Consider the following 144179-nt stretch of genomic DNA (forward strand, 5'->3'; position numbering starts at 1 on the left):
GATTCGGATTCGGATAGCAATTTTTCTAATCGAATTCGAATTCGGATACTAGTGTATCCGAGCCGAATCCGATCCATTTACAGGTCTACCACCAAGTTCACTTTTAGGCTTCTTTCCTCAAAGTCTTTTTCACCCATGTCTTTGAACCTGTTTCTTTCTTCAATCTTGATCCTTACAACCAACTGGTCTAAGGTCAATCCCGTCTTCTTATTTTCATAGACATTTTGAAAGCATTTCATGAAGGTTGAAGTTTCTCAATCAAGACACCGGTTACAAATTCTTCAGGTATGACCATTTTCTCTTTTGCTAGCTTCCCAACCACAATTTGAAATAAATCAATTTGGGTTGATATGGTGTCACTATTTTTCATAGAAAATTTAGAAAGCTAGCCACCAAGTATTTCTTTGAACCAGCATTTTCAAGAAAAAATTTTCTTAACCAAAGCATCCCAAATCGAATAAGCATATTCTAATGAATTATACAAATGGTATAAATCATTAGCTAATGCATTCAAAATTCAATTCTTGCATTGGTAGTCCGCTTGAATCCAAGCCACCCTTTTGCCCTCCTTTATAGGGTCGTTACTTTTTTCTGGCATGGGTTCAATCAAGGCAAATGCCACCCCAATTTGGGTTAAGGCAAACAACAACATTTGCCTCCATCGTTTGAACTTTTGACCTCTAAACTGTTCGATTTTGTCAAACTCAGAGACAACCCCCATCTTACCCAAATTCGGGATAAGATCTGTCATTGTTGGAATTCCATTAGTGGGGCTTGAATCATGGGTAGCAAGGAATGGATATTTCATACCATCTATGTCAACAAATGTGTCATCTCCTTGTTTGTTGACATTTCCTTCAACAGCATTGTTTGAAGGATCTCCTCCGGTGTTAACTCCATCAACAACCTCAATGTTGATGTTCTCATCTTTGTTGAAGTCGCCATCTCCAAGACTTGCCATTGGATCTTTCAGAAATAAATTACCTTAACTTGTTGGGGTAATTGTATTACAAATTCTACAAAATATAAAAAAATGAAATTGCAACATAATTGAAAGATGAAGATCCTTAGCCAATCTAGAGAGCTTGATGTTGCAACAGAATGAACCACCGATCAATGATGTTGAATCACATCTTGAGTGCTGTCTTTAAGGTAATTGATGCACCCTACTACCAAGGGTCTTCGCACCACCACCTCCAAGATAAAGCAACCTCCAGATGAGGTAGTTCTTCTAGTCCCTTCAAGGAGCCAAAAGCTGCAACACAACACTTAGACCAACTCAAAGAAATAAATTAACTTTGTAACACAAATTATGCAAGTGTAAGGAGTGTCTCTATTGCACACACATGCAAGGAAGGGTTGGGTTTATATAGGCCCAAACCTCACCTTACACCCCTTGAGATTCTTAAGGCAATGAATTGGATTTAATCCATTCAATAACTTTAACCCCACTCATGGTAATGGCCATGAATGGTCATGAAGTTGAAATGAGAATTGGAGGTCAAGATGAGTTAGAATTTAAGTAAATTCCATCCTTCAAGTAAACCCACCTCATCACCATGATCAAGACCTGTAAGACCCATGACCAATGTCATGAAGAGCCTCATAACCAAGGTCATGAAGGGCCTCCTATACTCATGGGTTCCTCATTACCACCCTTACCTCATTTGGGTCCTACACACTAACAAAACAATTAAATAAAAGAAATGCAAAAACTAATTTTGAAACTTAATATAGATTTTAATAAAAAAAAACCTAGCAAAACTAGAACTATTTCCAATATCATGATATAATGTTCTATGAATTAAGTAGGAAAAAACTGTTAGTGCCGAATCTCCCACTAAGGTTGAATCAGCTGAACCAACACTTGCTTGATCAAACTGGTTCGATCTGAGACCTGTTTTAGGATCTTCTTCCAAGTTGATCTATTCCCTACAATCACTCAATACGAACATTAGATGCAGGCCGATTGGTGTGACTGATGATTCGCCTCCTATGATCAAGTCCGGTGAGGGTTTGAGTGAAGAAAAGCTAGAGTTGCAGAGAACCCTAGCTACTGAATTGTAGGATGAGCTATAAGATATTTTCAAAAATCAAGTAATTTTGTGTTTGTGAATGTCTTACCTCTATTCCTATACTTCCACTATTTATATTGTCTCAAGACATATTGGCTTCATCCACGTTGTTGGATCTTTTGTCACCCAATCGTCTCGCCACAATTGGAAAATCTCTCATTTAGTCCACGACATCCTCATGTTAGCCACATCTTTATTTGAATGCTCATTTTATCATATGCTTTGAGAAGCAAACTTCGCTGTTGACAAACTTGCTAAATCCGTAGCTCTAACCTAGAATTGGTTTGTCTATCATCATTTCCCCACCCCCCCCCTTTTTACCTTGGATTTTTCTTTTTGATTTCCTTAGATGTAAACTGTCTGCGGCTATCTTCTAAATCAATAAATTTACTTTTCCACCCAAAAAAAAAAGGCTTCATCCGCGTTATTGGATCTTTTGTTCTCATTGTATGGCTCAGATTGCTCCCTTTTACCTGATCGTCGGATTGTAATGGTTCAGTGGTTCGACCACCAGTTGAGCCGGCCTGGACCGGCATTTGGATGATTTATCCGTAACAAGAATAATTTTCTATGCCTTGACCTAAGCTTCAAGGTAGTAAGTTGAGAACCACATAAAATGCTCAAGTTAATTAGTGCCCATAGGCTAGAAGTATATATTGTGTTTTTTGGTACTAGAAGTATATATTGTTGGAGAGCACAAAAAAGCTTTAATTAAAATTTCACCATTAATGAAATGGACTCCTATAAAAAAAGTAGCCTAGCAACTTGATGTCAGGTTCTTCTTGGCATGTTTTGAAGTAGATCAAATGATAATGGATTTAGTAAGCTTAAATAAGTCCTCATTTTCATTTTTTTTTTCTGGTAGGTTTAATAAAGTCCTCATTGAGCATATAATATATTTGCAATTAAAATATATAGTAGCGGCATATGTTTAATGGTGGAGTTCTTTTGTTATAGACACAACTGTGAGGAGTTTTAGCCACATGGTTTCGATCTGCAAGAGTTGAAATCATGAAGACCAATGCAGGAAAATTAATAAATCATTTAAAGAGTTACTATTGCATTCAACTTCAATTTAAATTTGAAGTCCAAAAAAAAAAAGTGAATCACTCAAAGAGCTATTATTGCACTCAAATTTCAATTTAAATTACTTCGTTGTGAGGCAAAGACACAACTTGACTAATTTCTTTTAAGGCAAAGACATACACTTTAATTAACTAAATTACCTCCTATAAAAGAGCATGACTGCATGAGTATGAAAACACAGTAGAAAATACATTTTTTTTAATTTCATTTAGCAAACTTATGTCCCTGATATTTATGGTTTTCCAAATTCGATTTTTTTTTTCTGTCATTCTTTTAGTATTGTGATCCTTTCTGCCCATTACCTCATTTCTTTCATTAGTAGTTGCTTTTTTTTAGTGGTGAAGAACAAAATTTAGATTTACAAATGAACCAAAATCGAAGAATATCTCAAGGTGATCAAATTAAGGAGACTCTAAAGCACATCTCCCTTCTTTTATTTTCATTTTACACTCTGGAGCATTCTCTCCCATGCTCACATAAGTAGCTCACCGGCTAGATTACATCAAAGACTGGAAACCAGTAAATCTTGTGCCTTTATTTTTAGAAACCCAGTTCATGCAACCAATTAACCTGCAAAAGATGGGCAAAAATGGTTACTTGAGTCAACTATTGAAGCTTTAGGTTGGAATTGGCCATTTTAGAGTTAAAAATTACTACAAAGAGGTTCCTTACCAAAATGATGTTTTTTCAAGCCTGCAACTAGCTCTTGGGGATCTTGTTTGGTTTGCTTGTAGGCCTCAATCTTGTTCATCTCCTACAAAACCAAATTTGTTCATCCATGAAGAGATATATGCATTTTCTTTCAATCCTTCGAAGAAATATTGAACCAATACTGTTCGAACATTTCATCTCATTTTACATCCAGTGGTTACAAACGCAATCATATAGATTTTACCGTACCTCAATCCATGCTGCTAGCTTTGGCCTGCCTATTGTGATGTCATACTTCTTCATATCCAGCAAAAGAAGTTGAAGTCTTTCAACAAATGGAACATACGCTATATCCACCTGAAATCACATATTGTAGTGCAAACATCAGATTTATCAAATCTGAAAATGAGCATTTGAAAACAAAAGAATAGCCTTCATTTTTGATTGAATTCTTCAAAATAATCCAATTAAAAAGGGTAGCATGATAGACCTCTTGGGTCTCACTTCAATTTGGATTTTGAAAATTATGAACTTGACTCGGTTCCAAAGTTGGGTAATATTTCACTCTACATCTGACCTGCTTTATGCCCTAATTGCAAGGGCTGGTATGCTATAGGTGTCAGGGATGAGATCTCAATATTGTCATATTGGCTTCATTAGATCTTTCATTATTGTGGCTACAAAGTTGTATAGTAAGGATATTTTCAAACTTGTCAAAGCTATTATTGCCTAAATGGAACAATCAAAAAAATAAATAAATAAATAAGAAAAAGCAAGCAAGCAGTGAGGTGAGTGTAACGCGTTATAAGAAGTGCAATCACAAAGCTGAAATCACTCCAAGTGAATACATTGCAAATAACTTGTTAATATCGCGATGAAGAAGGCCATTGAAATAGGAATTTTCCTCTTTCTTTCTTTTTTTTTTTTTTTTAAAGACCATCAAAGAGAAGAAGGAAGAAAGAACACAAAATGAAGAGATCGTGGGTTCGACTCCTACTGAGGTATATTAATATCTCCATCCTCCAGCTTAATAAAACTCATTTGTACCCAAAAAAAAAAAAAAAATTATAAATATATAGTCAGAATTCACAAAAGATCAGAAATTTACCTGACTGAATAGACCAAGGAAGAAAGGCCCATCTTCAAATTTTGAGAGAGCATTTTCTAGGTAATCAAATGGAGCACCTGACTCATGATGTTAATGTGTATCAGCCCATAAATACTCTTTCTTTTATTATACATATAAATCTATTTAAGGGTGGAATAACTTACCATCTTCAGCATTTGGGTCTTTAAGTGAAGTGAACACAGCTTTGTTGAAGCTATCTGTATAAGTTATCAACTCCTCTGCATACTCTTTCTTTTTAGGATCCTAGAGATGTTTTGGCATCTATCAGTCAGGTTCCCAAAGCTAAAGAAGGAGAGGATGCAAAAGAGAGACAGAGAGAGATGGACATGTTATCTTACATCAGGGAGAAGTACAGGCCCTTCAAAGTTGCTGTCAATGTATTTGATCAAATCAAGGCTTTCTCCTGTAATTTTGTTGTTGTGTTCCAGTGCAGGGACCTATAGAAACAAGAAAATTCATTCCCATAAAGAAACATTTAAGTCTCATTTCTTTCTCTTCCAATCCCTACAATACATGATAAGATCTTAATGATGTAGGAGAAGAATGTAACCTTATTTGTTGGGTTAACTTTTTCCTTGTACCAAGTAGGCCTATCTTGAAGGTTAATACCAACCAATTTGATCTTCTCTTGCAATCCCTGCTCAAAAGGAGAGAACAAACATTTAGAAGTGCTCTTAGCATAGAAAATAATGAAGAGAACTGAACACCAACCTTAGCATTCCGAGTAATCCAAGCACGCTGTGCATAGGGGCAATGATAATTTACGTACAACCTGGGAGAAGCAGCAAATTGAGAGAAATTTAGAGAAAAATGAGCAAAAGTGATAACAAGCCACGCTGTTAACAAAACAAACAGAAGGAAGATTTGATGTAATACATCTGTGTGTTTTATATTGAATCTCAATGGACAATATATACAGAAAGAGTTTCATAATATTGTATTTTTGTTGAGAGAAAAAGAGACCATTGCACATCTACAGTAAACAACACTGACCTTGTTGTTCCATCAAAAAGAGAAGTTGGTGCTGGTGAAGTTGAGTTCAAAGGAGTGGGTAGAGTCTCCTGAATACTGTAGACAGAGATTAAAAGAAAAGGAAAGGATAAAACACCATTAGGCTTTAATGATGAAACCCAGATCAATACATGTAAAAAGCGAAAAAGAAAATGCAAGAATTGTAGCAAAATCAAGAAAGGAATTAAAACCAGAAAAATAAAAAAGATTCAGAATCAGTGATAATATCAGTTCTTACGCTGCTGCCATTGTTGCTTTACGAGCTCTACTTTTCTGAAGTTTTGTGTTATGTTGATAACAAGATTCTCATATATACATATTTCTATATGTACATAATGAACTGAATCAATTTGATCATCAGAGGTTATAACTTATAACTAACCAAAGGCAATATACATGCATCTTTTGAATACTCCTGCGTGCTGACAATGACTATTCTTTTCCTTGTTAGCTACCATCAGAAAATTATATTGAGGAAGAAGAACACGAAGAAACTATAGAAGTTATTTGGTAATTTTCATTTGTACCTCCGAGGTTTGACCTATGATATTTTATATGTTAAGTCACCTTGGCTGATGGAAACTACAAAAGTTATTGGGTAATTTTTATTGTCCGTCCTGTACTTCGACTTGTTTAAAATGAAATTGCTATCAATTAAAGAAATTGAATTAAAAAAAGGATAAAGACATTTGGATCATAAAAATAATAGTCTGTCAGCAGTGGTTTTTTACATTCCACAATGGTGGCAAATGTGAAAATTTTCTTTTTATTATTAAAATGACTTAGGTCAAGACTATGGGTTCCAAATGAAAGTTATCTAAAATTATAATCTTTTAAGATAATATATATATTTGTGTATATATATATATATATATATATATATATATATATATATATATATATATATATAACACTCTGCATCTAGACATATACTTGTTTTGATGCATAAGAAACGATTGTCTTAGGCTCTTTTTTGTATCAATTATCATTCTCAATTATGAGAATTTTTTATTATTTTATATTGTTTGACATTTATTATCATTTTTTTATTTAAAATAATAGAAAAGCTTCCAAAATCTATAATAGACTTTTTGTCTATTATGGATGATGGTGAGAATTTCATTCTCTTCATTTTTGCAAAGGTCTACTCTTTTATAAAAAAGTAAAAATTATACTTTTTTTTTCTTTTCTCTTTTCTTACTTGCTTACTATCATTTTCTAACCATTTTTTGTTGATACACCAAATTTATTTTTTATTCTATAATTTATTTTTGACAAAATTTACCAAATCATTTTTCATTTTTGACCACTAATGACTTCTTATACTTATTTCTTTTAAATAGACATAATAGAGAATGAGAATTGATACCAAAAAGAGCCTTTAGTCCATTTAAAGTTGAAATTTTCTTAGATACCAAGGAGGTTAGGTGTTCATCCTTAGGGTTTCTTTTTTTTTTTTTTTTCTCTCTCATTAAATATATATATAAAAATATATATATATATATATATTTATATAAATATATATATATATATATATATTATTCAATTCTTCGGCTCCCATATTTGTTAAATCTCAGTCTCTCTTTCTTTATATTCTATTGTTCAACTTATTTATTTGAAATTTTAGTTAAGTGTAATGCAATTCAATAACTTCAACTACACCGACGGAATAGTTTTTATAACTATTTAAATAAATAAAATAAATTATAACAAATAATTAAATTGAACAATTAATCTCTTTGAAAGGACATTAGAATTAGACAAATATATAGTTGAAGAAGCATGATCTCAACTTAATCCAAAAAAACTAGTGATTCCACCTCAAATTTATGAACATGTTGTATTTTGGGGATTAGGATTTTTATTTTTATTATTATTTATTATTTTATAATAACATTGTATTGCAAGGAGGTGCTACACAGAGTTAAACTAAACATTTGCGTTTGGAGGAAGGAATCCACTTAAAATTCTAAAATATTTTGATAATCAAAGAAAGAGATACTCCATGGAGGTTACTTAGCTCTCAAATACCCAAGTTTTAAAGTATTCCACGATATGACACAATACTAAATAAAAGGACAACTGATCAGTTAAAACCTCCACATCCTGCAAAGGGCATGTTGAATGCTAAACAGGGATAAGAGTTGAATAATATTTCATGTATAAAAAGCATCACCCTTGAGATTTCCTTATGAGAGGAAGTACATATTTCTGAATTTATCCAATTATTATGGGGATGTTTCCAAATGAAGGTGTATCTCTACGGGTTCCAATTGTGTGTGGCGCCCAAGAGAGCAGTCGTCCATCAGTTAGCTACCAATAAATGTCACGTCTCCTATGAAATTCCAACCATTAGATTATGATGTTTTTAAGCCGGGCTAACCAGTTTGGTTTATCAATCAAACCAAACTATTAATAATTAGCCTCTATACATTAGGGAGGAGGGCAACTTATACATAAGGTGCAAAATTTGCGTCAAACTTCAAGTCTCCCCCCCCCCCCCAAAAGAAAATTTTTGGGGGATAATTTAGTTCATTTTGGGTCAAAATTTGGTGTCTAGCCTAAGTTTCTTAACTAGTAAATTATTTTGATTGTATATTCCTAACTAGTAGGAGTAGATTATGAAATATTCAAGAATGCAATAAATATTCTACATTTCTACCATGATTCTCCATGTCACCACCCTCAATACATCTTTCACGACTCATCCTTCCATATCTATCGAGATTCACCCATTACCATCCTCATCACATTATCCTTCTATCTCATGTTTCCGTATCTACTAAGATCATCCAATCACCACCATCATCACATAATTATCCTTTCAATTCATCATTTATATCTTGTATTATTTTGTAATATTGTGTAAATCATTATGATTGCACATTCTTAGGAGTAAATTAGAAAACATTCAAGAATGCAAGAAAATAGGGGAGAGAAACTCTAGAAAAACCGGAATAAGCGAACTAAAATTCGAAGGGCGATATTTCGCCGAATTTATCGTGATAAATAAATAATCGGTGATATATTGCCAAATTTTTTGCGATATTTTGCAATTCTAATTTCGATCTCCATTTTGTTTCGCTACCTAAGATATTTCTTCCATGCTTATTATAGAGGTGTTAATACGACTTAGAGGAGGGGTGAATAGGTTACAACTAGTGAATTTACTTAATTTTCGGTTTAATTGCAAATACAAAATTAAGTATGCAAATTTTAAATATAATTGAATAAATTGAACTTAAAAAAATTTGCAAACACACAATCCACAACACTAGGATTTTACAGTGGTTCAACTATTCACATCTAGTCCACCCTTCTCTTTACCTTAAAAGAGATTTTCACTAATGATTTTCTTTCATTACAGTGGATAGAGAATCAAACCCTTACAATCTTTGTTAAGAGGCAAGAGTACCCTTTTACAAAAAAAAAATCCACGGGAAAGAGCACCGTACCATTTACAATCTTTGTTCACGAGCAAGAGCACCCTCAACAATCTTTGTTCACGGGCAAAAGCAACCTAAATAGACTTAGAATATAAAACAAAATTACAAGAGATAAAATGATATTATCTAACAAAGGTTGTGACACATAATCCCTTGTGTGAGTGTGATGCAATAAGATTTGTATGCCCAAATGATATGACATGCACCACCAATGACTTTCCAAGAGAATCCTTCAATCACCTCAAGCTTCGCTTCTACAAACTTGCTTAAACGCCTTGGTATGTTCTTCAAGGGTGGAGTAAGGGTGAGAGGCAAAACGCAATTGATCTCTTGTAATTTGAGAACTTGAGAGTAGTTAGGGAGTAATTGATCAATTGGCAAAGTTGTTTCTCTCAAATGGAGTGTATTGGGCTTATCTAGATGGCCTTCAAGTGCCTTAGCCCAACCCCCAATGGATCGTCGTTTGATTCAGATGGACGTCTATCTAAAAATTAGCCATTAAAAAATAGCCGTTGAGGCTATTTTAACCATACAAAATTCTATCTAATTTAGACATATGTCCATCTAGTCAGAGGGATCTCTATTTTCTTAGATGAAAAGTCTGTCAGAGCTTCTTTAACCAGACAGATGTTCGTCAAGGGCCAGACGGATCTCAATGTAAAAATCTGTCTGCAACCCAGAGGCACATAATAGAACTTTTAAGGGACTTCAAGTGTTTTTATGGTTTTCTAACCAACCCTGTGCCCTCGTACACACTCCTAACATGTCCTAGGCCAATTTAATGACATGATGCACATAGTTTTGATGTAAATGAGTGCAATTACATATAAATGTACACAGAGGTGTCCTAGGTCCTAATTTACTAAGTCTTCTTGCTTGGGCTTAAGTTAATGTCTTGAATTTTTTTGTACTCCATTCTTCATACTCATCTCGACTTAGTATACATGTCCATCTTGGCTTGGTCTTGGGCTTGAGCATCTGGCGATGAGTTAGATTTCATCCATTAGCTCTAGACGTATACAACTCAATATAACCATTAATAATTCATGTTTGTTATCATAAAAATTAATGGAGGTTGATGTGGCAATACTAACATGACATTTTTCAACAATCTCCCCCTTTTTTATAATGACAAATACATGAATGATGGAAAATGTGAATCGTCATTAATAACAATAATTTATTAGTCATGTGCATGTTATCTTATGTTTTTCATGAATTACTTAATTCTAATTTACATTATTTCTCCTCCTTTTATCATCAACAAACAATACAGAGGATATGCTCGCCCTCAAATAACTCTCCGGCCCCCTTAATATATGCGCTCCCTCACATACGCATGCTCCCCCTAAATTAATGCATAAAAGACATGACAACTTTTCTAGATCCTTGATTATTTTATATAAGGCTCCAAATACACCAATTAAGTTGTCCCTGTCCATGTCATTGGTTTCATTTATGCTCCTATCATCAGCAATAGAATTAAGACTATAGGAGAAGTACCTCAAGATCTTATTCATCCTTCTATTTTACCATAAGTGCCAAGTTGATTATTTCATCATCGGACTCCTCTTTTTGTTCATCATCATCACTAGTGATTTAGGATCTTTCGGTCATACAGGTTTTCTTCTTTTCTTCATTTGGACACTCGGATTTTATGTGACTCGGTTTTCTACACTTATAACATTTGACATTTTATTAGAAGCATAAGTTCTTTCCTTCGAATTTTTTTTTACCTTTGTGCTCCTTACAGGATTCTCTTTTGTGAGGTTGTTTTTCTCCTTTCTTTTTAAGGAATCTCTTGAACTCTTTGGTGATTCAGTATATTTCCTTCTCACTGTTCGAGTTCTCTCATTCACTCTCACTTTCTTTTTCTACCTTGATGGCACTTTTTAATGCTAGGAATTTCTTCTTTTGATCTTTTTGCATGCTTGATTTGATTTGCTTGTCTTCTTGAAGCTCTGCTTCATGAGCAAACTAAGATCCCATAAGCTCATCAAATGTGATTTTTGATAAATTTATCACTTTTTGAATCACGGTCTTTTTAGGTCTCTATAAGGGTAGAAGGGCTCTTAGAATTCTTCTTGTCATATCCTCATTTGTGATGTCCTTACCAAGGTTATGCGACTTGTTAACAATGTTAGTGAATCTAGTAAATAAAAATTAATATTCTCATCATCTAACATTTCAAAGTCTTCATATTGAAGGATATAAATATTTAAGTTCATCTTTTTGATGTGGTTGGTCTTTTCGCATGTGACAACCAACTTATCAAAGATTATCTTAGGATTCTTACAAATCCCATATCTATTGTAGATTCTTTCACTTAAAGCACATTGCAAAAACATTTTTGTGGTTTAATTGCATTTTGGCCTTGTTAGTTGCACTCTGGCCTTGGGTTTGGGTATCTTATTGACATCTTCATCTATCTTAAATATTTTATTTGGTCCACATATGATGATGTCCCAAACATCGAAGTCATGTGCATGAACGAAATCTTCAAACGTATTTTTTCAATTGGCAAATCCTCCTCCATCAAAGTATGGAGGTCTAGATGAGTTAAGTCCTCCGGTTCTTAGGGGGATTTGGTCAAAAGGAAAGGCCATGATCGTTTACTCTTTTATAGATTGATTTCAATTTCAAATTGAGCTCTCGCTTTGATACTAATTGTTAATGTAACTTAGCAGGGAGTGAATAAGTTGTAACTAGTGTATTTATCCAATTTTTTGTTTAATTGCAAAAACAAGATTAAGTACGCAAATTTAAATATAATTGAATAAATTAAACTTAAACAAATCTGCAAACACATAATCCACAACAGTAGGATTTTATAGTGGTTTGATAATTAAAGTCTACGCCTGCTCCGCTCTTGGCCTCGAGAGAGATTTTCACAAGTGATTTTCTTTCAATACGGTGGGTAGAGAATCAAACCCTTACAAACTTTGTTATAGGGCAAGAGCACCATTTTACAATCTTTGTTCTCAGGCAAGAGCACCATCTACTACAATCTTTATTCACGGGCAACAACACCCTCTACAATCTTTGTTCACGGGCAAGAGTACCCTCTACAATCTTTGTTCACGAGCAAGAGCACCCTCTACAATCTTTGTTCACAGGCAAGAACACCCCAAACCAATTTTAGTCTACCTAGACTTAAATTGAAACTTAAAATTGAAAACAACAAGATACAATAGATGAAAGGATATTACCTAACAAAGGGTGTGACACTTTATCCCTTGTATGAATGTGATGCAATAAGAGTTGTATGCCTAAATGATATGATAAGCACCACCAATGACCTTCCAACAAAAACCTTCAGTCATCTCAAGCTTCGCTTCCACACGCTTGATTAAACGCCCTGGTATGTTCTTCAAGGGTGGAGTAATGGTAAAAGGCAAAACACAATTGACCTCTTGTAGTTTGAGAGCTAAAGAGTAATAAGAGAGTATATGATCAACTGGCAAAGTTGTTTATCTCTAATGGGGTGTATTGGACTTATATAGATCACCTTCAAGTGCCTTAGACTAACCCCCAATGGATAGAAATTTCTGTGAAATTTCAATACAGACAGATGTCCATCTAAAAAGTAGCCATTGAGGCTATTTTAACCATATGAAATTTTTTCTGATTCAAATGGATGTCCATCTGGTCAGACGGATCTCTGTTTGCTTAGACGAAAAATCCGTCTGAGCTTTTGTGACCAAACGAATCTCCATTTGAAATTCCGTCTACAACCCATAGCAATAGAATAGGACTTTTAAGGGACTTTAAGAATTTTTTTAAGGTCTTCTAACCAACCCTATGTCCTCATACACACTCTTAACATGTCATAGGTTAATCTAATGACATGACGCACATGGTTTTGATGCAAATGAGTGCAATTACATATAAATGTACACGGAGATGTCCTAGGTCTTAATTGCTAGTCTTCTTACTTGAGCTTGAGTTAATGTCTTGAATCTTCTTATACTCCATTCTTCATGCTTATCTTGACTTAGTTTTCATGTCCATCTTAGCCTTGAGTTGGGCTTAGGCATCTGGCGATGAATTTTATTTAATCCGCTTGCTTTAGACATACACAACTCAATATAGCCATTAGTAATTCATATTTGTTATCATCAAAACTAATAGAGGCTGATGTGACAATGCTAACATAACATTTCCCAATAAAAGACAATTAAAATCTTGGTCTTAAGGAGATTTGAACTCTTGAGCTTCCCTAGTATATGGCATTCTCTCTGTAAGTACAATTGATAAAACATTTTCCTACAATATACCCAACTTCTAAGGGTAGCTATATTGATTTCCTTATTAATTGTCGTTTTAATTGGCTTATTAATTGACACACTTTTTTTTTTTTTACATACATTCTTTAAGAAGAAAAAAATAGAAAATGTAAATCTGAAAGGATGTTGAAAAATCCTGAATTCCTGTGCCCTACATATATATTCATGGAACTCTCATTCAATCATTTGACTCATTCCTTTTTTTTTTCTTTTTCTTTTTTTCTTTTTTTTTTCTCTTTTTTTCTTCTTCTATTTTTTTTCTTTGCTTACAATTCATAACACTTAAAACCTATAACTTGATCATCATTAATCGTTGCCTTTGTTCGTAATTAACTTCCTTCCTCTTTCAGAAATTGTTTATAATTTTCATTATATACCATAACACCTTCTTCATAACCTTTTTTTTAGTGCTTATACCATGAGAATCATTCTAACAGAAATGATTCAAAACGTCATGATAAATTAGAATGGATTCAGACATGAAGATTAAATTTAACTCCTAAATGACATAAAACAACAACACATTATGTCTTCTAGACACATTTTGACTTACTAATGTTATTCCTAAAAGCAGTAATTCTAATTGCAATAGAAGAGCAAAACTCAATGGATTGAGTAATGTCAATGAAAAATTAGACTTGAAAGAGATGACCCTCTTTCTTTTCTCTTTTTCTTTCTTTTCTTTTCTTTTTTCTTTTTTTATTGAATGCATCTTCAGAAATATTTAGGTGCCTTTTTAAGAAAAATAGTTAGAACAAAAGAAGATTTATAAATAAAAAAATTGAAATAAAAGATGGGTTAGACATGCGTTCGTTTTATTTCATGATATTAATATTCCAATCTACAGTAGTACTTTGAGTCAATTACCTTTTATCTCCAGTACTCCTTATGTCACACCCCGCCCGCCGGGCCTGGTTACCCGCCCGACGACCCATGGGTGCGATCCGTCACAGGATCCATGGTTTTAGTCTATCAATAATAATAAATACAAATACATGAATCAAGAGCAAGAATAGTACAATAATCAATAAAAAGGTTACAGGAGTTCAAATACTCCAATAAATATCCAAGAACGAACGAAAGAAGGAAGATCAAGAATCAAAAGTAATATCGAGATCAGCGGAAGCAAAAAGAATAACTAAATAATCTTCATCTTCAGGAGGCTTCATGCTCTGCAAGTTCATGTATCACTGTCTGTGCCACATCAGCTTCATACGAGAAGGCTCTTTCATATGAATCATCTCCAACTTCCGACATTGTGCAACCATCTGTACAGTTTATATAATACATACAATGAAAGGAATGAGTTCCAACGAACTCAGTAAGGAACAAGCAATTCTCATATATATGTCAATACAATCCACGAATGCACATATGAAATGATATGGATGATATGCAGAAATATGAATGCTACTAAGATCTAACTATGCAAGTCTCTAATCAGCTGACATGCTTTAAGATATACACCAGCCCTCCTTTGGGTAAGTCTCATCACTCTGATCCGGCAAGGACTGGTTACCTCCGTAGGGATCCGGGCGTAGGGGTAAGTCCAATCCTCGGCTCTCAAACCATGGCTGGGGGTTAAGTCAACACTCTCTCACCACGACCATTGGCAATGAGTACCGGCGCATGTCGGGGTTTCTAATCCAATGCAAGGTCATAATGGTAACATACTATATGGAGTCCGAGATACTTCCCCTATGGCACCAACCAACTCGGTTCAAGTATCCTTCGCAACCTAGGAGTGAGAACCCTCACGGATCGGCTACCGCTGTTGGACTCCACTCCTTAACCCTATGGTCATCCACATATTATTGGGGCGGATGCTCTCATGACTCCTCACGACACCCGGTCTGTTCCTTGGACGTCCATGAGCCCAACCCTAACATATGCAACCCTACCATTACATGACTAATAGTGGACCACTGAGTCTCCGCACGGACTGGTTACCGCTGTTGGATGAAACATAGTCACGTCACCATTGTCACGGGTCACCCGGCTTCAATTCCCCTGCCGAAAGGGTAGTAGCATGTGGGGTACCTAGCCATGCAATTCTAGACACTCCTAAGTATGTCATCCAGTAATCATGATAGTGTTGGAGACATCAGCAGGCATGTGTCCCATTCCACAGCCTTCTAATATCCCAAGCTAAGATATCCCAAAGGAATACCCCTTCCATCACAACTACACTACAATCACTCTTTATCATACCATGAACAGTTGTGCAATATCATAAAAGATGAAGTACATCAAAGAACACCACTAACAGCAAGTATACAATAAGATTCACATGCTTTATACAATTACAGCAAGTTACATGATCAAAGAATAGTAAATAGAACAGCTGAATCATCATGTATATGTAATTGCATATAAATAAGAATGCATGTCCTTACCTGTAATTTAGTAGAAGTCCTCTAACTTGCAATCCAAAAACTATTATAAGACTTTTATTTGAAACAGAGAACACCTAGGCATAGGGTTACAAGAATGTATAAGAGTCAAGAGTCAAAACAATTCAAAAATCAAACCTACACAGTTACTGGAAACCAGCCGGTTGCTTGTGGCGGTTGCTTAAGTTAAGCGACCTCCACAAGCGACCGCCCCTGTTTCAGACAGTTTCCAACTCCGAAAATCAGACTTTTTATCATCCGATTTCAATCCGTTTTGGGATGATCTTAGTCCGAATTTCAAGCTTAATGGGTCTAGAACAAGGGGGTAACAAGAAACCCTAAAATTAACAAAGATTTATTACCCAAATCATTCCCCTTGATGGGATTCATCCATTAAACAAATGCGGAGATTCGTTTCTGGACAGGATCTCATCAAGAACATTGAAAAGGGAGATACAACAAATCAATTGGGTAATCACTAACAAAATGGGGGTGGGTTCATATCAATCAGAGGTTAAAAAGAAGAGAATAGAAGATGGAGATTCATTACCTTAATCAGAATCACCAAGAATAGAAGGAAAAAGGTTCCAGATCATTAACAGCACTTCGCCCACCTTTTAGCACATTTCCACTGCCGCCTAATCGCCCAAAATAGCAATCCCGAACATAATAATGCGTTAATAGGGCGAGGGATGCTATTTATAACGAATAGGGGGCAAAATAGGGCATTTTCCCGCAAGCAGAACCGGGCGGTCGCTTAAGGCGGTCGCTTGGTTTAATCAACCGCCACTAGCAACCGCCCCCAAGTATATTGCTATACAAGGGTGCTTTGCTCAGGGGGTTGAAACCCAAACACAACCTAGCCCTAAACAACACATGGGGGATGTCTTACCTTCATTCCGGACATCTCCAAACACCACTTGCCTTCAACCAGAGATCCAACTTCCTAGTAAGGCAGATTCTTCAACAAGAGAATCCAGATCCATGGGTTCTAGATATGGATCATGGACTCCTACCTGGACACTCCACAAAATTAATCCGACTAGACCTTCGGGTTCTCAGACCTGCAATACGGATTCCGGGTTAGAAAATGGGGGTTGTTACACCTTACATATGATTCTAAAGACAAACACCGTCTGACATAAATAGTTAGATTTATTATTATTATTATTATGGTAAAGAAAACATTTTGTAGATAAAAAAGATCATGTCATTATGTGACTAATTATGTTTATGTTTCTTTTGCTTTAAACAATGCTTTTTACTTTTGATGAGTCATGTGACAAATGTTTTCTATATATTTTCGTTGTTTATATTAGCTATAGATATCTAGAAGAATGAAAAATGGACTCAAATTAGGTTTTTGTCTATTGTTTTTTATATGGAAGGGTATTTTTTGTTTATGAAAGTACAAAAAAATTTAATTAATTGCAAAAATTCAATTTGTTATTGATTTTTACAGAGAGAAAATCCCCCCCCCCTTTCCCTGTATTTGCTCTCATGCTTATTTAAATCAGTCATATTAAAATGTGTATTATACACATAAGCATAATTGACGTACAGGACTTATTAAGCCGATTTATTGAAAATGTACTATTTACCTTATGGGTTGATTAATTGTCATACGCATCCGCACCTGAACTATTGTCATACCCAAACTTACTAACTATGGAAGAGACCCTTAGTTGTATTTCAACCCTACCTGGCAAAACTTCTTGGGAACCATATCACTTTTGAAATATATTTTAACATAAATTTCCCATACAGATGGTGTGGGTGGTGTAGTTGGTCATCACGCTAGTCTCACACTAGAGGTCTCCAGTTTGAACCAGGGCTCGAACAAGTTAATATAGTTTTGACTCCTGGGTGTTCATTAGGCTTTGATTTTATTTTATTAATAATGATTCAAATGTTTACCTTGCAACTCAGAGAACAGAATCGAAATGAAGACCTCACAAGTGTTGGTAACCGAAAATTTATCCAATCCATTTCTGACAATGAAGTGGATGGTTCCTTGTAGATGTATGATATGTGTCCCAACATCACATCTGATGATTGAAATCTATTTACAAGTCACATCAATGAGTTGTGATTAAATTTTTTTTAAAAATGATGTGACTTGTAAATGGACCTGAACCTTTTGATGTGATGTTGGGACACATGTCACACATCTACAAGGAAATAAATGGTCAATTTCCTTGTCAGAAATGGACTAGATATTAGTCTGTTGGTAATCCTTTTGTCTAGCTTGGGCTGAGGTCGTTCATTCAAGAATACAACTCTAACAGCTGTTGACATGATATGAGCACCTCCCATTATATAATGGTGAAAAGTTTTTACCAGTCTCTTTTAAGCGGGGTGAAACTCAATGCACCTTTTAAGTGCTAAATACTACTGGTGGTTCACCTTTTTACTACTGGTGACTCACACTTAGTAGAGTTACTAAGATTTTGTTAACTAAGTCATAATATCAAATGACTAAAATGCCTTGATGTAAGGTATTCTAACCAAATTATCCCCATCATTTCTCATCTCGTGCCCAACCTTTAAGTCGATGAAGGGATTCTCTCTTCACCCATCTTCTTTTTATACCTTATCTTACAAGAAACCACCACACCCCCTCTCCTACTCGCCACTGCCGCCCCCATCTTCCCCCTAACGGAGATCAACCAACACCTTTCCCCTACCGAAACCCTGATTCCACCCAGTTTTAGCCGTTTTCAAGCTCATTATAGGGTTAGACAAACCGATCCTAATTAATAGTTGGCAGTTCTAACTTTGATGTTGTTAATGAAATCCTTTGGCTTCATCCCACAAAATGAAAAAGAAAGAAAGAAAGAAAGTTGATGGTCGAATAGAAAAAAGTTGTCTTTGCGTCCCTACCACTCCTTTCCTCCTCCCTCTCGACCTTTAGGCCCTCAATCGCTATGACTAATTTGATGATAACGAAAATAAAAATTCAAGTCCGAAGAATTGAATTTGATTAGTGTCACTATCATTCTAACTATCTTTATTACTCTCCAGTCCTAAGAAACAAGCATTGCTTGTTATATGAGAGCAAATCAAAGCCTAGGGCTTTGATCACTTGTCAATACCATAGAGAATGATCACCTTTTTCTACTTAAAAAGATAACCCATGCTTGGATTTATCTCTATTGTGAATGGTAGAGAAAACTCCATTTTTTTTCATTACAAAAAGAAAAAGGAAGCTCCATTTAGCGCATGGTACACATTCATAGGCATAAAAGAAGGATTTTGCTAGATTAGAGCATCTGATGTGGTGGTGCATATATGTGGTACCCAGCATTGGACGGACGCTAACATGAACTCCACTAAATTCCAGACACACAAAAGAATGGTTCAATTTGGATCAAGGAAAAATTGGTTTATTTCATTTTAATTGGTATAATCTGCACATACTCTTTTGTGCAATTGAGATTTAATAGTCCACATGGAGTTCATCCAATGTTAGGTAACACCATGTCAGACGCACCAGTCTAGCAAGGTCCATAAAAGAAAGGAATAGTACCATCAAAGAGTTGCTCAGTTAGAAATGGACAACACCTCTTATTGAAGAGTTCAAAAATAGTTTAAAACAAATCAAAGGAACAAAGAGATTTAACATGGTTCACATAATACGATTACGAGCGAAGAAATTTTACTATATTATTATAGGGGGGGAAATCACAATAGAGATCTCTTAGCCATTCGTCAAAATAGCATTACAAAAAATTTCACTGAAAACCCTAGGGCAAAAATCAATTTCAAATCTCACAATGACTCTATAAAAGAACTTAAGATGCATATATATAAAGTTTCAATAGGATAAATGAGTTAGCCCAAGTCCTTTGTGATGTGTCCAAAATCTGCTCAGCCCTTAGATCTCTTGTGGATGACCTGCAAAAACGAACGTCAGATGTGGCCCGACCGCTGAGATCAGGAGTCCACCTCCAAAGGCTAAGTCAGTTGATGAACTTAATCACAAACGGCTCTTCTTAAGTACAGAGCTAAAGAATGAATAATGAGAATACGATTCAGATTGTATGTATCCTTCTACCTTGTGGGCAGGTGATGTCTTATATAGTGAATACCTTTCAATCTCCTTCGTTAGTATCTGAGCCTTCTTCGGTTATCCGTCAGATCTTAACAGATAGATCCGTTTAGTGATAGATCTGTACTAGGTTGGACTAGTAGATGACTCCTCTGATAATACGATCATTATATGGTAGTTATCCATATAATAGCGATAAGCACCAGCCGCAAAAGCTGCTACCCGTCTCTTTGATGATTAGTCCATTCCGATCGTAGCGGATTAGGGCGTGCTTGTGACTGAGTTAATTTACTTCCTTAGCAAGTTACCTTTTGGAACCGGCCCGCTCGGAAGCGAGTCAATTCCTTTCGTCCAGACCGAGGTCGAGGATCGAACCAAGGTTGAACCAGGTTCGATTATATTTTCTCCATATCACTTTGCTTCCATCATAGTCTCATAAAATGGATCATTTGGGTCCCAACCAAAACATGTCAAAAGCATTTCTATCTTCAAATTCAAGTACAAGAATTCTGAACAGACACATAGTTTGTAATAAAATGTTGATAATCAATTGTTACCAATTCTCCAGAACCATATTCATTCTTGGGTCCAGTCGTCCAGAGTAGAAAACTACGTCACACTCCTAAGATACAAACTCATCTACGTCAACTAAAATTAGAATTAAACAAGGCATGAGTTCCATGAACTCAGCAAGTAAATCCAACCATATAGTTATTTATCCTACTATAACCAACAATTAGATAAAATTGAAAGGATACCTAAATAAAGAACAAGAGTGTTATCAAGGATTTAAATTTTAAATAATTATACAATACAATACAAAATATCCATCATAGTGCAATCCAATGAAAAATATATTGTACAAAAATATAGAGACGACAGTCGCTTCTAGACTTCTAGTTTACAATAGATCTCAATAAATATACAAGGGCTACTAGCAAGAGTGTGGATCATCTCCCCCCCCCCCCCCTTCCCTTTGTGCTCTCTCGACGACTTTATAACCACAAATATATGGGCCCATTAGTGAAAAATAAAAATAAGAAATTTAAAAAGTGGGACCCATCACCAGTACACTATGGCCCCCCTGTAGTCTATGGTCAACAAGCAATAGGGAGGGGAGAAGATCTACACTCTACTAGTAAATGGTGTTGGTAAAGAGAAAGAGAAGAAGATTAGTTACTGAGTGTTTTAAAACTAATTTTTTTTTTAAAACAACCCTTTAATGCAACAGAGGAAGCTACCTAGGATAGTTGAATGACTAAACCTTCCAATCACATATGTTTTATGTAGTTGGAGGTATCTCTGGTATGCCTTAATCATTGGAAACAATAGTCTATAGAGACTACAAATAATTGCAGTCACCACTCTAACCATTCGTAAGTGAATAATTTCTTCCATTGATTGATTTTTTTTTTTTTTTTTTTCAAAGCTGAGGTTCATCCGGGCCAGCTTGTGCACACCTGGATTACATCCTCAGGGGAGAGACGTTGTTTGCAAGGATCAAACCCATGACCTCTCCACTGAGAAATATGAAAAACATACATTTGAGTAAAGTAACATAAATTTCAAGAATCACAACACCCAAAAAATAGCATCCTATCAACTCAATGGTACAAAAGTGGAGTTCAGCCCTTATCACCTGCCCAACTTGTCGAAAATGTGATGAAATTACTTAGCTGTAGTTTTTCAAAGCATATTCTAATTGCAGGAATACTTAACATTTGCTCTGAACACATAGCTACTGATTCTATGTTAGATGTTTTGTATTGCCTAGAGTGATGACTTAAAATAGAATAACCCCAATGCTGAACCGGCACTTTTCTACTCTTACAATCAATTTCTATATATTTGACAAGCAAGAAATCAGTTTGCACATCAAACTAAAGTCCCCATACCCAAGAAAGTTCTAAATACTATTACTTTTTGGGCTTCACTATTGCAGTTAGAACCACCTGGTTTGCTATCATAGCTTGAGTTAATTAAGTATTTGCCATTCACAACACACAAGATCATATGATTCAGGTATATACTCTTCCCCTACCCATCTACTTTCCTTTTAAACCTAACACAGTCTTAATGGGTTGCAGGGGTTCGACCTAGGTTGACAAGCTGGAGATGGGGTACTGTCCTTTTGATCTGCGACAATAAACTTGTAAATAGCAGGGTGGATACATGCCTTTTGACTTAAAGGATGCAACGATTCTGGAAGGATTGTAGCTGATATTCACCAAGCAAAATCTGAGCACTCTGCAATTCAGCAACTATAGATTAACTCAAAGAATTTGGTGGTGGAGATGCTTCTCCATCTCAGAACCCTTTTACATTTTATATGTAAGGTGCCTAGGTAAAACACTACAACCCAAATCATAATTTTTCTGTAACATAAAACTAGGCTGAAATTTGAGTTTGAGACAATTTTGTGATATTTGAAAGAAACGTTAGTTTTATAAAACTGAGTTGCATACATGACCAAGTCGTTGTAGTATAGTGGTAAGTATTCCCGCCTGTCACGCGGGTGACCCGGGTTCGATCCCCGGCAACGGCGATTTATGTTTTTTAATCATCCGAAGACATTTTTTAATCCTTCTTCTTTTCTTTATTTTGTAGAAGTAGAACCCCAAGAAAAGATTGTTACGAATGTTGTTAATGAAAGCATTAAAACATCAGTGGATGTTACTCGGTCATGACAGTCAGGTTTAGCAGGTGAAGTCAAATAAATCATCTTAATGAAAGCATTATAAAGTATCTTAATTACATAAGAGAAACAGCTAGCTCTCGACTTAAGCCAGGGCCATTCTTCCCTATAAAAACTGAGTTGCAGAGAACCCACATGCAGCATAACAAACCCAAGAAGAAGAAGAAGGAAGAAGATATATATAGAAGAGTTTTTATCATGGTGATCAATCTAAGAACACCCTTTTCTGTGCTGTTATCTGTCCTCCTGGTGTGTGCGGCGATGGCGGCGGCAACGATAGCTCCAGAGAGCAAAACCAGACATTGGATCCACATAGATGATCCACCACGACTGCCATGTAGTTTGTACCTGGAAGGTGTTAAACCTTGTGTGAATGACTACATAATGACAGAGCTCCTAACAAGAGAGCATCACCATGTGGCAAGATATTTTAATGGAATTCATTATCCCCCAAAACAAATCAGCTTCAGCAAGGAATGCTGTGACATAATGGCGCATGTCAACCCCTTCTGTTTTAATTTTGCTTACCCTTATCTTGAATTCTTTCCTGAGTTTGTCGAGGAAACCTGTCAGAAGCAGCAGAAGGGATTTGAGATTGCACCACAACCTAGTCAAGAATAGAAAAACTCAGTGCCACAAGGTTCTCCTCCATTGAAAAATGATGATCCGTCCTTAATTATTTGGTTTCTCCTTCGTTACACCATACATGTGTTTCTCACTTCTTTCTTTTTTTTTTTTTTCTTTTTTTTTTTTTTTTTTCTTTTAACTTTTTTGGAAAAATGTAAGGAAGATGGTAACTTATACACTTGGGTTCCTGCAAACTCAATTCCTAGAATACAGAGAAGAGAGCTCCTTATATAGAAAGGAAAACTCAAATGAAGCTCAAATTATAACCAAACTGAAATGAAACGCAAATGCAAAATTAAATTCAAATTACAACCAAACTGAAATGAAATGTAAATGCAATAATCACTGTAGTGATGTTGACCTTTTTTTTTTTTTAAGTAAAATTCCAAAATACAATACTCATACTTTAGAATAAAACGCAATACTAATCTGAGCTATAATAGTCATTGTGATCCTGGAGGTTGATGTCAAGAAAGTCTTCATAATGATCCACTTGGTAATCTGCCCAAACTTGCTGAAGATGGTTAATATCCGGGTCTTGGAGTTGGCTATTTAAGGCCCATGCATCATCAATAGTGCCAATCAATTAGAGGGAATAGTGGTTATATCAATATGGTTCATTTCACACATATCCAATTGAAATTGGTGCCATTCATCAAACAGAACATTACGCCTTGAATAAAGGTCGTAATTATTGATAGCATAGATGGAAAAAGTAGGAGAATAGGTGAAGAGGTGAGAATTGCTGGAAGGCTAAGGGTCAACAAACTAAGGGTGAAGATGATCTGGTTCAAGATGGAAAAGGATGATGGCCTGATTAGTATGGTCTGAACTGTAGTCAAAAAAGAAAGTATATCAACGAGGTAGGGACTGAAAGTCACTGAGGAATGAAGCTACAGAGTTTTTGGGACATGGATGGTTAAGATAATGGTATAGATAGGCCAAGGTTGTGAAACAAGGGAAAGAGAAGGCTATCTTGTAGGGGACTAGCAGGTTTTTAAAGAATACAGTGTATTCTTTAGGGAAGAACCTAGTTTGTATTATATGAAAAAGGGTAAGGTACGGGTAGGAAGGATGGCATCGGAACCATGAGAAATGCATACCATATCTATGTATGAGTACCGCAAGGGTATCTTTGTAAACAGATATACATCGGGCTGTGATTGTTCTGATGGAAACATCTTGGTATATGGATGGAGGAAGATTGTTAAGATGTGGCTGGAGGTCGTCATCAAAATTATCATCAGGGTTGTCAAGAGGAGGGTTGATGGGAAAGCAGAGAGGAAGGATGGCTTGTGTAAGGGGTAAGGGATGAAGAGGCCTGGAGAGGAAGTCTACCAATACAATCTGTTTGCCTTTGATGTGTTTGACTGTGAAGGAGCATCTACTAAACCACTGTGCCCACCTGAGAAGCTGAGGATCTGGGAGTATCTTGGGCTTTAGTTGTATCATTTTTGGAAAGGAAGACATATCCATTTCAATCTAAAAATGATAGCCAACGAGATTAAATTGGAACTTTTCAATGCCACGTTTGACTGCTAGGATTTCTTTGAAAGTACTGTGATAGTTTTGTTCAACTGGAGTGAAAGAGCCACTTTTGTAACCACAAATCTTTCTTATGCCATTGAGATCTTCAAGGAGAACTGCTGACCAATACTGAGAACTAGCATCTGTTTGGAGAATTCGATTGCCTGAGGAGGGGATCTGGAGGGGAGGAAGAGTCTGTGCAATCTGCTTTAACTACTGAACTGCTCAAGTATGCAGAGATGTCCATGGGGGAGCATTTTTCTTCAATTGTTGATACAAGATTGCAGTGTAAGTCGCCTTTTTAGGAATGAATTCATGCATGTAGTTGACAATGCCAAGGAACTGCTGTAGCTGTTTTACAGAAAGTTGGTCCAAGAAATTCAGAAGGGATTGACCAATGTGGGGCTGCAATGCATAAGATCCATTTTGAATAGTGACACCCAAAAAATCAATGACTGATGTTGCTAGGGTACACTTTGTAGGAGAAAGCATAACACCAGCTATTTGAGTAAGATCTAGGAACTGTTTGAAGAGCTATTCATGTTCTGCTTCTATAGCTGAAAACAGGAGAATATCATCAGTGTAAATCAATGCTTGAGATTCGATGGGAGCATAGATTTTCATCATTGCCTTCTGAAACAGATAAGGAGCTGTTTTGAGTCCAAATGGCATGACCGTCCACTGTAGATGGTGACCTGGAATGGAGAAAGTTGTTTTGTGCCGATCTTCAGGGGAGATACCTAATTGCCAAAAACCTACCTTGAGATCAAACTTGCTGAAAATTGTTGCTGAGGAAAGCTGGGCAAGGAGGGTTGGTCTTTGTGGCAAAGGAAACTTGTCATCCGCTAAGAAAGCATTTAAGGGCTGGAGATTGATCACCAAACGGAGTTTTTGCCTTAACTGTTATGTTCTTTTGTTTACATAAAAGGCTTCACTTGCCCACTGTGAAGTGGTTGGTTCAATGAGATGCTGTGACAAAAGTTCAGAGATTTCCGCACGTGCCAGTGTCAAGTGTTCTGGATTCATACCAGAGTGACTAGCTTTTGTAGGATTGGCATCTTCATTTTTCTTGAAGGGAAGTTTAATGAAAAACACAGGATTGTGCCAAAGGGGATGGGGACACTTTTGTAGAAATTCAGTGTGAGAAGAGGCACAACAGTGAAGAAGAAACAATTGTTTTAGGGTGTCAATTTGGTTGACCATGAAGAGACGAGGGATTGAGGTCCAGGGTAGAGTGTGTTGCCTATAGGTTAGACCTTGGGAAGACCATTTCACAGAAGAAAGGGTACTAAGGAGATCAAAACCTATTAGGAGGTCTTTGCTGGGAAGAGTAGATCCTAGAACTCTATGGTGAAGGGTAAGAGTTGGGAAAAGTCGGATTGAGATGGGATTTTTAGAAATCAGGTCTATGGTGAAAGACTCACCATTGGCTGCTAACAGGGGTTGATGGTAGGGTTTCCATGAGGAGGAGGGAAGAAGGGTAGGATTCATGATGGTAAAGGCTGCACCAGTATAAAAGAATGCGATTACTGTTGTGGGGCGAGACCATGGTTCAGAAATTGAGACTTGGGCTAAAGGCATGGTGATTTGGTGAGAAGATATCTTGAGAGGTTTGGTTGGGGGTAACACTGGGATTAGAGAAAGGGGAGGAACAGGGATGGGCTGGACAAAATTCCATGATATCAGTGTCATCGTCACTGGTGAGAGTGACATCATCATTATCAGGAAGGTCAAGCATGAACAAAGTATCATCACTTGCTTCATCACAGAGACTGTAAAGAGATTCAATATCTGCATCAAGGTCATCAGGAAGAATTTCTGAAAAAAAAATTGTTGAATCATATAAAGAAGGTTTGCCTGCTTTTGCCGGAGATCTTTTCAAGGACAATTCTTTGCAAAGTGACCTGTTTGTTTGCAGACAAAACACTTATCAGACTTTTTGTTTTGGAATCTTTTCTTTCTTAAAAATTTCCAGGGTCTAAAAAACAGAAGGACAATTGTAACTCTTGAGCCTCCCTAGTGTATGGCATTTTTCTTTTCCTTTTCCATAAAAACCCTTAGGTGTATTTCAAAGCCCTGCCTTGAGTGGCTTCTTGGGACACGTATTGTCATTTAAATTATATAAATGGAAACTTCTAAACATCTTGTCTGGGTGGTGTAGTTGGTTATCACGTTAGTCTCACACACTAAAGGTCCCCGGTTCGAACCCGGGTTCAGACATTTGGATTTATTTTTATTATGTTTTTTTTTTTCTTTTAAATTTTTTTGTATAGTAAGAACTTATCTTTATGTTTGTTCCAAATTTCCATATATCCAATAATATTCATAGACTTAATAATTAGCTGATGTGATAATAAAAAGAAGAAAAGAAAATAAGGGGGGGAAATTATTGTATTTTTTCTGAAAATTGACCTACTTTGACATATTTTAGCCGTAAGTTGAATGACTAGGAATTCAGAGAAATAAGAGATTCTACTTGTGTAATGGAGAGAAAAATCACTTACATACCGGGGGTTGGAATACAATTGCCAACCCAAAAGAAATGAGGGCCTCAACATTATAAACCTGGAAGCATTCAACCATGCCTTAATGGTAAAAAAAAGACTTGCATGGGAATTAATTATTGAGAAAGATTCAATCTAGTTTAGAGTGATGAAGAACAAATACTTCAAAAATTGCAGCACCTTACTAGAAATTCGGAATTCAGTCACTAGAAATCCAGCCAAAATGGTAAAAAGCCTCCAGCTTTCTCCTTTGCTACTTTATATGCTCTTCTACTCACAAGAACGAATTCATGGCAGAACAATTGGGGTTTTCTTTACCAATTAGTATTAGAAAACAAAATAGATTAGAGGAAAAGTGCCGTAAATATGGATTTGGATGAATCAAACACCAGATTTTTTTTTTTTAATCTAATATTCTTCATTTCAAAAAGGGTAAATTACATACAGAACCCTGTGTTTGCAATCAATTACATCCACTACCTTTGGTAAAAAGAATCCAATTACAGATGCTCCCTTACTATTTCAGCAAAGCTATCCATTTATAGCTTTCAACTCTTAATAGTAGGGCAAATCTACAATTGATTTTTTTAGGGATAGTAAATGTAATTTTTCTTTTAAAAAAAATGTGTTATCCTCTTTTGTGACCAGAAATTGATTTATTAAGGGAAAATTACATGAATAGCTAATTTTAGATTCCTCTTTACAAAATAGCCCTCAATGTTTCAGTTAACAAAATAAAATAAAAACAAGTTTAAGTTTACAAAAGTAGCCAAAATAATGTTTATTCCTTTCTTCAGACATTTCTACCCTTTGATCAAGAATAAAAAGTCATTTTTTCCCTCATCTTCCACCTCGCCAACACTGACTGGTTCCCTCCCAGCTTTCCTTTCCCCTTCTTGGAGAGGAGAATCCGGATCATCACCCCGTCAAGGACTGTTTTACCACAACAAATCATGTGGGACCCCAGATAAAAAATCCTAGCTGTAGTTTCTCAAAGCATATTCTAATTGCTGGAATACTTAACATTTGCTCTGAACACATAGCTAGTGATTCAATGTTAGATGTTTGTATTGCCTAGAGTGATGACTTAAAATAGAATAACCCCAATGCTGAACTGGCACTTCTCTACCCTTGTGATCAATTTCTATTATATTTGGCAAGCAAGAAACCAGTTTGCACATCAATCAAAGAATGAAAAAAACAAAGTGGTCTAATACCTCCCCGGCAATGGTGCCAAAAACTTGTTTGTGAAATTTAAAAATAACCGCAAGCGCACGGTATCGTGTAGCTAACGAGTCGATCTCAAGGAGATATGCCACTCAGAATTCAACTTCTTAATAGTAATGTAAGAGTGGAATTATTCAATTTTTGTTAAATGAATTAACTAAACTAAACGATCCTAATCCATACATCTAATGCAATCGAATTGAAACGAAAAATAAATTAAATACAATCAATGCATAAATAAAAGACAGGAAAAAAATGCGAATAATAAAAAAAAAAGGAAAAGGGAAGTGATCCGAGTGTCAGCTCTAGATCGAGGGAATGGGAGTATAATAATAATGACTTTGACCATGGACCCTTTGCCGTAGCTTACAATCCACTGATCGGGGGAATGGATATTAGAGAAAAAGAAATTGCAGAAAGTAAATAACCAAAAGTAAAATGGAAACCTTAACCAAAGAGAGGCACGACTGTAGGCATCTCTGATTAAGGACCAGGGGAAGGGAGAACAATAAATAAATGTTGAAAGTAAATTGCAGAAAGTAAAATGGAAACCTTAACCAAAGAGAGGCACGACTGTAAGCATCTCTGATCAAGGATCCAGGGGAAGGGAGAACAATAAATAAATGCTGAAAGTAAATCATAAATTAAGAATATGGAGGGGTAGATAGAAGCGGGAATGGAGGGAGGAGAGAAGATTAATAAAGAAGGTTATTTACTTGCGAATTGAACAAACGATTCGAATCTCAACCAACCCTAACAACCATATCTAGATTTCAAGGGTGTGGAGGCCGTGGCTAGCTGGTTGGATGATAGTCAAAACATAAAAAGCTGCATCACCATGGCGGCTAAGTCATTTGGTGATGGTGTGTGTAGCAAAGTGATGGAGTTTTTACTTACCTTATTGTTAGAATAAAGAGGAACCAAAACATAAGAAGTGAAGATCTGTGTCTGCTTTCAGAGAAAATTGGAAATAGACCATACTGAATTCTGGGTAAAAGATTTCACTTCAACCAAACCAAATCTAGGCGACTTCCACTAGTAGTCTCCATGGGGAAATCCACACCATCCCCCACAAAAAAGAAAAAAAAGAAAAAAAAAAAAAAAAGACAGCAGTTGCCCAAAAAGAAAAAGAACATCGGTGTAACTGTATGTAAGATACTATTGAGGTTAGCCTTATTAGGTAGTTGGCAATATATAAGCCAGCTGCTATGACATGGACCAAATTAAGAACAGACAAAAATGAGAATCTTTGTCTTCTTCACCAACCAATGGATGACAAACATGTGGTGTGAAACCCAGCCCTAACCTTGACCCGGAAACCCTGTTCTTTGTAGGTCCAGCAACCCCAAGGCAAGAAGTCTGCTTTGGGCCATTTCTGTAGAAGACTTGGTCGTGGCTGGATTGAATTCAATGAGTGTTGATGTTAGTGTTCCATTTATGGAAACTGCACCCTGATGAAGATCGGATTAATTGATGGACTTGGAGTGCTCTCTGTATTGGTTCGAAGGCATTTCTACCTACTAGGTAAGTCACTTTAGGTGTGTGCAAAACCCCGTTATGTTTGGACTTGATCTGAGCCTTCAATTCCCTGTTTTGGTCTTGCTGTCCTGATTGGTCGACTCATTGGTCGACTGGACCAGTCGACCAATCAATCGACCAATTGGTTTTGTTTTTGCTAATTAGGTCGTGGCTACTCTATTTAAATCTAATCTCAGGATTACTCCGCCTCATCTGCCTCCTAAGCCTCTGGAACGAGTTAGAACTCCATTCTAATCAATTCCCTTGCATCCTTGGTTGATATCTCGCAAGAACTGAAGTAATCTTCATCCTCCTGCATCAAAGGTATGTCTATACTCTCTTTCTCTTCTCTATCTCTGAATTTCTTTTCTTTAATATTGTTCTTGATTGAGATCAGGAAGAAGATGCTGCATTCTTGCAACCATCTATTCCATGATCTCATTCCATTCCTTGAGATTTATGATCATCGTTATGATCTCAACCCTAGCCGAATTAAATTCTTGAAACCCTAACCCTTGTATGATCATTCTGGAAACCTTTTGTAACCTCCCATGCGAGGGAAACCTCATGGGCAATATTTATGCTAATCTAAATTTGATCTTTCTATGGTCTTTCTTGTTGTTATTGGCCAATCATTAATTCCCTTTCATCCTGTGATCTCAACCTTTTCATGGGAGCCATAAAGATTGAAACCCTGGTTTCTTGAGTCAAATCAAGAACCCATATTTTGACCCTGTTAATAGCCAATTAATGTGTTTTCCTTACAAGAATTGTAACCTACCATCCTCTAATTCTTTATCCTTGATCATACTATGTTTTCTTCATGATCCATGATTTAACCTAATTAGGTTAACTTTTTTGTTCCTGAGTTGTAACTTGGAAACTTGATTTGGTTGGTGGTTTGATGTCCTCCATATACTAGGATGCTGCCATTGTAGTTTCCCCCTTATTTTGTACCCTTTTGAACCACCAAATTCGGTTTCTTATTCAAAAAATTCGGATTCTTGAAGGCCACTGTCTCTGTTGGTCGACTCATTGGTCGACTGGGGCAAGAGACCAATCAATCGACCAATGAGTACAGCAACCTCATTCTTGGTCTGTTTTGATTGATTTGATATCTTTCCTTCTATGTATCTTTCCTAACATGTTGTATACACTTGTTTAAGACTTTCTTCTCAGGTTTAGTCAAGGTCTTACTTGATTCCCTAAGTTCCTTTACGAGTTAGAAGGTAAGGACAGTTATTCTTTAATTACATAGATCGCATACTCTCTGGTTTCTACCTTATGAAGCTATGAGTTTACCTACTGTTGTTATACTTTATATTTCTGATTTACTACTGTGAGAACAAAAACACTTGCTTATGTTTTCTTTTTATTATTTAAGCTTATGTGAATTGCTTATTACTATATTGTTTAACGATTAGATCATGACTGTATACTCTCTTGTATATGTGATAACTCTATGAAATAGAGTTAAGATTTATAACTTTTATACTTGAGATGGCTTGATTTAGGAGTATTTTGTCTTTGTTTTAGTGATAGTATTCATTAGGTGTTGTCTTATTTAGTCTCAACATGTTGCATTTTTTTTAGTTCATTTTTGTCACGTTGCATGAATTTCCCTTCTTTTTATGGATGAATTTGACTGTTTCTCTTTCTCTTGAACATGTAGGTGAAGATTCATAATAGAAGAACGTGTCCTCTAACTTTGTTGTAGAGTTGTTGCTACATTGCTACAACAACGGAGCAGAATATTCTCAGATCCAATTCAAATGGAATTGACCAAAAAGGGCTAACTTAAGTGGACTAAATTCTTGTAAATACATGATGGTTTTCAGCCCTTGATCTCAGGAGGAAGGTTCTAATCCTATGGCCAGAATCTAACCTAATGATTGAAAACATTTATGGAAGAAAGAGAAGAGAGGCAAGGAGGACAAGGGAGAAATTCGACCAAGGTGTGGAAGAGAAACTCGGCTGAGAGGAAGGAGGTAGAGAACGAATGTTGGAGCTCTTGTGGAAGCAAGGAGCTGCTGGAGTTGCTGATTTGCTGAAGAAGAAAGCTGGAGCTCATGTGAAAGCATTGAAGCCTTAGTTTATTCTTGTTTTTATAACTCTATTTTCTTATTTTCTAGTCTCATGTCAACTATACTTGGTTTTATGCATTTGAGTTCTGTTATGGGCTAAATCTTAGCTGTGTTAGGATGATAGTAGTACCTAAACCTGAATTTTGATATGTAACTAATCATGTGTTCTTTAGTTTTATTGCAATCCACTTTATTGTTAATGAATTCAGCATGTTATATTGACTAATTTCAGTTCTTGAATGATCTTTCTTGAATGAATGTTATGATTTCATTAATTGGAAAATTAATGAAGTCTAGGTGTTTGTTGAATTGTGTGAGTTAGCATCATCTTTAATTAGGTTGTGTTAATTAGTAGGTTGGGTAGGAATACCCAATTATCTCACATTATCATTGATTGGATTGGGTTTAAATTGCATTCTTAATTCAATTCATCATAGGAATATGTTGATGTTGATTTAGGATGCTAGCTTATGTGTATTGGAAAATACCATATTGCCATTCATTCCAAGTTCTTGATTTATCTTGGGGTTGTAGTATTGCTTTAGTATTTGTGTTTTAAAATTTAGGGGAAGGGAAACTTGATTCCTAACACACTTGTCACTCATTAAGTTTCTTCCATTGCTCAAATCTACATTTTAGTTCCTTAGTTTTCTTTACCTGTCATTTGGTTAATTAGTTAGACAAACACCAATCAACCTTGTTAATTTCATTTAAATCAATTTTATTTTTACATTGAAAGTTAAGGATATAATTCTCCGTGGGATCGATACTTTACTTATCATTTATTACTTGATTGCGATACGTATACTTGCGTGATATCTTGAGATACAAGCAACAATATGATGAACTGTTGATTGTGTATGTCATGTCTGATCTGAGATTTTGTTTGATTAGGCATGATTTGGGATTGAGAGGTGTCCTTTTGACACTTCTGTCCTTGGACATTATCGGAAATAGTATGGGATGTTTCCGGTGTTTCCCATCGACGATTTCCCGAATTATTGATTTTCATACCTAGGAATGTCTAGTAGTGTTTGGCTAGGATGTCCCTGTTATATCAAACCCGAATCGGAAGGGTATTGAGACCGAACTATCCGTGGCAGCAATGGGGATTCACGGGCGCTCAAGACCGGTAACCAACCCGTGAGAGGACGGGAATCACATTATGGGGGCCATGTATTGGAGGGTTGCATATGGCTAGACTTGGGCTCATGGGCGCTTAAGACCGGTAACCAACCCGTGAGAGGACATGAGAGCTTCCCGTTTACCATATGTGGATAACCAATAGGGTTGATGAGTCCGTAGTCCAGGACTATTAGGACTCTAGTGGAAAGGATACCGGAAAGGATCCTGAGAGGGGAGGAATGGAAGTATCTAGACCTGAGTTGATGTAACTGAGTAGATGACTTGCATTGGGCTAGGCTTTTACCCTGACATGCGCCAGTACTTAGACCAAATGGTGATGTGAGAGAGAGATGACTTAACCCCCAGCCATGGAATGTCCGAGAGGGATGCCGGACCCACTACCAACAGGAGCCGTACGCGTGACCTACCCAAAGAAGTATGGTGCTATGACTTAAAGCATGTCTGCCAATAGAGACCAGCATACATAGAGTTAAGTGCATACATACATTATCTGTTTCATACTGCATTGCATCTTGTTATGTTCTGCCACATGTTATTTATATTGTTATGGATTAACTACCTTACTGAGTTTCTTCGAAACTCATTCCTTTTTTTTTTGTACAATCTCTTGTTAGACTATCCCACAGGTGCTGATTACTATGACGACAGTACGATGAAGTGCAAGCCAATGAAGCGTACTACACGCAAGGTGTTGGCGACAATCAAGATTACTCTGATGATCCCTCAGTTGATCAAGTTTCGTACTACGATTAGAGGCAACGTGGAATTGGAACATCTCCGTTGGATTGATGAAGTCCACTATTTTGAAGATGTCATCTATAGGATAGAAGACTCTTAGTTTAGTTGTCTTTCTTATTTTCTTTCGTTTCTGTTGTTATTCCTTTTAGACTTATACTACGTTTCGCTATATTTGTGGAGGGAGTTTCCGCCTCTCTCTACTTCTTTTGATATCTTTGGATATCTGGTATCATTTTCCGCACTCTTATTATATTGTTTATTCATTTCTTGTTTTGAACCTTGTTTATTATACTAAACCTTGATTATTTCCTGTTTATGATTATGTTATTGAATATGTGGGAGGATGATTTCCTCGATACTTGATCTTCGGGGTTGTGGATCACACTCTCGGGTATGCCAGTTAGGGTGTTGGCTGGGAGGATGTGACACGTGGTCGCTGACTGAGTTTTTTCTATTCTTAGCTAGGTTGTGGTGCAAGCTCAATTCCCTTGTGCTGCTTCTCACAAGTTTCCTTGACAAAATGAGGTAAGAATTCAAGATAAGGGTAAGCAGAATAGTAACAGGAGAGGTTGACATGGGCCCTTTTCTGTGTTGTTGTTTCTCCTGCTGGTGTGCGCGGCGGAGGGGACGTAACCATGGCTCCAGAGAGCAAAACCAAACATTGGATCCACATAGATGATCCACCACAACTGCCATGTAGTTTGTACTTGGAAGGTGTTAAACCTTGTGTGAATGACTACATAATGACAGAGCTCCTAATAAGAGAGCATCACCATGTGGCAAGATATTTTAAGGGAATTCATTATCCCCCAAAACAAATCAGCTTCAACAAGGAATGCTGTGACTGAATGGCACATGTCAACCCATTCTGTTTTAATTTTGCTTACCCTTATCTTGAATTCTTTCCTGGGTTTGTCAAGGAAACCTATCAAAAGCAGCATAAGGGATTTGAGATTGCACCACAACCTAACCAAGAATAGAAAAACTCAGTGCCACAAGGTTCTCCTCCATTGAAAAATGATGATCCGTCCTTAATTAGTTGGTTTCTCCTTCGTTACACCATACATGTGTTTCTCACCTCTTTCTTTTTTTCTTTTTTTTTCTTTTCTTTTAACTTTTTTGGGAAAATGTAAAGAAGAGGGTAACTTATACACTTGGGTTCCTGAAAACTCAACTCCCCGAGAGAAGAGAGCTCCTTATATAGAAAGGAAAACTCAAATGAAGCCCAAATTACAACCAAACTGAAATGAAATGCAAATGCAAAATTAAACTCAAATTACAACCATACTGAAATGAAATGCAAATGCAACAATCACTGTAGTGATGTTGACCTTCTTCTTTTTTTAAGTAAAATTCCAAAATACAATACTCATACTTTAGAATAAAACACAGTACTAATCTAAGCTATAATAGTCATTGTCATCTGGAGGCGGACTGTCAAGAAAGTCTTCATAGTGATCCACTTGGTAAGGGGTAAGGGATGAAGAGGCCTGGAGAGGAAGTCTGCCAATACATTCTGTTTGCCTTTGATGTGTCATCTACTAAACCACTGTGCCCACCTGAGAAGCTGAGGATCTGGGAGTATCTTGGGCTTCAGTTGTATCATTTTTGGAAAGGAAGACATATCCATTTCAATCTGAAAATGATAGCCAACGAGATGAAATTGAAACTTTTCAATGCCACGTTTGACTGCCAGGATTTCTTTGAAAGTGCTGTGATAGTTTTGTTTAGCTGGAGTGAAAGAGCCACTTTTGTAACCACAAATCTTTCTTATGCCATTGAGATCTTCAAGGAGAACTGCTGACCAATACTGAGAACTAGCATCTGTTTGGAAAATTCGATTGCCTGAGGAGGGGATCTGGAGGGGAGGAAGAGTTTGTGCATCTACTTTAATTGTTGAACTCTCGAGTATGCTGAGATGTCCATGGTGGAGCATTTTTCTTCAATTGTTGATACAAGATTGCAGTGTAAGTCCCCTTTTAAGGCATGAATTCATGCATGTAGTTGACAATGCCAAGGAACTGTTGTAGCTGTTTTCTAGAAAGTTGGTCCGGGAAATTCATAAGGGATTGACCAATGTGGGGCTGCAATGCATAAGATCCATTTTGAATAGTGACACCCAAAAAATCAATGACTGATGTTGCTAGGGTACACTTTGTAGGAGAAAGCATAACACCAGCTATTTGAGTAAGATCTAGGAACTATTTGAAGAGATGTTCATGTTCTGCTTCTATAGCTGAAAACAGGAGAATATCATCAGTGTAAATCAATGCTTGAGATTCGATGGGAGCATAGATTTTCATCATTGCCTTCTGAAACAGATAAGGAGCTGTTTTGAGTCCAAATGGCATGACCGTCCACTGTAGATGGTGACCTGGAATGGAGAAAGTTGTTTTGTGCCAATCTTCAGGGGAGATACCTAACTGCCAAAAACCTACCTTGAGATCAAACTTGCTGAAAATTGTTGCTGAGGAAAGCTGGGCAAGGAGGGTTGGTCTTTGTGGCAAAGGAAACTTGTCATCCGTCAAGAAAGCATTTAAGGGCTGGTAATTGATCACCAAATGGAATTTTTGCCTTAACTATTCTGTTCTTTTGTTTACATAAAAGGCTTCACATGCCCACTGTGAAGTGGTTGGTTCAATGAGATGTTGTGACAAATGTTCAGAGATTTTCACACATGCCAGTGTCAAATGTTCTGGATTCATACCAGAGTGACTAGTTTTTGTAGCATTGACATCTTCATTTTTCTTGAAGGGAAATTTAATGAAAAACTCAGGATTGAGCCAAAGGGGATGGGGACACTTTTGTAGAAATTCAATGTGAGAAGAGGCACAACAGTGAAGAAGAAACTATTGTTTTAGGGTGTCAATTTGGTTGACCATGAAGAGACGAGGGATTAAGGTCCAAGGTAGAGTGTGCTGCCTATAGGTTAGACCTTGGGAAGACCATTTCACAAAACAAAGGGTACTAAGGAGATCAAAACCTATTAGGAGGTCTTTGCCGGGAAGAGTAGATCCCAGAACTCTATGGTGAAGGGTAAGAGTTGGGAAAAGTCGGATTGAGATGGGATTTTTAGAAATCAGGTCTATGGTGAAAGACTCACCATTGGCTGCTAACATGGGTTGATGGTAGGGTTTCCATGAGAAGGAGGGAAGAAGGGTAGGATTCATGATTGTAAAGGTTGCATCAGTATCGAAGAATGCAATTACTGTTGTGGGGCGAGACCATGGTTCAGAAATTGAGACTTGGGCTAAAGGCATGGTGATTTGGTGAGAAGATATCTTGAGAGGTTTGGTTGGGGGTAACACTGGAATTAGAGAAAGGGGAAGAACAGGGATGGGCTGTGCTTGATAGGCTGGACAAAATTCCATAATATCAGTGTCATCGTCACTGGTGAGAGTGACATCATCATTATCAGGAAGGTCAAGCATGAACAAAGTATCATCACTTGCTTCATCACAGAGACTGTAAAGAGATTCAATATCTGCATCAGGGTCATCAGGAAGAGTTTCTGAAGAAAATTGTTGAATCATATGAAGAAGGTTTGCCTGCTTTTGCCGGAGATCTTTTTGAGGACAATTCTTTGCAAAGTGACCTGTTTGTCCGCAGACAAAACACTTATCAGACTTTTTGTTTCGGAATTTTTTCTTTCTTAAAAATTTCCAGGGTCTAAAAAACAAAAGGAGAATTGTAACTCTTGAGCCTCCCTAGTGTATGGCATTTTTCTTTTCTTTTTCCGTAAAAACCCTTAGGTGTATTTCAGAGCCTTGCCTTGAGTGGCTTCTTGGGACACATATTATCATTTAAATTATATAAATGGAAACTTCTAAAACATCTTGTCTGGGTGGTGTAGTTGGTTATCACGCTAGTCTCACACACTAGAGGTCCCCGGTTCGAACCCGGGCTCAGACATTTGAATTTATACATTGTCAATTCATGGATATGAGGTAGGGGTGTAAACGAACCAGATTCCGCCATATCCGCATCCTATTATATTCATCCTATTATATTCAGACCGATTCGGATAATATCCTATCGGTTTTCGGATGGATAGTCATCTTTACTTTTTATTTGGGGGCTGGTTTGAAATTAGAATTTACAACTTGGTAGTTATTTTGTGAAAATCCGAAAATAGCACATATGATAGGTAAAAAAATTATAAAAACAAGAATAAAAATCCAAATAAGTCACTTAATCGGATAATTTTATCGGACGGATAATAATCGGTAAGAAAGGGGTATACCATATCCGCATCCTATTAATAATCGGACGGATTCGGATCCCCCTAAACGGATGCGGATGCAAATTCAGAAGCAGATTTCGGTTATCCATTTACACCCCTAATATGAGGTTTTGGGTTTCTAGTGTTGTTTACCCAAAAAAGGGGTTGTCAGTGTTTTATTATGTTTTTTTTTTTCTTTTAAATTTAATCGTATAGTAAGAACTTATCTTTATGTTTGTTCCAAATTGCCATATATCCAATAATATTCATAGACTTAATAATTAACTGTTGTGATAATAAAAAGAAGAAAAGAAAATAAGGAAAAAAATTATTGTATTTTTTTTTTAAATTGACCTACTTTGACATATTTTAGCAGTAAGTTGAATGACTAGGAATTCAGAGAAATAGGAGATTCTACTTGTGTAATGGAGAGAAAAATCACTTACATACTGGGGGTTGGAATACAATTGCCAACCCAAAAGAAATGAGGGCCTCAACATTAAAAACCTGGAAGCATGGGCCTTAGTAGTAAAAAAAAAAAAAAAAAAAAAAAAAAGGCATGCATGGGAATTAATTACTGGAAAAGATGCAATCTAGTTTAGAGTGATGAAGAACAAATACTTCAAAAATCGCCGCCGATGTATCGTGACTGACTCCAAGTCTCTGGCTAATATTGCCACCGACTCAGATGTATAGGGAAGTTAAAACAAAACTGTAAATTTAAAAACCTTAAAGCCTAAAGTGTAAAGTAGAAGTTTATTTTACGTTCACACCCGCTTTTTCATTTTGGCCGTAGGATAATAAAACAACACGTGTCGTGTCCGCGACAGTGCGCTGAGGATATCCGCTCTGCCACAAACAAAAATCTGAACAATTGGGGTTTTCTTTACCAATTAGTATTAGAAAACAAAATATATTAGAGGAAAAGTGTCGTAAATCTAAATTTGGATGAATCAAACACCTGATTTTTCTTTTTACTCTAATATTCTTCATTTCAAAAAGGGTAAATTACATACAGAACCCTGTGTTTGCAATCAATTACATCTACTACCTTTGGAAGAAGAAAAAAATCCAATTACAGATGCTCCCTTACTATTTCAGCAAAGCTGTCCATTTATAGCTTTCAACTTTCAACTCTTAACAGTAGGATAGCCAGGCAACAGTAGCTGGAATGGTAGAAGCTTTCCAGAATTGGAATCAGAACAGGGAGTTTTTTCCAAACCCTTTATCTTCTTTAATCAGTTCTATCAATCTGTCGGATATTGAAGACTCTTGGTCTTCCTTAATCTCTCCAAATGGAGAGTTTTCAGTTAGACTTGCCTATAAGGAGATAGTGAAACAAAGGTTAGGGAATAATGACCAGCCATCTGCGAAGTAGTGGACACATATGTGGAAACTTCCCATACATCCCAAGTTTAAAGTTTTCTTTTGGAGGGTGTTAAATGGAGGAGTTCCGGTTAGGGCAAAACTTCAGTGGTCAAATATGAGTGCGGAATGTGCCATATGTGGAAAATCTGAGGAAACTATATGGCACATCTTCATTTCATGTGAGTGGGGAAAAAGAATCCATGCTGCTGGACCATTAGGGTTCCGTACTGAATACTGGCATAGTTCGTCGCTTCTCAATCAATGCATCAATATGTTATCACAATTGTGTAAAGAAAAGGCGCGATGGGTCATGTCGGTATTCATAATAACATGCTATTTTATTTGGAAGGGTAGGAATGAAAGGGTGTTTAACCTTAAATCACCTAATCCAACGGTGGTGTTATATAACACAAACCACTGGATTAAAATGTTGAAACTTCAAAGGCATGAAGAAACCATCTCACTAAATAATAATGATTTCCGCAACAATAACGTGGAGTTAAATAATCTAGATGATGATTCTGTATGCATATTTCTCAAACTAACAAAAATATTTTGATATATGCAGGGGTTCCTCACCAGCACCTAGGAATAACAGGTTGGAGCATTGGGATCTGCAAAGACGGACATATACAGTCTATCAATTTTGGAAAGCGGGATCGATATGGACTATTGGATACCATACTTTCTGGCCTACAGTTAGGCATGCAGATAGCGGAAAGAAGGGGGATAAGTGTAGACGAGATCTGGACTAACTATCATAAAGTTAGACATCTCTTACCTTGGCAAACAAAAGAGAAGTGGTCTTTAGAGTAATTACCAAGGTTAATGGATTTAGCTAATACAACAAGACAGGTGAAATTTGTAGACTTCCCTAACCCAGTGCTTCAATTGTGTTTTGAAAAGTGTGCACATTTTGCAGCTTCACAGCTAGTTAATTGTAGTACTAAATCACGTACAATATGTAAGTGCTTTCAGCACTAATTTTTCCTTTAATTAAGTTTTTTCTTGCACCCAAAAAAAAAACTCTTAATAGTAGGGCAAATCTACAATTGATTTTTTTTAGGGATAGTAAATGTAATTTTCCTTTTTAAAAAATGTGTTTTCCTCTTTTGTGACCAGAAATTGATTTATTAAGGGAAAATTACATAAATAGCTAATTTTAGATTTCTCTTTACAAAATAGCCCTCAATGTTTTAGTTAACAAAACAAAATAAATACAAGTTTAAGTTTACAAAAGTAGCCAAAATAATGTTTATTCCTTTCTTCGGACATTTCTACCCTTTGATCAAGAATAAAAAGTCATTTTTACCCTCATCTTCCACTCGCCAACACCGACCAGTTCCCTCCCAGCTTTCCTTTCCCCTTCTTGGAGAGGAGAATCCAGATCATCATCCCGTCAGGGGTTGCTTTACCACTACAAATCCTGTGGGACCCACAGATAAAAAATCCTAGCTGTAGTTTTTCAAGGCATATTCTAATTGCTGGAATACTTAACATTTGCTCTGAACACATAGCTACTGATTCAATGTTAGATGTCTGTATTGCCTAGAGTGATGACTTGAAATAGAATAACCCCAATGCTGAACTGGCACTTCTCTACTCTTGTGATCAATTTCTATTATATTTGGCAAGCAAGAAACCAGTTTGCACATCAAACTAAAGTCCCCAAACCTGAGGAAGTTCTAAATACTATTAATTTATGGGTTTTGGCATTGTAGTTAATTAGAACCACCTGGTTCGCTATCATAGCATTAGTTAATTAAGTATTTGACATTCACAATACACAAGATCATGATTCAGGTCTATACTCTTCTCTTACCCATCTACTCTTCTTAATTAAACCTAACACAGTCTTAAAATGGTTGCAAGGTTTCAACTACCTGGGTTGACAAGCTGGAGATGGGATGTCCTTTTAATCCGCAACAATAAAAACTTGAAAATAGCAGGGTGGATACATGCCTTTTTGACTTAAAGGACGCAAAGATTATGGAAGGATTGTAGCTGATATTCACCAAGCAAAATTTGAGCACTGTGCAATTCAGCAACTATGGATTAACTCAAAGAATTTGCTGGTGGAAATGCTTCCAATTCCATCTTAGAATCCTTGACCCATTACATTTTATATGTTTTTTAGCTGATCTACTAAATGTACCTATTAGCACTTTTCTTTATCCTAATCTTTATGTAAGGTGCCTACGTAAAACACTACAACCCAAATCATAATTTCTCAGTGGCATAAAATTAAAAGCTGAAATTTGATTGCTATTATTTTACAAAACTGAATTAAATATAGTAAAATAATAGCATGAGCACGTCGTTGTAGTATAGTGGTAAGTATTCCCGCCTGTCACGCGGGTGACCCGGGTTCGATCCCCGGCAACGGCGAATTATGGTTTTAGAGTTTTTATCATGGTGATCAATCTAAGAACACCCTTTTCTGTGCTGTTATCTGTCCTCCTGGTGTGTGCAGCGATGGCGGCGGCAACGATAGCTCCAGAGAGCAAAACCAGACATTGGATCCACATAGATGATCCACCACGACTGCCATGTAGTTTGTACCTGGAAAGTGTTAAACCTTGTGTGAATGACTACATAATGACAGAGCTCCTAACAAGAGAGCATCACCATGTGGCAAGATATTTTAAGGGAATTCATTATCCCCCGAAACAAATCAGCTTCAGCAAGGAATGCTGTGACCTAATGGCTAATGACAGAGCTCCTAACAAGAGAGCATCACCATGTGGCAAGATATTTTAAGGGAATTCATTATCCCCCGAAACAAACCAGCTTCAGCAAGGAATGCTGTGACATAATGGCGCATGTCAAACCCCTTCTGTTTTAATTTTGCTTACCCTTATCTTGAATTCTTTCCTGTGTTTGTCAAGGAAACCTGAAATGCAAATGCAGAATTAAACTCAAATTACAATCAAACTGAAATGAAATGCAAATGCAACAATCACTAGAGTGATATTGACCTTTTCTTCTTCTTCTTCTTCTTCTTCTTCTTCTTCTTCTTCTTCTTCTTCTTCTTTTCTTTTTTTATAAAATTCCAAAATACAATACTCATACTTTAGAATAAAACACAGTACTAATCTGAGCTATAATAGTCATTGTCATTTGGAGGCTGATTGTCAAGAAAGTCATCATAGTGATCCACTTGGTAATCTGCCCAAACTTGCTGAAGATGGATAATATCTGGGTCTTGGAGTTGGCTATTTAAGGCCCATGCATCATCAATAGTGCCAATCAATTGGCGGGGAATAGTAGCTATATCAATATGGTTCATTTCACACATATCCAATTGAAATTGGTGCCATTCATCAAACAGAACATTACGCCTTGAATAAAGGTCATAATTATTGACAGCATAGATGGAAAAAGTAGGAGAATAGGTGAACAGGTGAGAATTGCTGGAAGGCTGAGGGTCAACAAACTGAGGGTGAAGATGATCTGGTTCACGATGGAAAAGGATGATGGCCTGATTAGTATGGTATGAATGTAGTCAGAAAAGAAAGTATACCAACAAGGTAGGGACTAAAATTCATTGAGGAATGAAGCTACAGAGTTTTTGGGACATGGATGGTTAAGATAATGGTATAGATAGGCCGAGGTTGTGAAACAAGGGAAAGAGAGGGCTATCTTGTAGGGGACTCAGTGTATTCTTTAGGGAAAAACCTAATTTATATTATATGAAAAAGGGTAAGGTATGGGTAGGAAGGATGGCAACGGAACCATGAGGAATGCATATCATATCTATGTATGAGTACCGCAAGGGTATCTTTGTAAACAGATATACATCGGGCTGTGATTGTTCTGATGGAAACATCTTGTTATATGGATGGAGGAAGATTGTTAAGATGTGGCTGGAGGTCATTATCAGAATTATCATCAGGGTTGTCGGGAGGCGGGTTGATGGGAAAGCAGAGAGGAAGGATGGCTTGTGTAAGGGGTAAGGGATGAAGAGGCCTGGAGAGGAAGTCTGCCAATACATTATGTTTGCCTTTGATGTGTTTGACTGTGAAGGAGCATCTACTAAACCACTGTGCCCACCTGAGAAGCTGAGGATCTGGGAGTATCTTGGGCTTCAGTTGTATCATTTTTGGAAAGGAAGACATATCCATTTCAATCTAAAAATAATAGCCAACGAGATTAAATTAGAACTTTTCAATGCCACGTTTGACTGCTAGGATTTCTTTGAAAGTACTGTGATAGTTTTGTTCAGCTGGAGTGAAAGAGCCACTTTTGTAACCACAAATCTTTCTTATGCCATTGAGATCTTCAAGGAGAACTGCTAACCAATACTGAGAACTAACATCTGTTTGGAGAATTTGATTGCCTGAGGAGGGGATCTGGAGGGGAGGAAGAGTCTGTGCAATCTACTTTAACTGCTGAACTGCTCGAGTATGCAGAGATGTCCATGGGGGAGCATTTTTCTTCAATTGTTGATACAAGATTGCAGTGTAAGTCACCTTTTTAGGAATGAACTCATGCATGTAGTTGACAATGCCAAGGAACTGCTGTAGTTGTTTTACAGAAAGTTGGTCCAGAAAATTTAGAAGGGATTGACCAATGTGGGGTTGCAATGCATAAGATCCATTTTGAATAGTGACACCCAAAAAAATCAATGACTGATGTTGCTAGGGTACACTTTGTAGGAGAAAGCATAACACCAGCTGTTTGAGTAAGATCTAGGAACTGTTTGAGGAGCTGTTCATGTTTTGCTTCTGTAGCTGAAAACAAGAGAATATCATCAATGTAAATCAATGCTTGAGATTCAATGGGAGCATAGATTTTCATCATTGCCTTCTGAAACAGAGAAGGAGTAGTTTTGAGTCCAAATGGTATGACCGTCCACTGTAGATGGTGACTTGGAATGTAGAAAGCTATTTTGTGCCCATCTTCAGGGGAGATACCTAACTGGCCAAAACCTGCCTTGAGATCAAACTTGCTGAAAATTGTTGCTGAGGAAAGCTTGGCAAGGAGGGTTGGTCTTTGTGGCAAAGGAAACTTGTCATCCGCTAAGAAAGCATTTAAGGGCTGGAGATTGATCACCAAAAGGAGTTTTTGCCTTAACTGTTATGTTCTTTTGTTTACATTAAAGGCTTCACATGCCCACTGTGAAGTGGTTGGTTCAATGAGATGTTGTGACAAAAGTTCAAAGATTTTCGCACGTGCCAGTGTCAAATGTTCTGGATTCATACCAGAGTGACTAGCTTTTGTAGGATTGACGTCTTCATTTTTCTTGAAGGGAAGTTTAATGAAAAACTCAGGATTGTGCCAAAGGGGATGGGGACACTTTTGTAGAAATTCAGTGTGAGAAGAGGCACAACAGTGAAGAAGAAACAATTGTTTTAGGGTGTCAATTTGGTTGACCATGAAGAGACGAGGGATTGAGGTCCAAGGTAGAGTGTGCTGCCTATAGGTTAGACCTTGGGAAGACCATTCCACAAAACAAAGGGTACTAAGGAGATCAAAACCTATTAGGAGGTCTTTGCCGGGAAGAGTAGATCCTAGAACTCTATGGTGAAGGGTAAGAGTTGGGAAAAGTCGGATTGAGATGGGATTTTTAGATATCAGGTCTATGGTGAAAGACTCACCATTGGCTGCTAACAGGGGTTGATGGTAGGGTTTCCATGAGGAGGCGGGAAGAAGGGTAGGATTCATGATGGTAAAGGTTGCACCAATATCGAAGAATGCGATTACTGTTGTGGGGCGAGACCATGGTTCAGAAATTGAGACTTGGGCTAAAGGCATGGTGATTTGGTGAGAAGATATCTTGAGAGGTATGGTTGGGGGTAACATTGGGATTAGAGAAAGGGGAGGAACAGGGATGGGCTGTGCTTGATAGGTTGAACAAAATTCCATAATATCAGTGTCAACGTCAATGGTGAGAGTGACATCATCATTATCAGGAAGGTCAAGCATGAACAAAGTGTCATCACAGACACTGTAAAGAGATTCAATATCTGCATCAGGGTCATCAGGAAGAGTTTCTGAAGAAAATTGCTGAATCATATGAAGAAGGTTCGCCTGCTTTTGCCGGAGATCTTTTCGAGGACAATTCTTTGCAAAGTGACATGTTTGTCCGTAGACAAAACACTTATCAGACTTTTTGTTTCGGAATTTTTTTCTTTCTTAAAAATTTCCAAGGTCTCAAAAACAGAAGGAGAATTGTAACTCTTGAGCCTCCCTAGTGTATGGCATTTTTCTTTTCTTTTTCCGTAAAAACCCTTAGGTGTATTTCAGAGCCCTGCTTTGAGTGGCTTCTTGGGACACGTATTGTCATTTAAATTATATAAATGGAAATTTCTAAAACATCTTGTCTGGGTGGTGTAGTTGGTTATCACGTTAGTCTCACACACTAAAGGTCCCCGGTTCGAACCCGGGCTCAGACATTTGAATTTATACATTGTCGATTCTTTTGGGTTTTCAGTGTTTCATTATTTTATTTTTTTTTTTCTTTTAAATTTAATGGTATAGTAAGAACTTATCTTTATGTTTGTTCCAAATTGCCATATATCCAATAATATTCATAGACTTAATAATTAGCTGTTGGGATAATAAAAAGAAGAAAAGAAAATAAGGGGAAAATTTTATAAAAATTTTATTGTATTTTTTTTTGAAAATTGACCTACTTTGACATATTTTAGCAGTAAGTTGAATGACTAGGAATTCAGAGAAATAAGAAATTCTACTTGTGTAATGGGAGAAAACACCACGGGGTGAACAACCAACCCAAAAGAAAGGGCCCAACATAAAACCGAAGCTCAACCACCTAATAGTAAAAAAAAGAAAAGAAAAGAAGCAGGGATATCGGAAAGATCAGCTAGTTTAGAGGTGAAGAACAATACTCAAAAGCAGCCCTACGATTGTCGCACAGTTTCCGGCCAAAATGGTAAAACCTCCAACTTTCTCCTTTGCTACTTTATATGCTCTTCTACTCACAAGGACGAATTCATGGCAGAAGAATTGGGATTTTTGTTTGCGGCAAAGCGGATATTCTCCGCGCACTGCCACGGACACAACACGTGTTGTTTATTATCCTGCGGCCAAAATGAAAAAGCGGGTGTGAACGTAAAATAAACTTCTACTTTACAATGTAGGCTTTAAAGTTTTTAAATTTACACTTTCGTTTTAACATCCCTATACATCTGAGTCGGCGATGAGCGAACTTTCCATTGCCACTGGTCTTCTTCGAATTATTTCAATTTTTCTATTTCTTTCTCATCATGGCTCTAAGCTATGATTCTTTTCCTTCTGTTGTCTTGGCACAATTTCGAAGATCGCCACCTTGCATGCTTGTTCCGGTGAATCTAAGTTCTCTGTATGATTCTACTGATGGTGGATGACGCTTGAAAGATGACATTTGGTGATTCAATTGGCCTGATGAGGTAATAATTTGAAGGATGATGATGTATCGTGACCGACTCCAAGTCTCTAGCTAATATTGCCGCCGACTCAGACGTATAGGGAAGTTAAAACAAAACTGTAAATTTAAAAACCTTAAAGCCTAAAGTGTAAAGTAGAAGTTTATTTGATTACCACAAAAAAAAGTAGAAGTTTATTTTACATTCACACCCGCTTTTTCATTTTGGCCGTATGATAATAAAACAACACGTGTCGTGTCCGCGGCAGTGCGCGGAAGATATCCACTCTGCCGCGAACAAAAATCCGAACAATTGGGGTTTTCTTTACCAATCAGTATTAGAAAACAAAATAGATTAGAGGAAAAGTGCCGCAAATCTAGATTTGGATGAATCAAACACCTGATTTATTTATTTTTTTTACTCTAATATTCTTCATTTCAAAAAGGATAAATTACATACAGAACCCTGTGTTTGCAATCAATTACATCTACTACCTTTGGGAAGAAGAAAAAATTCAATTACAGATGCTCCCTTACTATTTCAACTAAAGCTGTCCATTTATAGCTTTCAACTCTTAACATTAGGGCAAATCTACAATTGAATTGATTTTTTTAGGGATAGTAAATGTAATTTTCCTTTTAAAAAAATGTGTTTTCCTCTTTTGTGACCAGAAATTGATTTATTAAGGGAAAATTACATGAATAGCTAATTTTAGATTTCTCTTTACAAAATAGCCCTCAATGTTTTAGTTAACAAAACAAAATAAAAACAAATTTAAGTTTACAAAAGTAGCCAAAATAATGTTTATTCCTTTCTTCGGACATTTTTACCCTTTGATCAAGAATAAAAAGTCATTTTTACCCTCGTCTTCCACCTCACCAAGACCGACCGGTTCCCTCCCAGCTTTCCTTTCCCCTTCTTGGAGAGGAGAATCCGGATCATCATCCCGTCAGGAGCTGCTTTACCACTACAAATCCTGTAGGACCTACAGATAAAAAATCCTAGCTGTAGTTTTTCAAAACATATTCTAATTGCTGGAATACTTAACATTTGCTCTGAACACATAGCTACTGATTCAGTGTTAGATGTTTGTATTGCCTAGAGTGATGACTTAAAATAGAATAACCCCAATGCTGAACTGGCACTACTCTACTCTTGTGATCAATTTCTATTATATTTGGCAAGCAAGAAACCAATTTGCACATCAAACTAAAGTCCCCAAACCTGAGGAAGTTCAAATTACTATTAATTTATGGGCTTTGGCCTTGTAGTTAATTAGAACCACCTGGTTCGCTATCATAGCATGAGTTAATTAAGTATTTGACATTCACAACACACAAGATCATGATTCAGGTCTATACTCTTCCCTTACCCATCTACTGTTCTTAATTAAACCTAACACAGTCTTAATGGTTGCAAGGTTTCAACTACCTGGGTTGACAAGCTGGAGATGGGATGTCCTTTTGATCCACAACAATAAACTTGAAAATAGCAGGGTGGATACATGCCTTTTTGACTTAAAGGACGCAAAGATTATGGAAGGATTGTAGCTGATATTCACCAAGCAAAATTTGAGCACTGTGCAATTCAGCAACTATGGATTGACTCAGAATTTGCTGGTGGAAATGCTTCCAATTCCATCTCAAAATCCTTGACCCTTTACATTTTATATGTTTTTTAGCTGATCTACTAAATGTAACTATTAGCACTTTTCTTTATACTAATCTTTATGTAAGGTGCCTACGTAAAACACTACAACCCAAATCATAATTTCTCAGTAGCATAAAATTAAAGGCTGAAATTTAACTGATATTATTTTACAAAACTGAAATGCATACATGAGCAAGTCGTTGTAGTATAGTGGTAAGTATTCCCGCCTGTCACGCGGGTGACCCGGGTTCGATCCCCGGCAACGGCGAATTATGTTTTTGAATCATCCAAAGAATTTTTATTTTTTTTTTTTTTCCTCCTTCTTTTCTTTATTTTGTAGAAGTAGAACCAAAAGAAAAGTTTGTTACAAATGTTGTTAATGAAAGCATTAAAACATCAGTGGATGTTACTCGGTCATGACAGTCAGGTTTAGCAGGTGAAGTCAAATAAATCATCTTAATGAAAGCATTATAAAGTATCTTAATTACATAAGAGAAACAGCTAGCTCTCGACTTAAGCCAGGGCCATTCTTCCCTATAAAAACTGAGTTGCAGAGAACCCACATGCAGCATAACAAACCCAAGAAGAAGAAGAAGGAAGAACATATATAAAAAAAGAGTTTTTATCATGGTGATCAGTCTAAGAACACCCTTTTCTGTGCTGTTATCTGTCCTCCTGGTGTGTGCGGCGATGGCAGCGGCAACGATAGCTCCAGAGAGCAAAACCAGACATTGGATCCACATAGATGATCCACCACGACTGCCATGTAGTTTGTACCTGGAAGGTGGTGTTAAACCTTGTGTGAATGACTACATAATGACAGAGCTCCTAACAAGAGAGCATCACCATGTGGCAAGATATTTTAAGGGAATTCATTATCCCCCAAAACAAATCAGCTTCAGCAAGGAATGCTGTGACATAATGGCGCATGTCAACCTTTTCTGTTTTAATTTTGCTTACCCTTATCTTGAATTTTTTCCTGGGTTTGTCAAGGAAACCTGTCAGAAGCAGCAGAAGGGATTTGAGATTGCACCACAACCTAGCCAAGAATAGAAAAACTCAGTGCCACAAGGTTCTCCTCCATTGGAAAATGATGATCCGTCCTTTGTTCGTTACTCCTCCGTTACACTATACATGTCTTTCTCACTTTCTCTTTTCTTTTTCTTTTAATGTTTTTGGAAAAATGTAACTTGCATATACGGGGGAAGAGGGTAACTTATACACTGGGGCAAAGTCCTGACCCTAAGGAGATGATTTGTAACTCTTGAGCCTCCCTAGTGTATGGCATTTTTCTTTCTATTTCCATAAAAACCCTTAGGTGTATTTCAGAGCCCTGTCTTGAGTGGCTTCTTAGGACACGTATTACCATTTAAATTATATAAATGGAAACTTCTAGAACATCTTGTCTGGGTGGTGTAGTTGGTTATCACGCTAGTCTCACACACTAGAGGTCCCGGTTCGAACCCGGGCTCAGACATTTAGTAATTAGCTGCTATGATAATAAAAAGCAGAAAAGAAAATAAGTAAAAACAATTATTGAAATTTTTTTTAAAATTGACCGACCTACTTTGACATATTTTAGCAGTAAGTTGAATGACTAGGAATTCAGAGAAATTGAAATTTTTTTTAAAATTGACCGACCTACTTTGACATATTTTAGCAGTAAGTTGAATGACTAGGAATTCAGAGAAATAGGAGATTCTACTTGTCTAATGGAGAGAGAGAAAATTATTTACATACTGTGGGTTTAGGGAGCACAACTGTCAACCCAAAAGAAATGAAGGCCTCAACATTAAAAACCTGGAAGCATTCAACCATGCCTTAATAGTAAAAGAAAAAGACATGCATTGGAACTAATTAGTGAGAAAGATTCAACCTAGTTTAGAGTGATGAAGAACAAATACTTCAAAAAGTGAGAAAGATTCAACCTAGTTTAGAGTGATGAAGAACAAATACTTCAAAAATTGCAGCTCCTTACTAGAAATTCGGAATTCAGTCACTAGAAATCCGGCTAAAAGGGTAAAAAGCCTCCAACTTTCTCCTTTTCTACTTTATATGCTCTTCTACTCACAAGAACGAATTCATGGCAAAACAATTGGGGTTTTCTTTACCAATTAGTATTAGAAAACAAAATAGATTAGAGGAAAAGTGCCGTAAATCTAGATTTGGATGAATCAAACACTAAATTTTTTTTTTAATCTAATATTCTTCATTTTAAAAGGGTAAATTACATACAGAACCCTGTGTTTGTAATCAATTACATCTACTACCTTTGGAAGAAAAAAAATCCAATTACAGATGCTCCCCTTACTGTTTCAAAGCAAAGCTGTCCATTTATAGCTTTCAACTCTTAACAATAGGGCGAATCTAAAATTGATTTTTTTAGGGATAGTAAATGTAATTTCCTCTTACAAAAATGTGTTTTCCTCTTTTGTGACCAGAATTTGATTTATTAAGGGAAAATTACATGATTAGCTAATTTTAGATTTCTCGTTGCAAAATAGCCCTCAATGTTTCAGTTACAAAACAAAATAAAAACAAGTTTAAATTTACAAAAGTAGTCAAAATAATGTTTATTCCTCTCTTCGGATATTTATACCCTTTGATCAAGAATAACAAGTCATTTTTACCCTCATCTTCCACCTCATCAAGACCGACCGGTTCCCTCTCAGCTCTCCTTTCCCCTTCTTGGAACCAACGCCGCTCTGCTACGGAGAGGATGGTTATGTCTCCTCTCTCCCGTGTTTTTTGGGATGACCAATGCCGTCAAGTAAGTAAACAAAGAAGAAAACGGAAAGTAAAAAGATAAATCATAGCTTTGTAAATTTGATTTTTAGATTGAGAAACTCTTAATTGAAGCGCAGATAGTGTAAAATCATTGAACACAAACTCTTTGCCTGGAAAAGCAAAATTAGCGAAATTACTCAATCATGCCAGAAAATCTTCCAAAATTGTCGAAAATTGGTCAAACCAGCAAAATATCAACGATAATCTCTGTCGAATCTAAGAAATGTTGTGAGAGACGACATTATTTCACCAACTTGATTGTTCTCCTTCTCTTGATAATTTGCTCGCCGTCGCACCTCTCCATGTTGAGCTCGTTTATCTCACAATTGTCGTCTCTAACAATCATCTCTTCTCTTCTGATCTGGAAAAAAAAACCCTTCCATCACCGATGACCGAACTTCCCTGTGAAGAAGATAAACTGATGAAAATGATTTTTATATTATTTTGACATTTACGCTTTGCATTTGAGCCACATAGGTGGTTCTTGTAGAACCATGGAATTGTAATTAAAAAAAAAAAAAAAAGTGAAAAATGATTAAACCTAAACATGAGTACATGACTTGACTAACTGACGTTTTGCAGGAATATGTCATATTATTTTATTAATTTTTTAAACTTTACAAAACATACTAATGTTTTGCAAATATGCCATATAACATTGCAGGTATATGTCAGTGGACGAGATTTCGCTGGTTCTCCTAGTTCGCCAGGTAGCCAACCAACGAGCTCAGGCAAGACTTCATACCTTGGTTGCAACAGAAGGAGGTTGACAATGGAGTGGATGGTCAAGGAAGGAAGTTGTAGAAAAAATAGATGGTAGTGTGCACAAGGGAAGAGGGTGTTGTGCAACAACTGGATGGTATCGCAAAATAATAGGGAGAATCGATGCTACGGAGTACGGACCGTGATTACTTTAGTAAATAAAATTCTTATGTGGCTAATTTTATGGTCCATTTAATCGAGCAAGTTTCGTGATATTAGAAAGAAAGAAAGAAGAGGTTATATCAAAGAATAAAAAATTGCCGCCTCATGTACATCAAAGTCGTTGTAGTATGGTGGTAAGTATTCCCGCCTGTCACGCGGGTGACCCGGGTTCGATCCCCGGCAACGGCGAATGCAAATTTTTTAATCACCCGAAGGAAATTTTGTTTCGGTTTCTGTTTATGACAGCATTAAAACATCAGTGAATGTTGTTACTCAGTCTTGACAGACAGGTTTAGCAGGTGAAATCAAATAAATCGTCTTAATAAATAAAGCATTACAACGTATCATTGATTACATATAGAGAAACATCTCTCAAATTAAGGCAGGTCCAATCTTTCTTCCCTATAAAAACTGAGTTGCAGAGAACCCACAACACAGCAAAACCAAGAAGAAAGGAAGAACATAAAAGGAATTTCTATATATCATGGTGAGCCTGAGAACACCGCCCCCACCAAGGGTGCTCTTTTCTGTGCTGTTGTTTCTCCTCCTGGTGTGCGGCTGACAGCGGAGGTGGACGTAAGTCATGTAACCATGGCTCCAGAGAGCAAAACCAGACATTGGATCCACATAGAGGATCCACCACGACTGCCATGTAGTCTTTATCTGGAAGGTGTTGAACCTTGTGTGAATCACTACTTAATGACAGAGTTCCCAACAAGAGAGCACCACCAAGTGGGAAGACATTTTGAGCGAATTCACAACCGCCCCAAACAAATCAGCTTCAGCAAGGAATGCTGTGACAGGATGGCCCATGTCAACCTCTTCTGTTACTATTCTGCTTACCCTTATCTTGAATTCTTACCTCATTTTGTCAAGGAAACCTGTGAGAAGCAGCACAAGGGAATTGGGATTGCACCACAACCTAGCTAAGAATAGAAAAAACTCAGTCAGTGCCACGTGTTTGTCATCCATTGGTTGGTGAAGACAAAGCAAGGTTCTCATTTCTCTCTGTTCTTAATTTGGTCCATGTCATTGCAGCTGGCTTATATACTGCCAACCACCTAATAAGGCTAACCTCAATAGTATCTTACATACAGTCACACTAATATTCTTTTTCTTTTTGGGCAAATGATGTGTCTTTTTTTCTTTTTCTTTTTCTTTTTCTTTTTTTTGTTTTTGTGGGGGATAGTGTGGATTTCCCCATGGAGACTACTAGTGGAAGTCGCTTAGATTAGGTTTGGTTGAAGTGAAATCTTTTACCCAGAATTCAGTATGGTCTGTTTCCAATTTTCCCGGAAAGCAGACACAGATCTTCACTTCTTATGTTCTGGTTCCTCTTTATTCTAACAATAAGGTAAGTAAAAACTCCATCACTTTACTACACACACCATCACCAAATGACTTAGCAGCCATGGTGATGCAGCTTTTTATGTTTTAACTATCATCCAACCAGGCTAGCCACTGGCCTCCACACCCTTGAACAACACCAGACATCATTATTACTGGTCCTTTAACACCTGAATTCCTCCATTTTGCTCCTTTCCGGAGAAAATATAAGGAACCCTTCATAACCTCTTCATTTGACATCACAATGGAATTCCAAATGCATTGGAGAGAGGACTCAAAGCACTACAGGTCTCTAATATGTTTCCTCTACTAAAAATCAAGTAATTTGGAATGCCCCAGATGGCTCCAAGGTTGACTCCATCTGAACCTACCCAGTCACCATGAGAAGTTGAGTGTTGCTACATTTTTATCTCTTCGAAGATAAAAAATAAATAAACAGGTTAGATATTCATACCTGTTTGTGTTTTTACATCCAAAGTCAGAGAGAAAATCCCTCACTCCCGACCATTCATCTATTAGCCAACATTTTAAGCCTTTTCCTAAAGCGAATGGATTTAAAATGCAAGAAATGAACACCAGAAGACTGTTGAGTGATGGCCAAAAAGTTGGGTACAAGAGCTAGCAGCCGAGGTGTTGTAGACGCGTCCTATTGAAGATCAAGAACCTCCTGCTAACTTCACCACATTTCCTTAATACAACGACATGAAAGAAGTTGTGTCTGATTAGTCCAACCTCAACAGTAACAAACTCAGTCTCAATCTGCAGGTCCAAACAAGACCAGCCGGAATTGATGATAAGAAAGTTGTCATCCGAAAAAATACCAAAAACCCATCCTGATCTTTTTAATTTTGGGATATATGATCCTGCACAGAGCAAGACACCTGAATAAACAATGGGAAAGAAAGAGGGGACAATGATAACAGCCAATTAATAAGATTAGAGTCTAGGTGAAAAATTCAAGTCCAGAGCATGGAGGAAATGTTAGCTGCCATATGTTGTCAACTACAAAATAACAGTATAAAGCAAAGCCAAGTAACTTCATACCCTGCCACATCAGTGCCAAGTTACCATGTGTCTTGTTCTCATTCAGCCATAAGCATTGTACTCACTGCCACTTCAACTCTCTGCCTCTGCCAGCCCCCCCCCCCCCCCCAAAAAAAAAAGGTGATTCTGTCATTTCACTTGTGATGCCTTGCTATGATAGAGAAGTGCGTGTACACCTTTAGGCTCACAGCTGCCATCTGTACTGCTGCTCTGCTTACTGTGCTAGACTAAGAAAATGTGTGGACAACAATGTTTTGACAACAAGCAATACACATACGGTTTTGAAAATAATGGCAACAATGTGCCAACAACCTCACTCCTGTTAGCCAAAGTTAGAGATTAAAAAACTGAGTAAGCTTTTCCAAGTACAGAATTTGAGATAAAAACTCTAGGCAAGCTTTGTTACAACTTACCATTTAGGTAGACCAGATCAAAGTAAATATCTTTCACAAAAGAAGTATACCCTTGTTGTCTTGACTAACAATGGGATGTTGGATTTACAAAGCTGCAGAAACCCCCTTATCAGCAACTGTCATCTCAGGAAGAAATATGGGAAACCTGTGGATAAAAGAGGGATATCAGTGATTGGTTGGAAAACTCATTTATCTGTCCCAAACAAAGCCAGATAATGCTTTTTCTGTGGACATCGTCAGTCAATATATGTATCATCCCTACTCCAGTCATTAGGAAGTTGTTAATCATATATTGTGACAACCATAGTTGTCAAAGTGTCACCTCAGCTCCACATAGGCATTCAAGTGCTTTGGCAGCATCTGGGCATCCAGGCACTTTGGTGGTGCTTAGGCAGCATGACCATCTGTGTGATGAAGCAGGCAGTGGTAGTGTAGAGGCTGGGCTTCAAGGTCTTCTAAAGGATATGTGTGCTCCTCTTCAGCTTCCCATGAAGATATTTTTTGATAGCAAAGCTGCCATCAGCATCGCAGATAACCTAGTTCAGCATGAAAAGCAACCATATTGAGATTGACTGCCACTTTATCAAAGAAAAGCTAGAACAAGACATCATTTTTTCTGTTGCTTCAGCGGGGCAACTGGCGGATGTGTTTACTAAAGCCTTACCTACTATGGTGTCTTACCTCAACCCGCAACACCCCCCCCCCAGCCTTTGTCTTCTTCTTCTACAAGCTACCACAGATTATCCCCTCTCTCTAATTAGCCTCCACCACTATCTATGACAATTCATTTGATTTCAAAAATGCTTGAGGGAACTTTAAACTGGTCATCTGATCACTCAACCCATCATTAGGCCAGAAAGCAAGGCTTGTTTCCTCTCTAAGAAAAGGATAATGATGAAAATGACTAATATATTATAGGTTAACAGCAGCTAATGACTCTCGCTGCTGGGCAGCCCAGCAAATTACTAGACTATAGAACTTGAGCTACATTAAGAATACAGTCCAAACCACAGAGACCCAAATTCTGCTATCCACTAGATGGGTTATCAATCAATAAATAGGAATTTATACCCTTTAACAAACATATTTGGCCAGGTCACATAGGACCACCACTGGCTATCCAACTAATTTTGATTAATACAGATCACTGTCAAACTGGTTTGGAACAATCAACTTCAACCCATAGTCATTATCAGGTTAGACCAATCCAACACTAGACACTAATACCTAACCTTTGATACAAATTTTCTCTTACATAACATTCTGCATGTTCCTCATATGCTTAAATGAAAAAATGAAGCTGGAAAAATTAGAATGAAGTTAAAATCCATTGTCTCAAGGGGTCTTCATCCTTAAGATGATAAATTTCTCTACAGAACAAGTAGTAACTAGAATGTGACTAAAGCCTCTTTAAATTATATGCATACCTTGATGAAAAGGTGAAGGCATCCCAGGAATTATCATTTCCATTTCTTTGGGAACTTCTTAAATCTAAGAGAGATCCCCATTCCATCCTGTTTATAACTGCTTTCAACAACTCATCATTAGCTTCCTTCTCTTCTAAGAACATACTCATGTCAATCTTCAGTTCATCAACAGAAACTGAAGTACAAGAGTAGTCCAACAAATGTGTACTTACTAGCTAGTGTATCCCACTAAATGCTGGTGGAAATATGATGGATAGATACTTCAAGCACTTCATCATTCATCATTGCCTCTTATCAAAATCTGCAATGGAACATGCATGCTACATATGCACATCTAACAAAGTTCACAAACTAATAGATTGATTCTTTCTCCCCACCTGCTTTCTTTTAACATCCTAAACACACCTAAAAATAAGACAAAAGATGATTTCAAGTTACAAAGACTCAGAATTGGTGAACGGTAGAGAAGATTCCAAATAAATTATACTCCATTCAACTTTGAAGCCACCCCAAACATAAAGTTAAAAAATCAGGAGCATGTGTCTCTGGTCATAAATCCGGTTCAAGCATGACCTATGTAATGTAGAAGTAACAAGAAATAAAAGAGAGGAAAAGAAAATTCAAGGAACATAAATAGACATATAAAAAGAAGACATGTCCCTTCCTCTTTATCTATCATTCTGTGAGTGCGTGTATGCCGGACTCACAAATGGAGGGAGGCTTAGCAACACACCAGAGGTACAATTAATAAGTAAGTCAATGGATCTGATGGAGTTTATACAGCACAAGAGATGAAAACTCAAAATCTGGATTGAGCAATTACATTTCCAATTGCACTATTTGAAGGCACAAGTAGATGCTTTTTCCCTGAGCAGTGGATAAAACCTCCACGGACGGACTTATGATAGAATGAAGAGATGAGAGGAACGCCCCATTACAGAGAGGTAAAGAATTAAATGTATAAAAGAAAACCCTAGAGAAACATTGAGGTGATGGTTCATCTTTGGTTGCAGTCAGTCATCCCCAACGCCAAGAAAGCACTATAGACAATTGGTGTTTCATGACAACCTCATCTTCAATGACGATTCAACAACAGAATACCCCTCGGTTGTGTGCACTACTGGTTGCAGCAGTTACAAACCTTATCAGCATGTACGAATGAGGGAGAGCCCTATAAAAATGGTATCCCATGTGATACATACATTTAAAAAATCAAATAGGTAGCATTCTTCCCACACTTGCATATGCTTCATTGAAGTAACCAAAAAAATGTCATCAAGAAAAGATACTGCTCTTGTCTTACAAACTCAAAGGCTACATTTTTTTATTTTTCTCTTTCTGCTTCAAAGAATTAACCTAATTTATCGCCTTGTTTGTTGCCATTGCTTTTAAAAATGAAGAGCTACAGGAGGTAATTTCTTGCTCACAATGTATCCAACCCACCTTACCTAAACATCAAATGTAGTCCTGAAGTGCAAGGCCTGAAACTTCTGTGAGCACATGCCAGCTGAACCTAATATTAAGTTTTAAATAGAGAGTATAAAAAGTACAACATCACTGAAACATGATGTGCACAACATAAGTAATTACACCCATTTGTTAGAACTATTTATTGAAATCTTTTCTGCAACCTGAATTGTCAGATTATCACCTCCAGAGAACAGCCACCCAGATAAATAATGCCTGATATAATATCAAGGAAGAAAACTAAAATAGAAGAACAATGAAGTGTCAGTTCAAAGTCATAATCTGACTTAGTATATGTGACAGTTACACTTGCAATGAGATATGTATTAGTTCCAGCAGAGAGGAAAATATTTTAAATCAAACAAACAAGTGAGGATTTATTGTTTTAGTTGTTTCCATATTTGACGAATTGGAGATTTGGATATGACAAGGAATGAGCTTAAGCTGGTACAAGTAACAGAGTTTTTGCCAACCTTGACGTCTGGTGGTTAGGTTTTCATCTGTTGCATGCAAAAGAAGGAAGATTTATCCTCTTAATCCCAGGCAATGTTGCAAATAGAGCAGACTAAAGCAGACTAGAGAAGACCACACCAGTTAAAGGCTTGATTGTGATATAAAACTTTTAGAACTGAGCAGCCAAAGAAACCCCTCTCTTTGACAGGCTCCCTATAATACATTCTCTACGTTCATTCTCTACCACCTTGGTTAGCTTTCATTCTCTACCACCTTGGTTAATTATTCATTCTCTACCATCTTGGTTAATTATTCATTCTCTACCATCTTGGTTAGCTCAAGGATTATTGAAAGGTTTTAATGAAGAAAAATCTGAATATTAAATAAATGCCAGGTGAAAGTCCATAAACCTAAAATTGTTCTCATTAGAATAATCCATTATAGTCTAATACATATCTCATAAACAAATGCATATTCTACTATTACTAGAATGGAATAAAGTCTTTTATCAGAGATATGCTTCGACATACAACATTCTGCGTTTACATTCTCATGAAATCACAATCCCAGCATCTCAAGAGTTGAATCAAAGATTTCCCTTAGATCCTTCTTCACTCCATCATCAGCAAATGCATATTCAATGGCATCCCTTCCCAGCTGATAAATTTCCCTCTTGTCAAGACCTTGATAGTAGACAGGGAAAATGGGGGGGGGGGGGAGTCAAGAGGTTCAGACAAATCTACAAATATATACTGAATTTCTCAACACTTAAAAAATATCACATACCAAATGAAGCTGCCGCGATGCTGTACTCACGGGAAAGACTGGTTGAGAAGACCCCTGTATCATCAGTGCACAGAACTAATGGGTGCTTTGCGTGGTAGAGATCGGCTGCAAAATGAATCACTTGTATACTTGTGTTACTTGGAAAAAAAGGGGGCTTTTAGATAACAATGAAAGATCACATTTTAAACCCCCCCCCCCAATGCCATTTTGACAAGCTATCTCCAGACACAATAGGAAAGCTAACCAAAATGATGAATGTCGATGGAAGAGATGGTGTCAGTTCTGATGTTGGACGTCAAACAAATCTCAACCTGCAACATCACCAAATGGTTAGATCATAAGCATCAGTGTTGGAAGGAAAAACTGCTACTATATGTGGTTCGGTAATACTACACAGCAAACATGAATGGTTATGGGGGCAAAACCCAGTTGCTTATAAAATCCATGTCCAGGTTTTGGTAGGCTTGGGTTTGTGTGACTTCCACTTTGCCATAATATCAAACACAAAAAAGAAAGGCATTGATTGTATTGATCAAACAAACTGAGAATGACCAGTATGATTATTTTAACAGGATTTCTTTTCATATTGTCTACTCATTATTACAGCCTTCTGACTATCTATAGCGGTAATCTATGAGACATGATGTTTGTGCTCTGTACAGTATAAGATGAGGATCTACCAATAGATTAATGCTAGAAAAAAATTCTTACAACTCAAAAAGATGCAGTTCATTTGGAGGTCCATATTTACACAACAAACAAAATGACATCTTAAATACAATAATATATGATAATTTGCTTTATATTGTATCACATGCAATTGAAAAAAACTAACTCTTTGCAGTTTAGGTAGAACCGTAGAAGGTGCTTGGGTCTTTGGAGGGGGAAGGACAAGGGGAAGGGGAACAACTTCCAAAGAGATTAATCTCCCTGCCGCAAACTACCCTCCCCACTCTCAACCCATCACATGGATCCACACCCATGTTGATGTCCATCCTTCACCCTCCTTAACCAATCCCAAATGCTACTAGGGATAGAGAACAGCCATAGTTCCTAACCGGAATTTTGGATGATTTCAGCTTTATCCAGTCCTCCTCTTGAAGGCAACAGGCATGACCAATTCTTTGGGGAAGAAAATCCAGCATTGCTTGGACTTCCTTCTGATTGGGCACCTACAAGCACTAAGTTATAGTCAGTGCGATTCTGGAAATGACGAAGTATAGTTTGAAAATTGGATGTAGGGCCAGACCCCTATGACAGCCTGACAGACCTCACCACAATGTAGTGTAATAGAAAGACCTTGTTCCCTGGCAAATTTTAATGCTGGCAAGAAAGTTTCCCTGCCATAGACCACAAGGACAACTACAATATGTAAATTCTTCAGTGACACATGAACTATCTACTGCTCTTAAAGATTCACAGATGTCAGAAGTTACCATTCCCCGACAACAGGATTGCCAGAAAGGTCAATACCGACTACCCCCAGATTCCTCAATTCCAGTGCTAGTTGAACCTGCCAAAGAAGATAAACAGTCAAAATTTGTAGAAACACTGAAGATCAACAAGCTTACGGATTCAACAGCTTTTTAGCATTTAATATACAGTTTCCATTGCCGCTGCAGTGGTTTCACGACGATCAATACTGAGAAGAAGGCGAACATATATCTTTTTCCTTGTTGGGCCATTACAAGAATCCTTGATAGCGGGAGGCATGGTTATTTCTGTTGTTTCACAAGCAGGAGCAAAAACAACATCAACTGCATCAATGCCCGTCAGACCATTTATCACAGCTTCCATGTAAGAGCGTTTGCTCATCCCTTTGGATTCATTCCTCTGCATAAGAGAAACCCAAGTATTTTTGTTTGATCATTCAACACCACTAACCTAATAAGACCAACATAATAGACTCAATCACTTTGAAGTACCTTGGGAGTTGTCCTTAGCTCAAGATACACAGTGTTCTCAGCAGCAAAGTCTTCAACAACCTGCTTAGTGACAGTGATTAGCAACTTGCAGAGAGAACTTGCACAACAAACTTTTACAACTGGAATGATATCATACTTCCTTAGTGATTCTTGTTACAGTCGCATGATCAGTAGTAAGTATATGGATAAGATCAAACAACTTGAAGCACTCACGTAGAGATCGATCATCTGCATGAAAATATAGCTTAAAATAGAAGACAGATACAGCATCAAGGGAATAACAACCTTCCATTATTATGAGTCATAAAATTACATCATGACATGATCTATGAACTTGACTAAGAGATAAATCATCTTAAATATGCAGTTAAAAACAAGATGGAATGAAACTCTTGTTTCCCTTTCACAGCATTTGGATCATTTGATTTGATAGGAGTGGAGTCATCAGAAAAGTCCATATGAGATTTGATATTTGGAAAAGTATGGGAACTTGATAAATAAAGTCATTGCAATATTTCTACTTGCAATAACTCCGATTCAGAAGATGGACTTAACACTCCCCCAAAATTTGACACACCAATATAATTTCCACAAAAAGAAAAAGGAAACAAAAATAGAAAATTATGTCTTTCCGTAAGGATTCAACAAACCAGCTAAGAGTGATTTTAATTTACTGCTGGGAACGGATGCACAATCACAATTAAAAACACAAGCCAGAGACACTCACAACAGTGAGGAATTTACCATGGTTTGGCAAAATTGCCTACGACCACGCAAGAGAACAAGAAATTCCAGTATTTCGTGAAAACCCTCTCTGCACCGCTCTCCACCTTACAAAGTGCTATCCTTTGCCTATTACCCTGGGTTTTCCCACAGAGACAAAATTTATAGTGAAACATACCCTAACCCCCACATGATTAGAACTCTCCCCTATATAAGTAATTGATCCAAAACTCATTCGATTACAATTACAGTCAAACTATAATTCTATGTACCCATAGAATACAAGACAAACACAAACCCAAAACTTACTACTATATTATTTGCTGCTATTCAGTAAGTTGCCAGTTCCCTCCTAAGTCTTTTCTGCTACCAACATTCGAACCTTATTATACATAAGAATTCCCAATCCCAGAATTCTTTTTTCCCTCAAAGGAAAAGAACCATTTTTGTCCTTGCCATTCCTTCCCATAAACGCCAAAGGCAGTATCTCATTATCCTCATATAATTCTACTACTCATGGAATTTAGTTTTCTCGTAAGAATCTTCAATCAGAATGAAGGCGAGCACAAGATATAGCATCCTCAACAACAACAAAAACATACGTAGATGCTGTAATGTAAAAGAAACTAAAAGGTAAGGAATAGAGAAAATCTGAGTACCTTTCATGATGACATGTTTCACATCATCGAAAACCACAACACCCTCGTCACCCAGAACTCTAGCAAGTTCACTTCCAAAAAGAGATTGAGACAGAGAGATGGAGAATTTTAAGAATGTTAATTTGAGATGATATAACATCAAATAAAGCATTAGGTCATATGGCAAAGAAAATGAGATGCAGCAGTGAATATTCTCAAAAAATTAAGAAACGAGAAACGGGAAAGACAGATGAAGAAACCCATTATTCCCACCAAAAAAAAATAGATGAAGAAATCCATTAAGAAAAGCTTCAAAAAAAAGGCAGCAAAAGAGGGGAAGTGATCATAGAACTATTTTCAATTAGGAAACAAGAAACACAGAGAAGCTTACAGTAATGTGGAATTTCTTATGGAGCCGTTGAGGTGAGCGTGGAGTTCGATTTTTGGCAGTAAGACCCAACTCTCCATCTCTCTCTCACTAGTCACTAACATAAGCACACAGACAGAAGCAAGAGAAATTTTGCTGCTCCTGGGACAGACTACAGAGTTCAGACACAGTTGTATCTGGCTTCTAAAACCCTTTTTATGTTTTTTCTGGTCCAGAAATCTAACACCCCGTGAGGTTCTAATTTGTTTTTCCAAATCTACAAATCTGACACCTCCGTGAGCAATCAGCATCAGCCAGCCAAAACAGTCAAAACCTTGTGGTCCTGAACAAGAAAAAGTTGTCTTCTTTCTTTCTTTAAATAAATACTCATTAAATAAATAGACGCATCAGTGCAATCACCCATACCATCAGAGAAAAAGCTGCCGGTTTTGAACTTGGAAATTGGAATCAAGGAACGAAGTTTCGGAAAAATTCGCCGGTTCGCCAGCCAGCGAACCTAGCGAACCGGCGAAGTTTCGCCGAAACTTCGGCGAGAAATTAAAATTTTCGTTGGCGCGGAGATGGGTGCTGCACGCCTGCACAATTGAAAATAAAAAAAACCAAAAAAAACAATCACATGCATAGTGACATCACATTGCTTGGGAGAATGGGAAAGTGGGAATCGTGGGATAATATAAAAATCAAAACTGAGTGGGAATTTGGGAATTGGGATAATAAATTATAAAACTCAAAACTGCCCAAATCACTTTAGGTTTCGAGAACCGTGAACTTCATCTTTGCAGATGCAGTCATTTTGCAGATGCAGTCATTTTGCAGATGAAGCGATGGAGTGGAGCGGTGGTCGTTGCAGATGGAGGTTGCAGATGGAGGTTTCAGACGATTAGTTGCTGATGGAGCGGTCATTTTGCAGATGGTGTTCGTTGCAGATGGAGTGGAGCGGTGTTCGTTACACCTGGAGCTTACAAGAAGAAATAAGAACAAACGTAGTTCGAAAGCGAGGCGAAAAATCACAAACCATCGCCAACACTGTCAATTCCTTGTTCGATTCTCTTGTTTTTTTTTGCATTTCTTCCCTTCAAATGTAGGGATTTCATTCAAGATTGGGTTTTTAAGGCTAGGGTTTGAGATTTTGGGAATTTTTAGGGTTTATTTCTTCTGTTAATGGGGCTGGATTCTCTGGTTTTCCATTAGAAAATGACGAACACGATTCTCTTGTGAAGCCTTGTCTTGGCGACAGAGCAACCAGGGAGAAGCAGAGGGGACCGAATGTTCGAGAAATCGGCCGGATCTCGCCAGTTCGGCGAGAAAAGCCGAGATATCGCCGAGAAATCGGCGATATCCGGCCAATCTCGTTTCGCCCCACACTTTCGGTTCGCTGAGTACCGACATCAGCGAATTTCGGCGAAATATCGCCGAAATTCGCCGAAATTACCTTCCATGATTGGAATACAATATTGCATAATTGCATTGCAGCTGCTGCGCGGAAACCCAACTTTAATATCGTTTAGCATCGGATTATTTGTACCTCCTGTGTCTATTTCTCTCCACGGCTCCACCCTCTTCTGAAATAATGTATAGGCAAAAGAGATTCAGACCAATTCTGGAAGAGATTTAAGTGGAATTGTGATAGTTATTTCCAGTGAAGATTCTTCCAAGTCGATTTCAATGCAAAATTTCCATCACCTTTTTTACAGTTGATTGATGAAGACTAAGATTGAGACTTGTGGGATCTGCTTCTCCGGGAAGTGTCCTTCTAGAGGTAGTAAGAGCCAAGAAGTTTGAGTCGGGTAGAGATCTATGTTTTCTTCACACTTATTAACCACACAGTAGGGGTGGAGTCTGTCTTTAAATACTACAAAAGAGATTAAAGATGGGCCCCTGTAGTGAATCCTATCTTTATTGTGTGATAAAAAAATATGAAGAAAGTACATATTTATACTCTTAACGGATTGAGAATCTAGACTCCAGAAATTTGGATTCAAACTTCCTTCACTCCCCCATCCCATGGAAGCAACATCTCTAGGTGTTATGAACAAGATAGGTTCGGGTATATGTCTGGGTTCTCACCCGGTCTATATGGCAAACATGCCCGGCTTATTGGTCAGGAGGTTGACATATTGGTCCAATGCCCCAAGGAATGCCACGTCCATGCTGGTATGAATAAGAAAATGAATATGCACAGTGAAAGAAATCTTCCATCGAGGGATTTATTCATGGAGACAACCGAGCGAGTACGCGAGATCTTGCTAAAGGTAAAAAAGGTATCTTGTGTAATATTAATAAGGGCTCGCACCCAAACGTAAGGGGGGGGGGGACTCTTTCTCAATTTTCTCTAAGTAAGCTTGGCTTGGAGCCTTCGTCTGATCCCCGACTAACTTAATCATCGGAGGCTGCTTCTCGGCATCCTAGCTAGCCCGCGCTTGACATTTTTTTTGCAAGATCAAGTACTTGGTCGGGATGTGGGTCAGACGCAACACTAGTTAAAACTAAACACTCATTCAACATAATTAAATTGAAAACTTACAATTATTCAGGAATCTTGCGTACCTTTACACCAAGAAATACCTCATTTCTTTTGATAACTTTAGCATGTTAAAAAGAAGGAAGAGATAAATTATTGATATCCCTTTTACTAAAGCTTAATTATTAATAAAACTATGTTCTTGATGAAATTATTATTGCCTTCTCTCGCTTTTATTGGTGTTAAGGCGCTACTAAGGTTGGGTGTGCAACATCTATTTTACCTCTAGCTAGAATTAAAAAGCTAAATGATATATTTAGAAAAACCATATGAAATACTGATTTTGCGCTTATATTCTAGTCATTTTAGATTTCAAAGAATAGTACCATACCATGGTGACATAAAAGTTAAAAAAATAATAACAGACTCAGACTTATTTTAGAGTTTTGAAAAAATACAAAATGTCACATCACTAATGTCAAGTAAAATCCAAGGTTGGATTAGTAATTTTCAAAATTACAGTGGATAAGATAGTAATTAAGCTATAATGGGGCATTGCTAATTATCCTAATTATTTTCTTCTTTTGGTAAAAAATTATCTTAAAAATCAAACCTTACACAGGATGACTTTATGTCTTTAGGTCCCTATGCAATCACTTGTTCATTTTCAAACCCACCATAAATCACAAATTTTCAGAAACATCCACAGTTTAAGATCCTTGTGTGCTTGGGTTCTGCATCAACATGTCCTCCACAATCTCTTGCCATTTAGTGCAAGTGCACCTGCACGCTGCCCATCCCAACAGAAAACTCTCTGAAATTGGAATCATCAAATTTCATTTTGCAAAAGACCAAGCATTGCTTGAAAATTTCATGGAAGTTTTCTTTTCAATTGTTCATATGCTTAATTTCAATGTTTAGCATGAGATCTACTAAAATGACAAAAGAAAAGTTCAATTCAGAGAAGGCCAAAAACAAAGAGCGTTTGTCCAAAATCTGCATTGCTACCCAGCCAGGAAAATTGCAGTTTAATGAGTTTATCAGTGGAAGTGTGAAAGACAACTGAAGCTTGAACAAGGAGAGATGGCTACTAAAGCCTCTCAAGTGTGTGGGAAAATTTTGGCTTTGTATCTGAGCTCAAATATTTTGATTTCCAGGTGTAGAGTATATATATTCAATTTATTTATCGAGGGAAACTCAAATCAACAGAAATTCTTGTCTTATCTACAGGTAATCCAGTTTCCTCTTCAAACAAACTCCTAACAAACTATAAGTTTATATAGTTATAGAATTTACCATCATTAATACCAAATACTTGGTTAGATGGTTATATAACAAGGTTTAGCTAATCGTTGCCTCTCTTCGTTGGAAGCTTGTTATTTTCAGAAGATCACCAAATTTTCTCATTAAGGCCTTCTTTTTTCTTTGTCCATTTCTATCATGATCAAAATCATCAAGATGGCTCCCCTCAAGATTATCAAGATCTTCAGAGTTTATCGTTTCTGTATCATCAGTGAACGATGAAGATGCTCTGCAGTGATGTGCAATTGGCACTGGTGAGTCCACGTCGAATATTGATCCCTTGAGTGTCTCATCTATTTCAGACTGTGCAGCTGAATCCTTGCATCTACTTGAAACTCTTATATCCTCAAGATCAACATGGAGAACTTTGGCCGGGTTCTTACCTTCTCTATTCTCTTTGTTCTTGAATGCCTCTGGCTCCTTCAACTCTGCAACCAAACCTGCTGGTTTAGGGGAAGGTATTGGTGGTGGTGTTGCTGGAGTTGCTGGAGGTGGTGTTGCTGGCATTGATGATGCTGTTGTTGTTGATGTCGCCGACACTGAAAGCAGCCTCTTCAACTCTCTGATGTTCTCAAGAGCTGCAGCTTCATTGATTCTAAGGCGTTCATTTTCTCGGGTAAGGTCCTGTGAAGTACTGTCCTTCTCAGCAAGGCTATCCTTAAGCTGGTAATTCTCAACTTGGGCAATAGTTGCAGCTTCCTTTGCAGCATTAGCCTCATTGAGGGCTTGTTTGAGTATATCTCGCAACTTGTATGCCTCTTCCCTCGATGACCTAGTCGTATGCTCAGCCTGTCTTATTGCTTCTAACAACCTCTTGTTCTCTTGTTTTGCATCAAGGCACTCCTCCTCAGCTCTTCTTATACAGCTGATAAACCCAAGCTCTTTCGCATTCCATGCCACGTTTAATTCCTCAGTCTCTAATTTCAGTCTCTCGAATTCATCTTTAATTCTTTTATTTTCCTTCCTTGCTCCAGTTAAGAGCACTACATATTTCTCCTCTGTGCTTTTAAGCATCTGTCTCAAGTGTTCAACCTGTTCCTTTGCAGAATTGCTAACAGATTCACTTGAGAGGAGTTTCTCCTTCATCAAGTTGGACTCCATTAACACTTCTTTAAGAGTTAATGCTAGGTCATCCATGGCCTTCCTGCTCTTTGCTTCTGCATCCGTGGTGGCCTTCAATTCAGTTTTAAGCCTGTCCATCTCCTGGGTCAAACTCTGGAATTTTGACAGTGCTTGTGCTTCTCCTTCCTGGGCACAGGACAAATGCTCTTTCAAGGATTCAAGCTCATACTTAAGTGCCTGTATGGTTTCTTCTATGGATTGTGAATTAGGATTTGGCGACTCCAAGTAGTGATGAGATACTCTAGGATCTGTACTACTTTGCTCAGATGCCCTTGCCAAGTTCTCAACTTTCTCAGTGAGACTAGTCACCTCTAGCCTAGCTTCTTCAAGCAAATTCCTGGTTTGATCAAGCTGTTCTGTTTGATATGTCAATGAATGAGACATTTTCAATTCTGATTCCTTCGCCTTCTCCATTTCATCCTCTAGCATCTGAAGTTTTGTCTTAGTTTCAGACAAGCAATTCAGCATGTGAGACTCTGACTCTTTTACATTAGAAACCTCTTGTTTTAGCTTTTCTATCAAGGCATCTTTTCCCTCCAACTCTGCAGCTAGGCGTTTAGTCTTTTCCAGTTCAAACCTCATAGCTTCTTTTTCTTCCTCTTTCACAACTAACTGTTCACTTAAATTCACCAATGATTCTTTAACAGAGTTGAGCTCTTGAGAGAGTTCTGATACCCTCTTGGAATTGGCCTCAGCAACATTCCTTGAATCTTTGGCCATTTTAACAGCAGCATCTTTGGCTTCCAAAGCTAATACAAGCTCTTGACAAATGCGATCAATCTCTTCGTCTGCCGGTGAGAGAGCATCCACATGAGCAGCCATGTCCATTTAATGTTGTTTCTGAACTGCCTCAAGCTCAAGTATCTCTTCTGGGCCGAGACAATGCTTGCCTGCTCCAATTCATTAACTGGAGTTTCCTCAGTCTCCAAAAACAATGCTGTAGCCCTTTTTGAGCCAACAGGGCCTACCTCAGCTTAATATTCCCCTGCTCAGCCACCAACTTCAACAAGTTTCTATCTCAACTTCATCTCATCCACTAAAATATTCAAATTACAGAATAAGACAGGAACCCAATCTAAGTTTCATCTTCAATGACAAATTATATCTCAAATCTCGGAGCCCAAAATGCCAATAAGAAAGAAACTCAGTTCGAAATTTAAAAGATACAATCATAAGAAAGAAGAAGGGTGTCAAAACTGGCAATAGCTAGAGAAAATTTATGAAGCCAGATTAACTCCAATAACTAGATACAGGGGAAGCTTACACAGATGAAGAGCGTCTTCATTATTTGTTTTGGAAAACCCACATAAAAAATCAAAAGAAATCATTCAAAAGACCAACGAAGACAACAGAAGCAGTGAGGAATGAAGAACAAATGTATTTAAGTTACCTTTTAAAAGATGAAAAATCTGACGAACGATCCAAGAAACGAAAGGGATGAATCAGTATTCCCTTAGTCTGTTTTTTTCCTGTGAAACTCATAAAACCAGGCGGAGAACAAAATAAGCAGAAAAAAATTCAAGGGATAAAGACGAAACTCAAAGCTCTCCGTCTGTATAAACCTCAAATCTCTATGGCTCTGCTGGAAGATCTCAGAATAGAGAGGAAGATTGTGTTCCTTCCTTATCCAAATACCCATACCCTTTTAACGGCCGAGATCCAAACCCTCTATGTTGTGCCTTGAATTTTTCCTAAAGTTAAAACAAATTTGGTTCATAACCTACCCATTCCATCTTTCTCTCTCAAATCATACTAATTTGGAAAGAAATCTTGCCTTGAATCGCAACAGAAATGTCTTCTCGGAGAATCCAAACCCCCAAAATCTGTTAGCTACAAATTTGGGGATTTTGCAACAGGGTGTCACCATCACCATTTCTTGCAAATAGCCATTTAAATCCTGAATTTCGTTTTGTTCTCAATCCATTCTAATGGATATGCTTATCCATTTAAAGCTTCTTTGGTCGACGGAGGTTCGCCAGAATTTACAGAGGTTGTAATCGATAGCCGGAACATGAGAGATCAAAGCCAGAGGAATGAGCGTAAAAGAATCGAAATGTAAAATGGCGGGAACAACGTCAACTATGGCTAAATTTTCGATCCATTTTTCGAAGGGTAAAATAGGAATTCTATTCCTATTAATTTTAAAAATAATTCTTTTTTTGGGTGAGAATGGTGAACCCAGAAACAAATCAAAACACCCAAAGCTGTATTTGTGTGGATTCATGTTATCAGATCTCACTAACAAGCGCCGTTTCTTGCAAAATTCTTCTGAGCTCTTAAGAGCACTTCATCAGTAACTCATCAATCAGAGAAGATCGAGATTGATGGTCAGGAGCGGTTCTCGGCTGTCTAGTATCTCAGGGCCTCGAGTCTTTCGCTTAAATCAACTCTGATTCGTTGTTGCTCTGAGATTTTCTGTTATTCTCTGTGTTCGCCGAGGGCTCCTGAACAAGACCTTGCCGCCTTCTTCAAAAGGTATGCTTGACAAGCCCTTGTGAATCTGCCTCTTCTCTTGGTGGTGAAGGAGCCTTATTTGGCTTTTGCTATAATTTATACTTCTTTGTTAAAATTGTCTTTGGCTATTTCACTTTCTCAATACCCTCGCTTCTCAATTTTCGATTAACCATCCTATGATAATAATTTACCTAGTTTCTTCTTCATGAAATGTGATATAGCTGATAATCTTTGTTAGCTTAATTCTATTTGTATTTTAAACACTGAAAAGTGATGTGCTAATTTTACCCCAAAAAAAGTGATGTGCTAACATAAACATAAGTTCTCGAGAATGATCTTCTTCCTTATGGTGTGTTAGCAGGGTAACCTTCCTATCGGTGCCCCAGTATTGATTTCAATTTACTTCTCCCTGTACTCTACATGAAATGTCACAAACAGTAAACATTTGTAACTCTCTTATGACTTTCTTTGTGGTGAAAAGTGAAAACCCTTTCTTCTAAAGTCTATTCTTCTTAATTTAGTCAGCATCACATTGCTTATGCAAATCTGTGAATTGATTCTTCAATGCATCAGTTGTTCTTTAGATTGGGATTTTATACATGGTTTTTTTGTTTGTGGTGTATTAATTTGGAATTGGTGTTGGATGATATATCTTGGAACTCATGGTGGTTGTGGAATATGTATGCATTAATGTTGCTTGTCATAGTTGTTTTGAACATTAAACCAGGTATTCAGGTGATGAACCCTCCATTTGTGTGACTATACTGCTGTTTTTTGGTCCCTTATTCTGAAATCTATGCGTTTAAAACCCATACCATCTGTTTGTTGTTTCATATCATTTTGCTTGTTCCGATTGCCTTTTTTATTTGTTAAAAACCCTCGTCATAGATCTTCGCTTTAAGCTAACCATGGTCAGGTCCACCTTTATAAGGCCAGGATTGGAACCAGATTGATTGAATAATTAGTACCAGCCTTCAAAATTAGGGTTGAATTCCTTTATACATCCCTCTTTTTGGCCCAAAGATGGTAGGAAGAAAATTGATAATTTTTTTTGCCACCATTTAAAATTAGTCTGAGCCTGGCAACCATACAATCCTATATTATAGTTGCTGTGAGATTTGATGGCATTATTCTGAGTCTTTTCTGTTCGGATTTGGGAAAAGAAATCTTAACATTTAAGCCTCGTTGTGACGCAGGAGAGCTGATTCCATAACATCCAGAGTGTTCTATAGTTTTTTTTCCTATTGAACTGCAGATGCTGTGAAAAGTTTACTCCATTAAGGATGTGGCACATCCACCTTACCTGGCTGCTGGTGCTTGATTTCTTGGCGATAATATGAAATGATGATACACATCTTCTTCCGAATAAAAGCTGAGATTTAACTGATCCTTGGAAAGTATGACAACACTTAATGCTTTTCAGCCAATTTCAAGTTTCCCAAGCAGGTCTCTATTAATCTTTCCAACAATTTAGATTTTTATTTTTTCTTTTTAACTTGTTCTTTTTCTCAATTGAAACTGCCCTCAATGTCTTTCAGAATTAAAACACTCCTACCGGCAAAGTGTACAAGATCAGATACTCAGAATTGGCATATCTTTTCTTTGGGACTTGGATTCCACAGAGGAGCACAAAACCGTAAGTTTTACAACCACTATCGACACTCCACTCCTATCTTTGCAGCCACAAACACAGGTGATGGTCCACCGTCTATCATTGTCTCTGATGAAAAGATAAATACAAACAATGCCCCCAGCCCCATGCCACAGACCCTTTTAAGCAAATGGTCTCCTCCAAGGTATCTATGGAGGGGATTGTCAGTTCTCATCCTTGCAGGACAGGTTATTGTCAGGATTTTGAAGGGAAGAGTTCATTGGAGGAACACCCTCCAACAGTTGGAGAGAGTTGGGCCAAGATCAGTTGGGGTCTGCCTGTTGACAGCAGCTTTTGTGGGCATGGCTTTTACCATTCAATTTGTCAGAGAATTTACTAGACTAGGGTTAAATAGGTCTGTTGGAGCAGTTTTAGCCCTAGCCTTCTCAAGAGAATTGAGCCCTGTCATCACATCCATTATAGTTGCTGGGCGTATAGGTAGTGCATTTGCTGCAGAATTAGGGACAATGCAGGTCTCTGAGCAAACGGACACCCTGCGGGTACTGGGATCTAATCCTGTGGATTACCTTGTTACCCCAAGGGTGATCGCTACCTGTATTGCTTTGCCAATTTTGACTCTGATGTGTTTCAACATTGGAATGGCTTCCAGTGCTCTCCTGGCTGATGGTGTATATGGGGTTAGTGTCAACATTATATTGGATTCAGCTCAGAGGGCTCTCAAGCCTTGGGATTTAATCAGTGCAATGATCAAGTCGCAGGTATTTGGTGGAATCATTGCTGTTGTGAGTTGTTCATGGGGGGTTACCACCCTGGGAGGTGCAAAAGGTGTTGGTGAGTCCACCACATCAGCAGTGGTGATATCGCTTATTTGTATCTTCATTGCTGATTTTGCACTCTCCTGTTTATTCTTTCAGGGTGCAGGAGACTCACTCAAGAGCATGTAATGGCTTTTAATTTTTCTGTTTCTTACAAAAAGTTTGTGATGTCAAAATGAAACTTTCTGTTCTTAAGTTTTTGTAACGATTGGCTCAAGAATTATGAGGGCTTGAAGTTAATCAGTGGTCAATTTGTATAAAGAAGCAAAGTTTATAAAAACTTCTTTTCTTATTAAATCAAGCTCAATCATCATCTACTTTGTCCTGTATTTTCATAGAATTCTGATCCGTTATCCTCCTTTGTCTTACATATACTTGATGCATTTATTAACAAATCCTAGAATCTAGACTGCTAAATAAGTTAAAAGAAAAGCTCAAATTTGTCAAACTTCCAACTTCTAATGGATGTTTCAAATGATTTCCTGCATGAGTTTCTCTCTTTTTCTTTCATGCTATGATAGCCTTGGCTATGCCCCTTTCAATAGCTTCTCTTGTTTACTGATCAATTCTGATGTTCTTTGACTTACCTGATTCTGAGTGAGTAATATCTTCCTTAAGTGCTGGTTCGGCAAAACAGTGGCTTCTTGTCTGACTCTTATTATTGATTTATGGATTACCTTTAAGCTTCCAAAGCTGATGATTTCTGAAGCTAATATCAAAACAATGAGATCTTCTGAATAATCTAGACGTGTTGCTCATAACTATTAATGAGAGTTGCACATTCCAAGCAGCTAAAGCTATCAAAACAACAGTGTCTTCTGATAAAGAAAAACTACAACTAAATGGAGGAAAGGTTCTGTAATCTCCATAAAAAGGTGAAGAAGAGTAGAAGGGCTACCTCACTGGAACGTTGCCTTTTCCAGCAACTCTCTTTCCGGTGAACATTAGTCTCTACATATTTCCTTAACACCTCTCAACTTCATTTCCTTCTACAACTTTGCTCATAAATGGTCTCTTCATTCTCAAAACCTGAATCATCTTTACCCACTGAAACTTAAGAAATTATTTCTTTAGAGTTTTATTGATTGAAATCCATTCCCCTTTAGTTCTATTAACTAAAACCTTTACATTCATTTTTGTATGTTAGCCCCTTGGATTTACATAGTAGATTAAAAAAATAACCTATTTTAGTTGATCCCATTTAGTTGGAACAAGGCTTATTGTTGTTGTTGTAGCATTAAAAATAGCCTGTTTTACAATGTATATTGGCATCCCAATTACAAGCATCAACCATCATGCAATCCTATGTTGCAAACGTTAGTCATTGGAAAGGCTCCTTGGGAACAGCTGTTGTGATTTAAGGTATACAAAGAGGTGGCAGTTTCAAGTTTAGTAGCATTGTCAAAGTCTTCATTGTAGGGGGCGTGTTGCCGCCAATTAGAGAAGTTCAACTTCAGTGTTGCACATAAATGCATAGTTTTGTGCTGTCTACGGTTGAGATCGAAATCAGCAGGTGATGTGCATTTAATGCACAACATTCAAGTTCATTTCCAAGTAGAGGAGTAGACAGGAGGCTAAGAAGTGACTAGACAGGGATGGAAAAATCTTGATAATCACCAAAGCAGGTAGATGCACCAGAGTGGCAGGGTAGGGATAGGGAGGGGCCGATCAAGAGGGGGGAGGAGAGGTTCGGTGGTGAAAACGGGGAGTTGGGTTGGATCATGGGGGCTGGGTGAGGTTGGTTTCAATTGGATTGGGGAATGATTAGTGGAATATATATATTAGTTTTCTAAGCGGATTTTTTTTTTGGGGGGGGGGGGGGACAATTATTTGATTTATAGGGCTGATTTTAGTACAAATTCTATTTATCCATTAATTCAACATATGCATTTCACATCATATTTTGTAATTTGCTCTTTCTATTGCATCCAAGGGAAGGCAATTGTGGTTGGTTCGCTCTAAGGACATGAACAATGCATATATGATTACTTGACTTATTTCCATTCCATGACTGAGAGAGTATCATTCCTATTTGCATGTTTCTCTTAATATTTATTATTATCAAAAAAAAAGAAAAATTCCTTTTAGCCAAAAAATATTAGTAACACATTTCTTTTTGTATTATTTTTTAAAACAAGATTCATTCCTATTATAAGTTATAACATGAACATGGCAAATTAACTTCTCTATTTTTAGTCTTTTTCTATAGTTAGGTTTGCACTTTACTAGTATCAATACTAATATCGAGTCAGTATTAAATTGTTTGCACACATGGACAAGGGGTAAAAGAGGGAAAGTACCTCTTAATAATAAATAAAAAATTTGGTTGAAAATTTTTTTGGGTACTTTATGAAAAAGAATAATAAAACTTCTCTAGGAACTTAATTAAAACCATAACTACGACTAATGAAAAAAATTATATTTTGGAAAATCAAATTGGAGTCATAATTAAATAGAAAATTGTAACATACATATTTGGTTTAAGATTCAATTCTAGAATAGGCTTGATTTTCAAATACAATTAATTTTAGATTACACTCTCATTGCATAGAGTCAAACGAATCAATTAATACAGAATCCAACCGATATTACAGATCCTCACTCATTGATACATGTCCATGCATCGTTTAGTCCAAAGGTTAGCTCATTGACTCCTTGATTATTTTTTAGGTATATCTATTTTTTTGTTCAAACTAGACCATCTCCTTACTCATTTTGATAATTTTCAGTCAATTTTCACACTTATTCATAAGTATCTATGACACAATATGATACAAAGTGAAATGCCTCTGAAAGCATTCGATCGTACATCATATATATGCAATACTTTCAACATGGCCATGGGAATTATCCCTCTCGAATCTAAGTATAGTGGATGTGCTTCTAGCATAATAGTGGTAGTTGGTAACCTCATAGGTAGAGGTAATAAGTCCAAGGAGGTCTTGGATTCAAAATTTGCCCTAATCATTATGACCAAGAAGGAAGAAGAAGAAGAAGAAGAAGAAGAAGAAGAAGGAGAAGAAGAAAGAAAAGAAAGAAGAAAATAATAATAAAAGGAGAAAATCAAGGGAGTATACCTTATGTCTTGTCGGATGAATTTTCCCGTACAGATTAAATAAAAGCATTTACCCAAAAAAAAAAATGTGTCTCCAACGACAAAGGACATGTTGCTCAAGCTTAATTAGAAAGGGAGTAAGAGGGTTTCCGCTCTGAGTGACGTGTTGTCTTCCTCCTTGTGAGTGGCTGAGATCTTTTCGTTCCCACCTTGTTTCCACATTATTCTCACCGGTCTTCATGTCATCAACCAGAGACCTTGTTCCATTCACCCATTCACTGAATAACATCCCACCATCCACTAGAACCTCCCCGACGACGTCCTTTTCTTTTGAAGGTGAAGCTGCCGATTCGATGAGGATGTCTGTTACGGGTTAACGTAACGATTCATAGACAGTAAGGAGCTCCAACCACCATTTATTTGAAGTATGAAAAGCTTCCCATCTACTGCTATTTTAGCAGTCTCATCGAGCATGAGAAACAAGATGCACCATGAAATTTGAAGAAGTGAAGAATCATGCAAACACGCACGCATGTAACCCAAGAGGAGGGTGTAAAGATGGCCCTGTAGCATGGTGTAATTCAGAGTTATGTGGTAAAATTCCAGATGAAAGGTTGACTAGGCAAGCAACTACCTTCTTATCAGAAATAGGGGAAGAGGAGGTGACGCCGACTACTGGCGAAGAAGCAACTAGTAGCAGCGGGAAGAGAAGCAATATCGATCCGACAAAAGTAGGTGTACAGATTCCTAGATATGCACAAAGCCCCACCTCTGATCACCTCCAACAAAATGTCAATGATAAAGTATGCAGCAAGACAACTCATCAACTCAGAATCTTTGTCATGCAGCCATATGGTGAATCCCCTATTTGAAAATCCCATGTAGAGAGAAATGGAGATAGAACAAAGTGAGGTTTTCATGAATCATCTGGCAAGAACTTTTTAGGTACACAACCGAGACATTCCTATTTCATATCAAACCTGACCACAACCACTGCCACCTACCCACCTACCTAGCCCTCATACAAGACTTTCTATGCATGAATCCTGAACACTCATTTGCTTTACAATTCCTTATGAAACATCTGTCACAATGCACGTTATCTCAAGTAGAGTCACAATACCCGTTGAACCTTCCATCCCAATCATGTGGTCCCATCTTTGAACGTAGTCAACCACAAAGTCAAACCTGAGCTTTATCTGCCATCTTCGTCTTCCCCAAGCAACCTGAACCCAATAAATCTAGTAAACCCCAGCCATTAATTCAAGTTAACCCAATTTCATATGCACCCTCTCACTCCAACGTGAAAGGTCCCTATCGATCTCCGATGGGATCACCTCCAACAGAAGAAATTTGAAGTCTTAGGCAATAAATAGAAATGTGTTAACTGCTGTGGAGACCCAACCAAAAAAGGTGGTAAAACTCAAGAGAGCTAGAGGAAATAAAAATGGGCAGAATGCAAGCTCGTTTAATGAAGTTGGGGGAATTGGGACTGATCATGAAGAGCATTTTTTATTGAATCGACCCATGATGACTAGGGTGAATCAATCCCACGGGGAATCATGAAAATGATTAGCTAGAATTGCCAAAGGTGTGGGGAGCTCCAAGGCGATTTGGGCTTTAGGAAATCTCTCCAAGCTTGATGATCCATAAGTATTATTTTTATCAAAAACAAAAAGTCAAGATAGGAAGATCTCAAAGATATGGAGGAAGCTAAATTTTCATGATCATTTTACTATGGAGGCTCATGGAAAGTTAGGAGGATTGGCCATTTTATGGGCCAACCGTATTAATGTGAAGATTTTGAGGGCAAATGATAAATTAATTGATGTGGAGATCATGGCTAAATAGAACACCTTCTTCATGACATGTGCATACGGCGATCCTCGAAAGACCAAAGGCAAAAAGTATGGGATATGTTGATTGGTATTGGGGAGCACAGATCGGATCCATGGTTGTGTATTGGTGATTTTAACTTAATCCTTGGGGGGCATGAGAAGACTTGAGGTAATCACAAGGGTGTAAAGGATATCCAGCAGTTCTAAGACATGTTGTTTAGGTGTGGTCTCCTTGATTTGGGGACTAAGGAGCCTACCTTTACCTGGAGCATATTGAAGGGGAGAGAGGTCTTGAAGAAAGCGCTAATATGGATTGTGGGAAATGGAGCAAAGATTAACATTTGGGAAGACAGTTGGATCCCCTCGATTCAAGGTTATAGAGTTCATACTCCAAAACCCGTGGGGAGCAACATTCGATGGGTGGCCGATCTTATTGATTTTTGTTGGGATTTTATAATTATTAATTTAATTATATACCCAAAGGCAATATTGGAAACTCACTATTAGGGCGATTACAAAATATAGGTTATATATTTGTAACCACCGTATCACTTGGGTGATTACATTATTCGTGCGTAAGTTTTCCAGAAAAGAGGTGGCTCCCATCTCTCTCTCCCTCTCTTCTAGAAACATAGGAAAGGAGTTCATTGCTTTAGATCTCCTAACCATCCTTTCCACATAGCATTTGGGTTGTGGAACTTGTTCCATTTCCTAGTGATTGTGGAATCACCCCGGTGGAGCTTTGGTGGAGGAACGACGACGTGGATCTAGTTTACTTCCGCTGCAAGATATTCTATATGTAGGAAAGCGAATCCAAGGAAGGAACTTTCCCCTATCAGTTATGGAATTGAAAATTATATGGAGTATTACCAACAATTTTGATAATCACTCTTGGAAGAGAGCTACCTTGGAGCAAATCTTTAGTTCGGAGGTTGTGGAGATTATCTTAAAAATTAAGATTAGTCTCACACTTCAAGAAGACAAAATGATTTGGGGTGGTGATAAAATGGGGGTCTTTTCAGTGAAGTCGGCATACTACCTTCTTTCGAATGAAAAGGATGTCAAGTCTAGTAGGGCTACATTTAGTTCGAGGATTCATGATTGGAAGCTCATCAAGTCACAGGTATAGAAGAAGATTTGGGGTAGTAAATGCCTCCCGAAACTGAAGTCCTTCATGTGGAGAGCCTTGGCCCAAGATACTGCTATTGGAGAAAATTTAGTGAAGAAACATATGCAAATTGATCCGTGTTGCAAGCGGGGTGTGGGTGTGGAAATGAGACCATGGACCACATTCTTCTTGAGTATCTCTTTGCAAAAGTAGTGTGGTTCAGATGCAAACTGTCTTACCATAACCAAGATTTGAAAGTAAGCCAACTGATTGAACAATGGAAAAAAATCAAGTTCTTGACAAAGGAGGAAGCAGAGGCGTTTAGTTTGGTAATGTTCATATGCTGGAATCTCTAGATCTCTAGAAATGAATTAATTTTTAGAAATGTCTCTTGGACCCTTGAAGAGATCATTGTTAAAGCCAAAAGAGGACATGCCGAATTTTGGAGCTCTCTCATCTCGAATTTGGAGCATTAGGGGGTTAGTAAGGAGGAAGATTAGAAATCACCTCTAGTTGCCTGGCTGAAACTAAATACAGACTTCTCTTGGGATGAAGAAACAAGGCTCGGAGGTGTGGGTGCAATTGTGCGAGACAATCTAGGCCGAATCATTAGGGCCTATACGGAGCAAGTGGCTTGTGACTATATGTTGGAGGGCGAGATGTGGGCTCTTTGGTTAGGTCTGGAAGAATTGGTTCATTCGGGCTTCTCAAATGTTATAATGGAAGTCGACGGTGAAGAGTTGGTGAATATCATTAATGGGCCTGCATACGAGGATCCCTTCATGGTTTCCCCTTTGTTAAGTGACATTAGAGTTTTTATTGGTGGGACTGATTCTTAATTCTTATGTTATCCAATCCATCTCTAGACAAGGGTGTCGATTTGGTACCGAAATTGTATAAACCGCATTGTACCGAACCGTTTAAACCGCACTGTACCGTACTGTTTCCGAATTCGGTATGGTTTGTACCGAAACTGAATAGGGTAATTCGATATAGTAAGGTTTCGGTATACGGTATCATATCGTTGTTATACGGTATGATACAATATACCGTTTTTTATACGGCATTTTGTACCGTATACCGATTAACTATAACCTAATATTCTAAGGGTATTTTTCATCTAGACCCCCTGAGGTTTGGTCCATGTCACTTTTAGTCCAAAAAAAGTTCTTCTTTGCATCTGCCTCCCCTGTGATTTGAGAAATGTTAAAATAAGGACATATCATAATTTTGATGACGAAAATGCCCTTATAGTGCAAGGGTCAAGATTGTATCCATATATGCCATTTTGATCTAATGGTTCATATTAAAAAGACAAATTATAATTACAAATATAATCTTTTCATTTTATATTCAAGGGTTTTAAGATTTCAAATTTACAAAAAATATGCCCTTCGTCGAAACTCAATAAAATCGAAGAAAATAAAACGCTAAGACGCTCAGGCATTGCAATTTGCAGGAGTTTTATCATTCCCGTGTAGGGTAGGGACTGGAGTTGTAGGAGGAAGGAAACGATTTCTCCATCAGTTATTTATTTTTCCTTGCTATTTGCTATTTTTTTTTTCTTCGAATTCTCTATTATTGCCGATGATTAAACACCAACGACAATCTAGGGTTTGTATTCTAGGAATTGTTGGAGTTAGTTTCAATAGCCCAATGAATGTGCCTGCTCCCAAATTTATATATTTGATGAATTCGTGGACATTAAAGTGAATATCATCCGATTATCCAACTAGGCCGGAAAGAAAAGTCCAACCATAATTGTGTCTCTCCTCTCCCCGTTTGTAGTTCTTACATTTATTTTTGTGAGCATTTGTTGAGATTTCAGAAATCGAGTCGAACATTCGAACACCGATTGGGGATCGATAGCTGGAGTACGAAGACCGAAAGTTTAGATCGTCGTTTATTGATTTTGCAAATTCCGTTGACGACGTAACTCCGGGTATTGATCTCCCATGACAATTCCTGGTTCCGGTTACCTGGTGGACAATTAAGCGAGTTGCTTGCCGTGCATGCCTGATGAAGAAAAAGAAGAATTAACAAATGATAAAACTCCTGCAAGTTGCAAGGCCTATGCGTTTTAACGTTTTATTTTCTTCGATTTCATTGAGTTCCAACCAAGGGCATATTTTTGTAAATTTGAAATCTTAAAACCCTTGAATATAAAATAAAAAGATTATATTTGTAATTATAATTTGTCCTTTTAATATGAACCATTAGATCAAAATGGTATATATGAATACAATTTTGACCCTTGCACCATAAGGGTATTTTGGTCATCAAAATTATGATATGTCCTTATTTAACATTTCTCAAATCACAGGGGAGGCAGATGCAAAGAAGAACTTTTTATGAACTAAAAGTATCATGGACCAAACTCAGGGGTCCAGATAAAAAATACCCATATTCTAATAACTTTAAACCCTAAACAGCAAAAACTGGAAACTTAACTTTGTTCATCACGTTCGAAGAGAACAGAGAGCAGCGAGAGTCTCGCCTGAATCCTGATGCAGTGATGCCTCTCGTTCTTCCTTCCTCTCGTTCTTCCTTCATTCTTGTTTAGTTTCTTCTTATACTCTGTTTGCTTTTCCTTTTCTACAAATCTCGTTCTTCCTTCCTTCTTACCGTCTGGCTAAGGACTACGGGTAACTGGGGAAGCACATTGAGGCTCTCATTCTTCGTTCTTCCTTCTTCCGTCTGAGCAAGTCTGCAGCTGCTCTGTTCGTCGAACTCCGGTGGAAGGCCCGTCAGGTGTCAGGTGTTCAACTCCCAGTAAAGCTTCCTTCTTTGATTAATCGGTTCAACTCACAAGGTACTTTCTAACACCACAGCTTCATGTTTGATATGGATTCCTGAAATATAAAAATTGAGTTATACAAATCATTCTATTTGGTAGCAAATGTTGGAAGAGATGTGTGGAACTTTGATTTTTGATGGACTTATTTTGATTTTCTTTGAAATGTTTTAGGTTTTGAGCTGAAGCAAAGAACCTGTGAATCCTTCAAAGCATTTCTCCCAATCTTTACCTAGTAAGATTTGTAAATTGCTCCCTCTCCTAGATTAGGAATTTGAGTTCACTAATTAGAACCATTAGTTGTCTGATTCTCTGCATAATTTGGATTTATCATTGCACTTGACATTCTTGTCTGCGAAATTATTTGATTGAGGACAAAAGTGAATAAAAAACGTGCTTTCATATGGGATTACGGAGAAAGTAATGAACCCAGTTCTATTTATAAATTCGTGCCTAAAATTTTCTCTCTCTCAGTTTGGTTTGACATAGAGTTAGAGCTCCACTGTTAATTTATCAGACAGCGATATTTTAGACTATGTTAAACGCCATCTAAGAGACCTATGAGATCATCACTAAAAAGATTTATTCTTGACGTCAGAAACTAGTTTGGTTTTCATATTTATATAATTTTTTTTTAATGCTGAAGCTGATTACCAGATTCATAATAAGTTTTTCTCGTTCAGAAAATTGGTTCCTGATAAACTAGTCATTGAATATGCTACAGAACCCTGGTAGCTTTGGATTCTCAAGTTTTGGGAACTCTATGTTCTCCTACATGAACCAGCCACAACACACACAACCTGTATTTCCTAGGGCCAAAGAAGAACCCAGAGATGAGATGCTTCTTGAGTCAATGCTATGCTGAGAGGGGAGAAAAAAGAAAAATTAGTCAGTTTATCTTATTATAAGACGCTGATTTGTTTGATTATTTAATTTTGTTCACTGTATATTCCAGTGGGGGAACTTGAATGTTGTAAATTTTTATAGAGATACAGAGAAAGACTCATTTGTTCATTTGTTTTCAAGAAGATGGAAAGATGGTTCTTTCACACTGCAAACACCAAGAGGAAGTTCAAAACAGAATAACTAAGCACTCCTTCATGATTTTGGTATTCCACCACACAGAAAAATAAATCACCTCAAACTCAACTTTGTGGGATTTTACATTTGTTAAGAGATTCAAGACTGATCCTTGTCCAGATAACTGCAATCTGAAATCCTTGAAACCAAATATTCAGTTCAACATAAGCTAAAGGTTATCATTGAATTTTTCTTATTTGAAGGCCATAGTTTGCCATTGATTTCTTATTTGCCTCCAACGCCAGTAACATTTCTCTTGTCAAATCATTCATTGGAAGGCTTGTTGTTGAATTTTTCTTCCCAACTACGTAGTCTACATTCACTGATTCACATTTTCAAACAGAAAATACTAAAGTTAATCAATAGAAAATTAATAGATGACTCTTATAGTCTTATGCCAAACTCATACCAATTTTCATGCCGTAACAAAATCGAACCGTATACAGAACCTTGCCGTTTTTCATACCGATTTATTATCGTTTTCACCGTTTTCATACCGTACCGTATAAATTCAGCACGGTATGGTTTCAGTATGAGGTTTTCAAATTCAATACCGTACCGTACTGTACCGTACAGAATTACCGATACCGTATCGAATCGACACCTTTATCTCTAGAGTGGCCAACAATGTGGCCGATGCTCTAGCTCAGAAGGCCTCATCCTTAGCAAGGTGGATGATTTGGCCAAATTCCACTACATGGCTTCTGGACTTTTTTCTCCAGGACGTTGTTTGTCCATCTTGTCTCTTTCAATGAATTTAGCTTTCACAAAAAAAAAAAAAAAAAAAAAAAAAAGAAAAAGTGGTATGACTGCTGAACATGAGCCAGTTTCTTCCTCGCTAAAAACCCTAAAAGCTTACGTTGGGGAGGTATTGATTCGCTCAGTAATTGGGGAACTCGAACTCAACCTGAAGCTAAATATCTTCACGAACAAGATTGGAATAAACCCCGGGTGAGCCCTGGAATCTCAGTGAGCTCTCTGTCTGCTGTTTCAGTTTTTAATTCCTAGCTAATGTGAATTCCGTTGTATAAAGTCATCATCTTTTGAAGTTTTCTCTTCTGAATTAACATGCATTAGATGATTTTCTTATGAGGAGGATTTATACATGCAGGTTGAATTGAGCTGCTAAGACACTGGGTATTTAGTTGAATTATATAGTCTTTCTGAATTTTTAGTGAGAAAATGTCAGAAGAGGAAACCATAAGGCTATATAGAATCAGGAGAACTGTGATGCAAATGTTGAGGGATCGTGGTTATTTGGTTGGAGATTTTGAGGTTAATATGAGCAAGGCCCAGTTCATCAATAAATTTGGAGAAAGCGTTAAGAGGGACGATCTTGTTATTAATAAGTCCAGACGGAATGACACATCTGACCAGGTTTTCATTTTTGTTGTAGTTCTTTTTCTTTGTTTTCTTTCACTTTACGAATTAGACTTCTCAAGCTATAACCCTTGCATTCGTGGTAGATAATCTATCATTTACAAACTATCTTGTCAAGACATGTATTTCATTATCAGAGATGATAGCTTTTCAATCTTCTTCCTTTAAGGATTTATTAGTAATACTGGCTCTATGATTCATCTATGTGATGGTTCATTTTTTTAATTTTTCAATTGATGATATGTGACTAATTTTTTTTCTTTTTTTAATGCATTTGGCCTCTGCTATTGCTATTCTAAAATTGAGATGATCGAAAGGTGCACTATTTACGTTTCATTAAGTTCTTAAATATTTGATGCTAATCTGTTATGGATTTTCTAATTGGAATTGTCTAGCAAGTGGTGTTGATGATGAATACAGGCTGTTTAATCTTTTATCTTGTGACAATATCAAGCTTGAGATCAAGCATAACTAATCTAGGAAGAGAAGTAGGAAGAAAAAAAAAATAAAAGTGAGCCAAGGGTGAGAGGGGAGAAATCATGGAGCTGAGAAGAGGGTATGACTTATCAAAATAACTAGCCAACACCCACATAAGTTATCTATAACCATTAGCACTGAACCTACAATAATCGATGAAACAAAACTAAACATAGCACTGAACTACCCTAATTAATCTCAGAACACCCAAGTTACCCTAAACATGCTGTAACACCCTTTTAACACTTACCTTCCAGACAAGAGTATAGATTATCCATACCCAGCTTGAAGCACCCTTGACGAAAAACACTTCAAAGCAACAGTTAGGTAAATATCTTGTTGAGCTGATCAATAGTGGGGATAATGAGAGTAAAAAAATCAACTTTTTTGCATCATAGCATCCTTCAGAAATTGACAATTAAATTTAATATGTTAGCATATTCATGATGTAGAAAAGGTTTCCAAGAAGCTGCTGTCAGTTGGTAATGAAATATCAATTGACACTGCGACAGAACTTTTAACATATGTATTGTTTCCTATTGGTCCATATCGGCCGATACAATATGATACTAATCTAGCATACTGGTTTAAAATAGATACTTACTGGTATGTATTTTATCGGTCTCTATCAATATAGATACATCTTGGCCCATATCATATCGTGGCTGTTGATACTGTAATCCATGGGCCATTGCATGGTTTAAAATGTCAATGTTGAGTACTGTATTGATGGCTGATCTTAAAAGACCTATGCATCAGAGATATGTGTTGAACGGTGCAAAAAGCGCATGGAGATGGTCAAAGTAACATGGACATGCACACCTTTTAGAAAGAAGTTAATATATATAACATGCGGAGTGCATAAACAAGAAAATGGAGAGCTATGATTAATGAGACAAAAAACTTACAATGATTTTTGAGTAGAGTTAGGTTTACCTAATTGCAGTTAATTAGGGAAAAAGATCTCTCTTATTTTGTCAAGAGAAATTATAGGTACATATACAAGGAAAGGAGAAATATTCTCCCCAACAAACTAGGAATCCCTAAAACCAAGGCTATAATAATTTAGGACTTTGAAGAAAAGAAACTGACCTAAATAGGAGTTAATTTAGCTGTAACCGACTCCCTTTATTCTAGGAATAACATTCCCTCATCCTATTGAATTTAAAATTCCTTAAAATACCTAACCAATCACGGTATTCCACACTCCCCCTCAAGCTAGGTGTAGATGTTAAGTAAACCTAGCTTGCAATTAAGTATTCCAAACATCTTAGTTCTTGGGCACAACCTTAGTTATAATATCCGCAACTTGTTGATAGGTTGGGATGTATAAGAGTGATATCATGCCTGTCTCTATCTTCTCTTTCACAAAATGCCGATCGATCTCCACTTGTTTTGTCCTATCATGAAGCACTAGATTCTTTGCTATGCTGATCGTGGATTGATTGTCACAGAACATTTTTATTGGTTTGGCCATCTGGATTTTTAGTTCAGTCAATATCCTCTTAAGCCATATCCCTTCACATATCCCATGAGCCAATGCTCTGAATTCTGCTTCTGCACTACTTCAAGACACAAGTGATTGCTTCTTGTTGCAAGTGATCAGATTTCCCCATACATATGTGCAATATCCAAAGGTTGATCGTCTATCAGTTATAGATCTTGCCCAATCTGCATCAGTAAAGATTTTGACAGCTTTGTCTTTTGTCTTCTTGAAAAACAATCCAAGACCAGGTGTCATCTTTAAGTACTTAAATATCCTGAAAACTGCTTCCATGTGCTCCTCAGTTGGGTGGTTCATGAACTGATTTACCATACTTACAGCGAAACATATGTTTGGCCTAGTATGTGAGAGATAAATGAGTTTTCCAACCAATCTTTGGTACCTTCCTTTATCAATGGGTGCACTTTCACCTTTGCTTCCCAATTTTGAATTGGAATCCATAGGAATATCGGCATGCTTGCATCCAAGCATCCCCGTTTCTTTTAAAAGATCTAGTACATACTTGGCGTTGTGAGACTGAGACTCCTTTCCTTGACCGTGCTATCTCCATGCCAAGGAAGTACTTGAGATTGCCGAAATCTTTGATTTCAAACTCTTTTGCCAGAAAACTTTTGAGTTGTTGTAGTTCATTATCATGATCTCCACTTAGTATAATATCATCCACATACACAATAAGTATTGCCCTTTTCCCTTCTGGTGAGTGCTGAACAAACATAGCGTAATCTGTTTGACATCGAGCATAACCAAACTGCTTCATTGCTCTTGTGAACCTATCAAACCAAGCCTTTGGTGACTGCTTTAACCCATACAATGACTTTTTGAGTTTGCAGACTTTGTTGGTGGTTGCTTGAGTTTCAAACCTAGGTGGTATCTCCATGTATACTTCCTCCTCTATGTCTCCATTAAGAAATGAATTTTTTATATCTAGTTGATATAAAGGTCAGTCAAGATTGGCAGCGAGTGAAAACAACATTCTGACAGTATTTAGTTGGGCTACAGGGGCGAAAGTTTCATGGTAGTTGATCCCATAGGATTGAGTGAAACCTTTAGCAACTAATCTCGCTTTAAATCTGTTGATACTCTCATCTGCATTCTGTTTTTACTGTGAAAATCCACTTGCTACCAACAGGGGTTTTTCCTGATGGTAAATAAGATATCTCCCAGGTTCCATTCTTTTCTAATGCACGAATTTCTTCCCAGATAGTTGCCTTCCATTCTGGTACTTTGAGAGCTTAATGACTAGAACTTGGAATCTATATTTTGTCAAGATTGCTGATAAAGGCATGGAAACTATGTGACAGACCTCCATAAGAAACAAAATTCTGAATAGGATGATCAGTACACAGCCATTTTTCTTTTCTCAAAGCAATAGGCCTATCATCAATAAGAGAATTGATTTGAATGCATTCTATACCACTGTTACCCGATGAGCTTTGTGGTTCTAGAACCAGATTGGGTTCATGACCTTGATCAGATATTTGCATCCCTTTTTGGGTCTTGTCTCTCCTAGAGTAGGCACGAAACTCATTGATAGCTGCAGGTTGTGATTGTTGGGTGTTTTAGACTCAGTTTCAGATTCACTTTGAACCATTGGAACACTTGGGTTAGGAAGTTGTGGACCGGGTTTTGCTGAAATGAATTTTCTGATTTAGATTCAGTTTGGAGATGGATATAAGATGGACTTGTATTTTTCAGGGAAGATGGCTCACTGGACTCAATATCCCAAAGCTGATATTCCTGATTAAGTGGTTGGGGAATAACACTTGTAGCCTTTTTGGTTTGAGGAGTACCCAACAAAAATGCATTTGATTGCTCTTGGGTCAAGTTTGCTCCTATGTTGTGTATGAATGTGAACAAATATAGTACAACCAAATATTCTTGTAGGAAGAGGAGAGAGAATGTGGGTGTTTGGATAGGATTGAAGAAGAACTTGGCGCGGTGTTTGGAATTTCAAAACTCTAGACGGCATCCTATTTATTAGATAGGCAGCAGTCAAAATGGCTTCCCCCCAAAAAAATTTAGGAACATTTGTTGTAAACATTTGGGATCGAGCCACTTCAAGAAGGTGTCTGTTCTTTTTCTCAGCAACCCCATTTTGTTGGGTATATCAACACAAGAACTTTCATGAATAATTAATTCCTCGGCTAGTTAAGTATTCCCCCAGAACAGTGTCAAAATACTCTCTTGCATTTTAGTTTTTAATACTTGAATTCTGGTTTGAAATTGTGTCTGAATCATAGTGTTAAACTGCTTAAAGATAGAACTGACTTCAGATTTTTCTTTCATTAGAAACAACCATGTGACTCTAGTGTGATCATCAACAAAAGATATAAACCATCTATTACCAGTGATGTTTTTGACTCTAGAAAGTCCCCATACATCACTTTGTATCATAGAAAAAGGATGTGATGCCTTATATGGAATGCTAGGATAGGAACTACGAGTATGTTTTGAGAATTGGCATACTTCACATTGAAAAAATTTAGGACTTTTATTGCTGAACAAAGAGGGGAGCATCTTTTGAAGATACATGAAGTTAGGATGTTCTAGATGATAGTGCCATAACATTATATCACCATCCTTTGTTGAACTAGAAAGGGAAAGGGAATTTTTACTGATCTGCCTTGTAGACAGAACATACACTGCATTGTGAGTTTGCCCTCTAGAAGTTTCCTCGACTTGTAGAAGGAAAAAACCTGAGCATATCCTAGCACTGCCAATCGTCCTCCCCGAATCCAAGCAAGTCTACTAACTGATAAAAGATTGCAGTCCAATTTCGGAACATGAAGAACAGAGTTTAGGGTGAGGTCCTTTGAGATAATGATAGAACCTATTCCTGACACTTTGGAGAGAGCCCTGTCTGCTATTTTTACTGTGAGATTCTCATAGCATGAGCTGTACTCGTGGAAGAGGTTTGCATCTCCAGTCATATGATCCGATGCCCCAGAGTTTACAATCCACGAGTCTTGTTTTTCTGAATTTGCAATCAGTGCACATAAGAAACCTTTTTTGTGCTTAAGATCCTGTTCTGATGGCAGAATTCTGTTGAGTGAGCATCCTTTTCAGCATGTCAAGTTGTTCTTTGGTGAAAGGATTGGCATCGGTGGAAGGAAGTTGATCATCTACAAAGACATGGTTTCATCGGCTTTCTTTGTCGATGGTAGGTCTTGAAGGCTTCTAGTCCGCTGGTTTGCCATGGATTTTCCAGCAGCTGTCACGTGAATGACCTGGTTTCTTGCTGTAGTCACACCATGGTCTTCCCTTATGTGGTCTGTTGTCGCTGTTATGAGAATGTGTTCCACGTGCAGCTAGGGCAGAGTTTTCATTGGCTAAAACTAGGGTGGATTCTCCAAGCATCACCTTTTTTCTGCTTTTTTCTCTACGAACCTCAGAAAATACTTCTCTAATGCTAGGGAGAGGCTTCATTCCTATAATTCGTCCTTGAACCTCATCAAGATTCTTAGTGAGTCCCATTAGAAACTTAAATATCCACTTTTTCTCAATAATCTCATGGAATTTGTTTGCATCATCCGAGCAGCACCATTGATGTTCTCCAAACACATCCAATCTTTGCCAGTATCGAGTGAGGGTATTGTAGTATTGAGTGACTGAAAGATCTCCTTGCCGAAGATCATGGAGTTTTGATTCAATCTCGAAAATCTCTAAGGTATTCTCCTTGCTCGAGTAGAACTCTTTAGCAGCTTCCCAGATCTCATGAGCTGGCTATAGAGTAAGAAATTCTCACCAATTTCATTAGTCATTGAGTTGATCAGCCAAGACATGACCATGTTGTTTTCCATCTTCCAATTTCTGAATTTTGGATCATCAGCCTTTGGAGGAGTGACTCCACGTGTAAGATATTCATCTTTTCCTTTCCCACAGATGTACATCATGACTGATTGTGACCACTGTATGTAATTGTTGCCGTTGAGATTGTGTCCAGTAATTTGAAGTTGCATGCTATCTGCGCTGCCATGATTGTTGGCAGCATGATTTCCAGAAATCGATGTGATTTCTGATGAAGAACAGGTTTTCTTTTCGTTAGCCATGAGATTTTTGGCAAGTGAGAGACGATGGTTCAGATCTGTTGCCCTGATACCATGCAGTTAATTAGGGAAAAAGATCTCTATTATTTTGTCAAGAGAAATTACAGGTACATATACAAGGAAAGGATAAATATTCTCCCCAACAAACTAGGAATCCCTAAAAACAAGGCTACAATAATTTAGGACTCTTAAGAAAAGAAACTAAACCTAAATAGGAGTTAATTTAGCTGTAACCGACTCCCTTTATTCTAGGAATAACATTCCCTCATCCTACGGAAGTTAAACTTCCTTAAAATACCTAACCAATCACAGAATTCCACACTAATTGAATTATTTTACGGAAAAAAAATTAGAACCAGGATTTAAACACAAAGATTAGATTTTCTGAAACCTACCTTTACTATGAAATCTCCTTTGATACCTGTTCTCATAATCAGCTTCATAGTCTAATTGTCACTTGAGCCTTTAATTGGTATATCAACATGTATTTGTTTGTGTCGACCTATTATTACGTATCCATTCTCTACACCAGGCTTTGAATTTATTGGTACGGATCAACCATATCAGCCGATGCAATATGATACCAAGTGAGACCTACTAGTTCTAAGAAGGATATGTATCGGCAGCAGTGGATACTGATCTGTATCAGATGGCATCGTATTGGTCAATTCTTTAAACCAAAGTATTACCTCACTGTAGTATTTCCATGTAAGCAAAATTGTGATTAAGGAGTTTGTTTCTTGGTCATTTGTTAATGGTAGGGAAAATTATGAGTTTTTATTTGCATAGGCATGGAATCTTTCATAGTCTTTTTCTGTATTGCACAATATGTTCATGCTAAGAATTCCCCCTCCCCCCCGCCTGTTCCGGTGTTACTGGATCAGATATATGTTTTCTTTCCAGAGGAGCCGAAGGTTGGTGTTAAGACACTGAAGGTTTACCACGACCGTATGAAAGCAGAGAAAGTATTTAGAGCAATATTGGTTGTTCAACAAAATTTGACTCCATTTGCCAAGACATCTATTATTGAAATGGCAATAACTTTGAAGACTACTATGGAGGTTTTCCAGGTCAGTACTTTTATCTTCCATTGATGGTATAATGAAGATGAAGTTGGTTTTTGTTTCATTCTGATGCCAAGATGCATGCATTATCTGAGGGTGGCTTCTTCATCTATGTTTGGGTCTGAATCTAATTCTGAGAATTCTTGATTCTTGCAAACCCTTGAATCTTGGATTCTACGTAAACTCTGAGAATAACAGGATCATGTACACAGGAAACAAATAATGTTCTTGAAGTCTGATAACTAGAGTTTTAAGATTTAGTGGGATTGGAGAACATTCTGTTCTGGAAGATAGTTTGATGTGAACCTGACTTTAGGGTTTGGTTGTTGGATGAACTCCTTAAAATAAGGGTGGGTTTGCCCAGAATCTTCTAGAAATTAATTTCTAAAATCTTATGGGAGGTTTGGATGGTGGTGGATCCTTAAAGAATTTAGGGGAGGATCCTAGAGACAAATTAGGATTGATATGGGTTGGTTTTGGGATGATTAGGGTTGTCGACAAGCTCCCAAGGGATGGCTTGAGATATTCAAAATCAATATGGGATGAAAAGGATCAATCTAAAATTGATAAGGAAAGCTCAATTAACTCAAACCTAAATGGGTTGGGATAGTTTGAAAAAAAGTGAAAATTTAGGGTTTTATTATATTCCCATGGGTAAAGTTTGAACAAGATTTGGTTTGACAAAACTAAATGGGTTGATAAGGGGAAAAGGAAAAGGATAATGTGGTTTTGGGTGAGGTTTAGTGAAGAATTTTGGTTAACTATGGATTTGTACTCTGAAGGAAAGAAAAGATCTTGGGTAATCTCTTTCTTCTGTTTCTTCTTTCCTCTTCCTTCCTTCTTTCTGTTCTTTTCTTTCTTTCTTCTCTGTCTTTCAGATTTGCCGCAAATCAGAAACAGGGGAGGGAGGGGGGCTATAGAGAGAATGATGTAAACCCAGGTTTAGGGTTAACTTCCAGGATCTTCTAATAAGATCGCAGCAGCTAATTAGGACGCTTTGATGTTTCGGCTAGCGTTTATAGGGGTCTACAAGGCTGCTGGAGTGCTGAAATAAGTCTGAAACAGGAACAAAATCCTCCTCTCCTTCCTTCTTTCTGTTCTTTTCTTTCTTTCTTCTCTGTCTTTCAGATTTGCCGCAAATCAGAAACAGGGGAGGGAGGGGGCTATAGAGAGAATGATGTAAACCCAGGTTTAGGGTTAACTTACAGGATCTTCTAATAAGATCGCAGCAGCTAATTAGGGCGCTTTGATGTTTCGGCTGGCGTTTATAGGGGTCTACAAGGCTGCTGGAGTGCTGAAATAAGTCTGAAACTTAAGGGAATTCAAAATTCAGAATTCAAATTTTGGATTCTAGGTCAACCTGGGTTTCGGTTGGGCTGGGTGATGGATTAGGGTTGCTGCCTCTGATATTCAGAAGTAGTAGAAGTAGGGGTGTAAATAGATTGGATTCAGATCAGATAGTAGTGATACCATATTCGCATCCTATTACATTCGGATGGATTCATATAATATCCTATCGATTTTCGGACGGATTCAGTTGGATTTGGATGATAATCGGATAATTATTTTCTTAAGTAGATTCTTCTGAATGGACATGGATATAGATTGAATACAAGTTTTTGACTATTTGTTGACATCTTTATCATTTTATTTGTGAGGCTATGTTTGAAATTTGAGAATTTAGCAACTTTGAAAAATAGTCACATATCTCAAGTAAAAAATTATAAAAATAAATCCAAACAAGTAACTTAAGCGGATAATTTTTATCAGATGGACAATAATCGGTGGGAAAGGGGTATACCATATTCACATCCTATTAGTAATAAGATAGATTTGGATGCCGCTAAACGGATGCGGATGTGAATTCGATAGCGGATTTCGGTTATCCATTTACACCCCTAAGTAGAACTAATAGTTTGCATATTAGAAACTGTTTTAGAGAAGGGAATTAAGTTTGAAAAGGTTTAGGGTTTTCAGGAAATTTCAAAAAAATTCTGCACCTTCTCAACTAGGAAGATGAAGTGCAGAAAAATATCAACTCCAAAACTAGGGCTGTTATGGTGAAACTGAGATTAGATCTTTGTTCAGAAGGCTTGGGCAATCCTATAGAATGTATAATGGTGTGTTTTGTGGCTGGAATGAGGGACTCCTAGTTGGGGTGGGATCTAAAAACGTGGGAAGAAGAAGGAGATGGGGATGGCTTCTAGGGTTTAGGAAAGGGGCTGTACTGACTAGTATGCGGAGAAGGATGGCTGTGATTGTTGCTTGAAGGCTGGAAGAAGATGAAGCACTTGAAGATTGCAGAAACAAAGCTCAAACCCAGCTGCAGGTCACCCTCCCAGGGATCCCATGACTATAGCAAGTCTTTTTTCAAACTCAAATCAATTCGTTAATCCAATCTGAAAATAACTTACACTAGAAAGGCTATTTATAGCGTGAAACAAAGGACTCGACTCATATTGGGTTATCCTGACTATTAGGGTCTCACCACAACTTAACTTGAATTCTGAAAAAGGTATCTAATAACTACATGATCTCAGGCGTTGGATTTGAGATCTCACTTAAGTCACCTAATGCTAATTAGATAATAAACAAATTAACAAACTAGACCCAAAAAGGGAATAACTCTTCCTAATTTAAGTTATCCTTAAAAGTAGGACTTCTTAAACAAGAAACAATGCTTTCCTAAATTAACACAACTCTGTGACTCTTTCCAATTGCAACTTCAAGACATCAAAATAAATTAAATCACTGGATTTTGGTCTTCATTATAGCTCCATCTAGGGGTAGAAATTGACCATTCTACCCCTGGGATGGATTCGGCCTCCCTGACTAAAAGTTGGGCTTGGGCCTAGGTCCAACCCTGGACACATCAGAGAAGAGAGGGAATGGGGGACCCGTGGGGTAGAGGAGGGGCTGTTGCAGGGGATAGGGTAGGGGATCCAGGTTGGGGGAAGAGGGGGTAGGGGGCTGCAAAGCAGGGGGGTCGGTTTTTCTTGTAAGAGAGAAAAGGGGTGGGGAGGGGCAGCAATGGGACTGGAGACGGGGAAAGGGCTGGGGGGTGTATTGGTACATACTTGGATGCTGCTGTAGAAGATGAAGGCTGCTGGTTCTTGAAGTTTGGCTGCTGCAATTGAAGGCAAGAATGTCTGAACATCTGCTGTGGCCCTCCCAAGGAGGCCATGACCCAATTTCCAACAAGAGATCTCAATTCTTTATTCAATGCAGACTAAGTTCTATAGTGATAGACTGGCTTATTTATAGCTTTACATGAAAACGAAAGAACCTAACTCAAACTGGGTGAGTCTATTTGGACTCAACTAAAACTTAGAAACCAACTTAACTAGTATTTCCTTTATAAGTTAGAATACTCTTTAACTAAATGCCAACCACATAAATTACGAGAACTCTTTTTGAAATTAGACATAATTATCTGTAAGAGTCCTACTTCAAAGAAAGTCTCCTTAGGACTCAAGAATTCAACTGAATTCAACTACCAATTCACACTAAAGCTTTTAAACAAACTGGACTCTGAAAATTAGAACTACAATTCTGAAATTAAATTTCAGTAGTTAATTAGGACCAAAAATTGACCAATATGCCCTCTTAGGGGTTCGATCAGCCCTAGGTGCACCAACTTGGCAGTGGCTTGGGGCCCATTCCAGGGTTTTGGCCACGGGATGGACCCTTGTTTGCAGTATAGTTTATGTTGTGTATATTTTGTTTTGCATTAATCTCTATGTTGCATAAATTCTTCCGTTCTTTTGCAACTTCCTTCCTACTTTGGTTGTTATAATTATATTACACATGGATGCCATACAATGAACAATCTAAACTGCTGGACCAGTTAGGAAATTTCACTAAAACGGAAATTTCACTAAAACAGAAATTGAGATAACAACGTACAAAGCAATATACTCGATTCAGAAAGATACAAACTGAAATCTGGAGAAATAAAAAAAGTCATTGACAATTATATGGGAAAATAATTGAATGAAAATCATCCCCAGGAAGCATGGAATGGGGTAGTAGCTGGGATGAACCCTAGTCCAGGTACCCCCCCTTCTGTGGCATTCCAATTATCAGGTTTTAAACTGTTGTGGTGTTTCTAGAATTTATGAAGCACAGTTCCTATATATCAGGAACTCAAATATCAAATCAGGAACTTAGATGGGGACCAAAATCTGACTGAATATGGTAAATCCAATAGTAGATCAAATTCTGAAAAGGGTAGTGATAATCCAGTGACTGGATTGAAGTCAACTATCAGATAACCAAACATGGAATCAGCTAGGAACAGATTCAGGAGAAATTATTTTACTATCCAAGGATCTGATCACATTCATAGTTGGGTCGAGGAACCCTTTTAGTATCCCTTTAATACTCCAAAATGTAATTGGCATCTGGACTGACCCCTGGATTGCTTTATACAAGGGATCTCAATGCAGGAAAAAAGGAGCCCAAAAGAAGGCTGCTGCGGGTTTGGCCTGGCGGTCCTCTTGCTAATGGCATACAGTCAACAAATGCAACGGATACTAATCTCCCGATCTCAGATTAAGTAGAATCTCCTCATCTACAACAGAATTATGATATAATAGAACTTTCTTTAAAAGGGGAAAATAGAGTATACAGAGGAGAATGGACCCTATGGCTTCCCCCCAACAAGACTCTAGCAGAATGCCACAGATACGTGGATTTCCACCCTTTACTGAGTCTTTCGTTAGCAGTTCCATTGAAGCAAAGGAAACATCCATTCATGGGGATCAAAAAGTTGCTAGCAAAGATGATTTGAGAGTAGGAATTTGCAAAAGCAAGTCACGTGTGAGGAACATTGCACTAGTGTAGGGAGCTCTTGGCTTACAACTTTCAAATAGAACTCGGAAACTGAAACACCCTTTGGCAAACTATAGGGAAACTGACTAGAAACAAAAAGGAACTCTCCTAGGGGTGGATGGTATTATTACAACTTAACAACTAATTAATAGCTAACAGAAGAAGTTAAAAATGGAAAGAAATAGTTCATGGCTTGGTCTGGTGTTCCCAAGCTGTTAGGCAACTGAGGCCACTTAATTCCTTTTTGCCTTTATGCTTCTGTATGGTAATGTCTTAAATTCTTCTAACCATCATGGCTTATAGGTGGCCTTAGGAGTTGGGAGGGAAGGAAAAGGCTGGTACTGGCTAGTAATCTTTCCAGCTAAGGGCACCTGGTCTCTTAGGCAATGCCTTGACATCTATGATCCAAACAGTGTCTTTGTGTAAATAGTGCCAAAGGTTAGTGATGCAGCTCTAAATTGATTAGTTTGGAATGCTAAACTAAGGGCCAGATTTCCAGAATCTCGACTCAAAAAGTAAAGGTTTAGGGCTTTGAGATTTTGGGACATTTGATTGTGATACATAAGAACATGGGTTATAGTGGTTTGATAGTTTTGGTGAGATTTAAAGTAATGGGGTGTAGAGATGGATGGGTAGATTCTTGAGATATGGGATGAAAAGTTATTAGAACAGGGTAAACTTGGAGAAAACTTAGGTAATGGTATATAGGGATGATGCCGATAGTTTTGGGACCATTTTAATTTTTAGATTGCTGTAGATCTAAGTTTGAAATTTAGGTTTTTGAGCTGTGTGAGAATTCAAGAAAAGGGGTTATAACTTTGGATTTTAGCTAGTATTCTGATGCATACTCTTGATTTAGAGAAGGGAATGATAGGTATAGGCTATGAGATAGATATCTAATGGATACTAATAGTTAGTGTGGGCTGGAGATGGTTCTAATGGTTAGGATCCAAGGAAAAGGATAATAGAAAGAAAAGGGTGATTGGGAAGTGGAATAGAGGAGTAGAAGAAAAAGAGCTCAAATGTATGCTTAAATCAATCCTTGAACTTTGAGAATTTTCTACAATCTTGGCTTCTTTGGTGGAGGTCGAATTGAACAGTGGTAATTGTAGGAGAGACACGGGAATTAGTAACACTAACTCAAATAGCAACAACAATAACAACAATAGCCTTGTCCCAACTAAATGGGGTCGGCTACATGGATTCTTACCCTCCAATCAGTTTTGTTCGAGGCCATGCTAGATACAAGGCCTAAGCTATACATATCCTTTCTCACCACTTCTCCTAAGGTTATCTTAGGTCTACCCCTAGCTCTTCTAGTTCCTTCAATCTGAATTATATCACTTCTCTGTACAAGGGCATTTATGGGTCTCCATTGAACGTGGCCGTGCCACCTAAAACGACTTTCTTGAAGCTTATCACTTATGGGAGCAACTCCCAAACCAACTCTAATATGATCATTTCTTTTCTTATCCATCCTAGTTTTGCCACTCGTCCATCTTAGCATCCTCATTTTTGCTACATTGAGATTGTTTATATGATTCTTTTTAACAGCCCAACACTTTGCACCGTACATTATAGCTGGTCGAACAACGGTCCTATAAAATTTTCCTTTAAGCTTTAATGGAATACACCGATCACATAATGACCCCGGACGCACCTCTCCACTTCATCCACCTTGTTTTTTTTCTTTGGGAAACCTCATCCTCTAAATCACCTCTTTTACTTATTATTGAAATTAGGTACCTAAAACAATCACTCTGAGGAATCTCTTTATTGTCAAGTATCACCACCTCATCATCTACCTAATCATCACTAAAGTTACAAATTAGATATTTTGTCTTCGATTTATTAAGTTTAAAGCCTTTTGATTCCAAAGCTACTCTCCATGATTCTAATTTGGTATTAATCCCCACTTGGGTCTCATCTATCAACACAATATCATCCGCAAAAAGCATACATCAGGGGAACTCATCTTGAATGTCTTTGGTTAATTCATCCATTATCAGTGCAAATAGATATGAGCTTAAAATTGACCCTTGATGTAGCCCAACTGTTATCGGAAATTCATTACTTTGTCCCCCCATTGTTCCAACTGAAATAGCAATATTGCTCAAAATAAATTCTGATTGCTGAACTGAGCTGTTACATGAACTTATATAGCATTGACTTACATCAGAATTACATCAGACTTACATCAGACTTAGACTAAAACTAGGACTAGAATAGAAACTAATTCAATTAGAACTAAAGGTACTATTCACAGGGTACTTCAGCTTTCCTATTGTTATTACAACTTCAATTAGGACTTAAATGAAACTGTTAATAGGCTAATGAAAAATTAAATTAACCTAAACCTAAACCTAAACCCATGATTTTAGCTGCCGGTGTAGGGGATCCCCCTTCACCTGACCTATGCCTAATGATGCTGGTATAGAGAGGAACGCTACACCTGAGGCTGTTTTTAGACAACCAAACTGCCTGAGTTAGTACCGATTCTACTTCAGCCATCTTGTAGATAATGCAAAGGTGAGACAAGCTGATGTGAATAAAAAATCTCCCCTTGGCCAAAACCCTAAGTTGGGCCCATAACCCCCTTAGACTAACCAATCCTCTAATTTCAGCATGTGAGTTTTAGTTTTTTTATTCCAGCATATGTCAGTTAAGAGTCTTTAGTTGAATGGAATTTAGCATGTGTCAATTACAGTCCTTATTTAATGTTAAGTGTAAGGGGATCCTAATCTATTAAAAAACCCAATTAGTTTTAAGAGTCTTTTAGTTGGCTATAAATGACCTTTTCTTTCTTTGTAAATTTCTTAAGTTTGATTATTTGAATAAGAATAATGAGCTGAGGACTGTGGTTCCTGTTTGAGGGGGCCATGGCAGATATATAGAGAAGTTCTTCAAGATCAGCAACCTACTCTATAAAATTCTATAAAATTCCAGCCAGTGTTCAACAATTCTTCAAGTGAGTGAAGCATCCCCATCCCCTTCCCCATTCTCCTGTGCCATCACAATGCTCCCTGATGTAGGACAACACTAGGAACTGGGAGTATTCTACAAGGAAGAGGATCCAAGCCACCTAGGACACTAGGAGGGGTTAGGGGAGGAGTTTGCACAACACTTACTTAAGACTAACAATAGTAGAACAACATGGAATATAAATTCAGGATAAAACATGCATAAATAAAATCCAAAGGCTTGGGGAAGAACAAATCAGATTTACTCAACCATTCCACATAACTAGATGTTTGGGGGGGGGGGGGAAATTAGGCATTGCATTCAAAACGATTAAAAGAAATTACGGCTGCAATTCAAAAGCATTGATATTCCATTCAATAAGAAAGAATGTACATAAACAATGTATAAACCCAGTACCAAACCTAGGCTAACATCTAGCCAAACACCAATAGAACTAAAGTAACAAAGCTGAAATACTATAGCAGCCTAGGGAATAATTCAACAAGAGAATTAGCTGTAAAGGAAAGTCAAGGATGAAGGCAAAGGCTTAGCATAGGGGAGTCAGATGTAGCCCTGCAGAAAATATGGCTAGAACATAATAAAGGGACTGAAGGGAAAAGAGATCAGCAGGACTGCGGTATGGGAAAGGAAGGAAAAGGGCTAATGGGAAGCTAGGCTGTTGTGCAAGAGGTAAGAAGAGAAGAAGACAGTAGAAAAAAGTAAAGGTAGAAGTCTGGCACAGGGTACTGCCATAGGAGTATGTAGGGGAAGGAAAAAATAAGGCAAGAAGATGGAAGAGGTAACAGTGGTACAGCAAGGCTGTCAATATGGTGAAAAAGGGACAGAGATAACAGAGAGTAGGTAGCAGCAGACTACCTTAAAGAAGAGTAGAAGAAAAAAAGATGACTTTTGCACAAGCAAGAGAGATTGAGGGGGAAAAAAAGAAGACGAAGGAAAGTGTTACAAATCAAGCTTTTGAGAACCTAAACAGTAGCTGAATAAATGAAGAGAATAGGTGAGAAGAAGAGGAGGTGGGAGATGAACCAGCAGCAAGAGCCTGCAGTTCTGGGTAATTCCTAGAATTGCAGGCTCTCTCTATTTATAATTTTAAATGTCATAATACAACTTGAGAGAAGATACTTGTCCTCTGAAAAGGAAATAAAAAGTGCATCTTATGGACAGAATCTTCTCATCTTTGAACTACTAAAAATCTGTCCAAAAAGGAAGTACAGAAAATATAAACTAACAGAAAAATAGAAACTATGTAATCTAACTCCCCTAGACCTTGTGCACCACTTCTACCAAGATAGAAACTAATGTAACACACCAAATTAGAAACCAGTGTAGCATGTGCTCCAAGGCAGCAGCCTTGGACCTTTATGATGTTCTTGAATTTCTTATTAGTGCTTTCCTTTGTGAAAGATGCTAATGGGTTGCATTTGTTATTTGTTTGTTCAGTTAGTATTCTTGCTTCAGGTGGTTTTCCTGCTTGGGTGTTTTTTTGTTTCCGGTATCTTAGTTGATGAATTTTTGTTAGGGTTCTTCTTACTGATGGTGTTCACCATTACTTTATTATCCAAAAAAGGTTTATGACAGTAATAGAAACAAGGTAAGTAAAAAGTGTGAAAATGAGTAATATTTCAAAAACTTTTACTTTATTTAATCCCAAACTAAATGGGTCAGATAGATGGATCCAAAAAGAGGCTATGACAACAATAAAAATAAGATAAGGGAAGTAAAAAAAGAAGTAAAAGCGAGTGATAAATTTAATAACTAATAGAAGTAGTCACTACAGTGGCTTGAACAAACTTCCTAGGGACATTCCCCTATGTGGATTGTCCTCCAAGTGATTCTGTCTGTTATTTTACCATGATTGATCCTTCCACTTCCATAGCCTTTTTATTTTTCAAATAACCACTTAGCTGCCTCCAAACTGAGGCTGGTCACTCTTGCTGGTGCATCTGTTAGTCTCCCTTGGGCATGAACATACCACCTCAAGCAACTCTCAGAGTTTGTCTTGGATTGGTGCAACTTCCAATTGGTTCCAATACAATCGTTCCTTATTCTCTCTCCTGGTCTTACTGCACATCATCCTCAATGTCCTAGTCTTTGCTACAATTACCTAAATTGCCTTCCTGGACTGCCCAACATTCTGCACCATGGTGTTGCAACTCTTGACAGGTATTCTTATGATTTTAAATAAAAGCTCTTGGGCCTTAATGATATTCGTTCTTGAATTTCGTATTTGTGCTTTCCTTTGTGAAAGATACTAATGGGTTGATGTGTTATAATTCTTTGCATCCGGGATGAATCTTTCATTATGCTTTTAGTGGGGGTTCTCTGCTTGCAAACTCTAGGCTTATTGCTTTATTGCTAGGAATGTTCCTTCTCATCCCTTCTTTTTTTTGAATAACTTTTGCATAAAGATAATGTATATTGCTTGCAAAATTTTGATACAGGAGGCTGAGCTGCTGGTCAACATTAAAGAGCACACTCTTGTTCCTGAGCATCAGGTGCTCTCAAATGAAGAGAAAAAGTCCTTGCTGCAACGATATACATTGAAAGAAACACAGGTTAGTTAGTGCTAGCAGATGTATAATCTGTTCAAATTGAATTCAAGCAAAGCTCTAATCTCTATAGCTTAGTAAATCTTTTTCAATCATCATTCCACTTCAGCATTGCTTTTGGGACCATGGATTAAGGTGTCGGTTTCAAGGCCGTTTCAACCTGGCCAAAAACGACGTTTTTTTTTTTGGAGTTCCGGGCCTAATGAACCTCCATTTCATCTGATTTCTTGCCTGCTACCTGTTTACAGCATAATAAACACAATGGACCAGTATTTTGCCAAAAAAAACCAATAAAAAATCATCATTTAAGTATCCTAACCAATGACTAGTTCTAGAAAGTACAAACTGTAATAATGCATACATGCATAGAGCATGCATGAATTGTTTGACCAGATTCTAGACCTTCATATCTAAAATCCGGTCTGAGACTTTTGTGGCAACTTGTCCCTAATTAATGCCTAAATTGATCTTAATCCTTCTTCGCACTTAAGTTAGGAAATGAACTCAGTTTTAGTTTTATTTACAGTTGGTTGGTTATTCACCTTCTTGTCCAGATTTCATAAGATGCGTATATTCTGTTACCTTTGATTTCTTTTGACATGATGAATTGGCTGCAGCTTCCTCGCATTCAGATCACCGATCCAGTTGCTCGATATTATGGGTTGAACCGTGGGCAAGTTGTTAAAATTATCCGTCCGAGCGAGACTGCAGGCAGATATGTCACCTATCGCTATGTTGTGTAGTGGGTATCTCACAGATCTTGATGGCCATCTTTTATTCTTGAGCAATGAAGTTTGAATTAGAATGAGGTTGGTTATTAATCACTGGATCTACATCAGTGCTGTGATGGCTACGAGAAAATTGTCTTTTAATGAACATTAAGTGGCACAAATTGATCAAGTTGGGAGTCGGATTTGAACTTACGGCTACTGCTGTAGTACTTGATGTTCTTGGTTTCTTGAATGGTCATGTTTGTTAGAATGTCAAACTCAGACAGGGTGGGTAGCTGACCTAAGAAGGGATCAGATATTTGAAGTTTTGAACTACTGTATTTGGTTCTTGGACCCATTTGATCGGTCATGGAGCAATATTATCATACTATCATACTACTATGGTATAAAAGTACGTACTCATTGTATTGGTATACTCTTCCACAATACCAGTATACACCTACTCATCCTTAATGGGTACATAACAGTATGATTTGTCTCTAAAGCTAAACATTTCTTTCAGAACCCTTAATGGTCTGGAAGCCTACCTCATCTCTTTAGAGAGAATTTATCATTAAAAATTCCATTCCATTCCATTACAAAAGTAATCCTTAGAATTCCACGTCATATTCATACTTAAATGTACCAATAACTATTTTGTGTATGAGACACCTGACTTCTAAGTCATCCGAGCAAAACATCTCACACGTACACTCCATTCTAATGCATGTAACATGGAATTTATGTTGCCAAGTACAACTGTTTTGTGCAGATGATACTAAGATAAGCAACCTGTGGCATTTCTTGAGTAGGATATGAAATGGATCGCACAATGGAAATATAACTGTATCTAACAACAAAAAGAGAGAGAAGATAATGACAGACAAAACTTTGTCTTTTATCTTCTCTTTCTTTTAATTTCTCTACTTTTCTTAACAAACAAACGTTAGTCTTAATGTCAGCATGTATTATATGCACTACACGGGCAAAGTCCAAATTATGTTTTTACTTATTAACTTGGAGCATTGGCCTGCGTTTGCCAGCTATAGTAATTCTTTATGATTAACAATAAAAGAATTGGGCGATAACATGTCTGAGGGATGTATCTTGTTGTGGAAATGGGAAGATGCAAGATAGAGTTTGTTAGTGAGAGAACACGGTTGATAGATAATTCTTCCACTCTTAAATTTGTGAGTGTGAGATGTTTTTCTATATATTACTTGAATCATAATATGAATATTTTAATTTTTTGAATTACAGCTTATTTACAATTAAAAATCTACAGCTTGGTGACACGTTTACCATAACTCAAACTCTTTTTGATCGATTGGAGATAAGACAAGATAGAGTTGGATAGTGGATTGAATTTAAATTCAAAGGTATCCACGCTCCAAGCCATGGCGGGATAGACAGGAGCGGATTTAAGAATTTGAATCTCCGAGCGGATAAGATTTTGGTTAGAATGTCCGCAACTTAGTCTCCTGTGGGAATGAACTGGATGGATAGATTTTTTTGTGGTGACTTCCTCATGAACATAATGATAGTCAACCGATGTGTTGGTCAGGAAGACCAAAAACAAGAAGGAAGTGGCCAATATTATAGCAGAAGAGTGGGCAAAGTAACCAACCCAAATACAAAGCGATGTAAGCATATCAACCAACAGAGCAAGCAACCCCTTCGATCGGAATTTGTAGCGGAGCGAGCCCAGGGTTGTTTCTGAACCCAAGAGACGATAGGGCCAAGAGACAAGAGCGCGTAAATCATCAATCAAAATAACGCCAGCCCCGCAGATAAGCAATGGGGGAGATTAGTTGTGGGCCAAAACAGAATCCCATGGGAAGTGGTCTCTTTTAGATAATGAAAAATTCATTTAATTGCGGCCCAATCATCAATTGTAAGTCGATGCATATATTGACAAACCTCTTAACAACAAATGCTATATTAGGGCATGTGAGAGTCAAATACTAAATGACACCCACTGTACTTCTATACCGGAACAGGTCATCAAAAAGGGGAAGTTCCTCGGAAGTTGCTTTGGTGATGGAGGTTGGGGTTCTTACTGATTTGGCTTCATGCATATTGGTCCTTCACAAAAAATCTGATGAATAATTTGATTGGTAGAGATATAAACCTTGAGGTGAGTAGCTGACTTCCACCCCTAAAAAGTAGTTTAAGTCACCAAGAATTTTTGATGGCATATTCCTTGCCAATAGCTATAATGACAGAATTAACCTTGAAAGAACTAGATCTAGTGAATATAATGTCATCCACATATACAAGTAGATAAATAGTTTGATGCGTTGAAGTACGAAAATATAGTGTTGTGTCACATGAGGACTATGAGAATCCTAGAGTGAGTAAATAATTTCCAAGCCATGAAAACACGCCCTAGGGGCTAGGGGCTTGTTTTAAACTATTAAGTCATTGAGATCTTTGATGTCATATTCCTTGCCAATAGCTGTAATGACTGAATTAACCTCGAAAGAACTAGATCCAATGAGGACAGTGTTATCCACATATACAAGAAGATAGATAGTTTGAATATAAAAATATATCCACAAATGAATGAACGATTTAGCTCCTTAGGAAGCACACCTGAATCAAAGAAATCGAAGACAACCTTACACACTTCCTCCTTGGTAATATCCCAATACCTTTGAAAGAACATGGGTGGGAACCCGTCAGGCCCAGGAGCCTCCAATGGACCCATCTCACTCAAAGCTGCATGTATTTCCTGTTCCCCCGATTTTTGGCACAAAAAGTTAGTAACTCCCTGGGTTACAACAGAGTCAACGAGTTCAAAGCTCGATCCAAGGCCTCTTGGCTAACCCCCTAGGTCCAAATTATGTTTTTACTTATTAACATGGAGGATTGGCCTACATTTGCCAGCTATAGTAATTCTTGATGATCAACAATGAAAGAATTGGGCGTGATAATATGACTGTGAGGGATGTATCTTGTTGTGGAAATGGGAAGATGCAAGATAGAGTTTGTTAGTGAGAGAACATGGTTGAGAGATAATTCTTCCACACTTAAATTTGTGAGTGTGAGATGTATATCTATATATTATTTGAATTACACTTTGAATATTTGAATTACAACTTATTTATAATTAGAACTCTACAACTTGTTGACACTTTTACCATAACTCAAACTCTTCTTGATCGGTTGGAGATAAGATCAAGATAGAGTTGGTTATAGTGGATTTGAATTTGAATTCAAAGCTTTATCCTTTACACCTTCCCATAAGCTCATTGGTTGAGGATAGACAGTGAGCTTGGATCTTAAGAATTTGAATCTTTGTGCGGATAAGATTTTGGTGAGAATGTCTGCGACTTAGTCTCCTGTGGGAATGAACTGGATGGACAGATTTTTTGGGGTGACTTGTTCATGAACATAATGATAGTCAATCTTGATGTGTTTGGTTCGTGCATGGAAGACAGGATTAGCAACAAGGTAAGTGGCTCCAATATTATAGCAATATAGAGTTGGTGCAAAAGTAACCACCCCAAGTTCACCAATAGTTGACGTAACCATATCAACTCAACAGTAGCATTAGCAACCCCTTCGTATTCGGAATTTGTAGCAGAGCAAGCCACATTGGGTTGTTTCTTGGAACTCCAAGATATTAGATTAGGGCCTAAGTAGACACAATAGCTGCTTGTAAATCGTCAATCAATAGTTGAATTGCCCCACTCTACGTCAGTATAGGTAGCGAGAGAGAGAGATTAGTTGCGGGCCGAAATATAATCCCATGGGATGTGGTTTCTTTTAGATAATGAAAAATTCATTTAACTGCAGCCCAATCATCAATTGTAGGTCAATGCATATATTGACAAACCCCTTGACAACAAATGCTATATCAGGGCATGTGAGAGTCAAATACTGACGAGCACCCATTGCACTTCTATACTGGAACGGGTCATCATAAAGGGAAGTTCCTCGGAGGTTGCTTTGGTGATGGAGGTTGGGGTTGTTAGTGATTTGGCTTCATGCATATTGGTCCTTCATAAAGGATCTAGTGAATAATTTGAATGGCAGAGATATAAACCTTGAGGTGAGTGGATGACTTCCACCCCTAAAAAGTAGCTTAAGTCACCAAGAATTTTTGATGGCATATTCCTTGCCAATAGCTATAATGATAGAATTAAACTCGAAAGAACTAGATCCAGTGAGGAAAATGTCATCCACCTATACAAGAAGATAGATTTGATGTGTTGAAGTACAAAAATATAGTGTCGTGCAACATGAGGACTATGAGAATCCCGGAGTGAGTAAATGATTTCCAAGCATGAGAACATGCCCTAGGGGTTTGTTTTAAACCATATAAAGCTTTTTGAAGGTGACATACATAAGTAAGTCCCTGTGGATCAATGAAACCCTGTGGTTGAACCATGTAAACCTTATTAGATAATTCACCATTGAAAAATGCATTTTGAACATCCAATTGGCGAAAAGTCCATCCTTGGGGAATTGCTAGAGATAGAATCAAGCGGATGGTAGTATGTTTGACAACAACACTGAAATGTCAAATTAATCAATTCCTTCATGCTGATGAGATCCCTTGGCGACCAAACAAGCCTTATAATATGAAATAGAGCCATCACTGTTTTGTTTGATTCTGTAAACCCATTTATTTCCAACCAAATTATGTGGGGCAGATGGGGTTCTAGACTCTCAAGTACCATTATGTAAGAGAGCATAAATTCTTCTCTCATAGTAAGCCTCCATTTGGGGTCTTGACTAGTAATGGTATATGAGTTGGGTTTGGTTCAAGATTAGCTTCAGGAGAGGTGGCTAGGAGGTTCAATTTAGAGATCGGTTTGAGATGACTCGTCTTGGATCGGGTTTGCACATGGTAGGGTTCGGGTCAAGTTGGTTGGGATGGTGGAGGTGGGTTAGGTTGCTAAGGTTTTGAGTGGGTTTTGGGTGGGGTGAGAGGTTGAGACAGAGTTATGGAAATTTCAAATTTAAAACCTGAATTCGAATTTTGTTGGGGGGGGGGGGGGTTGTTAAAATTTGAATTTGTATTTGTATTTGAAGTTCAGGTGGGATGGGAAATTTCAGAATTTGAATTTGGATTGGAATTTCGGATGGGATGGGTGATTTTAAAATTTGAATTCGAATTTGAATTTGAAATGAGATTATCGGCTATAACTATGATGGGATTCAAGTGAGAGGGGGAAGGGTGATTGGGAGGTCAAGTTGCAAAGGTAGACTTGGTTTCATCGAAAATTAAGTATCTAGAGACGTAGGATTGGCCAAGAGTTGGATCATAATATACATACCCTTTGTGTGAGTAGTTGTATCCAAGGAAAATACATTGCTTTGAGTTATATTGGAGCTTGTTTTTTTTTATAAGGTCGTAACCAAGGAAAACATGCACGTCGGAAGATTTTTAGAGATGATGAAGATCTATATCTCTGTGATATAACACTTGAAATGAAGATTTATTCACAAAATACGGCGTGGGCATCATGTTGATTAAGAAAAAGGCCGTTTGTGAGGCGGCTAACCACAAAATAATGAGGACTAGAACATAAGCCACTAGGCTCAGGCCTATTTTTGCTATATGTCCATTCTTTCATTCTGCTATTCCCTTATGTTTAGAAGTGTGTGGGCATGAGTACTGATAAGATATACCACTCTCTTTGAAAAAAATGATCAAAATACTCATATCCCTTCTCACCATCAAATTGAAAATTTTGAACCTTGGAATTAAAGACATTGGCGGCATAATACTAGAATTTCTTGAACATGAAAATTGCATTTGAACAACGTACAAGTCAAAAAAGCCATGTAAATCTATTGTATCATCCAAGAAGAAATATAATAACTATAACCCTGTGAGATGGCAATGGGGTGGGGTCCAAATATTAGAGTACAGTAACTAGAATGAAGATACAACCATTTGTTTATTCAAATCGAAAGGTGATTTATGTGATTTTTCCGTTTGGCATGGGAGACACAAAACTAGTGGATTGGTTGAAGGTTGGTGTAGGCCAGAACTGCGAAAGAGAGAGTCTAGAGTTCTTTGTGACGGATGCCCTAATTGGTCACGCCAGGCTTCTTGAGACACGTTCGTTGACATGAACATAGGGAGATGTGGATGGTGGACGAAAGCAATAGAGTTCAGCTTTGGTTGATCCTTGAAGTAGAACAGTCCCCGTTTTGAGATCTTTCACAAAGCAAGAAATTAGATGAAATTTCATATAAATATCATTATAATTTATAGAGAGTACTTTTTATATGCAAACCTGCGCCATTGCCAATGTAAAGTTGATCAATACCATGGTAAGACATTATTGTATTATGTGTTTTACATTGGATTTAACATGATGAGTGGCACCTAAGTTAGGGTACCATGAAGGATCAAATGAAGCCATGGGGGCTGCCAAGAAAGCTTATAGGGAAGAACTTGGCTTGGATGCATTGGCTCTTGGTGTATAGCAAAAATAGCATTGCACCACTGTATGATTAGATCTGCTGCAAATCTAATGAGAAACCATAGGGGTAGGGAGGAGAGAGAGGAAGATTCTTTGCATGTAGACCACGATTGCAATAACCTTGAGCTCGTCCTCTCCCATAGTTGTGAGAGAGGTCCTGGTTTTAGTTAGAGGGTGGGGGTTTGATCTGGTGGATATATTAACTTCTAACGAAGGCAAGTCAAGTTGTTTTCTTATTTGATCTTTAAAGATCTCTTAATTTAGTAAGAGGCTTATGAAGTCATCAATATCACATCCACCCAGCTGGTATCCTTTCACTTGAATACCCGGGGGTGTGGTACACAGTCCCACAGATCAAATCTCAGACAATCACCAACCATTCCACACAATAGTCCAATCATGAGTAAGAACAAATCAATGTTCCAATATTAAATAAGAAATAAATTTGGTATTAAGGATCCTCAGAAGGATCTCAAAACTGAATCAGAGTGTGGAAGTGATGTCAAATCTAAAGTAAACAATTGGAAAGAATAAAGGGAAGTCCAAATTTCCTAAGTGTTCTAATGTTTCGCATTCTTCTCCAATTGCTTGTACACCTGCAACTTAGGATCAATTTTTAGTTCGTAGTCCCACTGGCAAATGAGGCATCTTCTCTCATTGTTGATCAAAGCCATAATAGTGCTCCATACAGGTTCTGGGATCGTACCACGAGCCATTATTAGCTCCCATTGCTTCCTCAACTGTATAATATATGGGAAGCATCTCCGAACCAGAGCTCGGGATCTCTTATTCACCTGCATAGTCATCTAAAACGATAATTTCTCCAAAGGGTGAGCTCAAAAGAACTCAATGAGTAGTTCACAAACAAATAACAATATTACAATCCAAATCAGTACATCACATAGTACAATATGATGTTCAATATGACGTGAGACAAAATGCAAGTATGCAACTATACTCTAACGGATGCTAGTCTCTAATGGTAGACATGCATTAAGATGGAACACCAGCCTCCTCTGGGTAGGTCTCGTCACTCTGATCTCTCACAGGTTGGTTACTGGTCTTGAGATCCCGGGTAAGGGGTTAAGGCATCCCTCTCGGACTATCACCATGGCTAGGGTTTAAGTTATCACTCTCTCACCACACAATTGGTATGAGTACTAGCATGTGTCAGGTTATGCCTAGCCCAATGCCAGTCAACTATTTAATCACATCAACTTAGGTTCAAATACCTCCCCTTATGCATCTCACAAATGTTGGTTTAGTATCCTCTCCTACTAGAGTCAACATATACTATGGCACTAACCAGCTTGGACAACGCCTTCTCTTAACCCTATTGGTCATCCACATATAATGGATGGGAAGCTCTTATGTCCTCTCATCGGTTGGCTAGCGGTCTTGAGCGCCTATGAGCCCAAGTCTATAATATGCAACCCTACCAATGAATGGCCCCCAACAATGTGGTTGTGTCCTCTCACGTGTTGGTTATCAGTCTTAAGTGCCCACCACCCCACATTGCTGCCACGGGTCACTCAGCATTAGTACTCACACTGATAGGGTGTGATATAATGAGGTTTCTAACCAAACTCCACTATACTTTCTAGTTATGACATCCAATAATTGTGAAAAGCGTTGAGGGGCATCATAGGATTGTGTCCCATACCACCTCCACTGATGTCCCAATATCAAAACACCCAAATAAATATTCCCCAATTCACAATCATGACTTACATTCACATAACAAGAGGATTCAATCTCATTCTCAATTCACAAGTCAATCTAAGTCCATACAATCATATGTTGATCCATATATCAAGAACATCATTAATCACTTATATATCGAAATTTCAGAGTCATAATAATCATTCCTAAATCCTAAAACAACATGTAATCATATAAGCAAGTTTCATAACAATCAAGAATGTAACAAAGGTTATGGGCAAGTGAACGTCCTCCCCTTGCTATTGATTTGTAACCTTGTAAAATAGGTCAAAAAGTATGTTCAGGCTTCCAAAAAAATCATATTAACATGTTGGTTCAAAGTTAGAAACAACCCTACATATATGACACCTAAAAGAGAAGCAAACGACCAACATAGTAGGGTGTGGTATCAACCAGGGCAGCAATCAGCTAGAGCATGGGCTAGTCACTCGGGGTGACCAGGCCATTCAACCACCCTCTGTGTACAGACATATTTGGCTTAGATCAATAGAAAGCTTCCCGTTTGGGTTTTATACTACTTCGAAAATGCTTAAAAAATTATGAAATCATACTAGAGCATGATCTATCATAGTTTAGAGATCAAACAAAACAAAAATGATGAAAACCTAATGAATCCTATATTAGGTCTTCTCTAAAATCTATCCGTAAGATTCTCGGATACGCCAGGGTGAATGGGGACTCACTCTAGAGTAAAGTGAATAGAAGAATTAGGTTGATACAACAACTAGAAGCCTTCAACTAGGTCTTGGCAGTAGGAGAAATCAATCATAGAAGAAAACTAGAGCAAAGAAGTTGAATACTAACCTTTAAAAAAGCAAATCACCATTTGGAAACCTTGACGGATGCTCTCCACACTGTCTTTCACCTTAGGGAGTGTTCTTTGAAGAGCTCGGACGTTCTTTGATGTCTTTAGAACATAATGACATGTTTTAGAATAAAAACACATTAGATAGGGCTTCGAAAATCACTTCTCCAAAATTGCCCCTTTCCCCAAAACCAAGCTGGTCACTTGGGGCTACCAGGGTAGGCAACCAACCCCTAAAACTTTTGTTCCAAGAGCAAAGTTAAGGCCCAGAATGCCCTAACTCTGCCTTAGTTCCCATTCTATGCTAGTCCTACCTAATTTTTTGAAACCTTCTACATGTGTCATCACCGTATACCTGATCCATCTATCAAGTCCGTCAACGTCCGAGTTAGATATTCTTCCAAATTCTGATTTAACTCCCAACTCAGCATCATCTCCATCTTATTCCATTGGTTCATAATTCAATCCAATGGTTTCTACCTGGATGGCCCACAATTGCCTTCTTCCCTCACTCCGGGTTCTCAGACCTACAATATCAAATTTTCAGATTAGGGCATTGGGGGATTTCATACTCAAGGGGAAGAGGGTCAAGATGGGAGGTAATAGAGGTGGCAAAGGATTCATATTCATGGCCTAGGCCACAAAGCCTTACGAGGATAATAACAACATAAAAAGCAGGGTTAACAACAATGGCGAAATGGTCAACAATAGACTTAATCTTCTGAACATATTCGGCCATAGAAGAGTGGCCTTTGTGAATTTGGAGGAGTTGGTATTTCAATTGCATTATGCGTGCTTGGGATGGGGAAGCATATGCTAGTTCAAGGGAACTCCAACCAGCGTGGGAAGTTGTGAGACCAACAATGTGAGAAGGAGCAATTTTGAAAAGGTAGAAGATGATCCAAGATAGGATTATATGGTCTTGCTTGCGCCATTGAGAATATGCAGGGTTAGGAATGGAGGTTGGTGTGAGTGTTGTGGTGGAGAGATTCAAAATGGTAGTAGAAGGAGTTGGATTGGTTTTATCGACGTAATGGGCATATAGTAAGGGGATAAACTATGAATCCCATAGGAGATAGTTGTTGCGAACAAGCTTCACAAGAAGGAGAGAGACGATGTTGGTAGGTGAAATCAAAGGGGAGGCCATGGCAATGGTAGAGTTGGATGAAGCATGCAAGCTCATCGTAGTGACAAGTGAAGGTCCTGATGAATGTGGATGGCGATAAAAAGAGGCTTAGAAACTGATACCAAGTTAGAGTTTGTTTGAGAGAAAGCAAATTAAGAGAAAAATTCTTCCACACTCAAATTTGTGAGTGGAGTTTGAATATTTAAATTTAAATTACAACTTGTTTACAATTAGTACTCTACAACTTGTTGTCACTTGAACCATAACTCAAATTCTTTTTGATCTGTTGGAGATAAAATCAGTTGAGGATAGAGTTGGTTATAATGAATTTGAATTCAAAGGCTTATCCTTCACAATGCAAAAAAGAAATCAAAAGGTTTGTATATTGATATTGCCAACATCACTGCCCTTGGCTGTCCAAATCATGAAACCTCGACAGCAACGTTTGAAGAATGATCAAACCTCAGATTTTGCATCTTAATTTTTGGGTAGCCTGTATGGTTGGCAAAATTAGGGAAAAAAAGTTCTATAATAGTTGCATTCCACCAAAATGGTTAGAGTTGATGATCTATTCTTCCTTATGATTTGGGAATTAAAGCTTTTTTGCTTTTCTTATGAATTGGGCTGAAAATTTGACCACTTACCAAGAATACGACTAATGTATATTTAACGTACAGCTACAACTTTGGTGGTGGTGGAGGAGTACAAGATCGAATTCATGTTCCATCATCAGAGACACAACATCCCCTAGAGAGATATATTGGAGAGACTCAATACACGCTTGCCACCTAGGATGCCAATCATGGTGGTGAGCTTCATCGTGGTCGTACTATGAGCTACACTCGGTCGGGGAGGAGTGGGGGCCATGGAGGGGAGCAACAACATATGCATGATCATGGTTATAGTGACGATACTCATGCAATCGTATGGCTCATATGACCATTTTGATCCTACGGATAACTTGTTGGGAGCGATGGGATCCGTGAGCTTGGAGGAGTTCGTAGGCTCGACATCTGTTTATGGTTATGGTGTCCCTCCCACTCATGGACATAATGGTACATACCGTCTTCCAAGAGTTCGCACTACTATGGGTACGGTGATGGATCATTCATGAGCTTGGATGACTCTAGAGGCTCCACATGGACCATATCTACTTATGGGGGTTATGATGGTTGGGGTCATAATCATCAGAATGTCTAGATAATTATCCATCTTGGTGGCTTGGGGAGAAGCGGTATTTTTGAAGATAGTATATGAATATAGTATGCCACTAGACCCACCACCATATGCTCCACCACTACCGTCACACCTAGCAGAGTTTCTTTCATATCTCGATTATCATTACCCTCCTAATGAGAGTAGTTTTGCATCATATGATGAAGCCAATTACAAAGGTCTAGTTTCTCTGTACCTCAATAGTCATCAGCATGAAATGTCATAGAATGACTTTAAAAGTATGATGGAGGAGAAACTCATAGCTACAACCTTTGGGCCTTTTAGCATGGACACGAGTCGTAGGACTCACAACAGATGGATCCATCGATGCATAGTACTTGGTATTTACATAATGGAGGTGGTGCCAACCTAGATATATACTTCGTTGTATTTGTATACTTGATTACTTGTATTGTATAATGAGTTTATTGTCCTTGGGCATATATTAAATGTTCTAGAGTTCCAATTTTGCCCATATACAATAGGGTATGTGTTGATCAAGAACACAAATTTAGGTAAGGTTTTAGGCAAAAATAGCAATTCTAGTGTGTTTTTTGGCATCAAATTAGGCTAGACACCAAATTTGGGCCCAAAATAACCTAAAATATCCCCTAAATGGGGAGTTGAAATTTGGCCAAAATCACCGGTTAGCCAACTTGCCAAGGGGGCGAAGTGGCAAATTTTGCTGAAAGTTTGCTCCTTGGTTTCACCCCAAAAATAAGAGAATTATGTTAATATCTAAACTTGCAAAAATCTTGACTTGGCAACAAGGGGTGTCATGCTAGCTTAATGCTGCACCTGGTCATTGGATGACTCTTCTCCATAGGTGGGAAATTGGTGTGGTCAAGATTTAGGACATTCATGCTTTGACTAAGGTTGGACATGGTTGTTTTATTTCCCGAAGTAGTAGAAGTCCCGTTGGGTAAAATTTAAGTGTACTGGATAAACATTAAAAAAAAAAAAAAGTTTAATTTAGGATTCGTAAGGATGATGCATGACAAAGAAAAAAAAAAAAAAAAGAAAAAGAAACAAAATTCAACATGGCATTATGCTAGATGAATCTGATTAATGGATGTTGGAAAATCTTTAATTAACCCCTAGAGGCGGCTCAGTGGAAAACCAACATCTCCAAATAGGAGGCCAGAGTTCGAATACTCAGGAGTTAGGGACAGAGCCTCGCCTTATGTTATGTAATACTTCTATTTCCAATATATAAAAGTGTTCGTTTAGGGGGGAATCATTAATTTTAGAACTCCTCAGGAGTTAGGGACAAAGCCTCGTCTTATGTTATGTAATACTTCTATTTCCAATATATAAAAGTGTTGTTACTTGGGGGATCATTAATTTTATAGAAAGATATAGTTCGGTAGAGATGTGTTGCCTGTCAGGGTAGAGATATCTGTTCACCTGACAATAATTCACCATACATAATCGGGTCTATTGGAGGCTTTCATCTATAAGTCATTTTGTCATCATTTAAAGGTGGATTTTACTCTTATTGTGTGGCGAATAAATGTTGAAGGAGTATATATCTCAATCCTAACACAACTCATTGGGCGGTAAGAGTCAGGATTAATAGAAAGAGAATTTGAACAAGTAAAGCTCCCCTTCTTCTATCTCATCTTTTGATGGAAGAGTCAATTGGAGTGTGCTTAATGGGGTTATATTATATCTGGGTTATTTTATTTTTATTCTTTTATAAATGTTCTATGTAATCAATTTGTATTGGCATGATCCAAAGTACGTGTAGTTTTAACTTTTAACGCATTGATCATGACTTCATGACTTCCCTTGTGTCGCTGTCAGGCAAAGATAACAAGGGATGGGTTTGTGTGCAGAAATGTTTCTCATTTTCCAACGAAAGCAGATTCAACAGATTTTCGTGTATGAGACACCGAAGGTATAGATTCCTTTTCTTGAAGAGTCTTCACATTAACAACTTACAAGGACTTACAAATCTTCTTCAGTTCCCTCGACAATTTTCTGCCTCAAGCCAGTAACCAAAATCATGGCTTTTATCTCATCAGGGGACTGCAACTATTTCCTTCTCTTCTTTCAGTACTGTTCATTCTGTTTGTTTCTTTTAACCCTCCCTCCTGCAACATCATCGTTGAGTTTCAATTTTACCAATTTCAATAACTCAATAGTGGCGCCTAATGAGAGCATCGCGCTCCAGGGAAATGCATCACTCTCTGATCCACTTATCGATCTCACACTAAATAGAGTTGGTGTAGGCCTTACTGGTAGTACAGGTGCTGTGATTTATAATACTCCAGTTCAGCTCAGAAACTTAACCAACTTCACAACCCATTTCATCTTCACATTGGGAGAAGGCTGCTTAAATTGCCACGGAGATGGTCTTGCTTTCTTCCTTGCTCCCAATAATTCTGTAACCTGCAAGGCTGATCATGACGGTGGTGGTCTTGGTCTTTTTGACAACAATGGTCTTCAAACCAATAATTCTGTCGTTGCGGCGGAGTTCGATACTTTCCAGAATGGTTGGGACCCAAGCGACAATCACATAGGTATCGATATCTCTTCCGCTAGATCTGTAAACACTACTACATTTTTTAATTCTACTTTCTGGAGCATGATGAGAAATGGAAGTATGCAATGGAAGGCATGGGTTGATTATGATCAAGTTCCCACAACTTGAGTGTCGCATTAACTTGTGTTAATAAATCTCTTTCTTGTGGAATCTGTAGTGGCAGCTGTATTGTTGATCTCAGAAACATTCTACCAGAAAATGTCACTGTTGGATTCTCTTCATCGACCGGGAATTATTTAGAGATAAATGGACTCAATTCCTGGGATTTCAAATCGAGTTTGGAATTAATTGAGAATTCGAATAATAATACAAATGTAGCGATGATTGTGGGACTGGCTGCGGCTGGAGGTGTTGCGGTGATTAGTACCATCTTGGGTTTGCTTTGGGTTCGGAGAAAGAAACAACAAAGCGAAGCAGAAGACGATGTGATCTTAGATGTGCCCACAGGTCCTAGGGAGTTCACATTTGCTGAATTGGCTCGAGCAACAAGGAATTTCGATGAGGAACAAAAGCTTGGAGAGGGAGGTTTTGGAGGGGTCTATAGAGGCTTCTTAAGTGATATCAATAAGGATACTGCCGTGAAGAGGATCTCTAAAGGGTCTAAACGGGGCACAAAGGAATATGCATCGGAGGTGAAGATCATTAGTCGATTGCGGCATAGGAATCTTGTGCAACTTATTGGTTGGAGCCACCAAAAGAAAGAGTTTCTACTTGTATATGAGTTCATGCCCAATGAAAGTCTTGATTTCCATCTATTTCGAAACAGAGGCTCCTTAACATGCATACAAGATAGCTCTTGACTTAGCCTTTGCAATACAGTATTTGCATGAAGGGTGGGAACAATGCATTGTCCATAGGGATATTAAATCCAGCAACATAATTCTAGATACCCATTTCACTGCTAAACTTGGGGATTTCGGTTTGGCTAAGTTTGTGGAACACGAGAAAGAGTATCCACAAGCAACTGTCAACATAGATAGTTCCATAGGTGACAATAATATAACCCCACAAACACAAACAACCAACATAGCTGGTACCAAGGGATACATGGCTCCAGAATATGTATTGCATGGTAAAGCAACCAAAGAATCTGATACATATAGCTTTGGCATTGTTCTTTTAGAAATTGCTTGTGGGAGAAGGTCAGTTGAGTATAGGGCTGGCCCTAATGAAGTAAGTTTGGTAAATTGGGTTTGGGAGCTCTATGGAACACAAAGACATCTAGAAGCTGCTGACCCAAGTCAAGGTATGGATTTTGACGAGAGAAAAGTAGAGTGCTTGATGATTGTTGGGCTATGGTGTGCTCACCCAAACTACAAACTTAGACCTTCCATTGATAAAGCTATTCACGTTCTCCAATTTGATGCTCCATTGCCCATTCTTCCATCTAAGATGCCTATACCCCCTTCATTCAATTTGTCTACATTCTCAATTTCACCATCCCAACCTTCATACATTAGTGGTGCAACTAATTCATCCATGTTAGACAAGTCATCAACTAATTCATCTTCTCCGTCTGTATCCCTCTTGAGTAATTCACAATGGTAATGTGTATGCCACCCCTTGTGCACTCCTCCCTCCCCCCCCCCCCCCCCCCCAAAGAAAAATCCTTTTAAAATTTTAATGTTTGCATATCTTGTTTAATTTTTTCTTTTCGAACTTGACATTGTTTTTAGATATTTTTTGTCCAAGTAAGATACTTTTGTAAACATGTTCTAATACTCTGTATGAGGAGAAAAGTACAATGAATACTAACAATTTCGTGAAAATGATTATTGTTTTCAATGATGTATCAATAGAGGATGTTCATTCATCCGTTGTTGTAGTTGCAAATAATTGCTAACAAATTGTTTCTGTTTTTGGATAGGGGGATGAAAATATTTATATATATTCCAAGAAGAGTCGAACTCTTGACCTTACCAAGAGGTGTTAGTCTTCGCCACCAAAAAATTATTATGAGCATGGATCTATGAACAAAGCAATATTATGATTTCCGGTTCTTTAGCTCTTGTTATGGATCTAGGAACAAAGAATAGTAGGAGATTATTTAGGTGTGTGAGCAAAGAAACATACCCAATAACGACAATTCCTTGCAAGGTTGAGTACATTAACACAATGGTTGAAGCCAACACTCAACACCCCAAGCAATATCAGAGTAGGACAATACTAGCCCAAATTCTGGTTGGTTACAACTCACCTAATGGTTTCACTAGGAGATAAAAATTTCAGTGTATTTTATTTCTTTTTCTTCAGAATTTCAGTTATAGTTTGTTTGGTTGGCATAATAGGTAAGTAGTTTGCTAGACAGAAATTTCTCCGTTTGCTCTGATTATTCAAACTCATATAAAATGATCAATAGGATGCAAAGTGGGAATGATATTAATTAGAAGAGCAAATTGCACCGACACCCTAAAATAGAGGCTTTAAAGCACTGATACCCCTCTTTATTTTGATTAACACAGGCACTCCAAAATTGGATTTTCATTTGACAGATTAATCCAATTTGTCATTGAAAATTGTTAGAACTTAAGATTATGAAACCTATCATGATCGAGCCTTAGACTTTTGCATCTTAAGTTTGGTATTGCAGGAAAAAGAAATTCTAGTTGTCATGAGGAAATGTGTTTCTCCAGTCGGTGCATTCCACCAAAATGGTCAGAGTTGATGATCTATTCTTTCTTACGATTTGGGCATTAAAGCTTTTGTGCTTTTGTGCTTTTCTTATGCATTGGGCTGAAAATTTGACCACTTACCAAGAATATGACTGACATATATTTAATGTACGGCTGCAACTTTTGGCTTTGTCTTTGATGAAGTAAATTGATGAACCCTTGCTTTTCATAATAATAATAGTAATAATTAATGGTACTAATGAAAATTAGAGGGGCACAATGTGCGGTGCGATATCTAGTGCGCTCACTGAAAATCTTACCTCTAATTCATTTTATCCACATTTAGAGATAAATCGCACCACAATGATAGAGAAATCTGAGGATAACATAGAACTCTACCCTGATACAAGTTAAGGAATTCGAACTCGTACCAATTTCACGTAGGAAAGACAATGAAGATGAATCTCCCAATGGTGAAGTTGTGGCCAACATGAATGCTTAGGTTTGAATTGTTATACACAAACCTATATGCATGTCTTTCTTTCTTTAGAGCTGAAATCACTCATGACTCAACTAAAAGAGAACGCTTTTTTGAGCAGCTGTACCATATACTCCTGGATCTTGTTAGCTTATAGAGAGAGCTCAAAGGAATCAATCAAAGACTTAGAAGTTAGAACTACAAAGACTTTCACAGAAGCACGTAGTTTAGTAGATAAAACTCTCTTGACCCGTTCGTTACTAATGTCAACAATTCCCATTTTTCAAGTACATCTTCGATGTCCAAACTCCACCGACATTAAGGAATTGTCTTCTGGTGGATTTTTCACTTCTGGGTCGTTCTTCCCTTTCCATGGCAACATAATAATTCATACCCACCACCGTATGCACCACCACTACCACCACTACCGTCGCATCTAGCAGAGTTTCATCCGTATCTTTATTATCATTACCCTCCTGATGAGAGTAATTTTGCATCATATGATGAAGCCAATTACGAAGGTCTAGTTTCTCTGTACCTCAATAGCCATCAACATGAAATGTCATATAATGGCTTTAAAAATATGATGGAGGAGAAACTCATAGATAAAGCCTTTGGGCCTTCTGACATGGGACACGAGTCGCAAGACTCACAGCAGATGGATGCATAATACTTGGTATTGACATGATGGAGGTGGTGCCAATACAACTATGCTTAGTTGTATTTGTATACTTGATTACATGTATTGTATAATGACGTTTATTGTCCTTGAGAATACTATTAAATATTTTACAGTTCCAGTTTTGTCCGTGTACAATAGGGTATGTGCCAATCAAGAATACCAATTTAGGTAAAGTGTTAGGCAAAACTAGCAATTCTAGTGTGTTTATTAGCATCAAATTAGGCTAGACACCAAATTTGGGCCCAAAATGAACTAAAATACTCCCTAAATGGAGTTTGAAATTTGGCCGAAATTCGTTGGTTCTCAAGCTTTGCCAAGTGGGTGAAGTGACAAATTTTGCCGAAACTTTGCACCCTGGTTTCACCCCGAAAAATAGAAAATTGTGTTAGTATCTAAACTTACAGAAATCTTGACTTGGCAACAAGAGGTGTCATGATTAGTGTTGCACCCGGTCGTTGGATGACTTTTTCCATAGGTGGGAAATTGGTGTGGTCAACATTTAGAACATTCATGCTTTGACTGGTCTTGTACATAGTTGTTTTATTTCCCCAAGTAGTAGAACTCTCAGTTGGGTAAAATTTGAGTGGACCGAATAAACATTTAAAAAAAAAAAAGGTTTAACTTAGGATTCGTGAGGGATGATGCATGAAAAAAAAAAAAATACTAAGAAACAAAATTCAACATGGCATTATGCTAGATGAATCGGATTAATGGATGTTTGAAAATCTTTAATTAACCCCTAGGGGTGGCTCGGTGGAAAATCAACATCTCCAAATAGGAAGTCAAAAGTTCGAATCCTCAGAAGTTAGGGACAAAGCCTCGCCTTATGTTATGTAATACCTATATTTCCAATATATAAAAGTGCTGTTACTTGGGGGGAATCTTTAACTTTATGGAAAGATATAGTTCGGTAGAGACATGTGTTCCCTATCAGAGTAGAGATATGTGTTCGCCTGACACTAATTCACCATATAGTAAGGATCGGGTCTATTGGAGGCTTCCATCTATAAGTCATTTTGTTAGCATTTAAAGGTGCGTTTTACCCTTATTGTGTGGCGTATATATCTCAATCCTAACAGAACTCATTGGGCGGTACGAGTCAAGATTAATAGAAAGAGAATTTGAAGAAGTAAAGTTTCCCCTTCTTCTATCTCATCTTTTGATGGAATAGTCAATTTGCGTGTGATTAATGGGGTTATATTATATCGGCTTCACATCCTCTGTAATTCCTTTATCTGCAATTCCCTATAATTCCTTCATAGGATTGTGCCATGTGGCATTTAAGTAATCCAACGGTTATCCAATTTAAACTAAATTTGAATTGTATTTAAACCCACCCATAAATTTGAATTTTATTGAAACTCTAGTCTGTTGGGTAACCGATGGATTACTTAAATGCCACATGGCACAATCCTATGAGGGAATTGTGGGAATTGCAGAGAAAGGAATTACAGAGGATGTGAATCCAACAAACTAGAATTTCAATAAAATTCAAATTTATGGGTGGGTTTAAATACAGTTCAAATTTAGTTTAAATTGAATAACCATTGGATTACTTAAATGCCACATGACACAATCATACGAGGGAATTGCAGAAAAATGAATTACAGGGGATGTGAATCCTATTATATCTGGGTTATGGCGTGTGCTTACTTAACGGGGTTATAATATTATATCTGGGTTATTTTACTTTTATTCTTTTATAAATGTTCTATGTAATCTATTTTGTATTGGCATGATCCAAAGTGTAGCTTTTTACGCATTGATCATGACTTCATGACTTCCCTTGTATTGTTGTCAGGCAAAGATACCATGTGATTTATTAAACACCCTGATGGGTTTGCATGGAGAACTCTTCTCATTTTTCAACGAAAGCAGATTCAACTGATTTTCGTGTATAAGATATATATATATATCCTTTTTCTTGAAGAGTTTTCACATTAACAGTTTACAAGAATTACAAATCTTCTTCAGTTCCCTCGACAATTTTCTGCGTCAAGCCATTAACTAACCAAAATCATGGCTTTTATCTCATCAGGGGACTGCAACTACTATTTCCTTCTCTTGTTTCAGTACTGCTCATTCTGTTTGTTTCTTTTAACCCTGCTCCCTCCTGCAACATCATCGTTGAGTTTCAATTTTACCAATTTCAGTGGCTCAATAGTGGCGCCTGTTGGGAGCATCGCGCTCCAGGGAGATGCATCACCCTCTGATCCAGTGATCGAACTCACACTAAATAGAGTTGGTGTAGGCCTTAATGGTAGTACAGGTGCTGTGATTTATAATACTCCAGTTCAGCTCTGGGACAACCATACAGGCTACACCAACTTAACCAACTTCACAACCCATTTCGTCTTCACCTTGGGAGAAGGCTGCTTAAATTGCCACGGAGATGGTCTTGCTTTCTTCCTTGCTCCCAATAATTCTGTAACCTGCAGGGCTGATCATAATGGTGGTGGTCTTGGTCTTTTCGACAACAATGGTCTTCAAACCAATAATTCTGTTGTTGCGGCGGAGTTCGATACTTACCGGAATGGTTGGGACCCAAGCGACAATCACATAGGTATCGATATCTCTTCCGCTATATCTGTAAACAATAATACATGTTTTAATTCTACTGTATGGAGCACGACGAGAACTGGACGTATCCATTGGGAGGCATGGGTTGATTATGATTCAAGTTCCCACAACTTGAGTGTCGCATTGACTTGTTTTAATAAATCTCTTTGTTATGGGAACTGTAGTGTCAGCTATATTGTTGATCTCAGTGAAATTCTACCAGAAAATGTCACTGTTGGATTCTCTTCATCGACCGGGAGTTCTTTTGAGATACATGAACTCAATTCCTGGGATTTCCATTCGAGTTTGGAATTAATTGAGAATTCGAATAATAACACAATTGCAAGCAAGGGTACAAATGTAGCGATGGTCGTGGGACTGGCTGTGGCTGGAGGTGTTGCAGTGATTGGTACCATCTTGGGTTTGCTTTGGGTTCGGAGAAAGAAACGACAAAGCGTAGCAGAAGATGATGTGATCTTAGATGTGCCCACAGGTCCTAGGGAGTTCACATTTGCTGAATTGGCTCGAGCAACAAGGGATTTCAATGAGGAACAAAAGCTTGGAGAGGGAGGTTTTGGAGGGGTCTATAGAGGTTTCTTAAGCGATCTCAACAAGGATATTGCCGTGAAGAGGATCTCTAAAGGGTCTAAACAGGGCACAAAGGAATATGCATCGGAGGTGAAGATCATTAGTCGATTGCGGCATAGGAATCTTGTGCAACTCATTGGTTGGTGCCACCAAAAGAAAGAGTTTCTACTTGTATATGAGTTCATGCCCAATGGAAGTCTTGATTTCCATCTATTTCGAAACAGAGGCTCCCTAACATGGGACTTGAGATACAAGATAGCTCTTGACTTAGCCTTTGCCATACAATATTTGCACGAAGGGTGGGAACAATGCATTGTCCATAGGGATATTAAATCCAGCAATATAATTCTGGATACCCATTTCAGTGCTAAACTGGGGGATTTCGGTTTGGCTAAGCTTGTGAAACACGAGGAAGAGTACTCACAAGCAACCACCAGCATAGATAGTTCCATAGGTGACAATATTATAGCCCCACAAACACAGACAACCAACATAGCTGGTACCATGGGATACATGGCTCCAGAATATGTATTCCATGGTAAGGCTACCAAAGAAGCTGATACATATAGCTTTGGCATTGTTCTTTTAGAAATTGCTTGTGGGAGAAGGTCGGTTGAGAATAGGGCTGACCCTGATGAAGTAAGTTTGGTAAATTGGGTTTGGAAGCTCTATGAAACACAAAGACATCTAGAAGCTGCTGACCCAAGTCAAGGTATGGATTTTGACGAGAGAAAAGTAGAGTGCTTGATGATTGTTGGGCTATGGTGTGCTCATCCAAACTACAAACTTAGACCTTCCATTGATAAAGCTATTCACGTTCTCCAATTTGATGCTCCATTGCCCATTCTTCCATCTAAGATGCCTATGCCCGCTTCATTCAGTTTGTCTACATTCTCAATTTCATCATCCCAACCTTCATACAGTAGCGGCACAACTAATTCATCCAAGTTAGACAGGTCATCAATTGATTCATCTTCTCCATCTATATCTCTCTTGAGAAATTCACAATGGTAATGTGTATTGCCATCCCCCACTCCCTTCCCCCCCCCCCCAAAAAAAAAAAATAATAAAAATAATAATTCCTTTTAAAATTTTTAATGTACCTTTGTGATTACATATCTTGTTTTCGAACTTGAAATTGTTTTTAGATATTTTTTGTTTAAGTAGAATTAAACATGTTCTAATATTATATATGAGAAGAAAAGTACAATGAATACTAACAATTTTGTGAAAATAATTATTGTTTTCAATGATGTATCAATAGAGGATAAAGAAGTTCTAGTTGTCATGAGGAAATGTGTTTCTCTAGTCATTGTATTCCACCAAAATGGTTAGAGTTGTTGATCTATTCTTCCTTATGATTTTGACATAATTGAATTGGACTGAAAATTTCACCACTTACCAAGAATATGACTGATGTATATTTAACGTACGGCTGCACCTTGTCCTTGATGAAGTAAATTAATGAACCGTTGCCTCTAATAATAATATTAATAAATGGTACTAATGAAAATTATAAGAGAAGCACAATTTGCACCACGATATCTAATGCTCTCATGAAAATCCTACCTCTGATTCATTTAATCAATATTTAGAAGTAAATCACAACTCTATGGTAGAAAAATCAGTGGAGAACATAGACCTCTACCCTGATACAAGCTTCACATTGGAAAAACAGCGAAAATGGATCTTCCAATGGTGGAGTTGTGACCGACATGAATGCTTTGGTTTGAATTGTTATGCAGAAACCTATATGCATGTCTTTCTTTCTTTAGAGCTGAAATCACTCAACTAAAAGAGAACGGCTTTTCTGAGCATCTGTCCCATATACTCCTGGATCTTGTTAGCTTGTAGAGAGAGCTCAAAGGAATCAATCAATGATGAAGAATTACAGAGACTTTCACAGACTCTCTTGACCCGATCGTTACTAATGTCATCAACTCCTGCTTTTGAAGTACATTTTCGATGTCCAAACTCCACCCACATTAGGGAATCGTCTTCCAGTGGATTTTCCCTTCCGGGTCGTTCCTCGCCTTCCATGGCAACACAATAATTCATAGCCACAAAAACCAATTGATTTCAATCCACCAGCATTAACCATTATGGTTGTGACAGAGACGCGATTTTTCCAGTTGTATACTTTGCCTGCACTGTACTATATAAAATCTAATGGATCGAACGAGATCAGCTAGCAAGTATAACATGAATCTGTTTCTTTGCAACACCAGTCTTTAATGATTGTTTTGGAACATCGATCTATGCAACGACCCTGATATATAATATAAGCGAAGGACCAGCTTTCTTGGATCTCAACTCATAAAATAAGGTATCTTGGAATGACTAAGAATAATCGGGTTTCTTGAAATATGGGATATAAAGTAATTGGAATAAGGTGAAACTTGGAGAAAGCTATTAGGTTACATGATGTTAATAACTAAATATATATAAGTCGGACCGACCATGGTTTGGTCCGACCAGTATCCGATTTGATGAACCGAGCATGGTCTTGTCCGACTAATATCCACCTTGGCTCTAATTGATTAACTATTCGACCATAACGATCAGTCATCTAAGAGTAACCAGATTCCTAACCGTAACCAACTACCGAGCAGATAAAGTTAAGAGGTTATCCGGATAAGAGAGTCCAGAGCGAACTCGTCGGCAAAAGTACGAGCAGGATTCAATCTTTAGCAAGAGTCCAAGCAAGACTCAATCACTAAAGGGCAGGTAAACCTCCTAGAATCTATATAAATGGATCTATAGATAGAAGGAAGGCAAGCAATAGTGAATACTTCATTCCGATTCATTCTTTTGGTTCGATCCCTTGCTAACTTGCTTGTCAGAGATGTACCTCGGCCCACCCGATTGAGCACGCTTTTTGTAGGTTATTCGCTTGTGCTGCTGAACAGGATTTTGTAACAACAATTGGCGTTGTCCGTGGGAAACTGATCGAAAAGTCATCATGCATACCAGATCAAGCTTATTACTTGGGAACGAATCAAGTGGAGAGAAGGTGATCAATAAAGGGAAACATCGTAAGGAATTTGAAAAAATTCCTGAACACGATACCCTACCAGATTTATCCGACCAGTTCGTAACTATGGATCAATTCAACGAATTGCAAAAGCAAATTCTAGACCTGAATGAACTGATTAGGGAAAGCTTTCGTTAGCAGGTAACAACAGTACCAAAAACAGGCTCACAAAATATTCCCATCAATCTTGATGGTGATGGAGAAGACCTGCTCGTGTGCGATGGAAGGAAGGTTGAGCACATATCCCCAATCATGGGACTCGACCATCTCAAAGAAACCAAGAGAAGGGGGAAAAAAGGTTGGGGAGCATCCCGACCTCCACGTGAAGGAGCGTCCAAGGACCCTCCTCCAGCTAACCACCTAGATGATCAAGAAAGCAGCTCTTGACCAAAAGATAACGTCCATGATGAAGAAGATAATGAACTTCCCGTGCAACATGCTAATTACGTGAACAGACAATTTGAAGAGTTGGACGAAAAATTAAAGAAGTTGAAAGACTCAGGGAAGGATGCTTTATATCTAGTTTTGAAGGAAGATCCATTTGTCCGAGAAATTTTAGAGGCAGAGATGCCAAGAAATTTCAAGTGCCCAACTTTTACTATGTTCGATGGGACGAAGTGTCCAAGGCATCACATAATGCATTATAAATCTATTATGTCTTCATACAGACATAGTGACGCAACAATGTGCAGGATTTTCCCTGCCTCACTCATCGGATGAGCATCTGAATGGTTCTTGGGACTCTAGAGTAATACAATAGAGAATTTTGACCATCTTGGCCTCGGTATTCTTATCTCGCTTCCAAAGTGGAGTAAACACAAAGAAAAGGGTGGATACCTTGTTCGCCATCAAACAAAGGCGTCCAGAGTAGATCAAAAGTTATCTACGAAGATTAACGACCTGACCATTCATATAGAAAATCTTGACAAAAAGATAGCCTTTCATGCTTCATATCAGGGACTCAATCATGAGGGACTCTTGGAGTGTCTTTTGTTAAATATGCCGGAAACATATGCAGATCTATTGGAGCAATGCCACAAACAAGCTAAAATATTTGAAACCATAGAGTTTCAAAAGGAGCCCACTGCAGAAGCAAAAACTAACGGGCAACGCAAAAATTTGACCACAAATCTGAGCAGAGGTGGTTGACCTGAGCAGAACAAACATCCTGAAGGAGCATATACCCTTCTATCTCGTCTCTGTTACACTCTCATATGCGAAGAACAAAAAGAAGGACAGAAAAGACAAGAAAGAGCAACTTACTGATGGGCGTAAGAGATGACTAGGTGAAGAAGGATGGATGTCTTCAAGTGCACAAAAGTAGCAATCTCTTCAAAAATACAGAACTCGCAGGAAATGAAATGTGAATAAGAAGAAGAGGAAGAAGGAAATATATACCTTCTATTCAATTCTAATCCAACGGACAAAAAACAAACATCCGTCAACGGTATGGATGTAATGACCTTTGGAATGACAAAATATTCTCATCCAATGGTTAATGAACAATTTCTATCAACGATGGAGATTCAAAAGGCAGAAGATTCTCATCCAAGGATGAATGGTGGCAACAGATGAATGGACAAAATCAAAAGACTTTTAAAATTTGAAAAGCAATAATGGCTTGATACGACGTGACACAACAAGTGTCATAAGCAATGCGATTCTCGGAGTAAGTATGTTAGCTAAGGTGTGTGAAAAACGGCTATTCATAAATGAGTCTTTTCGATATCCAAAACATGGACCGTGCATGGAGCTCACAATGACGGATTTTGCTTGGGAGCAGTTCCTACGTGGCACTACTCCAAGCAGCCAACGGTAGGATTTTAATCTTCATGTATAGATTAAATCTCTACTGTCCATTATGAACATGTGTATTAAATACCAACTTAAGTGAGACTAAACCGGTTTTCTCAACTGACCCAAACGGTTCAAGCGACTCAAACCTATGCTAATAGACAAACCAACCATTGCAGAGATGCACTGCGTCTTCAACCTTCGGAGAGCTACAACAAACAGAGAACCCTCTTCAAAATGCTAAAGATGTGGGCAGATTGAAAGAATCTACTTTGGAGAGAGAGAGAAGTGGGCTTAGAAGAGAAGAGCCTAGGTTAGAGAGAGAGAGAGAAAGAATAAGAAGAAAATGAAGCAGATTCTTGGATTCATGCAAGCTCTGTTCTGATTCTGAAATCTGAACACCCATCTACAATTCTAATTTCTTGTACTTTCAAAGAGGAGGAGAAGAAGAAGAGCAAGGCGGGAAGGGATCCTTTCGTGAATATGCCTGTCTGTGGGATTCTAGTTAATAATTATAGCTCTGTTTCAGTGAAGCATTTAGTCTTGAAGCAATTATAGAGTTCACTTTTTAATCTATTTTGCCAACAACCCTCCTGCTCCTCTTGCTATTCTCGCACCTGGACCTTCCCGTCTTGCTCAGAGATTTTCAGCTGCTGCGTTCATTTATTAAAATCTGAACTGCCAAGTTCCATCTCGTTCTGGGATTTCTCTGTTGTGTATTTGGAGTATACTGTTTCAAATCTTTTTAGAGGACTAACAAAAGCAACTTTCCAATCTGGATTACTGAAGTTCAATCGTTCCATTCTCTAGGTTTTCATCTTTTCAGCTCTTGGCCTTCACAAGCTCTATTCAAATTGCGAGGTTTTTATTATTGGATTAGGGTATTGAGTGCCTTTTACTCTTTCTTCGATTTGGGCATTGGGTGCTTTTTACTCTTTCTTAAATTCCATGCGTTTAAGATCGGTTAGTATAGTATTTCATTAATTGTTTCTATGTCGAGCTCATAGGATTTTGTCGTCTTGATCACGCTCATAACCATGGAGATTATTCCCCATCTGGCTTTTGGAGAGTGATGCGTAATCTAAGGTTTGGTAATGGCGAGTTTGGTCCCTGGTGTTCTCTTGAAGCTTTTACAGCATATGAATACAAATGTGAAGGTTGCAGGGGAGTATCGATTGTCACTGCTTAAGCTTGTTAGTATTGTTCCTGCACTTACAGGAGGAGAGCTCTTCCCAAATCAAGGGTTTTATCTCAAAGTATCAGATTCTTCTCATGCTACCTATGTATCTCTACCAGATGAACACGACGATTTGATCCTTAGTGATAAGATTCAACTGGGTCAGTTTATTCATGTTGAGTGGCTTGAGGCTGCTTCTCTTGTGCCTATTCTAAGAGAAACAAATCTTTTTTTCATCGTTTCTTCTTCTTTCTCTCTCTCTCTTTAACCCAAGCTCTTCTCTTCTAAGGTTGAAGACGCATTGCATCTCTCCAATGGTTGGTTTGGTCTATTAGCATACGTTTGAGTCGCTTGAACCGTTTGGGTCAATTGAAGAAATCGGTTTAGTCGCACTTAAGTTGGTATTTAATGCACATTCTCATAATGGACAAAGGAGATTTAATCTAACATCAAAATTAAAATCCTACCGTTGGCTGCTTGGAGCAGTGCCACATAGGAACTGCTCCCAAGCAAAATCCCACAATAACCGAACAATAACACTTTGATCGGGAGAGAATATAATCCCTAGGATCATGAACGGGATCATGGATTCCTAGTGACTGGAGGCTTATGTTAATAACTAAATATATACAAGTCGAACCGACCATGGTTTGGTCCGATCAGTATCCGGTTTGATGAATTGACCATGGTCTTGTCCGACCAATGACCAGCTTGGCTCTAATTGATTAACTATTCAACTATAACAATCAGTCATCTAAGAGTAACCAAATTCCTAACCGTAACCAACTACCGAGTAGATAAAGTTAAGAGGTTATCCGGATAAGAGAGTCCGGAGCGAACTCATCGGCAAGAGTATGAGCAGGATTCAATCTTTAGCAAGAGTCCAAGCAAGACTCAATCACTAAAAGGCAGGTAAACGTCCTAGAATCTATATAAATGAATCTAAAGATCGGAGGAAGGTAAGCAATAGTGAATACTTCATTCCTATTCATTCTCCTGGTTCGATCCCTTGCTAACTTGCTCGTTGGAGACATACCTTGACCCACCCGATCGAGCATGCTTTTTTGCAGGATATTCGCTTGTGCCGCCGAATAGGATTATGCAACAACTCATGATATAAAGGATGATCCCCAAAGTTTGGGATTGTTCCAATGGCAAGATTGGTGTAGAACTGAAGTTGAAACTTTAACTTTTAGGCAAATAATAATAATAAATCAATGAATAAATCAATGAAACTTATTGGGAGTTTCAGAAGTTAGATAAAGACTTTGAGTTTGATGTGGTGCACGTCTAGTTACAATACTCCCATCTCATAGTGTATAGAATGTCATCTTTGAAGGAGGGAGCTTTTCCTTACAAATTTCAGGTGGAATCATGCACTCCATGTGCTTATCTTTGAATCGACATCAATTGTGAACGACATTCTCATAAGGTTAGTTAACCTGCTTTCCAAGGACTTAGAAACTGACTCCATCTCTTCAGACCAATGATTTCTTGTGGGTATCTTCAACCCATCAAGTTTGAGAAGTTAACTAAGAAGACAAGAAGATCTTGTGGTAAATTGAGTTCCAATTTTCTTCATGAAACCAAGGATTTTAGTGAGTGCCATGGGTCTCTTCAATAGACTAGTCTATTTGACTTCATTCTTCTCAACCCGGAACTTCTTAAATATTTCAAATCTAACTTCAAACCTATCAGCATTTTTGTAATTCTCAACTTATTCACGTTATAGCTTATCTAGAGTGTTGCTGGTGTGACCTATAGTATCACCCAAAGTCCGAAAAAGGAAAGGACTAATATACAAAAGAGATGAAATCCTCCTTCAATCTTAGGTTTGATACCGCTTAATATAGCCCTATATTGGAGAGGTTCAACTAGGAGCTGGCGGGTTAGTTGCCTGTGGCAACCAGGGCAATCAACCAAGGCAGCAATCAGCCAGAGCATGGGTTGGTCACCTAGGGCGACCAGGCAATTCAACCAGCCTCTGTGTACAGACACATTTGGCTCAGATCATCAAAAAGCTTCTCGTTTGGGTTCTAAACTACTCCGAAAATGCTTTAAAAAAATTCTGAAATCATACTAGAGCATGATCTACAATAGTTTATAGATCAAACAAAGCAAAAAGAATGAAAACCTAATGAATCCTATATTGGGTCTTCTCTAAAATCTATCCACAAGATTCACAGATAAGACAGGGTGAATGGATACTCACTTTAGAGTAAAGAGGATAGAAGAATTAGGTAACTAGAAGCCTTTAACTAGGTCTTGGCATTAGGAGAAATCAATCATAAAAGAGAACTAGAATGAAGAAGATGAATACTAACCTTTAAGAAAGTAAATCGCCGTTCGAAAACCTTGATGGATGCTCTCCACACTGTCTTTCACCTTGGGGAGTGTTCTCTGAAGAGCTTTGACATTCTCAAATGGCTTTAGAACATAATGACATGTTTTAGAATGAAAACACATCAAATAGGGCTTCATAAATCACTTTTTCCAAAATTGCCCTTTTCCCTGAAACTAGACTGGTCACCTGGGGTGACTAGGGTTGGCAACCAACCCTTGGAACTTTTGTTCCAAGAGCAAAGTTAAGGCCCTGAATGCCCTAACTCTACCTTAGTTCCTATTCTATGCTATAGAAGAGTCCTACCTAATTTTTCGAGACCTTCTACACATGTCATCACCGTATACTTGATCCATCTATTAAGTCTGTCAACGTCTGAGTTAGATCTTCTTCCAAATTTTGACAGAACTCGCAACTCAGCATCATCTCCATATAATTCCATTGATTCAGAATTCAATCCAACAGTTTCTACCTTGATGGCCCACAGTTGCCTTCTTCCCGCATTGCGGGTTCTTGGACATACAATATGGATTTTCGGGTTAGGGTTTTGGGCGATTTCACAATCAAGGGGAAGAGGGTCAAGATGGGAGGTAATAGAGGTGGCAAAGGATTCATATTTGTGGCCTAGGCCACAAAGCCTTGCGAGGATAATATCAACATAAGAAACATGGTTAACATCAATGGCAAAATGGTCATCAATAGATTGAATCTTCTGAACATATTCGGCCATAGAAGAGTGACCTTTGCGAATTTGGAGGAGTTGGTATTTTAGTTGCATCATGCAAGCTTGGGATGGGGAGGCATATTCTACTTCAAGGGAACTCTGACCAGCGTGGGAAGTTGTGAGACCAACAATGTGAGAAAGAACACTTTCAAAAAGGTAGAAGATGATCCAAGACAAGATCATATGGTTTTGCTTGTGCCATTGAGAATATGTAGGGTTAGGAATGGAGGTTGGTGTGTGTTGTGGTGGAGAGATCAGGAATGGTCGTAGAAGGAGTTCGATTGGTTTTATCGACATAATGGGCATATAGTAAGGGGAGAAACTATGATACCATAGGAGATAGTTGTTGCGAACAAGCTTCACAAGAAGGAGAGAGACGATGTTGGTAAGTGAAATCAAAGGGAAGGGCATGGCAATGGTAGAGTTGGATGAAGCAGGCAATCTCATCGTAGTGAGAGGTGAAGGTCCTGAGAACTGTGGATGGTGATAAAAAGAGGCTTAGAAATTGATGCCAAGTTAGAGTTTGTTCGAGAGAAAACAGATTGAGAGAAAATTCCACACTCAAATTCGTGAGTGGGATTTGAATATTTGAATTTAAATTACAACTTGTTTACAATCAGAACTCTACAATTTTTTGTCACTTGAACCATAACTCAAATTCTTTTTGATCAGTTAGAGATAAAATCAATTGAGGATAGAGTTGGTTACAATGAATTTGAATTTAGAGGGTTATCCTTCACAATGCAAAAAAGAAATCAAAAGGTTTGTTTATTGATATTGTCAACATCACTGCCCCTAGCTGTCCAAATCATGAAACCTCGACAACAACATTTGAAGAATGATCGAACCTCAGACTTTGCATCTTAAATTTTGGTGTAGCTTGTATGGTTAGCAAAATTAGGGGGGGGGGGGTGTTCTATAATCGTTGCATTCCACCAAAATGGTAAGAGTTGATGATCTATTCTTCCTTACGATTTGGGCATCAAAGCTTTTGTGCTTTTCTTATGAATTGGGCTGAAAATTTGGCCACTTACCAAGAATATGATTGATGTATATTTAACGTATGGCTGCAAATTTGGTGGTGGTGGAGTACGAGAGTGATTACATTTTCCATCATCAGAGACATAACATCCCCTGGAGAGATACACTGGAGAGACTTAATACACGCTTGCCACCCTGGATTTGATCATGGTGGTGAGCTTCATTGTGGTCGTACTATGAGCTACACTCGACCAGGGAAGATCGGGGGCCATGGAGGGGGGCAACAACACATGCATGGCCACGGTTATAGTGATGATACTCGATCATATGGCTCATAGGGTAATTTTGATCCAATGAACTGTTGGGAGCGATGGGATCTGTGAGCTTGGAGGAGTTCGTAGGCTCAACATCTGCTTATGGTTATGGGGCTTATGATTATGGTGTCCCTCCCACTCATTGTAATACCCCTAGATTTACTATGGGTATTTTGGTAAATTTTCTCATTAAATAATCATTAGTTATATTATTTAGTTATAATATTTTGTTTCATAGTAATTACCATTTCTTTAGAAAACAATAAAATAATGATAAATTAATTAATTAATGAAAAGGCAGTAATGAAACCAAATAACTAAATAATAAGTGAATTAATCATTTTTATTCAATTTACATAAATAAAGTTTAAAATTAAATTAATAGATAATATATAAGTTAAGTATTTATTATTATTATTATTATTAGCTTAATAAATCTTAAATATTTTATAATCAATATTTTAAGTATTTAGAAAGATACTTCATTTGTGTTGTAAGCTTAAGAAAACAAAATAAAGAAAAAAACAATTAAGTTGAGAGTTAAAATATTTAAAACATAATGTAATAAATTAAAGTTATATATATTAAACAACACTTAATCCTTTAAGAATTTATCAATACATTTAATTTTTTTAACTTCAATTGTTATTATCAATTTCTTGCATATAAATAGGGGGAGTGACTTGACCTTACGGGGGAGATTTCCAAAAAAAAGAAAAAAGGTTTAAGAGAGAGAGAGAGAGAGAGAGAGAGAGAGAGAGAGAGAGAGAGAGAGAGAGAGAGAGAGAGAGAGAGAGAGAGAGAGAGAGAGAGAGAGAGAGAGAGAGAGAATTAGTAATTGTTATTTGGCTGACGAAATGTCGGCTGGTTTCTATAGTTTAATTTCAAATCTATTAAAAAGGCAAGTGAGAGAATCTTTCATGTATATCTACACGTTTGAATTATTGTGCTATTTGATCTGCATTCCAAGTGAGAATCCTTCATGTATATCTACTTGTTTGAACAATTATGTATTTGATCTGTATTGCAAGTGAGAATCCTTTATGTGTATCTACTCGTTTGAAACATTGTGTTATTTGATTTTTATGTTGCAAGTGAAAATCATGTATGTTATATACAGTTTGAAACATTGGATTTCATCTTAATCTTGATTGCTAGTGATAATCCTTATTATCTATGAAATTTGAATCATTGTGTTCTATCTCTTCTTACATATTATGATTTGCCATGATTATTGAATATTTATAAATTTCTATGAATATCAAGATTTTTAGCATTACATTGCATTATAAAAGAAGAAGACATGAACTTTTCCATTTATCATGGTCCGATAGAGAATTGGATGGGTTGATAGGGTTGTGTAATGCGCGCAAGCCACGTAATGGGGTTGATCAATCTTCATCCCTTCCTATTGGAAAAATTCATGATAACACTGGAGGGATCAATACACATATCAGAGTTGTATAACGCGTGCAAGCCATGTAATATCATGGGGTATGATGTGTTGAATCCCAAATGGAGCAATACGCATGTCAAGGCTGTATAACGCGTGCAGGCCATGTAACGGCATGGGGCATCGTATTGTTTCCAAATAAGATAAATAATAATTTTGTGCATTAACATTATTGCATTATTGCATCTGGTTGTATTACTTGTATTATTTCGATACATTATTTCAAACATGTTGATACCTTGTTGGATTTGATCTTGCTAAGTTTTTCGAAACTTACCCAATATTTTTCTCCAGATGGTGAATGTGTAGGGCATGACCATCAGGAATTGGGTCGTGAGACAAAGGAAGCCCATCTTGCTGATGAACCTCTTTCATATATTATTTGTTAAGAATATAAAATATGCTTTTTATTTATCTTTAAATAATTATGTATTGGTGATGAAATGTTTTATTTGATAAATGTAATAGTCTAACCCCTTTATTTTGGAAATTTTAGAATAATGGAAATGTTTTAGTTTATTATAATTTAAAAATAGACTTTCGCTGATTAAATATTCTGAAATCTTCGAGTTTAATTTTATAAAATTTCAGCTTATTTTATCACGACCGGTTCGCTACCTAAGGAGAATTGATTCTTGGGCTAATTATCGACCTTATTTCCTATATTGGAAATCGGGGTGTTACACTCATGGACACAATGGTACATACTTGTCTTCCAAGAGTTCGCACTACTATGGGCACGGTGATGGATCATCCATGAGCTTAGATGACTCTAGAGGCTCCGCATGGACCATATCTACTTATGGGGATTATGATGGTTGGGGTCATGATCATCAGAATGTCCAGATTATCCCTCTCGATGGCTCGGGGACAAGCGGTATTTTGAAGGCAGTATACGAATAGAGTATGCCACCAGACCCACCACCATATGCACCACCACTGCTGTCACACCTAGTAGAGCTTCTTCCGTATCTCTATTATCATTACCCTCTTGATGAGAGTGGTTTTGCATCATATGATGAAGCCAATTATGAAGGTCTAGTTTCTCTGTACCTTAATAGCCATCAGCATGAAATGTCATAGAATGACTTTAAGAATATGATGGAGGAGAAACTTATAGCTACAACCTTTGGGCTTTCTGGCATGGGACACAAGTCGCAAGACTCACAGCAGATGGATCCACTGATGCATAGTACTTGGCATTGACATGATGGAGGTGGTGCCAACACAGGTCTATACTTAGTTGTATTCGGATTGCTTGTGTTGTATAATGACATTTATTGTCCTTGAACATAGTTATTAAATGTCCTAGAATTCCAGTTTTTCCCGTATACAGTCAGGTATGCGTCAGTCAAGAACACAAATTTATGTAAGGTTTTAGGCAAAACTAGCAATTCTAGTGTGTTTATTGACATTAAATTAGGCTAGACACCAAATTTAAGCCCAAAATGACCTAAAATACCCCCTAAATGGGATGTTGAAATTTGGCTGAAATTTGCCGGTTCATCAGCTTTGCCAAGGGGGCAAAATGGCAAATTTTGTCAAAACTTTGCACCCTGGTTTCACCCCAAAACTAAGAATATTGTGTTAGTATCTAAACTTGCAAAAATCTTGACCTGCCAACAAGGGTTGTCATGATTAGTGCTGCACCTGGCCATTGGATGACTTTTCTCTATAGGTGGGAAATTGATGTGGTCAAGACTTAGGATATTCATGCTATGATTGGGCTTGGACACGGTTGTTTTATTTCCGCAAGTAGTAGAACTCCCACTTGAATAAATTTGAGTGTACTGGATAAACATTTAAAAAAAATAGTTTAACTTAGGATTCGTGAGGGATATATATAGTAAGAAACAAAATTCAACATGGCACTACACCAGATGAATCTGATTAATAGATGTTTGAAAATCTTTAATTAACCCCTAGAGGCGGCTCGGTGGAAAACCAAAAATCTCCAAATAGGAGGTCAAAGTTCGGATCCACAGGAGTTAGGGACAAAGCCTCGCCTTATGTTATGTAATACCTCTATTTCCAATATATAAAAGTGTTGTTACTCGGGGGAGCAGGGAAGGAATCTTTAATTTGATGGAAATCTATAGTTTGGCAAGAGTCTGGATCCTCCATCTATCAGGTAGAGATATGTGTTCGCCTGACATTAATTCACCATATAGTAGGGATCAAGTCTATTGAGGGCTTTCATGTATAAGTCATTTTGTCTGCATTTAAAGGTGGGTTGTACCCTTATTGTGTGGCAAATAAATGTTAAGAGTATATATCTCAATCCTCAACATAACTCATTGGGCGGTACGAGTCAGGAAGGATTAATGGAAAGAGAATTTGAAGAAGTAAAATTTCCTTCTTCTATCCCATCTTTTGATGGAAGAGTCAATTGGCGTGTGCCTAATGGGGTTATATTATATCTGGGTTATTTTATTTTTATTCTTTTATAAATGTTCTATGTAATCTATTTGTATTGGCATGATCCAAGTGTAGCTTTTACTTTTAACGCATTGATCATGACTTCCCTTGTGTCACTGTCAGGCAAAGATACTGGTATGTGAATTGGTTTATTCAACACCCTGATGGGATGGGTTTGTGTGGAGATCTGTTTCTCATTTTTCAACGAAAGCAGATTCAACCGATTTTCGTGTATCAGACACCGAAGATATAGATTCCTTTTTTTTTTTTTTTTTTGAAGAGTTTTCACATTAACAGCTTACAAGGAATTACAAATCTTCTTCAGTTCCCTGGACAATTTTCTGCCTCAAGCCATTAACCAAAATCATGGCTTTTATCTCATCAGGGGACTGCAACTATTTCCTTCTCTTCTTTCAGTACTGCTCATTCTGTTTGTTTCTTTTAACGACCCTCCCTACTTCAACATCGTTGAGTTTCAATATTACCAGTTTCAGTAACTCAATAGTGGCTGATGGGAGCATCGTGCTCCAGGGAGATGCAACACTGTCTGATCCAGTGATCTATCTCACACTAAATACAACAAATCGTACAGGTGGTGTGATTTATAATACTCCAGTTCAGCTCTGGGACAACCATACAGGCTACACCAACTTAACCAACTTCACAACCCATTTCATCTTCACCTTGGGAGAAGGCAGCGCAGGGTTGCACGCAGATGGTCTTACTTTCTTTCTTGCTCCCAATAATTCCGTAACTGTAACCAGCGGGGCTCATCTTGGTGCTGCTGGTCTTGGTCTTTTCGACCGAAATGGTTTTCAAACCAATAATAATGTCGTTGCGGCGGAGTTCGATACTTATTGGAATGATGCTTGGGACCCAAACGACAAACACAAAGGGACCGGAACCCCCCCCGTGGGAGCTGGAAAACCCCCAAAAAGTGTAAAACCCCCCCCGGGGGGGAGAGGGGGGGGGGGCGGGGGGGGGGGGGGGGGTGGGGTGGGTGTTTCTTCCCCCCCCCCCCCCTGTGCCCTTCTCCTTTTGTTTGTTTTAAAAGAAAAAAGAGAAAAAAAAAAAGAGGAAGAAATAACACCTTGTCATAAGGGGCACACCCGGCAGGACGAAAGGATCGGGCCATACCGAATGGGGCCACAGCGATAATCGGGAAATAGGAGCATCCATGACCAAGGAAACGCACGGATATGGCAACATCCGTATGGAAGGTCAACCAACAGCGTGAATGGGACCAACGACAAGGAGCATGATCGAGGAGAGACACGCTTGCCGGCAACACCAAATACATAAAAGGTAACACCACACTATAAATGAGACACCCCTCGGAGCAACAAACACTTGAGCAAACTTGTGTAGCTTTTGCAGAGCCCTCGGCATCATCAACTGCCACGGAGGCGGCGCCGGCACAGCGGCGACAACCTTCGGGCTACGGGATACGAGAGGAGGCGGGTCGAGCAATTGATCGCACGGTTGGCGCGCGTGGGAACGACAAAATCTTCAAGCATGGGCGCGACTAATGGCGGACAAGAAAGTACGGGGGATGATCGAGAATTGAAGAAACAATTAACGCGGTTCACGAAGAACAAGAGATACCCCGGACAACATGGTTCGGGACGATCCAAATGAAGAAGGGCACCGAGGAGGGCAAGCCATAGGGTATGGGAAACGAAAGGATGCTGAAATGAAGGGGATCGGGTTTAGACATCAAATTGGGGTCGAACAGGCAGGCGAAAAGTAGGCAATGAAAGCCAGACGGGCGAGGATCCGACAGGCGCATGAGAACAAAATTACCGGAACAAAGGGAAATACAACGATGAGAAGCAAACAGCTAATGGGACAAGGACGGGCTTTAGAAGATCAGCGCCAACAGGGCCGCCCGGATAGTCGGCAGGCGGGTCGAGAGAAGGAGGAAGAAGGGGAAAGCCAACCCCAACCTCAAGGTCGAGAATTTCGACCTCCGGGCACCATCCCAAAGGAAGGAGACACAAACCCCGCCAAAAAGGAACGGCGAACCGATGAGGAGGGACAAGGGAACGGCGGAAGGCGAGTGGCCGAGGCGAGCGAACCGGAAGATCGGGATCATGACGAGGATCTTGACGAGTGGATCGGGAGCCGTTCTCGACGAAATCATGAACATGCCTCTACCAAGGAATTTTATCATGCGACCTTCACCCCATTTGAAGGGAAAACAAATCCAAAGGAGCATATCGGCTACTTTAAATCGGTAATGACGGTGCTAGGTCGGGAGGATGAATTGCTCGCAGAACTTTTCCAAGATCACTTAAGGGCCCGGCTATTAAATGGTTTAGTAGTCTACGACCGGCATCAATAAATGATTTCCGGGAGTTGGCCCAAAATTCATAGCTCGGTTCGAAGCGCAATCGGGAGTAAAAAGACGTCCGACGGTCTCTTTGGCATACGACAAGGCCGAAATGAGTCCATTCGGGATTATCCGAAAAGGTTTGATGAAGTTGCCATCGAGATCGAGGAGCTTGATGATCAAGTAGCATACGGTGCTCTTTGGAGTGGCATTACTCACCAAAGGCTTCGGAAGTCTTGCTTACGGACAAGCCAAGAACGTACGGCATGCTGTTACGCAGGTGTCAAAAGCAAGCCGTGTCTATGAAGTGATAGACGGGGTTAAGGCAGATCGGGAGAAGATCGATCGGGACAGAAGATCAGATCGTGAGGAAAACCATCCCCAGTGACAAGCAGGAGGCCAAAAAGTAAGAAGGGAACAAGTAAACTAACCAAACCGGGTGGAGATCGATGAAATTCGGATAAAAAGGAGTTGAAGTGGGAAGATACGAGCACCTCCAGAGGATCGGGATATGACAAAATATGCCGATTCCACCAAGATAGGCCACCATACGGATGCTTGTCGGAATCGAAGTTTGAAATAGAGAAATTGATTCAACAAGGAAGTTGGTCAATATGTAAGGCGAAGAGCCAAGATCAGGGCCAAAGAAAAGAGGTCGATCCCCAAGTCCAAAAGAGCTTGACAAAAAGGACAAAGGAAAAGAGAAGGTTGATCGGAGGAAACACGGTACGCATTATGGGGGACAAGGGAGTGATCGAAAGGAAAACAAAAGGTCGGTTCGTGGGCTGTTCATGCCTAAGAAAGGGCAAAACAGATGTCGAGCCATAACCACGGAGTGACTGGATGGGTCACGTCACCACATGATGAGGATTATCATCAAAGTCAAAATAGAACCGGAAGTTCAGAGTTCGTGGAACAGGATCCTCGTGACCTCATCTCGATGATGCCTTGAAGATTAAAGTTGGCTGATGATTTGTTAACACCATCATCAACGACCGTATGGTTTTGAGGATCATCCACAAGGGAGAAGGAACGATCCATCCGGATCTCAAAGTTGGAATGTCACCCGAGATACTTTGGTTCGGGTAAACTTCATGGTGGTCCGGAACTGCGGATATAACGCCATTCGGGACGACCAACAGAAGACTTGAAGCGGGTGTCCCGGACATATGAAGTTAAAGTTCCGACCGAATCGGGAGTCGGGAGTGTTGTCGGATCAATCGGCTTCGACAATGTTACACAAACTACTTGAAGGAAAAGCGAGGAAAGCGGAACGCATGAACGGAGGTTGGGATGATCGTGATGAAGAAAGATGAAGGGGGAACCGGGAAAAGCTGGAAAGGATCCAACAGTAACCTTTCGACCGAGGAACGTTATTGGCTCGGAGCAGCGACGATTTCAAGAAGGAACTTACCCGGTTCTTGTGTGATAATGGGATATCTTCGCATGGTCAGCAAATGATATGCCCGGGATAGACAGACGGGTAGCGAGCACAAACTCGGATAGAAGGATGCAACCCGGTCATCCAAAGACGAAGAAATTTTGCGATTAAAAGCATGAGGCAATCGGGTCGAAGTAGAAAAATTGGAGAGGTCGGGTTTCATAGAACCAATCGAATGCCGACGGCTTGCCAATGTAGTTATGGTTAAGAAAGCAAATGGGAAATGGAGAAGTGTACACAGACAACAAAGGCCTAAGGATTGCTACCTCCGAGGATTGATCTTCGATCGATGCCACCGCGGTCACGAAGTCCTTAGTTTCATGGACGATACTGGATATAACCGGATCTTGATGAGTCGGGAGGACGAGAAACACACTCCTTTATGACTGATCGGGAGAGTTATTACTACCGAGTAATGCCGTCGGGTTAAAAAATGCAGGGGCAACTTATCGAGAGGTCAATAGGATTTTTCAAAGGCAAATCGGGCGGAACATGGAGGTATATGTAGACGACATGCTTGTAAAAAGCTTGGTTCGGGAGACATTTGGTGACTTGGAAGAGACATTTGATGTTCTCAGGACATACCGAATGCGCCGAACCCGAAAAATGCGCCTGGGTTTCCTGGAAAGTTTCTTGGGTTCATGGTTTCCCAAAGAGGAATGAGGCTAATCCGAGAAAAGATTCAAGAGATGAAATGAACACGGTACCATAAAAGAAAGTGTTTAACCGGAGGGTGGGTTGAATGGTTCATATCGAGCTGGGGAAAAGTGTAACACGTTCTTCAAAGCCTTGAAGACTACGCAAGGCGGGAATAGTCACTTGGACACGGAATGCCAAAGGCTTGATCATCTTGTAACATACTCGGACAACACTGTTGGCACGTCTGGGAGGCTCTTAGATCTATTGGCAACCGCCAACGGCGGTGGTGCGCTTTGGTTCGGGGTGATACCGCTCAGAATCCGATCTACTATGTGAGCCATGTGCTTATAGATGCTGAAAACGGTACCGGACATCGATAAGCGGCGTTGGCACTCTCGTGGCATCACGAAAACTAAGGCCTTACTTCGGACCGATAATAGTCCCGACTAACTTCCCATTAAAGAAAATACTCCAAAGGCCTGATGTAGCGGGAGGATGGTCGGGTGGTGTGTGGAACTTAGCGAGTACCAGATTGAGTTTAGGCCAAGGACAACCATAAAGCGGTGTTGGCGACTTTGTTGTCGAAAGTACTATACCACGAAGAGCACCAAATGCCGACGGATGGAGTATCCGAGCTGTGGATTCTACATGTTGATGGTTCAAGTAGTGTTTTAGGATCGGGAGCAGGCTTGACCCTTTGTAGTCCCGAGAACTTCACTATGCAGAATAAGATTCAAATTCCACCTCAAACAATGAAGCGAGTATGAGGCGTCATAGCAGTTTGGAGTGGCGAGCCCTCGTGGTTCGGGAACTGGAAGTAAGAAGTGATTCTCAATTGGTAGTCAACCAAATCAGGGGGAGTATGAAGCAAAGGATGAAAGAATGGCTAAATATTTGGTCAAGGTTGGAAGTTTCAAACCTTCTTTGAGCGGGTAACATACCGAGGATACCAAGAGGGAGAATGAAAATGAGATGAACTCTCGATCGCAATGGCAAGTTACAAAAACTTGGACTCGGCGGTTTACATTGAAGAATTAAATAGCCCGAGTATCCAAGAAGTAGAGACCTTTGAGATCAGCAAGGAACCGATGGACCACACCTCGATTGCGTATATTCGGGATGACATTCTCCCGACTGATCCAAAGGAAGCAAAAAGAGTCCGAATCAAGCCGCTCGGTTCACAATGGTCGGGGAACACCGTATAGGAGGTCCTTCACGAATCCTCTCTTGAGATGTGTTGGGCCATCCCGAGCGAGTTACGCCTAGCTGAAATCCACGAAGGCATATGTGGTGCACATATGGGCGGAAAGCGTTGCACAAAAAGTATTAAGGTCGGAATATTCGGCCTACAGTACAAAAGGACGCGATTGAATATGTCCGTAAGTGCGAACGATGCCAAACACGCTAATGTCTCGAAGTTACCAGCGGTCCCCATGATATCCGTCTCCAACCCACGCATTTGCGATGTGGGGAATGGACCTTGTCGGGAAGCTACCGAAAGCTTCTAAGAATCGAGAGTACATGGTGGTTGCAATAGATTACTTCACAAATGGGTCGAGGTGAGCCATTATCTTCCATCACGGAGAAACAGATGGAAAAGTTTTTTCAAGAGAAGATAATATATAGGTTCGGATACCCGGATATTAGTGACGGACAATGGCAAACAATTTGAAGGGCCGGGTTCAAATCCTTTTGTATGAGGTACCATATAGAACATCGATTCGCTTCGGTTGCCTACCCCGAGCAATGGGCAAGTTGAGGTCACCAACGGGACACTTCTCGATGGGATAAAAAAAGGTTGGAAGATAATCGGGCGATGTGGGTCGAGGAACTCCGAGTGTCCTCTGGTCATACGAACTACGGTGCGAACCCCAACTGGTGAAACCCCTTTTTGTTTAGCTTATGGGACTGAAGCCCTAGCTCCCGTGGAAGTATTGGCTGGATCATTACGTTATGATACGTTTAACGAACAACAAAATGATCAAGGGCTCGTGGAGAATTTAGATCTTTTGCAAGAGTCCCGGACAAAGGCACAACAGAAGAATCTATTGTATCAAAGGAGAGCGGCACAACACTACAACTCTCGGGTTAACAACTCAAGATATAGATCGGGAGATCTGGTTTTAAGACGAACAGGGCTTCGGACCCAAGAAATCAAGGAAAGCTAGCTCCAACATGGGAAGGGCCTTACCTGGTGGAAAAAGAAACAAGACCGGGATCATATCGATCAAGAGAATGGAAGACGGAAGCCCGATTGATCGTTCATGGCATTCCACAAATTTGAAGAAGTTCTACCAATAACCACTATAGACATGGGTCAATTCCGTTTGTGACTTCACATTTTACCAGATCAAATCTTTCTAAGGAAGATACAATAAATTCGGTTCATTCCCGCTTGATCAACTCGGTTGAAGGAACATGCATCTTTTCTTAAAGATACC

At 38.2% G+C, this 144179-nt stretch overlaps 4 protein-coding genes, 8 non-coding genes and 3 pseudogenes across 14 annotated transcripts; 13 read left to right on the plus strand and 2 right to left on the minus strand.

Moving 5' to 3' along the window:
• Positions 1-3584: 3584 nt before the first annotated feature.
• On the minus strand, positions 3585-6275 carry LOC148999772 (glutathione S-transferase L3-like). The gene is made up of 10 exons (XM_089140805.1): positions 6191-6275; positions 5935-6009; positions 5653-5713; positions 5492-5578; positions 5280-5378; positions 5085-5184; positions 4921-4997; positions 4062-4169; positions 3834-3915; positions 3585-3731 (listed from the first exon to the last, which is right to left on the minus strand). The coding sequence occupies exons 1-10, from the start codon at positions 6199-6201 to the stop codon at positions 3727-3729; spliced, it is 705 nt and encodes a 234-aa protein (XP_088996931.1). The 5' UTR covers positions 6202-6275; the 3' UTR covers positions 3585-3726.
• A 16326-nt stretch (positions 6276-22601) lies between these two features.
• TRNAD-GUC (transfer RNA aspartic acid (anticodon GUC)) lies at positions 22602-22673 on the plus strand. The gene has a single exon. It is a non-coding gene; the product is annotated as a tRNA-Asp (tRNA).
• Positions 22674-27123: 4450 nt separating this feature from the next.
• On the plus strand, positions 27124-27197 carry TRNAV-CAC (transfer RNA valine (anticodon CAC)). The gene has a single exon. It is a non-coding gene; the product is annotated as a tRNA-Val (tRNA).
• A 10835-nt stretch (positions 27198-38032) lies between these two features.
• TRNAV-CAC (transfer RNA valine (anticodon CAC)) lies at positions 38033-38106 on the plus strand. The gene has a single exon. It is a non-coding gene; the product is annotated as a tRNA-Val (tRNA).
• Positions 38107-42100: 3994 nt separating this feature from the next.
• TRNAD-GUC (transfer RNA aspartic acid (anticodon GUC)) lies at positions 42101-42172 on the plus strand. Its single transcript has one exon. It is a non-coding gene; the product is annotated as a tRNA-Asp (tRNA).
• Positions 42173-46108: 3936 nt separating this feature from the next.
• Positions 46109-46182, plus strand: TRNAV-CAC (transfer RNA valine (anticodon CAC)). Its single transcript has one exon. It is a non-coding gene; the product is annotated as a tRNA-Val (tRNA).
• Positions 46183-49000: 2818 nt separating this feature from the next.
• On the plus strand, positions 49001-49072 carry TRNAD-GUC (transfer RNA aspartic acid (anticodon GUC)). The gene has a single exon. It is a non-coding gene; the product is annotated as a tRNA-Asp (tRNA).
• A 1136-nt stretch (positions 49073-50208) lies between these two features.
• On the plus strand, positions 50209-50281 carry TRNAV-CAC (transfer RNA valine (anticodon CAC)). Its single transcript has one exon. It is a non-coding gene; the product is annotated as a tRNA-Val (tRNA).
• Positions 50282-52632: 2351 nt separating this feature from the next.
• Positions 52633-52704, plus strand: TRNAD-GUC (transfer RNA aspartic acid (anticodon GUC)). Its single transcript has one exon. It is a non-coding gene; the product is annotated as a tRNA-Asp (tRNA).
• Positions 52705-56043: 3339 nt separating this feature from the next.
• On the minus strand, positions 56044-63405 carry LOC148999781 (adenosine/AMP deaminase family protein). The gene is made up of 11 exons (XM_089140153.1): positions 63130-63405; positions 62760-62830; positions 61514-61605; positions 61378-61437; positions 61055-61285; positions 60889-60965; positions 60723-60792; positions 60511-60624; positions 59697-59763; positions 59453-59557; positions 56044-59349 (listed from the first exon to the last, which is right to left on the minus strand). The coding sequence occupies exons 1-11, from the start codon at positions 63228-63230 to the stop codon at positions 59225-59227; spliced, it is 1113 nt and encodes a 370-aa protein (XP_088996279.1). The 5' UTR covers positions 63231-63405; the 3' UTR covers positions 56044-59224.
• A 6774-nt stretch (positions 63406-70179) lies between these two features.
• On the plus strand, positions 70180-73553 carry ABCI14 (trigalactosyldiacylglycerol 1). 3 transcript variants are annotated; one of them, XM_089140888.1, is made up of 3 exons: positions 70180-70486; positions 71662-71911; positions 72004-73548. In XM_089140888.1, the coding sequence occupies exons 2-3, from the start codon at positions 71865-71867 to the stop codon at positions 73019-73021; spliced, it is 1065 nt and encodes a 354-aa protein (XP_088997014.1). In that variant the 5' UTR covers positions 70180-70486; positions 71662-71864; the 3' UTR covers positions 73022-73548. The 3 variants fall into 3 exon arrangements, with proteins under 3 accessions (XP_088997014.1, XP_088997015.1, XP_088997017.1); XM_089140889.1 differs by having other exon boundaries at positions 71721-71911; XM_089140891.1 differs by lacking the exon at positions 70180-70486 and having other exon boundaries at positions 71862-71911; positions 72004-73553.
• Positions 73554-81301: 7748 nt separating this feature from the next.
• On the plus strand, positions 81302-102850 carry LOC148999783 (DNA-directed RNA polymerases II and IV subunit 5A-like). The gene is made up of 6 exons (XM_089139053.1): positions 81302-81705; positions 81862-81922; positions 83879-84144; positions 91059-91244; positions 101492-101605; positions 102217-102850. Exons 3-6 carry the CDS (start codon positions 83950-83952, stop codon positions 102340-102342), a joined length of 621 nt encoding a protein of 206 aa, XP_088995179.1. The 5' UTR covers positions 81302-81705; positions 81862-81922; positions 83879-83949; the 3' UTR covers positions 102343-102850.
• Positions 102851-115631: 12781 nt separating this feature from the next.
• On the plus strand, positions 115632-117719 carry LOC148999784 (L-type lectin-domain containing receptor kinase IX.1 pseudogene; annotated as a pseudogene).
• Positions 117720-121962: 4243 nt separating this feature from the next.
• Positions 121963-124104, plus strand: LOC148999785 (L-type lectin-domain containing receptor kinase IX.1 pseudogene; annotated as a pseudogene).
• A 15047-nt stretch (positions 124105-139151) lies between these two features.
• The window catches only part of LOC148999786 (L-type lectin-domain containing receptor kinase IX.1 pseudogene), a 10942-nt pseudogene continuing 5914 nt past the window's right edge, over positions 139152-144179 (plus strand).

Source organism: Hakea prostrata, chromosome 11, assembly GCF_041222555.1.
Source record: "Hakea prostrata isolate BN-2017 chromosome 11, UWA_Hpros_2, whole genome shotgun sequence".
Lineage (NCBI taxonomy): Eukaryota > Viridiplantae > Streptophyta > Magnoliopsida > Proteales > Proteaceae > Hakea > Hakea prostrata.

Coding starts and splice junctions, on each gene's coding strand:
- ABCI14 (XM_089140888.1), top strand. CDS start 71,865: ATGACAACACTTAATGCTTTTCAGCCAATTTCAAGTTTCCCAAGCAG. Junction 71,912..72,003: donor ATTTCAAGTTTCCCAAGCAG/GTCTCTATTAAT, acceptor AATGTCTTTCAG/AATTAAAACACTCCTACCGG.
- LOC148999781 (XM_089140153.1), bottom strand. CDS start 63,230: ATGTTAGTGACTAGTGAGAGAGAGATGGAGAGTTGGGTCTTACTGCCA. Junction 61,438..61,513: donor TAACAAGAATCACTAAGGAA/GTATGATATCAT, acceptor GTCACTAAGCAG/GTTGTTGAAGACTTTGCTGC. Junction 60,793..60,888: donor AATCCTGTTGTCGGGGAATG/GTAACTTCTGAC, acceptor GGTCTATGGCAG/GGAAACTTTCTTGCCAGCAT.
- LOC148999783 (XM_089139053.1), top strand. CDS start 83,950: ATGTCAGAAGAGGAAACCATAAGGCTATATAGAATCAGGAGAACTGTG. Junction 84,145..91,058: donor GGAATGACACATCTGACCAG/GTTTTCATTTTT, acceptor TTACTGGATCAG/ATATATGTTTTCTTTCCAGA. Junction 101,606..102,216: donor ATACATTGAAAGAAACACAG/GTTAGTTAGTGC, acceptor AATTGGCTGCAG/CTTCCTCGCATTCAGATCAC.
- LOC148999772 (XM_089140805.1), bottom strand. Junction 5,714..5,934: donor CTTTTTGATGGAACAACAAG/GTCAGTGTTGTT, acceptor TGCTTCTCCCAG/GTTGTACGTAAATTATCATT. Junction 3,916..4,061: donor AGCTAGCAGCATGGATTGAG/GTACGGTAAAAT, acceptor TTGGTTTTGTAG/GAGATGAACAAGATTGAGGC.